General features: G+C 43.0%; 2 protein-coding genes across 2 annotated transcripts in view; both read left to right on the top strand.

Moving 5' to 3' along the window:
* The first annotated feature begins 26756 nt into the window (after positions 1-26756).
* Positions 26757-130913, top strand: UBASH3B (ubiquitin associated and SH3 domain containing B). Its single transcript, XM_032802398.2, has 14 exons — positions 26757-27247; positions 88320-88373; positions 89142-89328; positions 92137-92335; positions 96919-97088; positions 99153-99361; positions 108574-108709; positions 111662-111782; positions 113664-113786; positions 115773-115865; positions 117929-118073; positions 122251-122357; positions 125396-125505; positions 126926-130913. Exons 1-14 carry the CDS (start codon positions 27084-27086, stop codon positions 127061-127063), a joined length of 1956 nt encoding a protein of 651 aa, XP_032658289.1. The 5' UTR covers positions 26757-27083; the 3' UTR covers positions 127064-130913.
* Positions 130914-134819: 3906 nt separating this feature from the next.
* The window catches only part of CRTAM (cytotoxic and regulatory T cell molecule), a 28490-nt gene continuing 19130 nt past the window's right edge, over positions 134820-144179 (top strand). Inside the window, exons 1-2 of the mRNA XM_032802382.2 lie at positions 134820-134889; positions 142031-142177. Coding sequence (XP_032658273.1) covers positions 134823-134889; positions 142031-142177 — 214 coding nt within the window. The 5' untranslated portion in view covers positions 134820-134822. The remainder of the gene's footprint in view (positions 134890-142030; positions 142178-144179) is intronic.

Here is a 144179-nt window from a genome sequence, read left to right as displayed (position 1 = left end):
TATCAGACTGGCCTTATGTTTTCTGTGTCAGGCGTGAGCTCCTAGGATTCAGAGCACCATGGATACATGTAATTAATGCAGGCACAAGCAACTAGGGTGGGGAGATCACTGCTTGCTCCATTGCCACCTTGCAGTCTGAAAAAAGTTTATTAGCTAGAATCCATTTGCCTTCCTAGCATCCTCATGTTTCTGTTTATTCAGATAAGATGGCCAGCCATTCTGCAATAAAGTTGGCTGCCAGGAGGTTAGCCTCGTATTATTCTCTGACTCTGGAGAATATACACATAGGCTTGGAAGGATTATATTTTAATTGGGTAATATCAATGTATATATTGACTTCATCGTACAACACATCAACTGATGAAAAAAATATTTCCACTGATAATATTCAAAATGTACAGAAGGCAAAGTCAGAGGGGTGCTGCTTGCAAACTTATTAGAGTTTGATTTCAGGCTAAAATGTTGACATATGATATTGACAGTTTGTGTCTAAATGGTTATTAAGCTTTAGCTTTTTGAACCTCAGGGCCTACTGTCATTAAATAATTATTGTCTGACCCCCAACCCTATCTGACCTCCCCATAATTTCTTACAATCGTGAAAATTTAAATCCACCATAAATTTAAAAAAGAAAAGTGCTGAAAGCCTAGATTTTTCCCCCCCGTTGAGGACATTTTAGTTGATACAAATAGAAAAAAATGCTTACAAATGAACATCGACATTATCCATCAAAATTATAAAAGAAATAAAACTTGGCATAAAATATGCCAAGCCTATATATATATGCTGAGGCACCCATGCTCAATCAGTGCAGTTAGACTTGTGCAGTGCACAGTAGCCACAGATCAGATTGCAGGACTCTCGGTCATTTATATATGAGAAAGCGAGGACGCTACCTTTATGGAACAAGCTCTATGAGAGCGTCTACAGAAATGCAGGAACCAGTGGGTCAGGATCTTTGACCTGTGCTGTGCAAGAGGTCAGACTAGATGATCATAATGGTCCCGTCTGGCCTTAATCTATGAAAATGTAATAGGGTTCCATAGAAACTAGTGTATAATCTGAGAGAGAAGGGTATAATTTCTATTGTTGGGGGCAGGGAGGTAGAGCCTCCCTTTAGGAAAGATGGAATTTTCCACTGAAGTCTATAAGATTTTTCCATAAGGGTCTGATTATTTCTTAAGTATGCAGAGCATATGAGATGCATTCTGCATGCATGGGAGATCTGCTGCTAATAGCCATATCCCCCATTACCAGAATCACCATTGCAACAAGCCTGTAGTTAGCTATGCTTACTTAACTTTCTAAATATGAAACAATGAACACGGCCTACCATCCAGTTTTAAACTATCTTGATTTACCGATAGAAAATTCTCCTTCCTGCCTCTACTCATTTCCAGAACAGGGAAAGCCAGGGGAAATAGATGGGGTTTACATACATGCATTTCGGCTCTCATATTGAAGGAAGCAAATTCCAGAATTGAGGACATTTCAATGCAAGCACCAGGGGCCCGATTCCATGCCGACTCTTGCAAGATGCAACACAGAAGGTGAAGGTAACTTTAAGCCACCTTCGTGCCTACCAGAGTCTGGGATTCTCCAGGGGCTGATATGCCCTCAACACAAGCTAGAATAGCCCCAATTGTACAGCTTTGCTATGCGGCCAAGAATAACCAGAGCACCAAGTACTCAAGCCATTCCCCTCCCTAGCACCAACCCACCTTCAGCCCAACCCAGGCACACCGCAGCCCTACCCTGCTCCTGCACTGAGGGAATTCCCAGGGCTTTTAGAGCCTTTTAACTACTGCAAGAAGCTGCAGCTCTTTGACTTGCTGAGCTTACAAGTTCTGCAGCCTGCAGCCTTGGTCTATTCTGTGTAGCCTTAAAGCAGTGATAGCACTGAAAGGATGGGGAAAAATTGATTGGGATTTACAGGGCTTTTGCAATGCAAACATTCCACTAGATCAGGGGTTCTCAATCTTTTTCTTTCTGAGCCTCTTCTGAGCCCTTCCCCCCCGCGCCCCACACCCACATGCTATAAAAACTCCATGGCCCACCTGTGCCACAGCAACTGTTTTTCTGCATATCCAGTAGATTAAAGGCAAGGGCTGGTGTTAGGGGTAGCAAGCAGGGCAGTTGCCTGGGGCCCCATGCAGCTAAGTTGCTCAGGCTTTGGCTTCAGCACCACACAGCAGGGCTCGAGCTTTGGCTTTCTGTCTTGGGCCCCAGTGAGTCTAACGCCAGTCCTGCTCTCTGGTTTATTTTGGAGGACCCCCCTGAAACCTGCTCATGGCCTCCCAGGGCCCCCAAACCCCTGGTTGAGAACCTGTGCACTAGATAACAACAGCTCCCCTCAGCAGCATCACAACCCAAACATATTCCGCTTTCCTTGGTGAAGAAACAGGAGGCTCTTTTCTTTTGGAGAAGGACTCTAAGCATATGCCAGGAGGTTCTGTAATGATGAACTACGGATGTTAAAAAACCATTAGGCCCACTAGTCCATCCCCTGCCTTTCGATCAGGCTTATGTTATTACTGGGGTGATTTGCCTGCCAGGATCAAAAGGCTAAACATCCATGCTAGCTCAAAAGAAATTCGAAGTGGAAATTAAAAAAAAAAAACCAGAAGAGGAGGAAAAGTTTAAAGGCCTTTGTTAATCCGTTCAATGCAGTTGCTCGTGTCCTCTATTCACATTTATTTGCAAGGATAAAACAAAAAGATAGAGAAAATTACTGGCCTATCTAATTGCTTTCTTCCCCTGACCTAGAAAAAAATAATAGATTGCATTTTCTAGCTCCTTTCACCCAAAGATCTCTAAGCACTTTAATTATTGCTCTCTGTCCCATGTGAGGTAGTTACCTGAGGTGCAAAGTAAGTGACATGCCCAAAGTCACACAGAAGGTTACCGGTACAGCCACAGATAAGCATGCTAGAGTCCTAGCTTAGAGGTCCTTGCTCCAAAAACTAAAACCCCAGTCTATCAAATGAAAGAGGCCTGACTCTTAGTAACTCCATTCCAGTGTTTGGGGCATGAATGAGGGAATTTTGCACTTCTTTTTATCTGGAGCTGTTCAGCCCATGGTATAAGTTAGAGCAGCCTCAGGGCTTTTCTAACTTATGCTTTGCTTCGCAGGGCTCTGATAAGCAGAATAGCCACAGTGCAGTGCATTCCAGCCATACCCTTCTGCGCCACTGATCTCCCAGTTTCATGCCTATCTTGCCTTCCAGCACTGGAGGTTGGAAGGTGAAATGCTGTCAGTTTTATGTGGGCTTGAGAGGCCCCTACTCAGGTGGCCCTTCCCATCATCTTTACACAGCAACAGGTGTTTAAAGTGGCCTTACTGTAACTGAGAATCAAACCTCAGAACTCCTGTGTGAAGGGAAATCCTGGACATTTCTAAGTACAGTGTCCTGAAATACTCACGAGTCTTTGCATTTTTTCCAAGATCCGTCATTGTCATTTCATTCCCCTTTAATAATTTATTTTTTAAAATATAGACCCTCAGTGTCCTTAATTGACACTGAATTACTCTTTCTAAAAGCAGAGAGGCAATCACTTAATTAGCAAGGAAAAATTACCATCATCAGAACAAATTCACAGTTACCAAATTTAACAGTAACAAGTCACTTAAAACTCCATAGCGTCATTGCCTAGCCATTTCCCCCTTGATATACCTATTTCAGTTCCCCTTGTGATGCATCATGTTAAATAACCAAGTGGAGTAAGGTCATGACTGGAACAGTGCTACCTCCTTTTAGCTTCCTTATTACAGTAAAGGAAAAATTATACTAATTCTTCACCCTCAGCTTTTTTCATGGAAGGATTTCAAAGCACTTTACATATGTTAATTCAGCCTCAACACTCATGCAAGATAGGGAAAGATTCCCACTTTACATGTGGGCAAAATGAGGCACAGAATGATTAAGTGACTTCTTCAATGTCCCACATGGAGTCACTGGGAGAGCTAAGATTAGGGGGAAAAAATTCAAAAGCATATAAGTTCCATTTTCATTAGACTTAGGAGTCTGAGTCTCACTGAAAGTCAATTAAACCTAGGTTCCTAACTCACTTTTTAAAAATGGAACTTAAGTGACTGGAAAATTTTATCCTGAACTCCAAAGTTCTATCTCCTGTTTTAATCATTAGACCACACTCGTATGCAGCTTCATGTATCATTTTTCTTTAGGGAAAATGAGATGGCACACTGAAGTCTTTCACTCTAGCAAAACTTACACAGACGCCAAGGGGACTTTTTTATTTGAGGAAAAACTTCAGGATGAAGCCCATAAGCAGAAGTGACACAAGCTTTATTCCTATGGCTCATAGTATCAAAAGAAGTTCTGGCAAGAAATATTTCTCTCCTATTCTTTCTTTCATGCTATTGTTTGAGTACGCTGCTTTCTTTTTCTCTCTCTCCCCGCCAGATTGCAAAGCTGCTCTATAATTGACATCCTGAAACATACTAGTTGTATTCAACACTTGCAGTCTTTACATTAAGATACACTATAACCCAAACAGAAATTATGGTCTCAACGCAGAAATTATTGGGTGAGTTTCTTTGGCCTGTGTTATGCAGGAGGGTCAGACTAAATTATCATAATGGTCCCTTGTGGCCTTAAAAGTCTATCAATCTATGAAAGTGATGATACAATAAATTGTTCTGGCAGGAGATAGTACGGAGATGGGGTCCATATAAGTACCTAGATACATTAGATAGGACAAGACAGACAGCCAGTAATAGCTCCTGCAAACACCTTAAGTATGTATCACATTTCTCCAGGAAAGCCAGGTTCATTTTGTGCTGATGTTTTAGTATTTTGATGATCTGGTTTCTTGCTGTTTTACACACTGCAAGAATTAGGGGGTGGGGGGCATTTGAATTTATACAAATACCAAAAAGACAGATCCTAATCAAATGCTTGAGTCACTCTTGATATTATTTTAAAGACACATCCTAAATAATCTCTTGACATTAGTTTATAAATTCTGTGGGGCAGGAAACTTGTCATTTGGTTCTGTGTTTGTATAGCACCTAGCACAGTGGCATCCTGGTCCATGATTCCTAGGCATTACAGTAACACAAATAAACAATAATAACAAACAGAAATTCAGCACAGCCCACTGTCACACAGTGTTAGCGGCAGCACCCTGGTCACTTAGATAATTGTGCTACAGAGAAGATGCCAGGCTTAATTGGAGGCCATTAACCTATTATGGAGATGGGTGACACTTGGGGCAATGATTGGACTAATAAGGTAATCCGTTGAATAAGGAAAGATATAGATTTGGCAGAAACATGAAGTTAGTGGTTGTGAGTAGAGAGAAGCTATGTGGAAGTCTCTGTCTGTATACTTGTGGTATGTTCTGCTAGGTATTGAAACTGAACGTTAAATACACACATGGTGAAAGGGATCCAGCCTGGGTGTTTTTGTCACTGAGAGACCACAAAAAAACAGGCGAGGCAGCACAATTTATGGAGTCGCTGAAGAAGTGCCCTGTGACACCCACTTACAGCAGACCAGGTGACTGAAAAGCTCAAGTTGTAGAGGTGCTTTCTCAAAAGCAAATGATTAAAAATAAAATATTGGAGGTGAAGAAATGCCAAGGAAGGCTTCAATGTGCTGAGAAAACAAAAATCCATTTTCAACTGATTTCTTGACCAGATCCCTTGATTTCAGTATTACAATCTCAGATTTTAAATTGTGGCCTGGATGGCAGCCCCCTTAATCCTATCAGTGAGCTGTTACTCTCAGGAGCGGTTGCCCTGCTTCCTTACCACTAGGATTCCATCTTAGGCTACGTGGTTTAGGGAGATGACTTTACCAGGTATTGACTAGTTCGGATTTGACCAAATGACCCGTTAGAGGCCAATATTCTAACCAGAGAGTCACTAGAAACATGATCCTTGAGTCTCCTCCATAATGGCTTGGAAATAAAGTTAATGGCTGTTTTTCCCTTATTGATTGACAGGCATCTCTAGTGACCCTCAGCTTCTGAGATAGGTCCACTGGCAAAACTCCTTTTGGACCACAATAGATTTGCTTCCCACTAATTAGCAGACAGGGAAGCCCTAACTCTTCTGATTTTTCTCCTGACAGAATGCATCTATTGCCAGCAGACAGGTTGGTCTCTCACCCCCTTCTGTCAGGTCACATTGTCTCCTGGAATTTAACTAGTGCTCCTTCAAGGGCTGGCATCCCTTTCTGATGGCAGTAAGAAAAACAATATCATCATATCAGGCAAAACCTTGACAAACAGTAGGAGGACATATATATGTTGGAGCACAACTCTGTTAGAAGCGGGCTAGACTGTACCCTTGACTTAATCAAGCAGAGTAGAGAAAGGCCCTCCAACTCTCTGCTCAGCAAAGTAAAACCTACATGGATCTGAGTCCAGACTGGAACAGTCTTTCTTCTCTGGATATGCCCCCTCTGCAAGCAAAGGGGCAGAGAGGGAATGGGGCTTTGACTCTGCCCCTTGAATACAATAGTCAATAATAATACCGAGATCTTGTATGATGCTTTTTGCCCATAGATCTCTAAGCACTTTAAAAAGGAATTCAGTATAATCTCCACTTTACAGATGGGGAAACTGAGGCATGGGCAGTGAAATGACTTGCCCAAGGTCACCCAGCAGGCTAGGAGCAGATTCAGGAATAGAATCCAGGTCTCCTGAATCCCAGTCCAGTGCTCTACCCAATAGGGAACACTGCCTCAGCTGTCCCCTTTTAAGGGCTGCAATATCATCCTTCCCTTGGGGATCAGGGGAAAAACTGAGGTGTCTGTGAGGTATGATGACTTCTGGTGCTACTCCTGGTGCCAGACAACATGTAGGATACATATAAAGATGTTAGGCACGATACAAAATAAAATGTAGTCTCTGTCCTGGCACGTGTAAAATCTGAAAAATCTTATCAACAAAAGAGTAACTCAGTACACTTTAAACAACAATAATTAACTTTTCTCAAAACAAATACTTGTGTAGAAAATTTGTTTCTTTTGAAATTTTCTGGTTTTCACAGTAAACCTTTTTTATTAAAAATCAGTTTTTCATTTAAAAGAAGAACATTTCTACCAAAAAATTGCACAAAAAGAGTTAGTATTTCTTTCAAAAATGTGCAGCAAAGTATTTGACTTCTTCCAGCCAGCTATTTACAAGCTAGGTCGGGGTAGGCAATCTATGGCATGCGTACCAAAGGCAGCACACAAGCTGATTTTCAGTGGCACTCACACTGCCTGGGTCCTGGCCACTGGTCCGGGGGGCTCTGCATTTTAATTAAATTTTAAATGAAGCTTCTTAAACAATTAAAAAAACTTATTTACTTCACATATAACAATAGTTTAGTTATATATTATAGACATATAGAAGGATACCTTCTAAAAACGTTAAAATGTATAACTGGCACACAAAATCTTAAATCAAAGTGAATAAATGAAGACTTGGCACACCGCTTCTGAAAGGTTGCCAACCCCTGAGCTAGGTAAATCAAGAAAAGGAGGTTAATACACACAAACAGTCATTACTTCCTTTATTATAACTAATGCTTGAAATACTTATTTCTCTGTGAGAACTAATTCTCTCTGTATGTTTTTAGTATGCACAAGTATTAGTCATAAATAGCCTCTGTGAAAAATGAATTTCCTAAGTGAATGGCTTGAAACTACATTTAAATGTGCTGAATGCTAAATTACTCACGGAGACAAGGTGGGTGAGCGAATATCTTTTACTGGAGAAAGACGAGACCTGAAGAGCTCTGTGGAGGTCGAAAGCTTGCCTCTTTCACCAACAGATGTTGGTCCAATAAAAATTATTCGCTCACCCACCTTGGGTGTCTCATCCTAGGACCAACACAGCTGCTACACCACTGCAAATTACTCACAGTTGCAGTGTAATCACTGTAATAGAAATGGCTGTGCATGCACTTTCTTAAAGAGCGAAATTAGATGCTGATGAGGTTCACTGAGATCCAGGCTCCAGTTATAGCTACCCAGCAACAGGGTGCCAAGCTGCTCTGATGCTGGCTATCGGAGGATCACCGGAGCATGAAATAGAGCTGACATAACAGCTCCCGTGCCATCTCCCTCCCTGCAACCAAAAGAGGGGTGTAGCTGGAGGCAGGGGGAGAGGTGGCCAGGGCTTTGCAGTACCCTGGTGATACCCAATGATCACAATGCCCCATTGAGGTCAGTGGCTGCTGGCACAAGTTAGTGCAGCCTGTAGACTGAGCAACCCCAGGATCGTGGGAGCGTAAAAGTGGCTTAAAAACACCTTTGCAACCTCCTTCCTGAGAGCACAGAGTTCTCCTTTGCCAGAGCTAAGGATCAAGGCAAATCAAGTGGTTTTCTATCAGAAGCCTTTTGCTCAGAGCGATCTGCTTTCCTCCTCACATTGAATAAGCCTCTGCTGACAAAGAATAACTTGAAGCAGCAACAGCAAAAAAAATAAGCATCATTAATCTCAACCTACTATAAAGAAAATACCTAGACTTGTGCTTCCTTATCCTATTTGCACTGGGCTTCTCTGATGAGCAGAGTGTTTTTGGCTATAGAGTCTCAGCATTCATTTAGCACAGGCAGTCCTGTGAGAGACCCAAAACACGGCCTAGTCAATTACTGCAGCAAGTGAAAAATTAGTCTGCATGTACCTTTCATCATGAAACAAGGTCTGGAAAGGGAATCATTTGCCAACGTGTTTCTCTCCATTCTTTTGATTTTTCCCAGCAAACACAGACTCAAGAATCACAGAACAGCCTAAACCTTAGGCCACACACAGTCACACAGGGAACAATGGTTTGATTCTATGCAATCAATTTAGTGCCAGGGGAAAAGTGCCAACATGACAGCCATGGAGACGGAAGCCCATGTTAATACAGAAAACAGGTGCAATGCAGACAGCACAAGCTTCAGCTCCATCTCTTTATTTGACCCAGACCTGACTTGGATGAGACAACCTCATTAGGGGCAAGAGGGGAGTTTAGTTATATACAACTTGTCACCTCTGTAGGCCAGGTCCTCAGTAGGTGTAAATCAACATAAAAGCATAGAGTTCAAAAAGAGATGAGGATGTCTCAAAAAGTTTCTACTTGAAATCCAACCCATGTACTACATGGCCAGATGTTACAACGCTGATGGTGGGTTGGTGGTCTCAGCAGTTTTCTGTGTTCTGAACTCCATATTATGAAAATCATCCCCTCATTGTTGGCTGTCTCAGCAAAGAGACCCAGGATGGAACGGGTTATGAAGGTAGAATTGCTTTCTTACCCTTAAAAGTCACCAGAGTGGAGGTAAATTGGTGGGACAATGACTTGCATTGCCACTTTCCCCAGCATGCCTACTCCACGGGTAAGTGGAGGACCTGAGTGTCCGGCTAGCACCTTGGAATACCAATGCCCACTGCAAGTTATGACTAACCTCCCTTGAAGCCAATGGGAGTTGCTTGTTTGGAAGTTAATTCTTATCTCTCAGTGGGAGAATTAGCCCCTGGATGCTGTTTCTCTAAGGAAAGACATTTGCACAGAACTTAAAAGTTGAAAAGGCCCCAAGAAGCATGAAGCTGCATTGCAATTAATTGTCACAATTAAATTAACATCTGCAATCAGGAGTTAAAAACCAACCAAACCTAACCTAGACTATTACTTAAAGCCCCTCCTTAGGCAAACGTCATCTGTCTAGAGGGATGAGTGGGCATCACCTTTTCTGCAATCCCCAGCATTAAAGAGGAAGGAGGGGAACAAACATGTATTCATGATACAGAGTTCACATGATTGACAGCTATGTGTGGCGTTAGGCACCACGTGAACCCCAAGCAGATGTCATGAACAGTTAGCTACGCAAATGGTGGGCATAAAGAGAGGTGGGAATTTTAACCCTTTGTCTGCCCACACTCTCCCTTAGGCATGAACATTTGGCAGAATAGCCCTTCCCAAACCATCTGCTAGGGTTGGACAGTTGCCCCTGATTTTAAGCCCCTGTTCCTCTGGTCATGTGAGAACCCTTTGTCCAGACAAATGTTGATATTAGGCTGTGTTCTCCTCTCTTATACCAATGTAAGTCCATACACCTCCACAAAATTGCACCAGCCCGAAACTGATGTGATGGAGTGGGGCATCAAGCTCTTTGTTGTATAAACAAGCAGAGTAGGGAGGGAGATACACCTGTAGCCTAAACACAACAGGACACTCATGTCAGGCAAATTACAAAAGCCCTTTCTGGGGGCTATTGGGAACAGACTCATGGCAGTGTAATACAATGCCCCTGGCGGCAGCATGAATTGCAGCTGGATCCAAAAACATTAGCCTTCTTAGCCTGAACTAATTCCCCTCCACCCACCTCCAGGGACTGGCTTCCTTAGTTCACAAGGCTATGGCAGAGCTGGCAGAGCTGACCCCACACCTGGGCATAGAAGTCCCCTGCACTCAAGGTATTCTATGGTGGGGTCTTACACCTGATCTATCATGCAAAGGGGCACAAAGCAATAATGTGTCAGGCCCTGGCTGTCTACTGCTCCGTCTCGGACAGCCTAAATAGCAGATGCATGCACCTAAACCTGCACCTCAAGGCGATGGAATCATGGTCAGATACATTGCAAGCACAGCTCCATGTCAAAATAGTCTACTATCCTGATCGTTCATGGGGAGACACTTACCCACTGCAGGCATCATAGATGCACTGCCTGACACTGATACTCTACATTTAGCCAAGATCAGGTTCACTACTTTGAAAGATTGATCCAAGGCAAGCACAATATTGGCAGCATCCTCATGATTACAACTAGACAGGGTGTTTTAATGATGCCAGGCTGAGAAGCAAAAGAGCCAGCTCTGAGAATTACTTGTATGCAACATTATTTTGTTAATACTCTGCCTGAGTCAGCAGGATTTCTTGGCCTTTTATGCTCAGATTGTACTGGGATAGAGAAGCAAATGGTGATGGTGACAAATGACGCATTTTCAATCCATGGTTATGAGTACATGTGGCTTCACTATGGACCTGATCCAAAGCCCATTTGAAGTGAACGGGAATCTTTCCCCTAACTACACTGAGCTATGGTTCAGGCCCCATGTGGCTACTAGCTGTGGACATAATGGGACAGCCACTTACCAGAAAGGCTACTGTGACAGACCCAGGCCAGTGGGGTACAGGAGTCTGGTAGAGGGCAAATATACTGAGTAGTTTTCCGTTCCCTGAGTGACCAGAGCAGGGGCTGCACTAGAGTAATCAGGAACCTGCTAGAACCAATTAAGGCAGACAAGCTGATTAGATCACCTGCAGCCAATCAAAGCAGGTTAATCAGGGCACCTGGGTTTAAAAAGGAGCTCACTCCAGCCAGGGAGGTGGGAGCCAGAGGAGAAAAAGAGTGTGTGAGGAGCTGAGAGTGAGAGTGTGTGCTGCTGGAGGACTAAGGAGTACAAGCGTATCAGACACCAGGAGGAAGGTCCTGTGATGAGGATAAAGAAGGTGTTTGGAGTCAAGAGATCAATGCCCCTGCAGTCTCCAGATACACTCACCCTATCCCTTCCCTTGCATAAATTCGTGCTACAATGGGAAATACCTTTTGCCTCTGTTGCACATGAGAGAAACTGACTCAGATAATATTTAACAATCTTGTTGCTTGTTACTGCTCCCACTATTTTATCAGTTCCCTACTACTGCTATATTGTCCTCATTGGAGCTGGTCAAAAAATCGAAAAGTGCAGTTTTGTCAAAATCACAACTTTTTGAACGAGTGTGTGGATCTTAACAAAATTTCATTTTGACAAAAAAAAGAAAGAAAAAACAGCATTTCAGTAACTTCAAAACATTCCATTATGACCTTCTCAGAACATTTTGAATATTTGTTTCTACACAAATTTTTCCATCTCAAAATTTTAGTATATTATAAATGATCATACAATTTTAGGACAATTAAAAATCACCACAAAATGTGCCAACAGACACAAAACAAGATATTTCTGAAAATTTTGTTTCAAAGGACATTTTAATTTATTTTAGTTTTGTTGCAATTCAAAAGAAACAAAAATCTGGAAATTGGAGTTTCCTTTGGAACAGAAATTCTGTTTTGACCAACATTAGTTATCACCTAAAGAAATACCACCGCTCAATGCACAGCAATGCCATTTCACTGAGAGAAATTCCCCATAAACCCCGAAGCTTCTTTCTTTTGAGCCTTAAGGTCCAGTTACAAAGAAACTAATAATTGGTACTTAAAAACAGAAGGAAACAACAAAACCCCATCTTAAGTTAGAATCTACCCTAGTCTTCTAGTCTCCAAATGTGAAGCTCTGCTTCAGTCAAACCCTTTTAGCTACTATTGCAGAATTTCCTTGACTGCCTCTGTACATCTCATTGGACCTTTCTAGTTACGCCACCTAAACACCTGTGTGAGCTCTGATCAGGAAGTTAACTCTTTGCTACTGGAATCCAGGTCACGCACCCTGTTGCAATTATGCATTGCTTCCCAGAGACTATTTGAAAATGGCCATTTCACAGATAAGATCCTGATTCTAGGTACAAGACTTTAAGCTTAGGGGTACACCCACTGAAATCACACTTGCATATCTCACTTTGTCACCCCTAAAATGCGGCCAGCCCTAGGCAAAAATGTGGTAGCTGTTTAACAGTCGTTAGGTTTAGGGCAGGGAATTAAAGAACTCTTGTGCTTGACTTCAGTGGGACTAACTCACGGGCTGAAAGTTAAATCCCATGCTGAACTGGATGGGAATTTAGATAAATAAATAAAACTAATTCATTTGGCTTGTTTTGTTTGTGGATCAGACTGGCTTGGAGGTTATTTTTTCTATGCTGAAAGTTGTATTTAATCTCAAAGGACTGAAATTCACTGCTAATAAGCAGCGATCCATTATCCACCACTAACAAAGCACCTTACAGTATTCAAAGAGCAGGTTTTTGGCTTACACTCCTATTCCAGCTAAATGGACTAATGCAGTCTCACTATAGGTCTGACAGCATGGCTGAAAACCTCATCTTCAATCTCACACTTGGCCTGAGAGTCCTGTATCTTGTTTCATCTTTTCTTCTCTCTGTTTTGTAATAAATAATTGGCAGGTTTCCAGCTAGGAGAAAGTCAATGAAAACAAGCCATTTCAGTCTGGCATTCAGATCACCTCTTCCCTCTTCACCTGACCTGTTGAAAACATTTCTTTCAGCGCAGTTCAAAATCAATAGGCAAGAGTGCTAAAATACTGGATAAATGGCACCAAATATCCCTGGTATTCTATAGGCAGAATGTCAGGTAAGGAAGAATTTAAGAAAGCCCATTTTTAAAGCCATGGGGTTAACCTCTGTTAAACAGCTACTACATTTCACCCCAGAGGAGGCTGTTTTTCAGTAATGGTGATGAAGTTTAGAGCCAAGCTGGCAGACAAAGGGTATCGCAGTCTTTCCTGTCCCATGGTACAGCACAAAAAGAGTTGGGAATGCTTTCTCATAAAGCCCAGAAGAAAGAAAAGCAATATAAACATGGGCAGGATCTAAACTCCTGGATCCAAAGACCCTCCACAATTTTAGGGTTGTTGAAATTCAGACCCAGGCTTTTTGACTAGACACGCTCCCCCCACTCATCTCTAATATTACACGCACAGCTGGTTTATTTTTGCTATAAAATATTTTCACTGAAAAGGCAAATTCACAACATTATCTTTAGCACCTTTTGTTTACTTTTAGTTTTAATTCCAATGGTCATTAATAGTGCTAATAATATGTTTCTGATTCTAGGAATAGTCAATAAGAGTGAATCATTCTAATTATTTTAGGGATACCTGGTTGGGGGACACCTGCTTTCTGAGCAATTTTGTGTTATTAAATGTTTTCTAAAAAGTTCCCAAATCCTTTGCGAGAATGTACTGAAATCTTTGAGCCCCAAAATGAGCCATGGTCTCCCACCCCTAGATCATACCCTCAAAATCCCACTGTGCAGAAACCAGTGGATACAATTCTTCAGCCTTTGGCAGAGAGTTTAGAAGCAGTAAAATAATGAAAGAGAGAGACTGAGATTTCCAGAGGTGCAGTTGGTGTCAATTACATTCCAACCCTGGATAACCGATAAAGCCCTGTTTGAAATGTGACATCCAGTTTTGTCACTGTCATAATAAAGATATGACATATTTAAAGGATTGTAGAGCTGGGAGACATTAGAAGGATAGAGTGACTCAAGCATCGTAGTCACTGAAAGAGGCTGGAAAAATCAGCTCTGTGTTCTCTAAACAAGAGAAAACTAAGGCTATGTCTACACTACAAGCACTACAGCAGCACAATTCTTCCACAGATCTAGCTGTGACTACACTGGGGCTTAGGTCACACTGACGACAGCACTCCAGCCATGACATTTTTCACAGCCCTGAGTGACACAGCTAGATCATTGTAATATAAGTGTAAGACAGGCCTGAGAGGGGATAGTTTTAGAGTCTTGCAAAATCCTGAAGAGAACAGGCAAGCTGGAGGAGTCTATTTCAAGTACTTTCAAAATGGAGAACAAGGAATACCAACTTGACCCAAGTAAGATACAGGAACTCAGGATGGATTTATTTTAATTTGCAGAAAAGGAATGGAGAACACCAGCGTCCCAGTGTAGACAGACCATAGGTTGGCAGTGGAGACAAATCCCTGTCATTTCCCCAGGAAGACACCCCTACTCCTGATGGGGCCAGTCAGTGGAAACTCCATGATTCCCAACCTCTAGTACAAAGCAATGATTCCTCTGTCAAGCTGTTCTGATTCATAATCTCAGCATCCCATAGCTATTCAAGCATGTTCAAAGGTGCCTCAGATATCCGATTTGTTCAGCTGCCCTAAAACACACACACACACCCCTCCCTACGCCAACACCTTTCTTCTGATTCTCTCCCGTAGTTCCACAAATGCATGTGTTCAGCTTTTGCTGTTGGGATATTCTTCGCCATTTGCACAGTGCAATGAACACAGAGCCCAACCTGAAACTGTACAGGTGGCATTGAGCAAACTTCTCTCAGCCAAGAAAAAAAAATTAAGGAAATCATCTTCGTACATGTCATACTTTAATCAATCAGAAAATTGAGTGTTTGGCTCTAGCTGCTTGAGGTTCATCGATACACAGTGAATGCATAATTCCCAAAGCAAAGATGAAATACAATATTAACATCCAACACAAGAGGGAACTAGAGCATCAGAATATGGTGTCGGTGAAAAAGCATACAAGACATTTAAAGCCTTTTTGAAAACCATCTGATTAATAACCAGACCTTTCAAATAATTTGTAAACCTTACCTTAGCACAGACCCCACCTCCATAAGAACTTCCATTAACTTCAATGAGACTCCACATGGATGATGGGGTCCGTCCTAATAGATTACAAATCAGAATCAGCCTGTGTGCGCGAAGTCCTGCTAGGTATGGACCCGATTCAGGAAAGTACTTCAGCACATATTTAACTTTAAGCATGTATTTAAGTTCCATGGGACCTGAATCAGGAATCTATATGCAACATTAAAAAAAAGTCATCCAATTTTTTTTGTTTAAATGAAGATATTATTTATCGTATTTATTGACAAACCGGCTTTGAAAAGGCAGTGTTAACGCACCAGTATAACTGGAAACAGAATCTGGCCTCTTATTTTGATGTCTATAGCACTCTCTGGATCGGTCTTGTGTTTATTTTTGCGGCTTATATGGGAAAGCTCTATTGGATTGCATTGCGAAAAACAGAGGGGTGGGACTGCCCTTTACATTTAATAAGAAATTTTTTTCCTCCTGTGAACTGCTATAGGATGATTCAAAATTCTGATTCCAAGTTTATCCTTCCCTATTCAATTCTTTAGGGTTTACTGTAATTTCTATAGAATCCTATTGTGTTTCTATAGAACCCTCATGTTTGCCTCTCTGTTCTAAGAACTACAACAGACTTTTCCATAAGAACATGGACTGACGGGCACTTAAGCAACTCTTGGGAGAAGTTCTTTGTTGCTTTTCTCTGAGGTTCAAGTCTCTCATGCTTCATTATTACTAGATATACACTGAAAGTAGTAGCTAGAGGCTTCAGCTGGGACTGGGCCCCATTACGGCAGGGACTGTACCAATGTATAGTAATTGACACTCCGTGCTCCAAAGATCATCTTCATTATTAAACAGATGTTTGGGGTCTCATTTTGATTTCCCTGCCACTGCTATGAAATCAGCATCACCCTGTCGACTTTAGTGGTATTAAAGTTAAATTACAGTGGAATAAGTGAGATCAGATCCCAGTTCAAAGACAACTAAATAAAAGCATTAATCTCAAAGCCAAACTCTGTATTCTCTAAAATGAGGAGTATACAGGGGAGAAAAGTTCTCTGGAGTCAGAAAGAATGAGAAACAGATGGAGAATAATACAACTGTAAGTCACTTTACACCGAAGTGCACTGTGCAACTGAAGGTACAAAGCACTAACAAAGTCACACATTTATTTCTACGTTATGTGTGGAACATGGAATCAAGTCTTACATTAAGCCTAGATCTGAAAAACACGTCGAATCATAGGACTGGAAGGGACCTCAAGAAGTCATCTAGTCCAGTCCCCTGCATTCCTGCAGGACTAATTATCTAGACCATTCCTGACAGGTGTTTGTCTAACCTGCTTTTAAAAATCTCCAATGGTGGAGATTCCACAACCTCCCTAGGTAATTTATTCCAGTGTTTAACCACCCTGACAGTTAGGAAGTTTTTCCAAATGTCCAACCTAAACCACCATTGCTGCAATTTAAGCCTATTGCTTCTTGTTCTATCCTCAGAGGTCAAGGAGAACAAATTTTCTTCCTCCTTCTTGTAACAACCTAGGGTGACCAGACAGCAAGTGTGAAAAATCAGGACAGGGGGTGGGGGGTAATAGGAGCCTATATAAGGAAAAGACCCAAAAATCAGGACTGTCCCTATAAAATTGGGACATATAGTCATCCTATAACAACCTTTTACATACTTGAAAACTGTTATCATGTCCCCTCTCAGTCTTCTCTTTTCCAGACTAAACAAACCCAATTGTTTCAATCTTCCCTCACAGGTCAGGTTTTCTAGACCTTTAATCATTTTTGTTGCTCTTCTCTGGACTCTCTCCAGTTTGTCCACATCTTTCCTGAAATGTGATGCCCAGAACTGGACACAATTCTCCAGTTGAGGCCTAATCAACATGGAGTAGAGCAGAAGAATTACTTCTTGTGCCTTGTTTACAACACTCCTGCTAATACATCCTAGAATGATGTACATTTTGCAACAACGCTACACTGTTGACTCATATTTAGCTTGTGATCCACTATGACCCCTAGATCCCTTTCCGCAGTACTCCTTCCTAGGTAGTCACTTTCCATTTTGTATGTGTGCAACTGACTGCTCCTTCCTAAGTGGAGTACTTTGCATTTGTCCTTATTGAATTTCATCTTATTTACTTCAGATCATTTCTCCAGTCTGTCTAGATCATTTTGAATTTTAATCCTATTCTCCAAAGCACTTACAGCCGCTCCCAGCTTGGTACCATTCCTTAGAATCATGAACTCTATCAATCATTTCATGATCACTTCCACCCAAGCTACCTTCCACTTTCAAATTCTCAACCAGTTCCTCCCTATTTGTCAAAATCAAATCTAGAACAGCCTCTCCCCTGGTAACTGTCTCCACCTTCTGAAATAAAAAATTGTCTCCAATACATTCCAAGAATGTATTGGATATTCTGTGCCCTGCTGTGTTATTTTCCCAACAGATGTCTGTTGAAGTCCCCCATCAACACCAAGTCCTGTGCTTTGGATGATTTTGTTAGCTGTTTAAAAAAAGCCTCAACCACCTCTTCTACCTGGTTAAGTGGTCTGTAGTGTAACCCGACCATGACATCACCCTTGTTTTTTATCCCTTTTATCCTTACCGAGAGATTTTCAACAATTCTGTCTCCTATTTCCATCTCAACCTCAGTCCAAGTGTATACATTTTCAATATATAAGGCAACACCTCCTCCCTTTCTTCCCTGCCAGTCCCTCCTGAGCAAGCTGTATCCTTCTATACCAATATTCCAGTCATGTGTATTATCCCATCAGGTCTCTGTGATGTCAACTATATCATAGTTATGTTTATTTACTAGCATTTCGAGTTCTTCCTGCTTATTCCCACATGCGTAAGTTTTTCTAGAATCTAGGCCTTAGTTTGTGAATCTAAATAAAGCTTTTTGCCACTGAAAAGTGCTATGTTTGTGCTGACTACTATTTTTAAAGATTAATGCCCTGGCCAGAGAGACAGAATGTGTTTTATCCAGTGTGTTGCTTAGTCAGATTAAAGCAGTAGCAATTGAAATCTGCGTATCTTGCGGATTTAGGTTCTGTGCACTGTGAACACAAAATTTCATTAGAACTAGGACTAAAATGCTGTGTGGGCCTGGTGGTGATTGTCTTCACATAGGAGAATGTCATTCCCTGACAGGATAACAGAGCCATCAAATCATGTTTAGCCTATAATACAATGTAGATCTAGATGATCTGATCCTCAATATTTTGTGGCTCAAGTGAAACTATTCTTTATATCACATAATTCAGATCATATTTAAATAGTTTAAAGCTATATCTATATTTTCTGCCCCAATAACCCTAATTATAATTTTATGTTTCTATACTAAGGGAAGGTCCTCTGTGTACACATAAATATGCACACACATGCACAACAGACATACACATTATTAAATAACCCCTCTTCTGTGTTACAAGATACGTGCTATTATAGGGCAGTTTAAAGCTAAAAATCACACTATATCTTTAAAAACGGCTGACCTGTGTTACTAACCACTTCCAATTACTAAAACTGAAACGAAACGAAATGAAAAATTGAATTTGCATGGACTTTTCTCCATTATTGCTGTTTTATTTTACTTTTTTCCCATTTCACTTAGGTTGTCCAGTGAAACGAGATGAGTCATTTTTTGCTATCATTTCTAGTCAGACTTTCACAGTCTATTTCTCCTGCATTTACACAGCGTTATCACATCCAAAACTGCAGAGGAAAATTTTAAGACACTCATGAAAATGGGCCAAAGTTATCCCTGGTGTCACTCTACTGACTTCAGTTTATTACTAATCGCACTGATGCTAGTACAACCCTACTGATTTCAACAGTGTCAATACCAGGGACATATAATGTCTAATAATTCTGTTCCTGTAAGAGTTAGTTGTTGTTAGTTGTTGATTTGCTGTCTGTGTGTTCCATTCTATGCATCCAAAGAAGTGAGCTGTAGTCCACAAAAGCTTATTCTGAAATAAATTTGTTAGTCTCTAAGGTGCCACAAGTACTCCTGTTCTTTTTGCAGATACAGACTAACGCAGCTGCTACTTTGAAACCTTTAGTTTTTTGTTTATCTTCCCTACCATTGTTTTAAATCTGCAAAATCCATTATTCCCCTAAACAGTTTGAAAAGAATCCCTTCAAGCATATATGAATGCGGCCAAACACATCAAAACAAAAATGATAAAATAGAAAGCTACGGTAAAAATAAAAGCTTTTGCAAAAATTCTGCAAACTTTGTAATACCTTCTGCATATCAGCATATTTTGCTGTGTGTGTGGGAGGGAGGAAATCCCAACAGCTTTGTATTGTATCTAGTTATTTCTTGGCTCACACCCAAGCAAATAATAACACAGTAATAATAATGAACCAGATACATACACCTGTAAGAGAGACAGACATAAAAATACAGCTCATGGGATAGCTCATGTACAAGATGCTTTTTAGTTCAGATGTTCTTTTTAGAACTCTGGTGCAAATTATTTAATCAATTGCCAGACTGTCATTTTGCTACAGGAACTAGTTAACCATGCATCTCAATCTAGGAGGGTGACCAGATGTCCCGATTTTAGGGTATTTTTCTTATATAGGCTCCTATTACACCCCACTCCCGTCCCGATTTTATATACTTACTGTATGGTCACCCTACAACCCAGCATAAATAGATTTGATCCTGACATTCTAACTGGTGGCTTCAAGGAAAAGATTTAGAGGACCTGATCCTGCTTTCAGTAGGAGTTTTGCCATAAAATTTCAATAGGAACAATATTAGGCTCACAGAAAGCTAAAGAGTATACCTCCTAGCAAAAATATTACACTCTGCAGAGGATAGATGGAGAACATTCAGTTCCATAAGAATGCTACTGATACAAATGGGCCAGAAATAGTGCAAACTCAGTAGTTTTTTGTCATGCTATTTCTACAGCTTCTCTTTAGGGCTTCCGTGGAGTAAGTTACAGTACTGAAGACCAAAATCATTTGGTTTGGGACCTCCATAGGAGCCTATGGGATTTGGGCACACAACCCCCATTACATCTGGGCATTGATCCCCTTTATTCCCCTTTGAAAATCAGAGCTGTGTTTATTTACTCAACAGACAGTATGAGCTTCCCACCCACACTACCCGACCTCTCACCCTGACCCAGAAATTTGTTCATTCTTTATGACCCATTCAGTCCTGGGCCTGTCCGCTAAACCTGCTAGACACGGTTGCCAGCTGTTACCAAATGTCTTAATTCTGCTCTCACTTACGCTGGTACAATTCCACTCATTTTAATGGAACTGTAGTCATGTAACCTTCAGGAGAATTCGGTTTAAGAGGAACAAGACTCAAATCAGCAAATCATTTCACACACAGATGCACCAGAAAAGAAAGACTCCAGCTGCCCTGACTCACACAGAACTCACCATTGCCTTCAAGCCAAAAATAGTGCAACCTGCCTGCCAAAGCCTTTTAAAATATTTTATTAATGATTATGATTATTTATTAACCAGGAAGGGGGTGGAGTTGAAAGTTATGCAAGCTCAGAGCTGGACTAGATGTCAGGGAAGTTCAAAATGATCCTGGTCATCTCCTACCCTGAATATTCTGCATACGCCTCTTCACTGATCTTTCTTCTCTCATGTAAATGTGTCTGAAGGGAATATTAGCAGTTGACTCATAACTGACTTAAGTAGTTAAAGCTATGATTTGCATTTTGACTGGCCTGCTCTGAACCCCAACCCTAACCAGGATCTGTCTGTTTGTTTCTCTTCGGGGGCAAATGGAGGGATTTGTGGGATTTTATTTTTAAACTGGAAAATATCTCCCCAACTTGAAGTAAACCCAGGCAAGTACAATCAAGCTCTTCCTTCTTTGTGGCCTGTGTGGACAATCCAGGCCAGATTTTCAGCTGGTGTCTATTGAAGCCAATGGAACTATGACAATTTACACTAGCAGAAAACTGGCCCTTTCTCATGTATTTCTGTTGCAGTGCCTGGGGCCATGGGCTCTGTGGCACCAAATGGTTTGATCTTTAAAGATGAGTCCTGAGGACCTAATGAAGCCTGAGACTCAGGACAAAATCCTGAGGTTAAGCAGGGTACAATCCTTCTAATACTTCTGGACAAAATATGGATTCCTGTTCTCCGATAGCAAACTAGAAGTTGTTTTTTTTTAAATACTCTGGACTCAAATATTATGATGACTGGGGAGATGGGCATACTAATAGTTAGACATCTGGATGCCAGGAAAAGGAAGAAAAGTCTCCCCACTAAGCAGAACCCTATTCAATTATCATTTCAGCCCAGTTATCGGAACACAGAGAGGTACAGGATCTGGACAAAGTTGTTTTAGGCTTTAAGGCTAATGGACTTCAGGAATGTCGTTCAACCACATTCCCCAAACAGCAGTACTCGCTCTGAACTTGTCTAGGTGAGCCAGCAAGTTGCTAGCAGCGTGAGCCGCCATACGATGGCACCCGCAAAGAAAAAGTCAGAATTACAGAGAGAGCTGGCTGAAATTTGCTGAATTTCAATTCCCTCCACACACAATACACAACCAAAAAAAGGCAATTTTTGACTAATTTTTCACAATTATTTTGATGCTTTTTAACCCGCTAATCATTTTTTTTAACGTTGACTAAATTTTCTATTGACACGTAATTTTGATGGAAAAAATGCAAAAGACTTTTCAACTATTATTTTTTGTTTGCATTTTTTCAACCAGCTCTGGTTTGTGTGTGTGTGTTCAAAAGCTTGATCCTGCAAAAACTTTAACAAATTGTTAACATAACACACACACACACACTTATCCCTTAGAATATTTGTGTCAGTAAAATTACTCCAGTGTGCAAGTAGTTACAGGATTAGGACCCAAAAGGCCTAAAAGCACACGTCTTATTACACCTTACTGTTTTATTTACTATTTTTTGGATCAGGTTTAGACTGCAGGAGCTTTGGGGTGGGGACCATCTTTTTGTTCTGTTTTCGTGCAGTGGTTAGCACAACAGGATCCCACAACTGGAGCTCCGAGGTGCTGCAGCAATGCAAATAAATAATAATAATTATTGGCTGCGATAGTTTTAGCCATGTTGGTCCCAGGATATTAGAGAGACAAGATGGGGGGAGGTAATATCTTTTATTGGACCAACTTCTGTGGGTGAGAGAGACATGCTTCCAAGAAGCACAAAAGCTTGTCTCTCTCACCCACAGAAGTTGATCCAATAAAAGATATTACCTCCCCCAGCTGGTCTGTCTAATAATTATTAATTATTAATTATTATTATTATTATTATTCAAAAGCAGACTCTTGTATGAGCTTTTTCTGAAAGTACTGGGACATTTTTAGGAGGAGGAAGTTGTGAAAGAGAAAGCCTCCCCGCCCCCCTGCCGCTCCCTTTATGTCTCCTGCTCTTGTGGTGTTTATTTCACCATATTTCTATTGTTAGTCAGTAAACCACTCCACTAGAGCAGAAAGGTGGGCAGTCTTGACCTACATTCTTTAAGAGCATGATCTTGCTCTTACTGCAGTTTACAGCAAAACTCCCACTGACTTCATGTGGCTATTTCAGAGGACTTCCACCCAAAATAAATAAAATATAAATGGTTCTGTAGCATTTCTTCCACTATTGAAGGAAGTGATATAAAGAGACCCCTTTAATGCACTTTTCCTGTAGGAGGTGAACGGATAATATTTGTGATTCACTTAGGACCACTGCTATAACATGGCAGTAGAAAAGCATTTTAGCATGGGACACACATCGGCTCATATTCTGCCCAGGCATACGCATGTCCATTGTGAGTGATAAATCAATAGAATTACTCTCAGTGCATAACGTTAGCAGTTGCATAAGTCTTATAGAGAAAAGAGCCAGTGGAGAAATGAAATAAGGGGTGTGTGTGTGAAAATTTTCAAACATTTTGAAATTGTTTTAATTTCACAGGTTTTGGAATGGTGCGATTTCTCATAGGTTAGGAATTTTTCACCACCAACAAAAAAAGAAAAATATATTGAACAGTGTCAGGATCAAAAAATGTTCAGCTTTTCAGTTGTTGTTTCTACCTTTTCCCTTCTTCTGTTTTGTCATTGAAGAAAGAGGAAGGGAGAGGGAAGGAAAAACCAAAAACATGAAAAATCAAACCACTGGAAATATTTTTGTTTTCAAGTTTCATTAAAAAAGGTATCTGAAAAATTTAGAATAACGAAAATATTTTCGTTTTGGGGGTGGGTGGGGAAAACATGAAACGTGTTTTTGAAAAATTTCAACCAGCCCACAGAGTATGCCTATCCTACAATCACGGGGTATGACTGCAGTTCAAGGGGAATACCAAGGGAAGATGGGTACCAGAATTCTCTTCCCCCACCCCACCCCAAGAAATATCTGAATTGGCACCACCCTTATTGACTTCAGTGGGGATGCGTGCAGGTGCAGCAATCCATCTACAGGAAGTGAATGCAGGACCAGGCCTTAGACTATAAATGCTGTAGTATAGAGTCTGTCATTGACTATACGTTTGTGCTGTGTTTAGCACAATGGGGCCCTGATCCGGTTAAAGCCTCTGGGAGCTACTGCAATAACAAATTATTATTATTTCAAGCTCAAGTAATACATCTGGAGCAAAGAAAATCAAGCAGTACCTGGAGCATATCCAGATCCAGTTAAGAAATACAATAATCTGTGCAGATCTCTGCTGGCTAACGCCAACTCTTGTGCTTGTTATATTTGCTTATCAGACTTTTCTAGACAGCTGTTTGCGGTATTTATTTCGCTGTGGGAGTCAGGGAGTTTGGGTAATAGAAAGGATTGATGCTAACTTGGGCTTTTACATTTCATCTGTTACAGCCACGGATCCAGTACAAATGGAATCTTTGTGCAACACCTTGCACAATGGGAACCAGGTCCATGACGAGGGATCCTAGGAGCTACGGTAAAACAGATGATAATCCTTAATTAAACTGTGATTCTGCCATTAAAACTGCTGCTGAAACCAGCAGCCTGATCCTTGTCTCACTTAGAGCAGAGTAACACCACTGGGTGAAATCCTGGTCCCATTGAAGTCAATGGCCAAGGTCCCATTGATTTCAACAGGACCAGGATTTCATTCATTGGCACGAATAGAGTTCCTCCTGATTTACACCAGCCCAGCCTCCTTGTTTTGGGAACATCACAGAGATTCAAAGTGACTTCAGAACAAATACTGAGTTGAGCAAGTAGTGTTTTGTATATTGCCTACTTGTGCTTTAATTTTGATGGGACTTTAGCCCAGCTGTCACTGTGAGAACACAGATGCCAGTTTAACACTGATGCGCTGATCACAAAATGCTGCTTTCTCTCACCCTGACTTTGGCTAAAGCACTAAGGAAAACACAGTGCTAGGAACTCTCCTGCTTTGGCAAGGAGATGGAGGGGGATCTAAAGGGTCATTTTCCATCTCTTACTTCACTGATTCTGTGTCTTTGAAGAGCTGCACATGTGACACAATATTAGCAAAAACATTTCTTTTCAATTCCTTTTTGAAAATGTCATTAATGATGCTCAGAACAATCCTGCCAACCCCAAACATTTAAAAATCATGAGTCATTCCCCTTCTCAAAATCCCCCATGACATTGGCTTAAAAAAATCACAAAATATATAAAAAATAATAAGTATGGGGTTCTTTTTATTTGCCTTCTCCTTTAAGGGGACAACCTTTCAGGCTTTTTCTCTGCAACCAGGAGAGCTAAAATCTTACTTGTATTTTTAAATGAAAGCTGAGGGTCTTACATAACAACATGATTCCCTCCAGGAGCTAGGACTTTAAGAAAAACACTATATATTACAAGAGTTGGTAATACTGGCCCCTTTGTTGTCTATGGGTGGGAAAGAAGGAGTGGCAAATGTTTGAAGAGAGAGGGACAGAGAAGTTTGAGAGTGGGGGGAGGGGAATAAAGAAAAATAAGAGGGAAAGGAGACAAAGGAGAGATAAGAGGAAGGAGGATTTGCATAGATAGGAATATCTTGAGCATAATCTCACTGGTCCACCTCCTACGCACCCTGTGTGATACCCTGAACTCAAATACAATAGAACACAAACTTCAAAAATACTTCTGCACTAAAGAGAAAAACACCCATCTTGCTACAGACAAGAAAAGGTGTGGGTGGGAGGGGGCTGGAAGAGAAGGAAAGAGTCCTACACAAGAGCAGGGATTAAAGGGAAGAGGCAAACCCACTCAGAACAGACGTGCCATTGGGCAATATTTGACAAGCAAAGAACAGTGGGCTGTGCAGGATGATCCAAGGGCTACAAACAGGAGTTAAAGTAAGGGGATGGATCACTTGACAATTGCCCTGTCCTGTTCATTCCCCCTGAAGCATCTGGCACTGGCCACTGACAGAAGACAAGATACTAGGCTAGATGGACCATTGGCCGTTCTTATGTTTCTCACCTACAGGGATAAACTTAGAAGAAGAGTAAAGCTCCCCCATTCCCATTCTAAAGCCAAGGGAGAGTTTACTCCCCCAATAGCTCCCTCTGCTCATTGATCTGTGTGATGAGAGCTTCCCACTCTTGTTTCAATCTGCTTTAACCACTGCCTACAAGTTGTCTACTGTCATGGCTACCACAGCAAAGCCTTGCTCATCTGATAGTCTTAGGCAGAGCCCCAAAGAGGCTTATGGTGACAAAGTGCATATTCCTGTCCAGCCTGGCCCATTCCACTTATTTATGTGGAAGGTGATGGGCATTTCTGCATAATTTAAGTCCAAGCCATGCAACATATGTGACATCTTTCCATGCTTTTCAAAATAAAATAATTATTAAAATCTTCATTTTGATTAGGTCCAGCAATCTCTGGGTTTAATATGGTGATGAACTGGCTACTTTGCATGTGGATCATTGCCCCCTCTTGGCTGGAATCAGAACTGCACAACTGTGGGTCATATACCTTACAGTGTTAGGAGCAGACTGAGATGTTCAGGCTGTAGGGATTGTGCTTCAGGAGCAGGAGGAGCTGAAGCCTGTCCCTTGATGCTGGGAATCTCCTAATATGCAGCCTTAAAATGACAACAGCACGCCCTAAAATGGCCACGGATTTGCTACAATACCAAGAAGCCAGTGTTGTAATTAAGATGTTCAGTTTTTCCAAACAAATATCCCATGACAAAACTTTGTTTTTGCAATTTCATGCTTAGATCAAAAAGCAGGAACAAGTACTGGGAGCTGACACATTTGAATGTGGCTGTCCAGTGCAACAAACCAACCAACCATGTAGGGATATTTTGAGGAACTGGCCTTTTAGGTTCACAAAAGCAGCCCCAAAAACTAGCATACTGGCTTTGGCTCAAAAACAGCAGTGCTTGTTCAAAGCATTCAGCAACGCACACCGGTTAAATGTCTGCTGCTTGGTATAAAATCCACTGCAGCTTTAAGAGAGGGGAGGGTTTCCAGGAGAGGAAAAGGCAAAGCCTGCCCACAAGGGCTTCTTTTTGCCTTTCTGGTCCATTCAGAAATTACTCATAGCAAATTCCTGACTTTTCAAGAGGAGGAAGTGCAATTGCATGGCTTTCATTTGCTCCACATGTGTGGCACAGAGGGGGAAAGAGACTTTTAAACTGGGGCGCTAGTCCAGCACCAGCGATGACTTTGTGAGCGCTGGGAGTGGGTTGGGGGGGTTGCTTTACACCAGGAAGCTGTGCTGTATGTTTCCACGCTCAGCTGCTGAGACACAGAGACACACAGCAATACAACAGCAGCCGCTTGCCTTTCTCGTTGTGTGGATCAGCTGTCTCTCTGTCTCTTTTTTTTTTCTTTCCGGTGTGTTGTTTTGTGTGTTTTGCGATGGCTGAATGATGGCCCAGTACAACAACTCCACACCACACACCATGGCTGCCAAAGACGAGCTCTACAGCAAAGTCACCCCCAGAAGAAACAGACAACACCGAACGGGGACAATCAAACACGGGTCGTCTCTGGATATCCTTTTATCAATGGGATTTCCCAAAGCCAGGGCGTAAGTTGGGACATCTTTACTTCCCCCCTCCCGCGTCCGAGGCCCCCCTTTTCTGTTATAAAGGCCAGCTGGTTAAAAGGGGGGGGGGGTTGCAATTTCTGGTTTGCATGGTGCTCCAGGATGGAAGGCGTGTGTCTATCTGGTGCGTTCTGGTGGCTGTGCAGGAGAACGTGATGCGCTGCGCAGCTCCCTGTGCTGGGTGCTTATCGCTAGGTAATGCAGGTGCGCCTCGCTCCAAATGGCTTTGGCCGATTTCATTTTTTGGAAGATGGGTTTGTTTGGGAACCGGGCGGGGGCGGGGGTCTTTCGAGGGGAGGCTCCGCTGCGAGCTGCTGAACTGCAGAGGCAGAGCCCATCCACTGCAGTGGTTTGCAGGCTGGGGTGTCAGTTTGCAGCGCGGTGGGAGTGGCGCGAGTGTATTGCATATGCACGGCCAGGGAAGTGAACTGGGGTTCGGGAAGGTTGGTATGTGCCAGGGCTTTAAAGGCAGGTGAAGAAATTAGCATTCATTGCAGCCAGCCTGGCTGGAGGGGTTGTTATTTTACGGCGACTGTTATTTGTTTTGATGTCACGATGTACAGCCCTGTCAGGGTAGCAGCAGCGCACAAATTCCGGGGCTGTGGTGCAACAAAAAAATAAGCTTATTAACAGGACTGTGAAAACAGTGCCAGGCCTGGCTGCTGAATGGATGCGCCAAGCTACACTGGCCTCTGTCCCTATCGTGGTGAGAAATTGCTTCAGAAGTTTTGGATGTCCAGCATGACAGGAAACTGGACTTCAGCAATGTGCAATTAGAAGCCACATTCCTTAACCATTATTTTGACAATGGTTATTCCTCAGCAGTTATTTTAGCTCATTCAATCACCTGAGCTCTTTTCTGTAATCTACCAGCCCGTGAACTCAATGGAAGCAGTGTTCAAAACCCCAAACCTTTGGAATCCAACCTCCTGTGTTTTTCTTGCACAATTTAGCCGTAATCTGTTGTAACATTTCTTTGCTGTGCTTAAAAGTCATTAGGCAGCAACCTAAATATAATGTAATACTGACTGTCCCCAGCCCCCTTATTAAAATGATGGCTACTGAGTGGGGTACTTTACGCTGTATAACAAACTAGGGGAATTTGGATGATTGCTTGATCTGCCTAGATTTGCCTTTTGTAGTTGAGATATCAGAACTCAGCTGGTTTCCGACTATTTTGCGTACTGTTTTTTATAGGTACACAGATGCACATGATTTTAAGGACAGATATCTATGGATTCATATAACCACCATGGCTTTCACTAGAACATACACACACTCAAAATCCAATGTGCATTTTCCAGTTGTCCTACTTATGCTCTATATGTGTGTCAATGATCTATAGCCATATATAGAAAGTGAGATGTAGCATTTAAACAGGATGCTTGCAGATTGGCATACTGAGGAAGCAATGACTTAATGCACCCAGACGATGGAAATGCACTAGCATATTACTCAGCCTAGAAGGAGGAAAGAAATGCTTGATATGAAAGATAAAAACAATTATTACCTCTATGACAGTGATGTCTAGTTTGACAGCCAGCTATTTTACCTTCGGCTGAGTACCTGGTTGCCATGCAATTCACATCCTTGCTTAATGAAAGCTTGCTTCTTAGTTGCAGTACATAAAAATGAAACCAAAGCCTAGATAGACCAGCTGGGAGAGGTTAAATACAAAGAACAGGTTGCAAAAATACCCCCAAACTTAAAGGCTAATTATCATAAAGTATTTGGACTCGGGGGAGGGGGGGACAGCTAGTTCTTTATATACAACAGGATACCATAATAGTATATTTAACTGATAAACTTTGTGCTGGAATTAGATGACTCAGTGTATAACATAGCTCTTGGCACTGTATCTCAGTCTGCTGATAATGTTGCAATTAACTGGTTATTAAAATGTAAGTAAGAAGCAAAATAAAAATAAAAGCAGACTCATAGACTCATAGGTCAGAAGGGACCAATATGATCATCTAGTCTGACCTCCTGCACAAGGCAGGCCACAGAACCCTACCCATCCACTTTTATAACAACCCCTAACCCATGACTGAGTTATTGAAATCCTCAAAATTGTGGTTTGAAGACCTCAAGCTGCAGAGAATCCACCAGCAAGTGACCCATGCCCCACGCTGCAGAGGAAGGCGAAAAACCTCCAGGGCCCCTGCCAATCCGCCCTGGAGGAAAATTCCTTCCCGACCCCAAATATGGCGATCAGCTAAACCCTGAGCATGTGGGCAAGACTCACCAGCCAGCACCCAGGAAAGAATTCTCTGCAGTAACTCAGATCCCATCCCATCCAACATCCCCTCACAGACCATTGAGCAGACTTATCTGCTGATAATCCAAGATCAATTGCCCAAATTAAACTATCCCATCATATCATCCCCTCCATATACTTATCAAGCTTAGTCTTAAAGCCAGATAAGTCTTTTGCCCCCACTACTTCCCTCGGAAGGCTGTTCCAGAACTTCACTCCCCTAATGGTTAGAAACCTTCGTCTAATTTCAAGTCTAAACTTCCTAATATCCAGTTTGTACCCATTTGTCCTTGTGCCTACATTAGTACTAAGCTTAAATAATTCCTCTCCCTCCCTAACGTTAATCCCCCTGATATATTTATATAGAGCAAGCATATCCCCCCGGAGCCTTCTTTTGGCCAGGCTAAACAAGCCAAGCTCTTTGAGTCTCCTTTCATAAGGCAGGTTTTCCATTCCTCGGATCATCCTAGTAGCCCGTCTCTGAACCTGTTCCAGTTTGAATTCATCCTTCTTAAACATGGGACACCAGAACTGCACACAATATTCCAGGTGGGGTCTCACCAGCGCCTTATATAACGGTACTAACACCTCCTTATCCTTGCTGGAAATACCTCGCCTGATGCATCCTAAAACCGCATTTGCTTTTTTAACGGCCATATCGCATTGGCGGCTCATAGACATCCTGCTATCAACCAATACCCCAAGGTCCTTCTCCTCCTCTGTTGCTTCCAACTGATGCGTCCCCAATGTATATCTAAAATTCTTATTATTAATCCCTAAGTGCATGACCTTGCACTTTTCACTATTATATTTCATCCTATTACTATTACTCCAGTTTACAAGGTGGTCCAGATCTTCCTGTATAGTATCCCGGTCCTTCTCCGTGTTAGCAATACCCCCCAGCTTTGTGTCATCCGCAAACTTTATTAGCACATTCCCGCTCTTTGTGCCAAGGTCAGTAATAAAAAGGTTAAATAAGATCGGTCCCAAAACCGATCCTTGAGGGACTCCACTAGTAACCTCCTTCCAGCCTGACAATTCACCCTTCAGTATGACCCGCTGGAGTCTCCCCTTTAACCAGTTCCTTATCCACCTTACAACTTTCATATTCATCCCCATCTTTTCCAATTTAACTAACAGTTCCCCATGCGGAACCGTGTCAAACGCCTTACTGAAATCGAGGTAAATTAGATCTACCGCATTTCCTTTATCTAAGTAATCCGTCACCTTCTCAAAGAAGGAGATCAGGTTGGTTTGGCACGATCTACCTTTAGTAAATCCATGTTGCAATTCGTCCCAATTACCATTGACCTCTATGTCCTTAACTACTTTCTCCCTTAAAGTAATTGCTGCTGCCCATGGTGGACTATTATGGAATAATCCACAGGTCAGTGGTCAGGATCCCAAAAGTGCAGGGTGTCTAAGCAGTACAGAGCACGTTGTCGGGGTGATTCCCACAAGATTGCTGCTTCCCAGAAAAAGCCTTTTATCCAAATGCACATTTCTGTGCAAAGGGAGGAGACTAAGGCTGAGATTTACATATTCAAGTTTCTAGGACTTCAATAGCTCAGACATAGGTTAGGGGTTTGATACAGGAGTGGGTGGGTGAGATTCTGTGGCCTGCGTTGTGCAGGAGGTCAGACTAGACAATCATAATGGTCCCTTCTGACCTTAAAGTCTATGATTCTATACTACATTATAAATGACAAACACAGTAAAAATATATAAGGCTTAATATAATTGCTGTGGCTCAGGGTAGGTCAGTTAACCGATTGTACTGGGATCGCTGGTTCTAAAAGCATGAGCCACTGCTGCCAAAGCTCAGCTCTTAGTCAAAGCTGGAGCAGGCTTATCAACTTGTATAGGTACGTCTGCACTTCGAGCTAGAGCTGCAATTCCCAGCTTAAGGAGGCATATCCTCACTAGCTAGCTCTGGTTGAGCTTACACCCTAGTGAGTGCAGCTGAGGTGGTGCAAGCAGCAGGTAGGATTAGCCACCTTGAATATGTTGGCTACAATACAATACAATCCGTTGGAGACAATAGGCCCACGCTGGGGGCACTCAGCTTGATCGTGTAGACATTCCCTATATGTGGCTCAGCCATCACTGTAGGAGAAAAGAGCAGGACACTGCGTGGGAATAAGTTCCATGGGCGACTGGTGTATTCAGGAGGTTCATAATGGATCCACGAGCCTTCCATCCCACTAGATCAACTCTGCCACTTCCCCTCCTGTACACGACCCCACATTCCCATGGAGAATACTGGGTTGAGCTCAGTAGTGAATCATCCAGGGGGCCAAAGAGGAGTCAACACACAAAGCTACACCACTTCCTGTCCCCCACCTCAGCAGAACCAAGATGATGATGTTTTGTTTTGGTCCTTGGTAGCTATGGAGTACCAGCAGGAGTTAGAATACGGGTATTTATTACTTTATGATGAGCCTCAAATTAGAGGGACTCAGTCCAATTTCTACATAGTGAAATTCTCTCCTGTGTTCCAAACGTGTTTTCTGTGCTGTTAAAACATGTTTGCCTAGTAACAGACAGAGCAACATAGCAGCATTTCAGTAAAGAGGCTCCTATCCCTCCAGGGTTTGTGCTAACACTGGGAGAATGCTGAAAAAAAAATAAAAAAAAAATTGGAGCCTGAAATAAATTCACTTCCCCCATGTGTGTGCCCCCATCACGCTAGCTTTTTGCAAATATTCTAGGCTGAAATTCAGCCTTGTCCACAGGAACAGCTCAAGGTCTGTGCATCACTTAAGCTCTTTGGGCTTTAGTGGGACTTAAGAAAGATTCAAGTGGTGCTTTGAGCCTTGGGTTGAGCTTCTGTGCAGGAATGAATTCCACCCCTAACGAACGTGTTTACTGATGAGAGTATCCTTGACAGAGCAATTTTTAACGGCATACTGGAAGAGAGTGGACTTCAAGTATGTAATCACGCTGGAACCAATTGCATCCAGCCATGGAACAGAATATACTGGTACCATGCCCACAAGCTACTTGGGGCAGGGACTTCATTTGTACAGCACTCAAGACAATGGCATCTCGATCCTGGCTCGAGCCTCTGCGTGCTCCTGTAATACAAATATACATAGTACCACATGTCTAATCAAAACCCCTTCCATTTCAAATTCTGAACACTCAGAAGCAAGCTGCAGACCAAGGGATTATTTGGTCAACAATTTTAAACAGCAAATTTGTTGAAGATCCCAATCTGTTCACTTGGTGAACAGTTTTAAAGAAAAAGGCATAATTGATTAAATAAGCAATCCCTTACAAATTACTCATCCAGATCTGCTTTTCTCTCTGCGGTGCTTATTTTTTCCCTTTTGAGTACTTATTTAACTGTTTTGGGGAGTAATAAGACAGAAGGCTTTTTGCACACTCTGGCTTTTAACAGATGAAATTCTGCATCCTGGCTTGAGCAATATCTTGAGTAATTAAATGGTCTGGTTCATGTGCTGAAGTTCCTAGGTTCAGCATTGGGGCCTCTGAACAATTGTGTACATCTGTGCTGGAATGGATCCAAGAGGGAAGCATGGGGCTGGGCTGTGCAATTGAACACAGATACTGCAATTGAGTTAGCAGCTGTAGGGAAGGAACACTGGAAAAAGGCTTCAGCAAACATACATTTGGGGCCATATCCCACTATCATTCCACATGTGGAATTTTCATTGACTTTACTGCAAATTCTGCTCCAGGACTGAGGGATTATTATTATTTTATTTGTATTACAGTAGTGCCTAAAAGCCCCATTGTGTTAGGCATAGAATATACACATAGCCAAAGACAGACCATGTCTCAAAGATCTTTACAGACTACAAAAAATGAGAAGTATTGTTATCCCCATTTTACAGATGAGGAACTGAAGCACAGAGAAATTAAGTGACTTCCCGTGGCAGAACGAGGAATTGAACTCACATACCCGAGGCTCAGTCCAGTATCTTAATCACAAAACTATTCTTAAGAAAAAGAGAACCTGTCCCTTTAGGAAATGACCCCTGTCTCTGAATGCATTTCCTACTGTTTGCAGTATTGTTGCAGCTGTGTTGGTCTCAGGGTATGAGGGATAAGGGTGGCGCAATATATTTTTAGTGGCTATCTTCTGTTGATGAGAGAAAGAAGCTTTTGAGCTACAAAGAGCTCTTCTTCATATCTGATACAACCTTGCCCACCTTGTCTCTCACATATCTTACTGTAGTTTTTCTTTTTTTTTTTTTTGTAAAAAAAAAAAAGAACAGAATGAAACTGATTGGAGGAAATGAGCAAGGTGAGTAAAAAGGGAAATGGAGCAATCATTCAGATAGACTGGCTGTAATACACCATCTATATTTTGTATAGTGCTTTTAATGCAATCTGTATTGTGAAATGCATTACAGATTTAAATCACATAGTTATAACATGAAATAATAAACAAAAGGAACTAAACAATCAGAGAAGGGAGGAAAGAAAAATGTTCAGAGGAGAGCAGGAAATCTGGATGATTGACTGGGCAGAGAGTTATAGGGAGATTGTTCCATGCATCTCAGAGAAGGCATTTGCACCAAGAATGACAAGAGTGTATGATGGGACAAACTGGATGTCTGTAGACAGAAGAAATATTAAAAGACAAAGAGTAAAAAATTTCAGAAGTGCCTAAGTCCCATTTTCAAACATGCCTTAGGAACTTAAGATCATAAGGGCCAGATTTTCAAAGGAATTTAGGTGTCTAAAGATGCAAATGGGCACTTAGTGGAATTTTCAAAAGCACCAACGCAGGTTAGGTGTCTAACTCCCATGGATTTTAGTCCATGAAAATCTGGCCTTAAGTGATTTTTGAAAATGGGACTTAGGAGCATTTTTGAAAATTTTGCCCTGAGTCTGCAAGGTCAAATTCAGAGAGGTTTTTAGAAACCAGGGAGGACAGTTTGTCCTGAAATGAATAGGGAGCCAAGGGAGTTGTTTGAGGATAGGGGCTGATGAGGTAGTCTTATTTTGATAGTCAAGGAATATTGAGGGAGGCTAAGAGAATGTATGCTATAAGAATGGACAAGCAAAGAAAATCTTGTTTTCCAGAGCTACCTCAACACAGTCTGCATACAGCCCTGACTAGGATGACCAGGTGTCCCAATTTTATAGGGACAGTCCCAAATTTTGGGGTCTTTTTCTTATGTAGGCTCCTATTACCTCCCACCCTCTCTCCCGATTTTTCACATTTGCAATCTGGTCACCCAAGCCAGATAACATGATAACCTTTATATGTCAAAGAAAACTAAAATGATACAGCTATTAGTGCAGAAAGTCACCTAATATTATAGAGGCATTTGAGAAAAATATGATTTTACACTCTCTATAGCACTTTTCATCCCACTCTGATGACTGTGAAAGGCAGCCACCTCTGGGTTCAAACATAACAGTGCACCCTAATGTTACACCAGTTTTTAGGAAAAGAAATTCAGGATACTTTAGGAAGTTGAAACTGCAAGCAAATTTGGGAAGACACGTGACTGCAGTCATCTGAGTTGCATTCTAGCCATGATATTAGATGTGACATCCCTAATCATTTACAAGTGATCACTGTTTGTATGTCTCATTCAAAAGGCAGTGACTCCCTGGTGTTATCACACACCATGCTGGGACATTATATCTATACTGGGTTAGACCCCAGACCTGCACTGAGCTCCTTGAATGTACACCCCTGTACTCTGGGGCTCTGGGTGGGCAGACACAGACATCTCTGGCACAGAGCTCATTGCTGTATCTATGCCTTAAAGAGAAGAGTGACACCCCTTGAATTGCCATCACAAGTTCTTGCAGTGCTTGCAAAAGAGACCATCTGACTCAAGTGCTGACCAAGCCTGTCCCTGTGATAAGATCACAACCTAAAGTGCTGTGGCTGGAGCAATACTGCATCTTTGCTTGGAGGTATTTTATACATAAACCACAGCTTGACCTGTCTTCCCAGTAATCCTGTTTCTTGAGGCGGTGGGATGGGAGCCGAGAGAGGTAAAATAAAAAGACATTTCTGCAGTATTGACAACCAGGACACTTGTGCCTGGGAGCCTGGGAGAACTGTTTAAGAATGGCGCATCCTTACGCAAAGATTGCGTATTACAACCATGCCAAGGTCAATGAGTCATTGGGATATTCGCTGTGTAAGTGCCAGCTGTGCAGAATGAAAGCTTCCCGGTGGACGTTTTTCTTATACACCCGCCTAGTTGGGGGGGCAGGGAAAGAGCTGCATTGCACCTTTGTTCCGTTAGCTTCCCTTACTGAGATCCTGCATTAAAACATACAAATAGCATTATGTGATGAGTTCCCGGTCTAGAGACAAGTCAGTGGGAGTACACTGATCCCCGTGATCCTGCATCTCAGAATTCTATGTTGCAGGGCTGTCAATCCTTTACACTATCCCAGGAGACATTAGAAACTTGCCAGGGACCTGTGACCTTAGCCCACTTTGATAGTAAAATAAATGCAAGCAACATAACATTTGCTTGTTCTTGTCCTTCTCACTGGGGATTTGTCATGTGGGCAAAGGGCTGATGTTGTTGCCCACGACTTTCACCAGAAACTGGAGCAGCTTCAAAAGATAAGTGGATGGGGGTCAGGGAGAAGTGCCATGGCTCTATCTCAAACACACCAGCCAATAGGACAAAACTTTTTTAAAAAGAGCAATTTTGTTTGGTCAAATAGATTTTGTTTGTTTATTTGTGTTCCGCGCCCTCCTCCCAACTTTGTCAAATGTCTCTGGGACTGGGGGGGTCTACTGCACTCTTTCATGCCAGGCCAATGTCATGCAAGTCAAGGCTTGTCAATGGGATGATCATTATGGAAATACTGACAAAAGGTTAACTCTGCTGCTGAGCAAACCTAGGAGCTTAGAGGCAAAGTTGAAGATATGTAACTGTGATAAACAGCGAGACCTTTAATAGCTTGACACTGAAAGAGGTTTTAACCATATTTCACTTACCCTCTTCCCGTCACCCTTATTATAAGCAGTTTAAAGCAAGTGTCATTTCTTTCTTTTACATATTATTAAGTAGGCATTGCGGTTCATGATAGTTCAGAATTAATCATTTGCGGATAGTGACTGCTAAATTTCTGCTGGAGAGGAGGGAGTGCATTAGACATATTTTTCCTCTGTCGATTCTTAAAAGCACCAGACTTATTATCTTTTCCACCCCCATGCCAACGAAATATAAACAATTCTTACTCCACTAGGATCTGATCCAGTTCCCATTAACACCCTGATTCAGCAAAGCACTTAAACCCATCCTTAACTTTGAACATGAGTAGTTGAGAGCAAAGTGCTCTGTATTTTCCTCATGGTTATGGAAGGGATGTTTTCAGTAACATAGGGAACACCTGTGATGCATAAAGCAGCAGTACATTTATTTTTCTAAACTATACCTTATCTTTTGGGAAAGGACAGAATTTTTTGCTGCCAAATTCTATTTCTCCTGTTTTGCACTAATATAAAACATTGTTTTATTTCTATTGCAGTAGTAACTTAGGAGCCCTGATCATGGACCAGGACTGATATATACACACACACACACATATATACACACACACACACACTGCTAGGTGCTATACAAACACCAAACAAAAAGAGGTTGCCTGCCTCAAAGAGCTTGCAGTCTAAACAGATGACAAGAGACAACAGTTGGATGCAAACAGTCAGACACAGGGAGAGCACAGGAGATAGTGTTGGTCAGCACGATAGGTATTGATCTCAGCATTCTCTCCACTACAAGCTTTTATTCCTGATTCTTCTCATTAATAATATTTTGGTGAAATATGTGTAGAGGGCTGGTGAAAAGTTCTAGGCACCACTGTGTTGAGGATAAAGTGGAACTTTCAAGTAGTGCATACGGCCCTCTGAACAGCGGTGAATTCCATCCTATGTAAGTGTAATACTAGCTAATAGTTAGCACTTTTCATCTTCATAGGAGGTCAAAAATAAATGAAGTGAGCTTCCCAGACCCCATGTAAGCTGAGTGAGTGTTTTCTCCATTTTACAAATGGAGAAATTAAATCAGAGGTGCATTAACTTGTTTGAAGCCACAGAGATAGACGTAATTAATTAATGTTTGTCAAGTTTTTTGAATAAAGGGTACTATAGAATTACACGGTATTATTCTGATTTCTCTAGCAAGAACCACACTCCTCTCCACATATGATTTTTTTAGCTTATTCTCCACAAAAAAAATATTTCCCTTCATCACATGCTTGAAATGAGTGTGGTTGGTAATTAATAGTAAACATCAGATCACTGTATGTTACCAGTGGATAAACTGCAATCATTCCTCTGAGTCAGAATTCAGACTGTTCTGAAACATAGGGTTGGGGTGGAGTGTGGGGGGGAGCGATTCTCATATACCGGTAGGTTGGCAGTGTATATGGAGCCTTACAATGAGCCTAAATGTCAATTACATATACACCCAGTGTGTTACCTTCACACTCCCTTTAACACTCCTTTATGCTGCTGGAAGAGTGTGAAGTGGCCTTCCTGAGTATGAGTATCTGTCCAAAGGGCCAAGTCCTCAGCTTGTGTACATGGGCATAGGGCCATTGACTTCGTTGGAGAAATGCTAATATATATGAGCTGAGGAGTTTGCTCAGAAATAGCCTGGTTCTCATTTGCACCAAGGCCCCTTTATGCTACTCTGCCAGTGGGTTCTTTTGCACCAGTCTGTCAAGGCAAAGAGGTTTTAGAGTACATAAGAATCTATCCCCAAGTCTTTGGGAGGAAAAGCTATGTCTTCAGTATTCCCCTCCTCTCCCCTCACAATACATTTTTACACTAGCTATGCAGCATCTTTGTAAATGGTGACTCACTGCTTCTGTGCCTCCCAGGCCATTATCCACACACCTACAAGATGCCCATTACTGCCTTCAATTAGAGCACCTGGGGGCTTGAGCACACTTTAAAGACTCACAGCAGGTAATGGAGAATGCAGGGCTGTTTCGCAGACAGTGGTTGTGCAGCTGGTCTCCTGCATGGTGTGATTATTCTGGTCTGAAATGTGTCAGTGTAAATTTAGCCAAGTGCAGAGGGCTGTGAGCAGAGAGTGACTCAAGATGGCTCCACAAATCAGAGGCCTGCAGCAGAGAGCCCCTGTTATGGTGTCACGGTGCAATGGTATGCTGTTCCATTGCAACAGTGAAGTTGGGTGGCAACTGGCATCCTAATGTCCCACAGATCCATGTCCACTCACCTTCCATCCTATTCACCTACACTTAGGGTGGCCAGAGGTCCTGTTTTTAAAGGGACAGTTCCATTTTTGGGGACTTTTTCTTATACAGGTCCCTATTACTCCCTACCCCCGTCCTGATTTTTCACAGTTGCTGTCTGCTCACCCTATCTACATTTTCTTCTCATCGGGATGGCACCTATAGACCTATGCAACCTATAGCCACAATGCTCCAACTGTATCATGTGCAATGGCAGACTCCCATGCCAGTGTGAACCACCCGTGGATGGTTGATAGGTGGTTCCATAGGTGCTGGAACTAGGAGGGCAGCAGTACCCCCGGCTTGAAGTGGTTTCTGTCATATACAAGGTTTACAGTTTGGTTCAATGGCTCACAGCGCACCCTCTACACGCATTGTTCCAGCACCCCTGCCATTCAGGCACAAGATTCTTCTTATCTGGAGCCAGCTGCAGGATCAGGGCCTATCACACCACGGTGGGACCTGCCGTTCCAGGGTTTTTTGTGCTTCATTTTGATTTTACAAAATTGGTCCAATTTTGACGAAAAAAAGGTCAAAAAATCTGCAATATTTGCTGTTTTCTCCCTAATGTCCTGCTCTCATGAAAACACAATCCTTATTGGAATTTTCAGTTTCAAAATTAAACTTGGTTGCACTGATCTTTGCAATGAGGCTTAGTAGGTATCTTCTCCCAAGAGAAATATGAATTAACTTCATGAAAGCTCTTGGGATCAATGCTCCTGGTTGATTCCATTGAAGACTCCTGCTCAAAAGCTGATGCATGGAAACCAGGATCAATGTATTTGAAATCCTTCCCAACAATCTGAAAAGGACAGTGATGTCTCAGAGCACTGCAAGCTGTTTTCATGTAAAAGTTGTCGTATAGAGACATGGCTTGTAACTCTATTTAAAATGCAGGACAGTGGGGGAGTTTTTGCAGGGACAGTACTTCAGTGATTTAGTCATAGATGCATAGGGTACCTGACTATTGCATCTTGCTGGGGCTTCGTTTGTCAAGTCAGCCTTAAAACAGGGTCATCGGAGTTCCTTTGTCAATCCGCACTGGACTCCAGCTGGGATTCTTTTGTTGTTCTCTCAGGAAACTCCTGTAACTGGCTGTTGATTTCTCTGCCTTGTGTTTGGTTCTTGGATGGGCCTTGCTGGTGCTAACTGGGTTTTAAAAGAAGTGAGTTAAGAGTGCCAAACTAAATGGGAAAACAGACTGGACGAATAAATAGTTCATTAAGAGGCATGTGTAAGAACCGGTTTATGGAATTTGCTGTATGGAACTGTGCAGCCATGTCGTAGCTGTCTCTGTGCAAATAGTGGGAGAGAGTGCTGGAGCTCTCTTACTACAAGGATCCTGTGACTGTGTCTATACTAGATGATTAGGCCCCTACCACATTCATAGCCATGAAAAATGCAATACTATTCCATGCCATCCTTACTTCTGCACTGCTGCCTTCAGAGCTGGGTGGCCAGAGAGTGGCGGCTGCTGACAGAGGCCCCAGCTCTGCAGGCAGCGCAGAAGTAAGGGTGGCAATACCATCCTTCCTTCAGCACTGCTGCTGGCGGCAGCTCTGCCTTCAGCGCTGGGCTCCCGGCCAGCAGCCGCCGCTCCCCAGTTCTCAAGGCAGCACCGCCGCCTGCAGCAGCACAGAAATACAGGTAGCAGTATTGCAACCTCCCCACTGCAAGTCCTTTTGGGGACAGGACCCCTACAATTACAGCACCATAGTATTTCAATTTTAAATCGGTGAAATAATGAAATTTGCTATTTTAAAAACCCTCTGACCGTGAAATTGACCAGAATGGACTGTGAATTCGGTAGGGCCCTGTAGATGATTCATCTTTAAATATTTCCCAGCTCCAACAGGAACACTAGTGCAGACCCATCGCTGATGTGTTAATTGCGGTCTCCCCCTGTATTAAGAGCAGGCCTAGAAGACATGGTGGTTGAACGTTCCCACCACTGCTACCACTAGTGCTGCTCCACCAGTGATTGCAACAGCGGGAGCAAAAGCGTAGAAGAGCTGCTAGGGTTTTTAAGGAGAAAAAGGCCCAGCTTGTAATTCTAACACAACTGGCGGCTCTAGGCTGTCGAAAGGGCCCAGGATGATGGTAGGACCAGAGCTTCACCTCCTCCATTGTGGTCAGGGAGGCTGAGTCAGTGTGGAGAACATGAGGGGAATATACTCTACAGCAGAAGCACATGTTTGCTGCCCTGGAGGGCTCTTCCCTGCACCCTGCAGAGGGATCCAGGCTGAATCAAATGGGATTCCTTCCGGGATTGCCGTGCACTCCCTTCACTGGCTAGCCCAAAACAGACTGTGGCTTAAACATTACAGTCTCGCCCTCTGTGTACAAGGCCTGACCCAGTGCCCACTGAAGTGAGTGGAAAGACTTCTATGAACCTCAGGAGGTGTTGGATCAAGCCACAATGGCTATTTGCCGCACAGTCCCCTTCATTAATTGCATGAAACCCAGAGAGAGTGGAGAAGATGCAGTCAGAGCCGGGGTTTCTGTTTTTAATTCTTTCTGACATTTAGAAGGTCAGTGGAAAAGCTTGTCAAATAAAACAGGAAGTTACTCTGACAATCAGCCAAGGCAGCCACAAGCCCTTGTCTCTGAGTACCAAGCTTTCACACACACTAAGACCAAATAGCACCTGAAGCGGGAAATCACCAGTTGAAGTATCTCCCACAAATTATCTTTTACTGTTTTTCATGACCATAACTAACTTTTACTCCACTGACTAAAGGAAATTATCCTCCCTGTGGACTGAGACTTCTGAGCAGACTTAGGGGCAGAATAGTCCCGTGGCTAGAGTGCTAGCTTGGGCCTCAAAAGACCTGGGGGCAATTCCCTGCTCCACCACAGACTTGTTTTATGACCCTGAGCAAGTCACTTCATCTCTCTGTGCCTCAGCTGACCATCTGTAAAATGGGGGTAGTAGCAGTGCCCAACCTCACAGGGAAGTGATGAGGATAAATACATAAAGCTTGTGAGGTGTTCAGATACCGTGGTAATGGGCAGTCATAAAAGTACCATAGATAAGGCACTATCCTACACTTAAAATTTACATCAACCTAGCTACGTTGCTGAGGAAGATGACAAATTCACACACCCTGAGCACTATAATTAAGACAAACCTAATCCCTGGCATAGACGCAGCAAGGTTGATGGAAGAATTGTTCTGTTGACCTAGCAATTGTCACTCAGGGATGTGGATTACCTATATCAATGGAAAAATCCCCGCTGTCAATACAGGAAGCATCTAGCGGTGCAGCTGTAGCACCCATAATATCAACATGCCCAAAGTGAAATTCACAGAGGACCAGCAAAGGCCCCTGCATTACTTGATGGGTCCCAGCACAAGGGTGAATTTCACCCTTGGATGTTTTTTTGTTTGTTTGCTTGTTTTGTTTTTTAAGTCAGAATTGATTAAATCCAGGACAGGATTTTCAGAAGTTACTAAAAAGAACAGGAGTACTTGTGGCACCTTAGAGACTAACAAATTTATCTCAGCATAAGTTTTCGTGGGCTACAGCTCATTCCTTCGGATGCATAGAATGGAACACACAGACAGGAGATATTTATACATACAGAGAACATGAAAAGGTGGAAGTACGCATACCAACTGGAAGAGTCCAATCAATTGAGATAAGCTATCATCAGCAGGAGGAAAAAAAAACCTTTGAAGTGATAATTGAGATGACCCATAGAAATTACTAGTGATTTGGGATGACCAGTGTGAGGTTCCTTACGGGGGCCTGATATCCAGAGAGCAGCTGACTCAGCGCTTTCTGAAAACCAGGCCCCTTTCAGTTGTCCCAAGTTGGGCACCCAAACCAACTAATCACTTGTAAAAATCTTCGCCCATGGATGCTCAGCTCCTCTGGAAATCAGGGCGCTTACTTCAGGCATCTAAGGTAAAAAGATTCTGGCCTAAGTGACTTGCCCAAAGCCATGCAGCAAGTCAGCTGCAGAGCTGGGTCTATATCTCAGGAGTCTGAAATCACTGTTAGGCTGCAAACAACACAAAAACGGCCTCTCACATGACATTTTAGATTCTAATCCAACCTTTGAACTCAGATGTGCAGAGGCAGTAGCATAAATCGAAAGAAGTTTTGTTTACTGAATATTCCAGAACTTTAAAGTATGTTTGGTTTGAGTGTCATTTTAGGAACGGAGGAAGGGTTTTTATGGTTTCACAGGTTGGGTGTAACTGTGGTGAGGAAGGAATCTCGTATTTTCCAAGCCAGTTCTCTTGATCTTAGATGTAACAAGTTAGTTTTGAATTTGTGTTGTATGCAGCTGACTCTTCTACTGAACATTCTTCCAATCATATGAATATTTGAAACAACTGAACAATTAATCTGAGATCATGAAAGTGGGATTGAATGTTGTGACTAGATAATGATCCTTTGCTGCATAGTAAATGTCAAAGCAGGAGACAATTTTTCAATCACAATATAAAATTCACTGGAAATTCTTGCTACTGTACCCTATTTTTCTTTTATTAAATGAGAAGAACATTAAGACCAGGCTGCCCTCTGAAAACATCCAGGAAACACTGGCCATGCCCATTCCAAAATCTATACAGGTCTGAATGAAGGTCATCTGTGTTCAGAGGGCTGGTGCATGGCAAATGCACTGCATAAATTTCACTGGCATTTTGAAGATTAAAGAGTGACAAGGGTGGAACATTTAGAGCCTGGTGTGGATTTTCAGTAGAGTGTGAGTTTCCTTCTACAAGCCAAGTGCTCTCAAAAACTGCTCAGGACTCCACAGAATCCACCACTGCAATCCAACTCAGAGGAGGAAATTGCTGTGAATTTAGGAGCTAGTCTGGCAAAGGCACTTAAATACATTGCTTAAACACATGAGTAGTCATGCTGGCTTCAACTGGGACTACTCGCATACTTAGGTGCTTTTCTGGATGGGGGTCTTCCAAAAACCTTTATTTTTAAATTCCATAGCACAGTCAGAATTTCTGCTGATTCCACATCACTGTCAGTGTTCCAGTTAGCCAGCTCTGATCCAGCATTAGAATAGCTACATTCGGTTATCTGGATTAGTGTCTCTAATTCCATTTCCTTTTGGTTTTCATCAGCTAGTTGTTTTTTCTTAAATATGTACTATGCGTCCTGTTTATGATGATATTTTGCATGATTCAGTTATTTGGTTGCATTTGTAACTATCACTCTACCCACAGACCATTCTATTGCTGGAGCCTCTGACCCAATGGACGTACACATGCAAGGATTCACTCTTCTCGGAGTTTTAATTTCAAACATGCATATTATGCTATAATAACTGTATGCACTCCTATAGTCAACTGGAATTTGAGTACCTCAAATGTCAATCTTCACACCACTGTGAGGCAGGGAATTATTATTATCCCCATTTCACAGATGAGAAAACTGCAGTACAGAAAGACAAACCCTAAATTTTCAAAAGTGACTTTTTTGCATGGGGGAGGCAGGCTTTGTGTGCCCCATTTTAAACACTGATTTTTAGAGGTGCTAAGCATCTAGAATCTCTATTCTGGGCACTGGGGAGGGTGTGTGCTCATCACCTGTGAAAATCAGGCCCCTTAGGTATCTAAAACTAAGGCACCTAAAATTAAAGGCTACTTTTGAAAAGCTGACCCTAAGTAACCTGTCCAGAGCCAGGCAGCAAGTAAGTGGCAGAGTTAGGTATAAAGCCCAGGACTCAAGTTTTCAAAAACACTGTGAGTGGACTTATGCGTTACAAACCTGAGCGTCATGGCACCTATTAACAAATCACAGGAACAGCCCTATGAGCCACAAAGCTGAATTAGGTGCCTAGGCCCCATACACAATGAATGGGGAGAGAAAGGGCCCCAAATAATGTGATCTACAAAATACAGTGCATTGACGGGGGGAGAAGGGGAGATGGCAGCACACACCTGTTTCGCGCCTAAGTCCTGACTGCAAGGAGCTGCCTAGCTCTGCTCAGCGATCCACAAATGGGAACCTACCCCCTGGAGTCACATGGCTGAGGTGCCTAAGGAAAGACTCTAACCTTGCCCAAAGTCATACAGAGAATCCTCACTAGAGCCGGGATCCTTGAAGCTCCTGGCTTCTTCAGGACCACTGTGTTTAATACGGTCTTGGTAATTCTCCTAAAATCTTGTCAGTTTCCCTCACACAGAACTGTAGATTATCGTGGGGCAAATTCTGCTGTAATCTTGGAGTCACTCCACTGAAAGCCTTGGAGCCACTCTGGATTCACACGGCTTTAACCAAGAGCAGAATTTAGCCTCGTCCTCTACTCTATGTGGCACAAAATGACCACAACAAGACTTGCTTTTGTATTATTAGTGCCTACACCTTGCTAACCATATTTCATGGAGGGGGGGAGGTCTAAAATCTATTTTTAAAAGCTTTTTTTTTTTAAGAAGTAGATTGTATTATAGTAAATGAGAAGCAATAGCCAGAGGAAGCTGTTCGTTCTTGTTATCAGCTCTAACTCTGATCTCTTGCAATATGGCACTTTTTAAATCCATCATTGTAACTCTCAGACTATGTTAGAAAAGGTCGGGTGGCTCCCTCTCTCTCATATATCAGTGTAGGCTTCCCCAGTCCATAGTTTCCTGTAGCAACACAGATTTCCAACAGATTTTTGTCTTTAACTTTAATCAGATCATTCTTTCATGTGCAGGGAAGTATGAAATGCCCCAAAATGATGACTTTGGCAGCTGCTGTTACTGTAATGAATCATTATTGCTTCTCATTTAAGGGCCTGATTCAGAGCTCACTGAAGTTAATGAGAATCTAAGCAGAGATCTTTCTCCCCCACTTGCACGCTAGTCCTATCCAGGCCATCTGTAAACTAGCTTCAGCCAGTGCAGTAAAGCTGAATAGCTCCACTTCCGTTACTGGTGTAACTGAGCCCTAACAATAGACAGGAACATGCAGGGATTTACACCAATTGCTTAGAGTTCGGCACTGAAGCATCTGGGCCATTTGGGGTTAGTCCTGAGTGTAGAGAAGAGCGTTTGGCAATCAGGAGATGACTGCAGCATGTGTAGACAAATCCAGCTTTGACTGAACTAGCTCAACAATAGAAACAGCACAGCCGTGGCCTGGACTAGCTACCTGAGTAGATATCCTAGGTCACAGCCAGCTAGTGCATGCTGCTCCCCTTACATAATTTTTAGCAAGGGTATCCGTGGGGTTTTAGCTGGGGTACCCCAGGGGCGGTTCCAGACATTTCGCCGCTCCAAGCACGGCGTCATGCCGCGGGGGATGCTCTGCCACTCGCCGGTCCCGTGGCTTCGGTGGACCTCCTGCAGGTGTGCCTGCGGAGGGTCCACTGGTCCCACGGCTTCGGTGGAGCCATGGGACCAGCGGACCGTCTGCAGGCATGCCTGCAGGAGGTCCACCGAAGCCACGGAACCAGCGGACCCTCCACAGGCATGCTGCCGAAGGCACCGTGCCTGCTGCCCTCCCGGCGACCGGCAGAGCGCCCCCTGTGGCATGCCGCCCCAAGCACACACTTGGCGTGCTGAGGCCTGGAGCCGCCCCGGGTATCCCTACACGTGCTACAGTTGCACTTCCTGATTGCAATGTAGACATACCCACAGCTTCCCATTCAGCAAAGTCTTTAAGCACATGTCCAACTGCAGGCATGTGTTTAGGTCCCATTGATTGCAGAGAATAGGGGGATAGGACTTAAGACCTTTGCTTTGCCTTACCAAGTCAGAACAGGGTGACCAGATAGCAAGTGTAAAAACTCAGGACAGGAGGTGGGGGGTAATAGGTACCTATATAAGAAAAAGCCCCTAAAATCAGGACTGGCCCTATAAAAATCGGGACATCTGATCACCATAAGTCAGAATAGCAATGTTTGCCACCCACTCTGCACAGATGTAAGTGATTAAGCAGGGGGAAGCAGGCCCCGTATTTTACAAAGCTGCGTGCCTTAAAATCTGTGAAAAAGCTGTGTAAAATGTTCAGAAAGCGCCTAAATGACTTAGGCGCCTAAATCCCATTGACTTTCCAGTGATGCCTAAGTCACCGAAGCACTTCTGAAAATTTCACCTGACTCCCCAAAGCTGCAGCATAGTTCCATCAGTGCCCTTCCTCTTCAATGAAATAATTCTCTCCCCTCTGCCCCACTATTAGAAACCATTCAGTATAAATGTACGAGTACCGGGGAGACTTCTTATCTCATCAGTCCTAACAATTTCCAAGCACGATGCACAAACATGCTGTAGATTTGTCTCTGTTGCTGTGTGTATTTTTAATCCTCTCGCTGAACCCTGTATTCCTAAGGTAGCTTAAGACAATTAAACAGTTGAATCCTGTTCAGAAGTGCAGTCTTCCTTCCTTTTCCTCTGGTCCCTCTCCCAGACATGTGTATCTGATCACAAGAGGCTGATAGACAGCAACGCTACTGACCTTGAGCTCAGAACTTGTCTGCCCAGCGCAGGAAATGTGTCACAGAGCAGTGGCTAAGAACTGAACAAAGGTCACAAACCCTCAGATGAATAGCTGTAAATCTACATAACCGATCAGCTGTATTTTTAGCCTTCTAACAGTGGAATTAGGGATGGACAATGGACCCAGATGCACTGAGGGTGTATTTACATACGCACCATAGCAAAAGGTTACCTGCACAGGGAGTGTTAAAAGGTGGGTTTTCTCACTCTTTCCCCCTTCTTCTTCATTGATTAAACCCCTCCTGAAAGTTGAGTGGTTGTTTTTTTTTTTTAAAAAAAAGTGATTTTTCTGGTTATTTGGGTCAGCCCCCAGACAAACCTAGGCCAGTCCTGGAAAAAACCCTAACTTGTACCTTTCTTCAGTAACCTCTGTGGGCTATTACAGGGGGCACAACAGACATAGGGCATAAGGGACACCCCATCCATATCTTTGACACCCTGGCCAACCCCCTCCTCTGGGCTGCTAGCTGCGCTGGGACATTCCGATAGGCCCCTCTGCCAGGGCTGTTATGTCTAGCCTCCAGCCTTTTCGCATCAGTCTAGCTGACTATCAGCAGACCTGTGGAGAGAAACTGGTTCAGCCCACAGGGTGAACATGTGGGGGCGTTATAATTGTACAAACACAACCTGCTTTACCACATAGTAGGTCTGCTTATGTCTTAATGTGTCTTCCTGATCACAGACTACAATGTACGGGTGCGTGCCCAATAATATTTTACATTTATGTAGTGCCTTGTAGGTTTACAGGGCTGTCCAAATTATAGACTGTGCATGCAACAGCCACTTCTGAGAAGAAGGTTATCAAGCAATCAGTGCAAAGGGCACTGCACAGAGAGGGGAGGGAAATGGTTTGGACACCAGAGCACTTGCATGCCCCTAATCTTATGCCAAGTGCTTTACATTTCATGTCTATGTATTACCCACAGGACCTCTGATATTGTGGTTTTCTCTGAAAGAATCGCACCACTGGATGGTTGCACACAATTGGAAGGGCAAAGGGCTGAGCTGACCCTCGCAGGATAGAAACCAGCGATTTCAGGAATTGAAATGGCTTGATTCTGATCTCACGTTTACACCAGTGTAAGTCAAGAGTGATTCCACTGAACTCAGTGGGGTTGCACGTTTACACCTTTGTAATTCCCTTGAATTCAGTGATGTCTCTCCTGATCTACAGCAATGTGAGAGAGAGCAGTTAGTCCTTTTATGTTTCAAACGCTGTGTTACTAAGCCACCCCTCCAACACACACACCCATACTGAACTCCAAGTGCTGTTGTTAGTGTACTATAGTATTTCCTTCTACAGTCCTCTGGGGGGTTAAGAAAGTACACTGAGTGGCCCTGAAATAACACACACCCCCACTTGCCAAATCTACCCAAGTCTCCTTCTGATCCATTACTGTGTGTGCTGCTGATGTATATTACAAATCAATGGATATTAGGAAAAAGCTGCTGTATGTGGCATAGGCTTGATTCTTTTAGATGTGTTTAGCAAATATTGTATATTATTCTAAGTCTAGATTTTGCCAGCACAAAATACATTGACCAATGTGTCTAATCCATTAGGGCCACATGCTTTTCTTGCTATAACTCCATTAAAAGTGCTACACCAGGGATGGATCTGGCCCATGGCAGTTCATAGAGACATGACAAAGACAATATGAAAAGCCACATCAAAATCAATGAGCATGCAGTTATGGACTGTAATCACATCATAACCAACATAATTTAGAGGAGTCTGATCTTATTGATCTAAAAAGGAAGTAGAGGGAATTTAAAGATGGAAGTTACTGCAGGAGTCTGGAGAAATATTGATTTGTGTGAACAGCAGAACCACCAGTAGAAGAAAATTATCCTTATGTTTTAGAATGCTATGTGCATATGTCTGATAAACAACTGAAATGCTCAGCATGAGATTTCAACACGTAGAGATTAAGTTGCCAAATAGGTGCTGGTTGGGTATCTTTCCTCACTAGACAATGTGCATCAGAGCTGCTGGAACAGCTTGTATAGTGGAGGTGCTGAGAGCCACTGAACTGTGAATCTTGTATATAATGGAAACTACTTCAAGTCAGGGCGTGCGGCAGCACCCCTAGTTCCTGCACCTATGATCTGCATCCAGAATGCCCTAATGTTCTGAAGCATTTTTATGTCACTTAGGCCCAGTGTACATTACAACCAGTCAGGGTTAGCAAGAACTGTCTAAACATGGCCCCTTATCAGCAGGGTGCTAGAGCAGTTTCCTGGGGCCAATATCAACAGGGAAGGACTGGATTATAAATCAGTTTACAGAATCTTTTAGTAGTTTGGACACTTGATGGTATTAAATCCCAGGCACCTAATTCCCTTGGGCTCCTCTGAAAATACCAGCTTCAGCTCGTTAGACCCTAATAGGTAACATAATACATGGTTCTTTACAGGTATATAAAACAAGGTCCCTGAACCAAGCTTTTTAAAATCAAGGGGCAAAATCCAGATGTCCTTTTTATACTACAGCACTGTGTAAATGCAAAATGTGGTCATTGGCGTTACCTTGGATTCACACACGTCAACGAGTGCAGAATCTGGCCCTCAGTTTTGTACACTGTTTAGTCAGGAAAAATGCCAGTGCGGTGAACAGGAGTGGACACGAGTAAAAATTATGAAGGACCTCATAGTTTGTCCTGGAGTTAATCTGATCTCATCTACAGTTTGAGAGCCAGATCTTGCAATCAGTGAGAGTTTGGCCATTTACTTTCCTTTAGACCATGATTCAGTCCCAAATGGACAGACCATGATCTCTACAAAAATAAAATGGACAGATGCCTAATAAATGAATATGCAGGCCTTTAAAAGCACAAAGGGTATCGTTATCAGCAGCGTGGGTGGCAAAACTATTCACTTCCACTGGAAGGTTCTCTTGTCTGTTTGTACAACTCACGAGATGGCACTCGGTATGTCTCTGACATTTTATAATAGTTTCTGTTCCAAAAGCTGCAACTTGGCTTCTGAGCATATCCTCAGCTGGCACTGACAGGTATAACTCCACTGAAGTCAATGGAACCACACCCATGATTTCAACTGAGCTACTTCTGTTTATACCGGCTGAGGATCTGGCCCTTTATGTTCAGAGCTATTTTTAGTCCTAGCAGGGATGTGAAAATGCTGTTTTTCTGTACCATGCAAGTGACTGTTAAGTACCAAAGTGACCGTCCCACTCCTAAGTGACTTAAGAACTTAAGTGCCATGAAAAGGTCAATGAGATACTGCAGAGTACCTAAGACACTTTTGAAAATTGGATTTAGAACTTCTAAATCATGAAAGCTGTTTTGAAAATGTACCCCATGTCTGAGTCCTAGTCCCACCTTTTGCATTCGCATATTGCATGATTACTGCACACAGCTTGAGGTGAGACATAATTTGCCTGATAAACTAATACCAGTGGTTAGAGTGCATGCAGTCTTTACAGACTGTTAGATTAAATACACAGTCTCCTGCAGATTTGATAATGGATTAACACCTGATTTTTTTTGCCTAGCACTAGCACAAGGCTGCTTCCAAGATTTTGCTGAAGGTTGGTCTCAGCTAGAGATGGCAAAATCAGAACTTAAATCCAAACCTTTTTGCATTAGTGGAGGAAAATTCAGATTTGGATTCCCAAGGAGCAATTCTCTCTCTACAGTTTTGGTTCCAAAATTGCAAGAGTGATATTTTCTGGATATGGGCAAAATCCAGGTGATCTCACAATATTTTTACCATTTGATATTTTAGAAATCATGCAAGATTTCAGTACTGTCTTAATCCGTAACCAAATAGGAACATAAACATGATTCAGGCTGGAACCTGATTCTCCCCTCTAATCTAGATCCAGACACCACCTCTTTGACCACTCCTGGACAAAGAGAGTTATTGGTTTAAACTTCTTCAAAGGTTTGGGGCAGAACTTTCAGGTCAAATATGGAGAAAACACCACCCTTTATAGGTTTGTCACAAGCCCCATAACAGTGCAGAGGCAAATCTGTGTGCGTAATATTAATCAATCTTTATTCTACCACCAAATGTGCACCAGATGCTGGGATTAAAATTAAAACCTTCCCCAAGTGTCTTTGGAAGGCTGAATGGAATCTAAACATGGGCCCCTTCAAAGCTGTTCAGTGCCTGAAGGCTACTTTTAAGTGATCTTGGGTCAATCTTCTCTTAGCAGGTGCAGCTGTTACATTCTACAGGAGACAAGGCCTGATGGTATTTGAATGGCCTCACAAAAGTGGGTCACTTTTCAGTGCCAGGGCTAAACTGGAAGTTCTGTAAACTACCAAGTGTAATAACGGCAGTTTACAACCTCCGTCTACCTCCTGCAATCACAGATCCTGTGCATACATCTTAGAATGGGGTTTTTTTGTGGTGTTGTTTTTTGTTTTTTAAAGACTACAAATACAACTTGGGTAAATACTGAAGGAAGATATTAAGTAGTCTGTTGGCTTCTGTTGCACTGAATTGCTAGAATGATAGATCAAAGACAAATATTCCACCCTGTTGAATGTTCACGTTGAGAGATAAATCTCAATACTCTCCGTCAGAAAGACATCTATGAATTGTTAATAGGAATGTTTTCCATTTACATAGCATCTTTTATGGAGGATGCTCAAGATCATTTCATACAAAGAGGCATTAAGAAAAACTACAGCATATTTGTGAGGAACGTACCTAGTATCTTCCTCATTTACAAGAGGGGCAACTTGTGCAGACAGGTCCGGGGGAAATGCAGCTTCCCAGAACTCACCCTCTCCCAGGCCCAAATGGAAGTTGTGCCTCCAGAAGTCTAAGTCCTGCTCTAAACATGGAACCCACAGTTTCTAACCTGGAGAAAAACTCATTTCTAGCGCGTGCCCTTGCCCATAGGATGCAGCTCACCCAGTCGGTACTGATTCCATGGAGGGCATGGCTAAGAGTGTTGCTCAGAGCTCACAGCAATAGAAGAGGGCATGACTGTAAAAATGCAAAGCAGCATGTGAGGCTTTGCATAAGGGATAGGGGCCGAGGCCATACCTGCATCTGCCATTACATGCCCCCTCTTGAGGTCAGGAGTGCTGCAGTCAGAGCTCCACCTGGCCTTCCCCCACCTCACAGGCGGCCTCCGGGACAAATGTCGCAGAATGTAGACACGCTGTGTAGATGGGGGAAATGGTTCCTTACTTCTGCTGCACCTGCACTGGGGAAACGTAATTTAGCCCTTAGCAGGTTGCATAGGGTAAAGGCACACAGTCAGCTCTGTATGATTTAATCTAGGCAGGACTTTCTCAATTCTTAGCAAGATTTGTTACCAAACCTTCCCTCTGCTCCGGAGTGGGGTGAGTGCCTACAATGGCAGCCGAAGCCCATGTAGCATACTGTCCAACCGAGCAAGCAACACTACCGCAAGACAGCAGAGCAGCCCTCTCATTGCATTCCATGGGACTTAATGACCTGGCTTAATATTTGCAAAATGCTTTGAAATCCTTGGTTGAAAGATGCTGGACAAGAGTTACCTTCCAGCCCCAAAAGTTGGCCACCCTAATACTCAGAGCCCAATCAGTTAGGGCCTTGAGCTCCCTTTTCAGCTTGCTTGTTATTTGCAGCAATCAGTTACGGATTGTGCATCTCCTGCGTAAATGATGCCAAATCATTATTTATATACTAGCGGACTTGGCAGGCAGTTGAAAACTCCAGTAGGTAGCCAAGGTCTGTGCAAGCAGTGCACGTAGGAGGGGAGACAGGGGAAGAAGTTGAACCTGAATCTCACTGCAGGAACAACATTGATTCATGAAAGAAAATCTCTTTCAGAAATGTTTGGACCTCCATCCTGACCTAATAGTCACCCGTTCAACCCTTCTGGCTCCTGAGCCAGGAGTACCTGGGTGATCACGTGTTCCTGAAAACCAAGCATGTCCCCCATTTTAAGGGCTTGTCCTGATCTCCGCATCAGTTTTAAAGTGTTTTGTCTCATGAAGTATTCTGATTGGCTCCTGGAAGGAGCCATAAGCCAGCTGGGGAAAATGTCAGTCAGTTAGCGAAGCACTTGTGCACTTCAGGGACCAACTCCTGTGAGACTCATCACACGGTGACACCCCACCCCACCCCACCCAAGGAGCCTGCCTGAGTTGCACAAGTCCTCTTGCCAACTCCGTACCTCCATACACATATACACACATGCAGAGCAGGGAGACAGTGAGAGGAGAAAGTCCCCTTTCTCTTCCTTTCTTCCACGCACTCAGATCTGTGCCTCCCCACACCCCTCTTTCCCCCTTGACAATTGGCTTTTCACTTGGCAAATCTGACCAGCCCATCACAGCCACATGGGGCAATCTACCAGGCCATGTTTGTTCTCAGGCTGAGATAGGCCCAACCTGAAACCTCAGATCCGCATTTTGGGGAGCTCAGAAACCTGGACTTGCATCTGCATCTTAATTTTGATATAGCTCACTACCATTATAATGGGCTGAAGCAAAAATCTCAGGCCCAAATTTTGATGTTCAGATGTCACACTGAAATTTTACATCTTGAGCCCTATCAGCAGCTCTAGAGAGGAAGGTTGTTCAATCTTATGGTTAGCACACTGGACTGGGAATCAGGAGATCTGGGTTCAGTTCCTGGTTCCACCACATGCTCCTTGTACGATGTTGATCAGGACAAGTCTCTGCGCCTCAGTTCCCCATCCGTAAACTGGAGATAATAATACTCCCATACTCTGTCTTCACTGTACGCTTTTTGAGACAGGGCTCTCTCCTACTGTACGAATGTGAAGCATCCAACACTTTGGAGCCCTGATATCAGTTGGGTACTACCATAGTACCAATAAATAATTATGCTGTGGGTCACATGTTTTATGGGCTGCAGATGGCATGATCCTTATTTCTATATAATAATGAATCAGATCATGGTTTCTCAACTATAGGGTTGTTCTGCACAGAGTGTTAGTGAGAATTTATGGTTTGTTCATATAGAAATAGACAAGTGTTCTAAGCAAAAAAAAAAATCGCATCCTATTAGATGTGATCAGTTTTAAAACCCATACTAAGCTACCATCTGCCACTTGCGACTGGAAATTAAAGCAACACACTTGAGGTCCAGAAAGCTCCATGGGTGTGACTGCTTCTTAGGTTATGCCTTCCCACTAAGCAGAGATTTGTTCTGGTGAAACACTAGGAAAAAGAAGCGGAGTTCAAAGCATATCTTAGGTATTTTGACAATGCAAGATACTCTACAAAATTTCTGGAGACAGAGCAGAAGTTGGGTCTGTTTGGGTGTTTATTTGTATCATTGGAAACTGTCAAGTTTGGGGCCTATAATTACTCTCTCTGTACCATGTATTTATAAAGGGGGAAAACAGTGTTTAAAAGGTCATGCTTTTCTCCTTGTTAACAAAATGATTACAGCAGATGCTGTCTGCTTTTGATTGGCTCTCTTTGGCGACCTGTAGAATTGGTTCTGACTAACATGAAACAGGCTGCATGGTTCATATGAATCCAGACACCACACAGGAAGTTGTTCTGTTAGTATTTCCTAGCCAACCAGAACAAGGAAGTACCTATCATCTTTTGACGCAGGTGACTCTCACAAGATGTCAAGCCTGAACTTCCAAATGAAATGGGCTTGGAAAAATTATTTGTTTATGGTTGTACTCGTGATATGCTAAGTGGACAATCAAGAAAGAATGATCCCTGCTCCAAGATGCTCACCATCTAAGGACAGGGCAGACACATAGACTGAAGTCAGGGGAAAAGCAGCAACAAATAAGGAATTTTATACAAGTCAACTGGATTTGTTGTAGGCAGCAGAGCAGAAGAGAGTCTTTAAGAGGGACTTGCCTGTGGTGAGCTCAGGAAGTTGTACAAAACATTGGGGGCATGGTGGAAGAAGACACAGAGGTGAATGTATGAGAAGTTGGCAAACAGGCAGGTAAAGGCAGGAACATAATCCAAGGGACTCTTGGATGGATCTAAGGAGAGCTGTGGGGTTTGCCTGAAGGACTGTCCCACTGAGGAACAGCAACAGGAGGAGATTAAAAGGCATCACCATGGTATTGCACTGCGCATCCTTGCTGCAGCATCTTGGTGATGCCTGATGGCATTGGAATGCAAGATGGTAACATGATGGCTTTGCACCAGCGCAGGCTATTTTGAGAGAAGATCTATGATAGGGATAGGGAAAATAGTTCCAAAAATATAACAACTATATCTTGAACCTTTTCCCATTCCTGGAGATAAACTCTCACCAAAAAGCATTCAGGTTCTGCACTGATCAAACAAGTTCTTTCACTTCCATTTTACGGCTGGGAAGTGGGTGAGAGGATAGGAAGAAATAGACTAAGTCAGCACTTGGTTTCATGAGCTTTCCAGCCCAAGAGTGAAAAGGATCAGATGATTCAGAAGAACATCCAGGCTTCTGAGCGCTTTCCTGCACCAAACCAAGTGAGCACAAATTCACCTAGTCCAATTTTTCCCAAGTGGCTACTGATTTTGAGTGCCCAGCTTGGGACACTGCTTGGGCCTGATTTTCAGAAATGCTGAACGCCCACAACTCTAGATAAAGCAGCAAAGAGTCCTGTGGCACCTTAGACTAACAGACGTATTGGAGAATGAGCTTTCATAGGTGAATACCCACTTCGTCACCATGCATCTGACGAAGTGGGTATTCACCCACGAAAGCTCACGCTCCAATACGTCTGTTAGTCTATAAGGTGTCACAAGACTCTTTGCTGCTTTTACAGATCCAGACTAACACGGCTACCCCTCTGATACTTAACTCTAGATGAAGAGTTCTGAAAATCAGTTCTCCTTTAAGCTGTCTCCAGTTGAGCATCCAGACGACCGAGGTAGTGGTCTCACGTCATCTCTCAAATGGAGTGAAACTCACATAAGCGAAAGACCAGAACAAAGCATAAAAGGTCAGCCAGGTGCTGTGCAAATGTCCTTTGGTGTCTTAGTGCACCACAGGCTAAAGGTTACTCAGATGCTTTGTACATGGGTTCTACAGTGTATGGGATCTCATCCCGGGAGGTGTGAACAGGTTTCAGAGGGTCAGTGCCCTTTATGGATAGATGGCAGGGGGATTCTGTTGTAACATAGGAGTCCCTGGATGGAAACAGTTGTGAATTATTTCCCTAGTCATTAATGTGGTCTGGATAACCAGACACAATGGAGAGAGACTTCCGTTTACTCTATCCAGAGCAGAGACCGTCAGTCACTCAACTGCATGGTAGTTTTGTGTTGGGAAGAATTTCACATGGGGATTAAGATAATGTCACTGGATTCAATTCACTTATGATCTAAAACAGATTCAAATCCAAGTTTGCAGGAACTAGGCTGGACAAAGTGCTGCTTATTAACGAGATGATAGGTGTCATAAAAACAGTACACTGGAGAGAAGAGAACAATGCTCCATTGCCAGTAGAATGGATAATATGACCCAGTAGAGTTTTTCCATCTGTAATATAATTCCAAAGATGACACGCTAGCTCTCATGGTTACTTCCTCTTCCTCCAAACCGCCCTTGTGCCACCAACCCTGCTGTTTAACTATGTTGATCACATCCCAGAAACGCTGTTTATTATATTGTGGTAAATCCTAGAGGCCCTAACTAGACCAGTGTCATTATACATTGTGCAGACATGTATTAAAAGACAACTTCCTCCACCCAACAGTTCATAATATTAGTTTAAGTCAGGGCGTGGCAGGTGAGTGGAAAACATGGACAGAAGTAGAAGAGGGTGGAAAGAATAACAGTAATAGCAGAGGAAACATTTTCTAATGGTTATAATGCAGGGCTGAGAATCAGTGTGTCATTTTTTTGGCTCTGACACTGACTTACTGTGTGACCTTAGGTGAGTCACTAAACCTGTCATCGCTTCCATTTCCCCAGGGACAATAAATATCTGAGAAGGGCACTATGAGGCATCATTGGATAATGCCTTTGAAGCATTCTGAAATTCTCAGATGAGAAGTGCAACATAAAAGCAAACTATAATGGGTAATTTAAAACTAAGGAAAATTAAAATGTGGTCCTATTTGGAGCACTGTCCCTTTAAGTCATTAAACACGTAAGTGCAATATAGACACATTTAAATTAATTATTTAAAGTTATTTCCAGTTGTGCGTGGGAGGTAAGTGGGAGATGAAGTTGTTACTTAGTGGTTAGAGCAAGCAGCCTTTGCCTTTACATTTCTCTGTTTTTCACATACGTGTTTTTCTAGCTTTTAACTCTTCTGTCTGATACAGACTAATCAGCCAGCTTTGATTGAGCCTTTTTCAGCTTATTAGAGCTTGTTCTATATTTAGAAAAATTTCGGACTGGTTCACACACCTTGAAAATGTCAGTTTGCAACAACACAAAAGCAGTTTCATTCTTTTCCATCAGAAAAATGAAGAAAAGGCTGAGAAAGGCTAATTTCTCTGGAGATGACTTCTGGGTTAATTGCTTTGTGCAGGTTTCAGGGCAAGGATTAAAATATCAATTAACATGGGATTCTGGAGCTATTTCATAACACTTGCCCCACCTGTAACCACAGCACAAAGATGATTTTCCATGCCTTAACCAGAGTCACGTGAAAGTTCCTTAATGAATCCAAGATTCACAACTGATCTGCTTCTCCATCTACCACACAGCTAATCACGCAGCTAAACAAAATTCCAGCTCCAGGAGCCATGGTGAATTCCCAAAATGTAATTATTGACTTTTCCCTTGTGTCATATTTATGTCTCCCTTTTAAATACAAGGAGCCATATTGTCTGCTAGAGCAAATTCTCAACACAGAATTCAGCCCATTATTTTTCAAGAGAATAAAGGCCAAACTCTGGTCCCACTGTAGTCATTAGGAGTTTTGCCACTGACTTCAGTACATTCCAGATTTAACCTCTTGGGACTACCAGGAAAATGGTTTTCTGACATGATGTGATCAGAGAGGACCACAAGGCAACCTTAAACGCTGTTGCGACTCGTTTACATACTGCACAGGAAGTGCGCGCACACACACACACACTCTCTCTCTTGCTCCAGAAATCTGAGCATAGTTTCTTTAAATGATTATTAATTTGCTTTCATCTGTATTTGCTTATGGAGCTCCACCAACCTGCGCTTGTATTTACCCATCATATGTTGCTCTTCTTGTTGAGGTCCATTTAGAAATATGTTACTGCGCCCCAATATAGCATGATCATAGACAAAATGTCTTTATACTTTAGACTAGAAGAGGCCCAAAAATGCAGGAAAAAATTGAGAAAATGTTTCCAAGTATTTTCACAAAAAAAATCAGCGAAATATTGAAAATGCTAACGTTTTTACCCAGCTTTGCATTAGGCCCAACAAATATAAAATAAATGCAACCATTTTTCCTTTTGTATCTATCTTTCTCCAGAGATATTAACACTGTGTAGCAATGGACAAGCAAATACCACATCACTAATTATTATTGTATTTATTTATATTGTGATAGAACTTAGAGTTTCCAATCACAGCTCAAGTCCTAAGCGTGCACTGTACATCCATGTTAGGAAAAGATGGTCCCGGCCCCAGAGAGATTACAGTCTAAGAAAATGATGAATGATAACAAGTGTATGTATCTTTTAACTTGCACAGCCATTTTTAATGAGTTATCAGTGCAATGTGGTTGCAAAACGTCAGTGGCAGCTGGGATTTTCAAAGGAGCCTGAAGTAGTAAGACAGTCAAATGTCAATGGGATTCTTAAAATTTCAGTGGGATTTTGGCATCAAAAGCTCCCAGGGGCTCCTTTGTGAATCCCAATTCATGGCACTTGGGGATGCATGGGCATCTCATGGAGAGCGAAAATCCTCTTCATTCAGCACTCACGAGAAACACTCAAAGATTTTGAACACAGAAAGATAAGCAGCAGAAAGATGTTGCCAAATTCAAGGAAATTCAGAGAAGAGCAACTAAAATGATTGGATGAAAAGAACTGAATGAGTTTAGCTTGGCTAAATGGGATATGAAAACCATCGTCAACTAGCTGTAAGATGCCAGTGACACACACTGCACAGTGGCTGGTCCACATAGACAGTAACAACCTATTACTGCTACCAGTGAATGGAGATGCTCCTTTAGCTTAAGAAGTCTGTACTATGGTTCTAGAGATCCATGTTGAGGTCCTACTGATATTTCATGCAGGGTGGTCTTTATGAGCACCAGGGAGGGAAATGGAATTGTTTAAGGTTTATTTAGGAGCAATGGGATGAAAATGAAGAAACGCAAATTATGTTTGAAGGTTTGTTGGACAAAGGCATACTTTCCCGTGGGAACTGCTGAAGGCTCCATTCCTTGAACCTTTTAAAACTAGACTGGACAAAGCAACTGAGAATATACTGTTTGGAAGAATCCTGTGCGGTATGGGAGTGGGATAGGATGAGTAATAGGGAAAAGACTTTTCTAAAGATAATACACTTTTTTTCAGTCATTTTCCAAAAATCCAGCCACATTATCTGGCTCTATTTGTTTTATAATCTTGTGTCTATGAGAAATGAAATCTCTGTTGCAAAGTTATTTTCCCTTTCTTCCTCGGAATGTTTTTACAGTATAGATTAGGTTAGGGTAGGTTGAATTGATTCAGGAAAAAATAAACATCTCTTCCCCCATCCCCAAACTTTCAGCCATTTCTGGAACCAATTTCAAACAAACTTAACATTTTTGGCTCTTATTTTTTGTTCATGTTCGATTTTGGCGGGGAGTAGAGCTGGAATTGCCAAAGTACAACGTACCAAAAGAAAAAAAAAAAAAGCTGTTCTCACTATTTCCAGCCAAGAAGAGCTAGAAATCTTGCCTGTTCTTGCTTGATTTCCAGCATGCTCTTGCAGATTCAAGAGTTTCACATAGTTTAGTTAAGGAAGGTAGGGATTAAATCACAGGACTGGGAGGTTCTATTTGCAGCTTTTTCGTTCATTCACTGTGAACAAGTCACTTCAGGCTATATTCACGAAGAGATTTAGACATTGCAGTACCTAACTTGCTACCCAGTAAAATTCACAGCCTCGAGTGAGACGCTGAGGCTGTCCATAAGATGCATAGGGAGAGTTAGGCATCTAAGACTGGGTTGGGATGCACAAAAGCCAGCATGCTAAGTGAGGAGCCGCCTAAGCTAGCTAATAGGAAATGCTGTGGAGATGAGTATGGCATAAACCTGGCCCCTCAAAGTGAGTTCAGTGCCTAAATCCAAGCCAGAGGAAGGTCCCTATCTCCACCACTTGGGATTCACAGCCGTTGTCCCTTACTTGGAGTTAGGGGCCTAAGCCATTTCTTGCAAGAAACAAGAGGTGGGATGGGGCGGGAGGGAGAAAGAGGAAGAGGCCTCCTTCAAAATGTTTCACCCAGTGGTTAGAACTCTCACCTGGGATGTGAGGCCCAGATTCCGTTCCCCCCTCTGGCTGATGTGGACAAAGGATTTGGACTTGGGTTTCCCACCTCTCAGGAGAATGCTCCAGCCACTGGGCTATGGGATATTCTGGTGGGGGGCTCTCTCTCAACCTCCACTATTGAAACTATTCCACTGTGTATAAATAACTAAATAATTAAATATACATTTGGCAGAGAGAGGGAGAATGACTCTGCAGCCCAGTGGTTATAACACTCCCCTGAGAATTGAACTGGAGTCTCCTAGCTGAGTGCCATAATAATAAGGCTAAAGTTTATATGCGAAGGCCTCTCTCAGCCTGACTGTTTTATGTAGGGTTAGGCATGCTTAGAGCATGCCTACTGGATCACGCCCTGTATGGAGAGGTCTAGTTTGAGGATCCCAGTGGGTTTAGGCATGAGCTCGGTGCCTGGGCACCTAGACTGAGGCAGCTGTGCACATATTCCCTGACAAATAGTGAGACACATCAGGAACTTTAATGGGGGAAAGTCAGGTGCCAAGGGATTTCAGGCACCTCCAGGATTAGGTGGCAGATGAGCAGGAATTTTGTGACACCTAGATGCTGGACTTAGGCACCTAACTGCCACTTCAGATGCCTAAGTCCTTTTGTGGATCCATCCTTTCCCTATGCCGCCATTTCTCCATCTGTAAAATGGGAATAACTAATTAAAAATACTTCACCACCTTTATAAAGTGCTTTTGAGTTTCTTGGCAGCATTATGCACATGGAAATTAGCATATTATCCAAACTGAACCAGTGTTTGATGTTCACTCCAGCCTAAGAGGAGTAAGTATGGTGGATAAGAATACACTTGTAAGTTTTAAGCTCATACATTTCTGCCAAGACACCTATGGGTGTTAATCCTTTTGTAGTACATATTAATATCTATCTCACACACATAAAGGGGTGGGGGGGGGGAATCACAAGATGGTGGTTAAATAAAGCTTGTGTAATTACCTACAAGTTTCCACTATGAGTCACAGTAATTTACATGTAATCTAATACTGAGAAGTTCCAAGTTTATGTTACTTTCTATTATAGTCAAGTAAGCATCTGATAAGAATTAGTTTATTGTACCACTGGCATGTGATCCCCACTTAGGGGATGCATTCTCTGCCCTGAAAGAGTTAACAGTTTACTAAAATAATTGTCATCAGACCAAAATACATATTAGAGCTCCGAGCAAAAGAACAATGCAGCTATTGTATTATAACCACAGAACTTGGCACATAGATAAGCTTGAAAGGGAATCACGTTTTGTTTATTACGGAAGTGATGAAATCCACTGAAAGGTTATTGTTTGACTTTAGAAGCAAACCCTATCTCCTTTGTAGATGGCGCGGGTTGCAATCTTTGTGTAAGAGGAAGGGCAGAAATTATTCCATGTCACTAGCTTTTGTCCAGCAAGGATGTGCTTGAGGATGCTCTCCTTGCCTATTTTTGTTTGCGGAAAACCCAAATTTCCATTAAACAAAAAAAATTCAAAAGAAAATGTTCAGTCAGACCAGCTCTATAGCAGTGTTGTACACAACCTTTAATGGCTGGGAGAGCCGTTTAGCTATCTGATGGAGTCTCCAGGAGCCACAAACGTCACCTCATGATGATCACAGCATGATGCTGCATCTGTACAGCTCCATTGCCCAGTATAATTCCATCCCTCATGGGTGGAGCCAGGCTGCTGACGGGAAGTTATGCCCAGCTTTGTTGCAAAGACTGATAATTGACACTCTAGCCTCTCCTCAGTGGGTAAAGTTTTTCTGGAAGTGGCAGGTGAGATACTCTGCAACCCTACCACTTGTGGACAGAGATCCAAATGAGCAGATATGGACCTCACTGGGCTGAGAGTGGTAGTTGAATTGGGAAAGAGAAAGGTGTAAGGAGTCATTTCAGAGTCTGGCTGCCCATCTGTATGTGCTGAGGGTCTGGGTCCCCTTGAGGGGCATGTGTAACTTTTTTCAGAGGCTTAATAAAATGCACAGATGTTGGTGGGGGCATGTGTGTGTGTGTTGCAGGAGAGGAATAGGAGGAGGTTTTAAAGAAAGAAATTGCCATATGTTTTGGACAGTCAAGCAGTGCACATTGCTGGACTATATATGGGCCTGATCAAAAGCCCAGTGAAGTCAATGGGAAGAGTCCCCTTGATTTTAGTAGGCTCTGGATGAGGACTTGAGGTAGACGTTATCAAAGGAGCCTAGAGAATTTGGCACCCAACTTCTAGCAAAGATCAATGGGAGTTGGGCCCCTACAGGCCCCTTTGAAAATCTCAGTTGAATGACTGTTACCTTATCCTCCCCCTTCTATTTGTTACATCTTGTTTTAAGGTAGCTTGGTACGCTTTTCATGGCAGGCATTATGTCAGCTTGTGCCTTTGGTACTGTGTTTACCATGACAGCTGCCATCTCAGCTAACATACCAGGGACTTCTAGAGCTTAAAGCAGGAGCTGTTACAGCTTGCCAAGGCTCCCTTGGGCCTGTACCAGACCCGCTTGCTCTGTGGATCTGCACAGATGTGGGACCTGTCACACACACACACCTACTTGTTGGGCTCTGATCATGGTAGTGATGGGCACTACTGAAATACAAGTAGTAATCACCATAGTCTAGATCACAGAGCCCAGAGCAATTCTTCCTCCTTCTGAGCTCCTGACATTCAGAGCTACATCAAACCCCAAACACCACAAGACTGTAATTAATTAATTAATTGTTTGCACAGCACTTTGAAGATGCACAGGGCTATAAATGCTTCATATTATAAGAGGTACTAAAACAAACACTTAAATAGCAGTTTTCAGCTTCAAAGTGTCTTACAGCCATTAACTCACTAAGCCTCTGAGGGCTTTCTGTGTTTAGCTAGTATTTGCTCAGTTTTTGTGTCTGTTGGTCCGTTTGTGGGAGACAGCAGGGTTCTGTAGAGAGGGACTGGGAGTCAGGAGACGCAGGCCAGGGGTAGGCAACCTATGGCACGCAGGCCGAAGGCAGCACGCGAGCTGATTTTCAGTGGCACTCACACTGCCCAGGTCCTGGCCACCGGTCTAGGGGGCTCTGCATTTTAATTTAATTTTAAATGAAGCTTCTTAAACATTTTAAAAACATTATTAAGTTACATATTATAGACTTATAGAAAAAGACCTTCTAAAAATGTTAAAATGTATGACTGGCCTTAAATCAGAGTGAATAAATGAAGACTCGACACGTCACTTCTGAAAGGTTGCTGACCCCTGACCTAGAGAATGCGAGCTATGGGTGAGCTGCACCTCAGAGATTCCTGCCCTGAGAATGACTTCCAAATAGCTAGGGGAGTTTGGCTTAAATAAGAAGTGATGAATTGAAGGCAGGCTGCTCTTCATATTTGCACTTTTAAATCCTTAAACAAGAGGCTTTAGAGGAAGGATGATCTTGTGATTAAGGGTTTGTCTGCACTAGGCGAGTTAGCATCACAGCCATAGTGCGGACACTTCCTAGAGTGATGACAGGAGTTCTTCTTTCCCTGTAGTAAATCCACCATTCCGAGATACAGTAGCTAGGTCAATGGAAGAATTCTTCCAACAACCTAGCAGTGTCTACACCGAGACTCAGATCTGCTTAACTACATCTCTCAGGGGAGCAAAATTTCCATGCCCCTAAGTCATGGTAGCTAGGTCGACCTAACTTTGTCATGTAGAGCAGCCCAAAGGGCCGGAACTGAGACTCAAAAGACCTGGGTATGATTTCCAGCTCTGCTGCAGACTCCCTGTGTGATCATGGGCAAGTCACTTCGTCTCTCTGTGCTTCAGTTCCCTATCTGTGAAATGGAGAGAAAAATACTTCCATTCTCCCAGACTTGTCTATTTAGATGGAGAATTCTTTGGCGCAGGGCCTGCCTTGTAATTGACATATGTGCACCCCAGCACAATGAGCCCTGATCTCAGATGGGGGCCTCTAGTCACTACTGTATTACAGATAAGGAGTGTTGAATATTTTATATTATAATAAAATTCAACGATGGACTGAATCTCATCCACATAAAACAATGTTTATCTTCAGCAAACACAAGCCTACTTTACCCCTTTACATGCATCATATACATATGAATTCATGTGGCCTTGATTTGCAGGAATAGAGATAGAACAGTGATGGTATCTGTAATGCACCGAGCCTGTTAAAAAAAATTATTAGATTCTCTCAGATGTTTCCCCTTCTGCTTAACTAGTAACAGATTTGCAGGATATTGGGACATGCTGGCTAACCACATCCCAACCACTAATCCTACCATATTTCCCACATTCCTATGTAGAATTGCTATAGAATTCTGGGGGGATTGAAGAGTTGGACCATCCACTTCCCAGGACAGTATTGCCAAGCCTAAGTGTTCAGGTATCATGAATCAGGAGACAGAAACTCATGAGACTGGCTTAAAGATCATGAGATTAAAAAAATGGGGGGGTTCCAATTTCCCTTCTGGGTTCTGAGCCTACAGGGTACACTCAGGTCATGTTTTTAAGATTTTCTGTCCAGTCATGAAGACTGAGAACTTACTTTTTCTGAACAATGAACACCAAGATTCTTATATAATCACTTGACTCCAGAAGCTGGGGCTTTAAGAAAACACAGCCAATATCTCATTTGTGATGAAAATCACAAAAACTGGCAACATGGCAAATAGCACATAAAAGAGCTTTTATAAAGGATTTCACATCCTTGGCACATTGCTGGGTATTTTTTTTAATCCATAATTTCATCTGAATGACTCCCCCTATAAATTATATGCTTAAAAAGTTGTTCGTGTCACCTGCAAAACTAAAACATCTCATTTCAGAAGCAATTTTGAATTATTCCTACCTGCCTGCTAGTCTTCAGATCAAAGGATATTTGTAAGCAAATGGGTTTTGTTTGTTTGTTTCCTTAGGGCTTGTGTGGAGTAACTTAATTACAGCATGGCTGTTGACCCAGCACTGTTCCATCTTGTAATGTAGACATAACCTAACCATGATTTTAACTGTGTCAAGGAACTGCTATATTGCAGCCAGCTTCCTTGCCATGGTGTTTTTTGTAGCATAGAGAGGCCCTAGGATTCCATCCATTCCAGATAACAATTTTCTATGACTTTGAATTCATTTGGGGCTTGATTTTGCAAAGTGCTGAGCACGCTCCATGGGGGCTAAAGGCATTCTGGATGTCAGAGGATTTAAGAACATAAGAATGGCCCTACTGGATCAGACCAATCCAGCCCAGTATCCTGTCTTCTGACTGTGGCCAGTGCCAGGTGCCCCAGAGGCAATGAACAGACCAGGTAATCATCAAGTGATCCATTTCATCTTCAGCTGGAAACCTCAAGGCCCCCAACACTTTCACACTTGAATATGTAAGGTAAAGCAGCTAAATCCAAACAAAGGTGCCTTAATAAAAGTAGCCTGGTTTTCAAAGAGATAGGGCACCTGCTGCTCCCATTAGAGAGTCAGGGGTTCTTATCAGTACCTTTGGGGGAAAAAAAAAACCCAGCCACTTTTAATTAGGCTCTGCTGGGTGCCTGGCTTTAGAGACCCAAGTATGAAAATTTCAGCCTAATGAATTAAATCTGGCAGCGACTCTGGGAGGCCCGGTGGGATATAAAACTATCATCCCACATATATGTGGACACAAAGGCTCAGACCTCACACTGTGGCCACTTTCAACTGTGCCACCCATGAAAAAGCCGCCCTAAAAAGCCGGCAGAGCTGGCCCTGGAAGGATCACCTCAGTTTAAGCAGCTGATTTAAAAGCCTTTCAAGCCAATGAGAGTCTTTCTACTGGCTTCAATGGTCTTCAGAAGAAGCCTTTAGTGACATATAATAATCCACCTCTCTCTTATATAGCACTTTTCATCCCTCGATCACAAAGCATTTTAACAAAAGAGGTCAACATCATTATCCCCATTTTACAGATAGGGAAATTGAGGAACAAAGATGGGACACGAGTAGCCCAAAGTCCCCCAGCAGAAGAGCTGGGAATAGAACCCAGGTCTCAAATCCCCTTCCAGGGCACTATCTAGTAAGTCACACTGCCTCCCCAGAATCATCTTTAAACCTCTCTCTCCCTGAATTGTGCTTAGCTTTCTTGAGTTGCAGCTGAGGAGCTCAGCCACTGAATAACTATCAACTATCCCCTGCTACCGCTTCTCTTCCTCAGATCTCACAGACAGGGGACTATGATATCATAGGCAGAGGGAAGGATGTGCCATGGGAATTCAGGGGATTTCATGTGTAAATGAATTCCTGAACAAAGATCCTGCGGTCATGCAAACGTTGCTGGCAATAAACAATAAAACAGGAGGAGGAATATGGTTTATAATCAGAATAGTCTCCACAGTTTTCCATAAAGCATCAGCCCGTCTTTAAGCATGTCATTTGTAAGGAAAGAGCCTAAAATCTAAATAATACATTAAAAAAAGGAGCAATACAACTTAAGGATCATAATGCACTTCAATATAACTTAAAATTCATATATTTTGTAACAGCCTCTGAGTGGGAATAGTTTGAATTGCTATTGCACATTCAGCAAAGGCAGCACAAGAGTACAACGTATTCTTTTTGTAGGTCCTACATAGACAGAAGTTATAAATCTTTATTTTTAAGTTTCTCATTAAAAGTATTGTGTGTGTATATCTACCTAAACAGAATGTATACATGTGTATATAGAGAATTTGTGTGTGTGTGTGAGAGAGACAGAGAGAGAGAGAATGAACAGATATTTCCACTGAATTGTAACCATTTTAAGATCAATTTTCAACTACTAAATTCCATCTCGCGGTGTCCCCAAAGTCACTGATATGAATAGGTTACACATAAAATAGAAAATGTCACTGTGCTCTGGCTTAGTTATATAAACATGAAAAGTGGATTGCCATTGAATATTTCAGAAACACATTAAGAGAAATAAAACCATTTTGGGTCAGGGAGGTACCTATTAATAGTGTCACATTAAACATTACTAGGTTTACAGTTTTTACTATAAGGCACACTCACATAGCACTAGCATGCAACTTCTCCCAGCTTTGAGCAATGTGGATATAACATGTCTCATGCAGTTCTGAGCCACATGGTACAGTAAATGTATTTCAAGGAGCTATTTGAGGGTGTCGTTCTTCAAAAAAAATGCTCCAGCACACCACAGAAGGAATGATTATTGCCCACAGGTCAGCTAGCTTTACAACACTGTGCCTTTCTTTGATATTGGATTGTGTATCTAAGGGGACTTGGCAAGTTAATGATCTAGAAATGGAAGTCATATTTCAAAACAGAAAAGAAACAAAGCTTTTCTACTGGGGACATTTTAGCAGAGTATAAAGAAATCATGAAGTCAGATGTAAAAGATGGTTGCATGGCCTGAACTAGCAGAACTTCCTCTTCAGCTCAGTAGATAGTTTGGAGAGCACATTGTGTACAACTCGCCTCTCACTGATTGCTTTTTTCCTTTCTGTATTTATTAATGCACAAGTATTATTATCATCATCATCATAATTACAGCCATGCCAAAAGGCCCTCATGTGCCAAGCAATGTACAAACACACAGTAAAAGCAGCTCTGCCATGAAGATTTTATCCTCTAAACATACAAGACAAAGGATGGGGAAAAGGGAGAGAACATACTAGCAAAAGATTGGGAACTAAGTCACAGAGACATTAAGTGACTTATCCATGGTCACATATGAAGCCTGTGGCAGAGCTACATATTAAGGGCCTGATCCAGCTGCCTTTGAAGCCAGTGCAAAGACTCCCATGGGAGCAGAAGCAGGCCATTAATACAGATCTCTGAGTCACAACCCAGTTCCTTAGCCATAACACCATTCTTCCTTCCCCTTAAGCCCTGACTACTTGGGAGACCTAGGTTCTGTTCCCTGTTCCAGCACAGATTTACTCTGTGTCACTTAGTCTCTCTGTGTCCTCAGTTCCCCCTCTGTAAAATGGCAATAACAACACTTCCCTATCATTCAGGGACGCTGCGAGGATAAATACAATAAAGACTGTGACGTGCTCAGATATGACACTAATGGGAGCTATGCAAGTACCTAAAATGGACAGATAATTTTAGGCATTTTTAAAAAAAATATAAACCTTTCTGCAATAATTTAGTGCTGGTGAAAGGTGTGGCATTGCAGCTCTCGAGATGGAAGCTCTCAGTTCATCTCCAGAATAGGAACTGCCTGGGCAAGATTGCCTCATGCCACCTGTCAAGCACCTCAAGAAAGCACCTCTCTGGCCCAATCACTGACACTGCCCAGTTGGGTCTGTTTATGTGATATGAACTGAATAAAGTTCCCTCCATCTCCCCTTGGGGAATAAGGCATTAACTAGTCTAGCCTGCACGTTACATGCGCAATTCTTAACTGCATCCAGGTGGACTGCTACTAAGGAACCAACTCTGCTTGAAACGTTATTGAAATATCTGACGGTGGGAAGGAGGAAAGCCTGTCATAAAACAATAAGAGCCATCCAGAATTGGTTTTCCTTTTCTCCTTCCCTGTTGTCCTGCTGCTTCATGCTAATTGCAAGTACAGAAAATATTTGGCCTCTGGGACAGATTCTATTTCCCATGACACAGATGGAGTTACTGGGGATTTACACTGGTGTAACGGAAAGCAGCATCTGGCCCTTCTTCTCCAGCTGCTCTGCACACTGTGCTGTTTTAATGTCACTTTAACTGGAAAAAAAAAATAAAACCCTAAAAGGTGACAAAGTAAGATACCACCGTGTGCTTGTTTCTACCCCTACTCAGTGACCTAAATACCTTAAACACATTTGATAGGTTGGGCCAGGAACATTGCTTCTTCTGGTGCTAGGGATCCTGCTGAAAAGCAATGACTCAGCTAACATGCTCCCCCCACCCTCCAGCTGTAGATAGCCTTGGACCTCTAAACTATTTGCTCTCAAGCTTTAAGCTCTTGCCTGGCTAGGTGTGTTTGGAAGTTAAGGCTTTCATCCTGCAATCTTATCCATGTGGATGAACCCTAACTCTTACACTGAAGGAGTCTGCTCATCCAGATCAGATCAGATTGCATCAGGGGATACAATGCTCTTTTTTAAGGGGACACACAATACTCATTGATAACAATGAGAGTCAGTGGCAGGATTGCTAAATGTTGATCCAAGATATAAGGCAGCCTTTGAGTCACTAATTAACGATACACATCCCAGACACTGTCACTTGATTTAATTGCACTTTTGTATTTTTATGTGAATGCAGCAAGAGGACTACAGCATGGGATTTTCCAACACTCAGCGTTAGCCTCAGTCTGCCCACATCAAAGCCAATGGGTGCGAAGTCAGGCTCATGTGGAACCATTCTGAAAATCCCACCCTCCCTATGTGAACAATCTTGCTATATTTCCTAATTTTTCTTGTGGAGTGTGGCTACGTGTGTGCACCTCAATCTGTCTGCACAGAAGTCAATACAGGATCAGGCCCGTTGTTTACAAATACCCCAAAACCTGGCATAAGAAGGGAGAGCTATTGCAACATTGTTTTGTCTCTTGCAAACAGCATGCGTCCTGCTTACGCCATGCATGTCAGCATCACTTTACACCATTTTAATTGCATCTGGCATTGAAACCAGGTCCGTCTGTCTCTTCCCTCCCTCCCCGCCCCCCCCGCACCACCTAGCTTTGCAGAGTTAAACGATGCAATGAGAGAGTTAAATTCTAAACAGTGACAGAGGAAGAAACAAAGTGGCTTAGGAGAGAGAGAAAAGGGGTTTGTTTTCAGCTGTGATTTGAAATGAGAGCATGCTAAGGATGCCGAGGGATACATGACAACTCTTAGATGGCAGGAGCTGCAGAGTTGAAGGTTCTTGTTAGTTTATAATGATTTAACTTATTATATAGCACTGTCATCTGAGGCTCTCAGAGGGAGAGAAGCACAGAGGCAGTAGGAAATCCATGGATGTGACCTGAATTTCTAAGAGAATAGGGAGGATTGAGGCTGAGGTGACATGATCTCAATTTCCTGTACTGGGGTGCATTGACGTCTGCAGATCTGGGGAAGCCATCAAGTGCAGTGTTGCCAACACTCATGATTTTATCACAACTCTTACAATATTTGGTGATTTTCTTAAAACCCTAGATCCTGAAGTCATGGGACTGCCTGGGGATCTGCTACTATTGCTGATGTAAAGTGCTTCAGTGTAGTTTATGCACTTCTATACTGACATACCTGTGATTACATTAACTACGGCTTTTAGCGGTATAAATGTGTCTGCAAAAAATATCAGTTCCCTAACTGACATACCTGTAGCAATTCAAACTTTTAAGAATAGACCATGAAAACATAGAAGTAGGTTTCTAGCTCTCCTCATTGCGGAAAAAGCTTGAAAATGGGACAGAAGTGACCCTACCATCTGAAAAACCAGACAACGAATAAAAAGAACCAACCTTCATTTGATTTTATTTTTTAAATCTCACGCTCTTTAAAAGCCAATCTAATGATTTTGGTGGAGGCTGACTCATGATTTTTGAATGCTTAGGATTGGCAATAGTGCAGCTATGCTGGTCTCCAGACTGTCAACAGCAGCTTGAACATGCAGTGCACACCATGCCAGTGTCTGAACTCAATAAATAGGGCTGTTCAGGGGTAAAAATAGGCATGCAACTTTCAGTTCCAAAGAAATGCACTGGATAGAGCTTCTCGGAAATATGGGGTTGACAGAGATTTTGCTTAAAAAAAAATTTTTTAAAAATCACATGGGGCTGTCCTTCCGTTATAGGCACATTTGGTATCCATGATGTACTGCAAATTTATTTAGCATCTACTCCTTAGAATGCTACGGCAATGGCTTTTATTTTTAATTGATATTCTCTCCTCTTCCCTATGCCTCTTAAAAAAACCTCCTGAATATTTATTGCAAAGGAAGTCAGCATCAGTCTAGACACTGTACAGTAGCCATAGCACCATGCATAGTAAAGCAGTCTCCCACAGTAAAGGAGGAGAGTTTTAGGCTCCCTGTTATACGCAAGAGCCATCAGGGTAGAAAGTGGTAGGGCCTAGATGCAGCACAGGTGGTGTTTTGTGATGCTGCATTGTGCTTTTCTTGAGTAGCGCTGCTGATGTGCAGAACTTGCGAATGCTGCAGGTAGTGACACACTCTGAACTGGCTTACATGCCATCAGTCACCATCTGGATAGCAAGCCATTTAAGTGCAACCATGATAGATGGCAAGCTGGCCTGCAAGGAATGGGCATTGCAAATCCTAGATTCCCTAGTCAATGTGATGGAAAGAGCTGTGCCCCCAGGCTGAACTGTGATGCAGTTACACTGTTAGCATTTCATTTTCATGCAAGGAATAATCTGCACTTCTTAGAAAGCTGTCGGGCTATTGAACACTCATGCAAAATAGCGAGATCTGGATCAGTTGTAAAACTTCTGTATGATGAATAATTTTAGAAATACCCTCCCACGTCTGTTACTTCTACTCTAGAGCGGGGGAGAACTATGCTATGGCAACCAGATTATGCTAGCGTGATTGAAGAGATTAAGTTGGCAAGGCCTTTGACCCTCTCACCCCAAACTTGGCGTCAGAGCCAACCCTGGTAGTGGGGTGAGGTGCTAAGCAGCCTGGAAGGTGATATTCTTCCAGAGAGATGCTAAAGTGGGGTGCTTTCTATCCATCTTGGGCAGTTGTACAGAATAAAATGATAATAATGCTTCACACTTAGATAACACCTGTCATCTGAGCCTCTCTATAGGCAAAGATCTTTACAAAAGTGAGGCCTCAGTCTCACAATCTTTACTTGCTGGCGAAGACATCAACCAAGCAGCTTCTATCAAGACAGCAGGATGTGGCCAATAGATGTTGTTATACTTTTATGAATAGGTCAGTGTGAGCATGAGTGACTTGGACAGGGAGTCTGAGCTGGAAATCAAACGCAGATCTCCCGACTCTGCATCCTTTGCTCGACCAGCCTTGTGGCCTCCCAGAAGTTCAGGGTACACTAGTGATATTAGCTGGGGGATTGGAAGAATAAAGAACAGAGCTGGCTTCTGGGACTTTCACAATCTGAGCTCAAGCGGGTTCCCAATTTGAAGGACAATCCCAAATATAACATATGACTGCCGATGTCTGAGCACCTTCATAGCCAGATTTTCACAAGAGCTCTGCTCCCGTTTAGGCACGTCGGTGAAGTGACCAGATTTTCAGTAGTGCTCAGTAGCTCCTATTGCTGTCAGTCAGAGGTGCTGGGTATTGAGCATTTACAGGGCCTCTCTAACCTGCTACAGTTACCTCAAGTTATTGCCCTTGAGCTAGCTTTGCTGTAGGGAGAGCCACCACCCTGCTGAATGGCACCTAACATGCACAACAGCCTGAGAGCAGCACAGAGTGGCTGGCTTAGCTCAGTGACTGGATTAGCATCTGAGGAGTTATTGTAGCTCAGGCTAATGCATGCCCACTGCATTGGTTGCCTGGGCATCAGTAGCACGTCAGCTTCCACCCACTCCCAGACAGGCCAGCTAGCTCAAGCTTACAGCACCACTTCACTAGAGTTTAGAGATCGCTGTGTGTTGACAGGAATTCGGCTTGGGGCAAAACTCGCCTTACAATTTGAATTTACGCTACATTGAAGATGAGCCCGTTAAAATCTGGCCCTGGTTGGGTTTATTCATAGAAAAATGAAGAAGAGACTGAAAGGGTTCACAGGGGAGAGTGCGATGGTCTGGTAATTCGTAGTATGATGGTAGCACACAACGGAGATCAGAATCTCACTACGCTAGGTGCTATACAGACATACAAGAAACAGCCTCTATCCTCAAGAGTTTACAGTCTAAACAAAGGAGGGAAAGATAGAAATATGGAAAGGTGAAGTGATCCACTCAAGGTCACACAGAAGTTCAGTGGCAGAACTGGGATTAGCATACGTGTCACCAGTCCACCCCCCAGTGACTGGACCACACAGCCTTTCACAGTAAAGCCCTTGTCTGGGGGTGGGAAGTGGGTCATGGGGAAATAGATGCATACAGGAAAAAACTGCATCCAAGATGCCCCTGTATACCGTTTATGAGGAAAAGGGGGTAGTAAAGGGCTTGTGTTGGTTATTTAAAAGTAGTACTACAATTTTTAAATTAACAGTAAAGAAATGGGAGCAATTCCAATCTAGCAAATACACATTGATTTGGTACTTTATCATACCAATTCTAGAGGTCTTTATCCAGTTTATACATGGTTTTTACCCTGGCAAGTGTTCATTTTAAAATCCCTAGAAGTTTTGCCTGAGTGAAGAATGAATAAGGCCTCAAGCCACAATCTGAGGAAACACTGAAACACGTGCTTATGGCTATCCCTTTTCAAAAAAGCGCTGAAGTATGTGCTTAATTTTAAGATCATGCTTAAATTTCAGCAAAATCAATGGGATTTAAGCTCATGCCCAAAGGACACACGTATGCCCTCTCCTTGAACAAGAGTGCTTTCCGAATCCAGGCCTGATTAAGGGCTTTCAAGGTGAGGCCTGTTTCTGCCTCCTACTTTGCCATTTATGGGCTCCATCCTACAAACCCTTGCTTCCATATGTAGTCTCTCCTCTTCTGAATCATCCTGTTCAAGTCAATGAGATCACATCAATGACTAAAGACAACTCACGCTACCAGTAAGACTTATCAAGATCTCGTCCTACTTATCTCTGGCTTTGATAAAACCAGAAAAGTATTTGGAGAAAAACGTTCCCTGCATTTGTGAAGAGTTTCTCACGTGTTTTGGGGTTCTTCTTTATCTCAGTGTTTCTCAGTATTGCTCCTTATCACTGTTCCTTATTTCCTGTTCCCTTTTAGACTTCATACGTATTATACATCTCCCCTCCCCCATTGGCCTTGTCTGAACCCCTCCCACAGTTAACTCTCAGACATTTAGGGAACTTAGAACCAAGATATGCCTTCAAAGATGTAAATCTGAAATAACATCATTGAACTCAGCAGATGCCCTCCAGATTTACACTGATGAAACTGAAATTAGAATCTGGCCCACAACTTAAAACTTCCAGTTTGCAGACATATACAATAGAATTCATTTTTAGAACAGTAAAATAATTTTACTGTTCTATAGACATTACGATCAAATGACTGTAAGGCTGGTGGCGTGGCAGGAAAAAGAGACAAACATTGCTATAGTAATGTTTTGCTCAAAACTGGGTCTTCTACATTATCAAAGTCAAAGGGTAAGTTTTTAAAAAGGATTCAGCATTGCATAAATCTACTTCTGCTGGTATTCAAAGGGAGTGGAGTTAAGCCAATGGGGAGCACCAGCCAAAAAGTTTTGGTACGTCTGTGTTTTACTTGTGCCTTCCTAACATCTTGGGTCAAGCAAAGGTAATAACATCTGAGGACAGGAGAGCATCAATACCATATCCATTTAAATCTACAGATGGAATTTAGGGAGACAGGATATAGTTACCTAACATGAACTTTGGCCCAAATCCTGCTAGCGAACTGCCTTACTCTTATGGTAATTTCCATGTGATCTTTAACTTTTTTTTATTGAAGTGCATATATAAAAAAACGAGAGGCCAACACTGCAGTTTGATGTCTCAGCCAAAGGATGTGCATTCTAACACGAAAATGCTCCCAGCCCCCAGCATTATACCATGGCATTGATTCAGTACTGACTCAGAGGGAAGTGTACCTCACACTTTGAGTCACTAAAGCACGGTGGGTTTTCTCAGAGGTCTACCTTTCAAGTATTGGGCTGGTCTGAACCTCCTTAGTTTGCAGGATCCCAACAAGATCACAGCCCCAGGAGGTATTACTTAAAAAACAAAGTAAAAAAGTTCCTGAACAAAGTTCTCCAGAGCAGAGTTTCTGCTTTGGCATCTAAACCAACTGTATTAGCATCCCATCATTCTTCCTTCCACCTTCCTTAATTTCTCAGACTTCCTTCCCATTGCATTGTGTGTGTCATTTTAGCTGTGAGATTGTGGTTAGCCTCTTTTTGGGGCATCTACTTCCCTATTTCCATCTTGTGGGTTTGCCTTTTCAGCAATGTTGCAAGTGCTTTCCTACATATCCCTCATAATAAACATATGCTTCCACAAGAAGTGGGATGGAACCCTGTGGACCAAAATAAGGACTTGGTCTGCATGTACCTAGGTTCTTTGCACTCTTACACAAGTCTGTGGGGAAGGGAGGGGAGAGTCTCACATGCACAAGGAATACGGTATAAGTAGGTTCAAAAAAGAACTGGATTAGTTCATGGAGGTTAGATCCATCGATAGCAACTAGCCAAGATAGTCAGGGAGACAACCCCAGGTTCAGGGCAACCTTCAATGTCTGACTGCCAGAAGACAGGGGTTGATCAATCCATAATTACCCTGTTCTGTACATTGCCCCTGGAGCTCTGGTATGGGCCACTGCTGGAGACTGAAAACTGGGCAAGCTGGACCATGGTCTGACCCAGTAAGGCGGCGCTTGTGTTCTTACGATCAGGCCTACAGTCCATTTTTCAAACGTATGCATCTTAATAATTTACCAATGTCCTGCATTTAGATCCTCAGTTATGCTCCCTTTCAAGGTATTAATCTGTCTATTATGTTTCACCCATTACATTATTTCTGTCCAACAGCAGGTACAACATCTAAACATCTACAAATACATTAGGATGACCTGTTTGTAAACTGGATCCCTAGTCTCCAATTACTTTGTATCTTGTTGGGTTCAATCTACATTATAAACAAACATGCCAAAGACTGGGGAACTTTAATATTATATTTTGGTGCTCGTACGTTTTGTAAACTTCCTGGCAAAGTTTGGTCTTTGTTTTGTTTCTGCAAAGACAGGGTGAACGCTGAAATATTTTCACTTGAGATGGCTTGAGTCAAAGTCCTCGATTCAGACCCCATGACTCCAATCTGTGGGGAAGTTTGGATCTGGATCAGAATTTTGTGTCACAGGGCTCATCTCTAACTTCAGACTGCCCCGTTGTTTTCAGCCTCTAACTATTCACATTGATGCTGATCTCTTCTCTCCATTGATTTCTTCTTAGCTGAGCTGGGAAGACCTCCCCGTAACTGCTTTGTTAGTCTCTGTGAAATGAAGGTGAACTCTCAACATGACACATGGTGGGGTGAGGTTAGGAGGAATTAGCCCGCAGTGTCTCCCACTGCTGCTGGTGGAAGTAACACACCAAAACCTCGATGCATCACATCGAGAATTCACCCCAGGAAGTCACTAAGGCGGCAGCTTTTAAACTTGCAGTTCCTGGTGTAACTCTGTGCAACCGACTTCATAGAACAGCATCTGTCTGACAAATTGAGCAACTGTACCACCCCCAAGTTTCCTGTTTTGAAACCCTGAGATGCTGGAAAATGTTAACAGCAACACTTGAAAATGCTACTTGTTGCATTTATTTTTTTCTCTTCAAGACCTCTGATATACAAAAACTCCATTCAGAAAGAGAAACTTGGGGCTACACTAGGAAGTGGCCATGGGGGTGATGGTGCCGGGGGGAGGGAGGGAGAGTCTCTCTTTCTCCTGGAACTCTCTGGCCAAGACTGTAGTTTCAGTCACTGTATTTAGCAAAATCTGCTTCTCTCTAGGTTTTAGGTTGAGCCTAGGACCAGGTGTCAGGAGATCTCTCTCCTTCACTCTTCCAGGACTCACTGTGCGATTCTGGACAAGTCACTACCTCTCTGAGTCTTACTCCCCCCATCTGTAAAATGGAGATAACTACATCAGGCAATACAAGTGGGGCATGCTCCATCATAGTTCTATTTGTGTTCTTGTAGTGTCTCGTGACTCCGATCAGGGAGTGGGGCCCTATTTCATTAGGCATGATACACACCTCTAACAAAAAGACAATCTCTGGCCCAAAGAGCCTACAGTCCGCGTATCAGATGGGAAACTGCAGATGAACGCAAAGAAAGAGAGACAAGAGCACAAAGTAACAGAGACGCAATTATGGTTAGCACGTTCAGTAGCAGCTGCCACAGCCAGCAAGCCCACCCATCTCCTCACTCTGAGAAGCTTCATAATAGATCCATGATCTGTCAGAAAGCTACCTATGATGGGATCCTGCTCTAGCAACAAAAGGCCCTTGCTATAAGGGACAGAGATGGTGCAAATCTCTGTTCCATTCCAGCTCATTTCTGTACGGGGAACACAGGAGTAAGAGAGAAAGCATCACATTTGTCTTCAAACCCTGTGAAGAAACTTTATTTCCAATCAATATGACAACCACTTCCTTTTCTGGCTATCGCTGTCTCTACAGATGGTACATTTGAGCACATTTAAACCTCTAATTTGTCTCCTTGCAAAGACATGGTCTTCCTGGTTAGCTAAAACTATATTAGTATTTGTGAGGAAAAAATTCAATCTCTCACACTGTGGAGAAAAAAATTGAATAGCAAAAGCTTGCTAAAGTCTCAGCTGCGGTGCAAAATACTAGATGGTGTTTAAAGCCACTATTACATCAAATACAATATGTATAATAAGAGTTCTAATTCTACTGACTACCCCCCTGCCCAGAGAGGAATAACATTGGATTCACTCCATTATTACAACCTGTACATCTGAAAGCACTTGTACCGTCAAATATAACCACATGATGAGTCTTACTAAAATTCAGACTCCTGTAAATGAGTTAACAGAGGTAGACATTACCAAATTTCTCTTATAGTATACATTTAATGTCACTTACAAATGTTAAACTATTGGTATATCTAGCATTCCTTTTCTCGGTGCCTGCCTGAGAACCTTTGGCAGTTCAGCCACAACTAGCCTAAGTATTGTCAACTTGCACGATTTTTTCATGAGTCTTGCTGTGTAAGGTGTTTCTTAAAGCCCAACACCTGAAGTCACATTATTTCCAGAGAATTTCAACTTTCATTAAAAAAATAGTAGTAGTTACTGCTGGCCTCATGGTTGCAGAGAAAAGCTAGGGAAAAAATGTCAACTCAAAAAACCAAAACCCAGAAAACAAAAAGAATCCAAAACTTATTTAATAAAACAAAACACTTGAGGTGGGCAGTACTGCACTGTAAAGGCCCCTTGTTGTGGTGTTACCATTACAGTGTCCTTCACAGCCCTAGCCTAGCTCAGAACCCTGATGTGCTAGGTGCTGCACAATCTAGATAGACTGGGAGAATGGAAGGGTTGTTTCCTCCATTTTAGAGGCATTAAGAGGAACAGAGGTACATGGAGATTTTGATGGAGCTATGCCATTGTACAACAGTTGAGAAACTGGCTCTAAATAACTTGTCCAAGGTCACACAAGGAGTGTGTGGTAGAGCTGGGAACTGAATCCAGATCTTCTAAGGTCCAGGCCCCTACTTATCCAGAGGCCCACACTGTCATTTTGTTTTAAACAAGATCATTTTTTTAATGAATGTCTATCTCTTTACAAACATAAAATGGCTGCTAGATTCCTCAATTTTGCAGAATGCTTTTTTTTTTTTAAGCTGTACTTCCCTCTTTGGGGTTTGATTTAACAAGCTGGCAAAGCAAAGAATTAAGGGGATGTCTTGGTGCACATGTGTTAAAGAAGAAAAACATCCTGCAGCACATATGAGTCTTCTAACTAACTAAACTAACTAACTAACTTTTAACTAAAAAATTTTTAAAAAAATACTAATAAAAAAATAGAGCGCACGCACACACACACACACAGTCCCCAACTCTTCTGCACTTAAAACAAAGATAGTCACATGGCAGGATTGCATTCTGGGCAGCTGGATCACCCCCTCAAGAAAACATCATTAATTATGGCAACTATAAATTCACAACATGAACAGCATGCTTACCAATCCTGTTTCTGGTTGGGTTTCCCACTTTCCTCTCTTTTCTATTAATTGCCTTTGGTATTAATGAGTACTGAGATATGGCAGCCACTGCTCAGGGAAAAGGAAGGAAAAAAAACACGATCTTACTGTGTTGTCATGTACGTTCTATAAATATTTATTTGACCTAGGGGATAAAATCTTCCAGTCTATCTGCAGCCTGTGCAGCCACTCTGCAATAATGTTCATTTGAAAGTTCCTGTATTTCAGAGAGAAGGGGATCTCTGCAGAGCGGTGGCCTGTTTATGCTATTTGCTGACCTAAATTTGGGAGATTTTCCCAAATTGTGTGTGTATTTTTAATGGGTCTCATGATTTAGCAGCAGAAAATACACCCCACCCTTGTGACTTCTGTAGCGGCAACTAGAGTCATTTTGCCAAACACTAGAGAGGAGTGTGGGTCCCACATTTTGTGTTAAAAGTAGCAGCAGAATAAGCTAGGATAATATTTAAGGGACTGACACAAAGCCCACTGAAGGGAGTGAAATTTGTCTGATCAAAACAGTATGTTATGGGATGGGAGTTACTTGCCTGCAATAACATCTATGTAGTTTAGTTCTTAAAATACATGCAGAAGAGGAAAATCTAGCAGGAACTTGTTCCTCTCCTACCCCTAGCACCGAATAGGAACTGAATCCTTAGTGATTTGTGTGTGCACTCAGCCTATTTACAGTGCTTAGATCATCCAAACAGGCAACAGATATAGTATCTTGTGATTTAGGTGACCAATCACACAGAGCGAATTCTGAATATTGAATAGTCAAAGGATCAATCTCTTTAAACAGTTGGCAAAAACTCATCATGCTCATATATGTCTGGGGAAAAACTAGGAGGTGTTTGAATAATTATTCAGGAATTTTAGCATTTTCCCCCATCAAATAATTAAGAAATTAGACTGCCTGAAAGAATCAGGGACAGATATTTCACTTTCAAACTTGCTCTTGAATGTGCAACTATTTACCAAATGCTCCATTTAGTCAGACAAATGTGTCCATTTTCCCACCTTTGCTAGTAAAAACTATTTGGTGAACAGTTCTGAAAAATGAACATTAATTACAAAACAAACAAACAAAAACCTTGAAGGACAACTTGAAAACAGAAAAAAAGGCCCAAATCCAGCAAATTAATTGTTTGCAAAGGATACACAATGATTCTCCTTTACTCACTGGTCATCACCAGGTTTGAACTCAGGGACTTCTGAACCAAAGCTAAGACCTCCGCCACCTAAAGTAGGGAATACGGCTATTATCTGTCAGCAGTAGTAGGTGGTTATGGCTGTAGGTGGAGAAACCATTAGGGAGGACACAGCATACAGTTTACAAGCATGTTCCAATCTGTTCTGCTGCTGAGCTTAATCTTGAAAAGGTCTGTATCCTGTTATAAGTCCCCTGAGCCAGCAGTTTTGTATTTTCTATTCTTTGACCATAAACCACAGCAGGCTGGAAAGTTAAACTTTAAATATAGATATATATTTAAAAGCAAAAATAAAAATATTTTATAATCACAACAAAAACACTCCACTTCATAGCACTCTTCTTTTAAACGGCCCTATTTGGCATAAATTAGGACTCCATAATTCTTACCCTGCCATGTCAGGCAGCTTCAAACCAAATCTAATGTTGAAAAGAGCCAGATTTTTCCATCATGTTTAATGCAGTTTCCAACAAATCCTTATTTAGGCAGCTAAATATTTTATGGACCACAGATTTAGGGGCTACTTAAAATGATGAATTCTTCTCCCTGAGGAGCTTTGTTCACAGATAAGAAGTTTGTACAGGGATGAGGCACCATCATAAAATAGGAGATTTAGTTTTTCTCCTGTACTGATGCTTATGCTCATTCACAAATCCCTCAGTGCTTGCGTGGGCTGATGGTTTCATTGTAGCTGGCTCAGAAGTAGAGAATATTGGTAGCATATTTGTGCTTGTGTCCACAGGCACACACGGTGGACCAAGCTCTTTTTGACAAACATGCAGCTCGCAGTATCACCAAGGGCAAAATGTGACCCTCTTCTCACAATTTTAGAAGAAGAGTGGATAGTTATGGGGAAATTCACGAAGCTCTATATAGCATCCAGTGGGGACAGTTTAATTATATCCTAAACAACAATTCTGGATAAGCAATAAATTCTCTGGAACTGTAGGTTCAAATCTCACTGGGGTTTATCCAGCCCTTCATCATTCTGAGCTCTGTGTATTTTAATCAGGGGTGGGGGGCGGTGTTCAGGAGGAGAGGTTAAGACAGGAAGTCTTCACTGTTCTGCAGTACCTGAACGGCTAGAGTGGAATAGAGGAGACAGGGGTGTTTATTTAAATAAGTGAACTGAGAAATGCTAACGAAGTCAATAGGTTTGAGCATGTGTTTAAGTCCTTTCCTGAAGCAGGGCCGGCACCTTGCAGGACTGACCCCTAAATAGACAAGACTGACAAAAGGTGGGAAATAGGGATGATTATTATCCCCATTTCACAGATGGGGAACTGAGACACAGAGATTAAAGTGACTATGCCAACGTCACAAAAGGGCATCTGTGGCAGAGCAAGAAATTTAGCACAGATCTGCACCCCAGTTTAGTGCCTTAAGCACAACCCTGTCCTTCCTCTGGATTTGAACATCCCGTCCACACCCCCAGTCTTGGATATTTGTCCTTTTCTGGCTCAGGAAATACAGTTGCTTTTATTGTTCTATAAAGCGCAAAGCAGGCAGAATTTTTTCTCCATTGAGAAAGACACATTGCTGTTCCAAAAATAGCAGTTTCTCCTTTTTCCTTTTCCATTGAGCAGTTTCATTCTGAAGATGAAAAGGCCATTTCCACAAGTACGTTAGCTCCTAATTCGTTACCCTGAAAGTTACCGCCCCATTGATAGAAAATGCATGCTCTCTTTTAAACGGGGCTCCAGTAAGAAAGCAGAGCAATTAGCGAGAGGAGAAAAGATTTCAATATGCTGTTACTGAGCAAGTTTCTGTTTATGGTTAATGCATCATTCCCTTAAAGTCATTTCCCTTGAAGTAAATGGGTTTTGGCCATTATGCTTTATATTTATTGACATGTATCTCCAAGCTGAATTGACATCCCCCCGTTACTGTTTTCTCTACCACAAAAATTACAGGAAGCCAAAATCCTTTTACAGTAATGAGTTAAGTTGCATAGTACACAGGGCTATTTGCTTTTCCATTAAACAGCTGTGGGCTGAAATGGGTATCCTATGCTGTTTATTATTAACTGTGAAGGTGTTATTCAGCTGTCCCTGTGCAGCAATACCATTTATGCTGTGGACCTGCAACATCTCACAAGCTCAGGGTGGAGAGTTTGGCTGGGAGACTTCCTAGGAACATTGGGTGCTGTTTTACTGGTGATTTAGAAGAGGGTGCTCTTCCTTCTGATTTGATACCAAATCGCTGCCTTAGCAAGGTTTTAATGGGCATGCAGATGATTGGAGAGTCCAAAGATTTATGAAGGTTGAAGATCTTATGGCACTCTCAGATGAGGTGTTAGAGGTTAACAAATTCCAGTTTTCCCACTCTCAGTCTCCTCTGTAATTTCATTTGGATGCAGTATCCTCCTCGCGTCCTGCTCCAAACAGTTGTACTGTGTCCTTATTAAACATGTGCTCCTATCTCACTTCAGAGGTGGCTGCATGTGGTGGTGCATGAAGTGACTCCTGGTGTTAAGTCTGTTAAAAGCCACAAGGCTCAAAGGATTGGTAATGCTCTGTGAAGCCTTTTCACCTGTAGATCTCCAGGCTGAGTCCAGCTCCAGTTACTAATGACCTGAAATTATCATCTGATGGCTGCTTGGTGACCTGTCAGAATTAAGGTGGGCTCAGTCTAGGTCCTATCCTGAAGTAGCCATTTCACAAAACCACTCAATTGAAACCGGCCTCCACATCAGACAACAAATTTCAACCCCTAATAAGGTGACTTGACTATGAATTTCAGTGATTTTCAGAGGGGATGAACACAGTCCACCGGCTCCCACTGCAGGTGGTCAGCAGATGTAAAATTCAGGTGATTTATTTAGGTGACTGCATATAAATGTACATACCTAACTGTCAGCACTCAGCTTTGAAGATGTTGGCCTGAGTGCTAATGGGGCTGCGGAGACTAAGCACCCTGAGGAATGTTCCTTCCATGTCTGAGTTGATGGCTAACGAACAGGGCATTTGGGGGGAATTCTTTACTGTCCCTGTTTTGTGGTGACACAGAGGACATCAGTCTGAATCACAGTTACCTTTCCCTTGTACTAAATAGCATGAAAAGAAACAGTTTTTCTGTCTCAAATGCATGACAAAAATTTACCTTACATGTTATTTCCTTCCTTGTACTGAAAATTAAACTGGTCTGCAGGGGTGAAAGTGGGGGCAGAGGGATGCTCCCTGACAGAACTGGAGGGGTGAGAGGGGGAAAAGGCATTTACCTTCTGAAGTTGCTCATCCACAAGGGCGCGTTTAGCCCAGACTAACATTTTTCTAACATCCTTCTCAGTCTCTTGAGTACAAAAGGCAACAGAGAGAGAGAGCTGCTGTCTATTCTAACAGAGCTTTATTGTACCACTCGTTCCAAGAAAACATTCATAGGTTCATGAAGACAATGAGGCAAGGGAGGTGGGTGGCAGCACCCTACGTCCTGCTACAAAATGCATGATGCCTAGAACTATCTGCTCTGGGGTCTGGAGAGAGCAGATCAGAGATGTGAGCCGGCCTCTCAGCCCACACTATGCGCTGGAGAAATTTCTCATTTCAAAGCAAGCGGGGCTTTGCAGGAAGTAAATTTTTAATGTAAATGGAGATTTGCTGCTGTGGATATAACAGAACTTAAATGCCGTAGATGCATTAGGTCTATGGTGTGGAGTGAAGTTTCAACAGCATTTTAAAGGGTGTAAACCAGTGGTTCTTAACCTTTTCAGACAACCGTACCCCTCTCAGGAGTCTGATTTGTCTTGCGTACCTCAAGTTTCACCTCACTTCACAAAATCAAACATAAAAATACAAAAGCATCACACCACAGTGTTACTGTACAATGGCTGACCTTCTCATTCATACCATAGATTTATAAAATAAATCAATTGGAATATAAATATAGTACTTACATTTCAGTGTGTGGTATAGAGAGCAGTACAAACCCGTCATTGTCTGTATGAAATTTTAGTCTGTACTGATTTCGCTAGAGCTTTTAATGTAGCCTGTTGTAAAACTAGGCCAATATCTAGATGAGTTGATGTACCCCTGAAGACATGTGTCCCCCCAGGGGTACTTGTACTCCTAGTTGAGAACCACTAATGTAAACAAGCAAGGAGAAAAGGGAGAGGAGTTTGGTTGGTCTGGGGCAGTTTGACTGGAAGTGAGTGGAAGAAAGAGCTAAGGAAACTCTAGGGCCAGAAATTTAGCTGGTAGAAATGGGCAAAGCACCATTGAAGTTAATGGGAATATAGCAGTTTACACCAGCTGAGGACTGGCACCCCCCAGGCTCTGCATCCCCAGGGCCTAGAGAACTGTGGAATAGTCTTCCAAAGAAAGCAATGGAAGCTTCACTGAGTCATTTAGAGCTACGCTAGACAAAGTGCATCTAGGCAGAACACACCAAGGACATGATGATGCTACACAATGTTATGTCCTAATAGGAGGCGTGAGCTGGGAATGTCCCAGTGTTCCACTGATTGCAATGGAATGCTGGCAGATAAGGGCAGCACAAACATTGAGTAGGAAGTGTTTTCATAATCACACATTTGCAACACTGCCCTTTCTACGTCAGTATCTTTTGCCTTCCTCTTAATTTCTCAAAATGAGGCACGTATTTGTGGAGAGAAGCAACTGAATAGATGGAATATAGCCGACCTGGTGGTTTGAGTCTCTCTCATTCATGCATGTCCATGCTAGTGTATTAGGAAGACTTGGCACTTGTGCAGCACTATTCCTGCAGAGATATCAGAGTGCTTTCAAAAACTTTAACTAAGGACAGATAGGGAAACTGAGGCATAGCAAATCTTCACAGGGAGCCATTGACAGAACTTAGAGTACAATGCTGGAGAGCACGGACTCCACTTCCCTGCTCTAAACACTAGACTAATTCCCTCCCAGAGCCGTGAACCCAGAAGTGCTGACTCCAGGCCCTTTGCTCTCATTTCAAACCAGTATGTCCTCCAACCCAACTGTACATTCTCTCAGAAGATAATAATGCGGGATGTTCTTATTGATTCTGTCAGCTCAGCCTACATGCACTGTCAGCGGTCAGCTTAAAGATGTCAGGAAGTCTTCACTTTACAATAAGCCATAACATAATATTTAACAAGTTTGAGGGTATCAGCTAGCAGCTGAATAGAGCTTTTCCTGTCATGAGACAAAATTTTACTGCGTAGAGTTCTGAGACAGATTATACTCTCCATAGAAGAGTTCAAAGGCAGCTCGTTAGACCAGTTTAACAGCTGACAAATAAACCAGCCACTTCCTGTGCTGGTCCCAGCCCCGTCTTCCTGGACCTGTTGAAGAGGTGAGGGCAGCAAGCAGAATTGTTACCTTCACAGGAGCTATACATGTAGCTGAATGCTTCTGCTGCTTGATCCTGGGAAAGATGCCACTGTATATATACGATTGATTGTTCAAGGCTTCAAAGCCCTGAATTTCAAGTATGTAGACTCTCTGCTGGAACCACTGGGGTTCACGTCTCAGTGGGATCCGCTCAGTCCCCTTTCTCCTGATAAGACAATTACATAGGGTCCTATGATATGGCATTTTGGAGGTGTCCTTAGAAATTGAGGCAGTCTCTGCTGCACACGGCACTTTTCATAAGAGCTGTGGTTTTGTCCCAGTGCCCTGCATCAAACTTTCTCCTTCCCCATGATGTTGTAAAGCAGGCAGTGTGCTGTGCAACACATGCCAGACTGGATCAGACAAATGGCATATCTAGTTCTAGTATCCTGCCTCCAACAGTGGGATGGAACCAGTTACTTCAGAGAAAGATACCCTGCAGTAGGAATTATGGGATAACCTACTCCCCAGGGAAGTTTCCTCCTGACCACCGATTATGAGAGGTCATATTATGCCCTAAAACATGAGGTTTCTATCCTTTCCAAAGTTGTTCTTCATGTTGTAATATACACAATTATATCTATATAAACAGCTAATCCTTTTTTGAATCCTAATGAGTTCTTGACCTCATCAACATACTGTAGCAATGAATTCTGTAGACTAATTGACCACCCCAGGTATAGCTGCTTTTCAGTGCATTATATCGATATCTGGGGAAACATTTTTTGGATAAACAGGTGCTACCCAACATTAAATTGCAGTGTGTTGATTTCCTCCTGTATTTTCCTCACTGCTCAGCAACAGAACACTTTGGTACATTTTTATTTATTCTTTGTTAGAATAACGGAATATTTATATAGTTAAAAGGGAAAAATCAGGACAGGAACGTGATCAATTTAACAGGGGCTGCACACATTTAGGTTATTCCAGGCTGAAAATATTTGCTTTGTGCCCCCTGGTGGTGGTTGCTTTTCTCTGCTCCTCTTTAAGATGAATGAGATGGCTGTATTTTCATATCCGTCCACTTTGATTTTCATGCTGATCAAAAGGCCAATAAGTAGGTCATTTTAAAATCTTGTTAGCAATAGATCTGAAACAAAGGGGCTGATCTATCATGAAGCACACCAAGTGAAAGAGAAAGAAAACAGACACTGCACGCTGTCTTGTGTAAACTGATCAAGCAACTTTTTATTTTAGTCTGTAATAAGGTGCATTTAGAATAGATCCAGATTCCATCTACATTCACATTTAGGTAAGTCCTGCTTACAAATGGTGCTGATATGACATGTAAAGTGCCATGGGCCAGCTAAGAGGTTGAGCAGGGAGCAGGAAGACATTTTTGTAAGCAGTGAGAAACCATATTCCCTGTGTTTGTAAATAAAATACTGCAGCCCTTTCACAATGAAAGCCTGAAGAGAAAATATACCTTCTAAGCAGAGTACGCTTGCAATGAGGCAATATGTGAATGCCATGTTGCCAACCCTTCACCTTCCAAAATCATGGGTCAGATCCTAGAAAGTCACAAGAGTGGTTAAAAACAATGATGAGGTTTTTTTTTTAAAAAAAAAGACTTTGGAGTTCTTTTTGTGTGACTCCTAGTTTTTAAGCCTTTGGGGTGTGCTCGGGTCACTTTTTCAAACTTTTCTGTGCAACCATGAGCACTAGAAACAGGTTTCTTAAAATGAAAACTGGGATTCCCACATAATCACGCGTCTCCAGAAGCCAGGGCATCAAGTACGACATTAAATATCACAAAGCTGACGATAAAATTGGAAGATCTGGCATTCAGCACTGTGACTGGCTTTAGATGGTCTCAGCAGGGCATATCTCTGCCCATGCTCTAACCTTGTTGCCTTGCAGAAAAAGCTACTCCACTGCCCTCTGCCCCATTGACTGTTCTTGGTGCCACAGCTGACATTAACTGCACCACTCAGGTTAACTAAAGGCCAGAGTCTCACTCAAGCCCTCATTCAAGCCGAACAATGGTGCCACTGCTCAGAGGAATGGAGTTCTCTCTTGTAGGAATCCAGTTCATCTGACGAGAGGAAGTAGTGGGTAAGAAGGAGCAAAACTTCAGCCTGGAAGCGTTGGCTGGACCTGCATCAGCTGAGCAGACTGCCCATGTTTGGATGGTCCTCGCCACTACCCCTTTGAACAGGGGCATGGTGCAGTGGGTGGGGCATCAGTTCAGGGCAGGTGTCTATGGCCCCGGATTGCCTTAATCTACCCATACTTTACTCCACAAATAGTCTCATTGAGTTAAATTGGAACATTCATAGAGGAATGCATTATTCAATGGGAGTTAGGACATCAGACTCCAGCCCTTAGTTATTGCCCCTGTCTGCAAATTCAGAACCACAATTACCAGGGTTTCTGAGGCTGCAGAGTCCAGTTCAAGCAGCAGATGTTACTATCTACTTTCTGTCTACCAGTTAATACTAACAATGGAATATTCTTTTCCTCCCCTCCTCAGACAAAAAGCACTGGCATCCACTGGCGGAAGAAGTGTCCAAGCAGCATGTGACTGGTTGGTATGAAGTAATACATAATTTTTAAAAGGGGATAAGATTTCTTTACCATATTTTACAGATTGTAATGTGAAATGTTATTTATGGAAACTCCATGTTATTGTTTGTTGATAACACAGCAGTAGGGGACACTAGCAAGATCAATGTTTCATTGTGCTAGGCACTGTAAGACACATGGTCAGAGACAGTCTGCGCCCCAAAATGTTGACCATCTCAATAGGCAAGGTCAATTTAGGTGAGAGAAAGGAAGTTTTATCGCCCCCACTTCACAGTTGTGAAACGGAGCAAGTCTGAGCTCTTAATTTTCAAAGGTAACAAAGATTTTGGGTGCCTTGGTTTTGAGTGTCCACACTGAGAACAAGTTAAAGGCTACGATTTTCAGAGAGTACTGCAACTTCTGCCTTCTGGAAATCAGGCCCCTTTAATTATGAAGCACTTGACACAAGGTCACCCAAAGAGCCTATGGAGAACCGAAGAGTGAACCCAGGTCTACTGAGTCCCAGTCCAGGGTCTTAACTGAAAGAAAAGACTTCCTCCCTACTTAGTAATAATAACTGGGCCACATTGGACATATAGACAGCTGAATTGTACCTTCCCATGCCTGGTCCCTGGGAGATCAGTGGCCCCCAGGCTAGTAACATATGGGGAGTGGGGAAGAACTCAAATTTTGGTTCTTTCTGCTACAAAAATATGAGTCTTTTTATTTAATCTCTTACTCAAGGTTTCTTCTGTTCTTAAATAGCCACCTCTTCCCTCCTCTCTCTCAGGTTGTTCTCTCATGTGGGGGACCCATTCCTTGATGACCCCCTGCCTCGGGAATATGTTCTCTATCTGCGCCCCACTGGTCCCCTGGCTCAGAAGCTCTCTGATTTCTGGCAGCAGTCGAAGCAGATCTGTGGGAAGAACAAGGCTCACAACATCTTCCCACACATTACTCTTTGCCAGTTCTTCATGGTGAGCCAGTGCTTCTTATTCAGTTGTCCTGGGCATCTTGTTTGGCAGCAACCATTACCAGGTTCAGGCAGGTTGAGTTACATATTTCTCCAGTCATCGTAAAATGCTTTGTGCTCGAGGGAATTCAGAGAATATTATTACTGGGTTCGCTTGACGCACACCAGGCTGGGAGGCAAAATGGTTGTTAAACAAGTCCATTCCAAGCCACCGCTGTCTTAACAGAATAATATCACTGGAGACTGGGCCACTGAAATCCTCTGAAAAATATGTTTGCTCATTTTTCATTAGGGTTCTAGGAGATGGTGTCCTGCTGGAAGCCAATGATGCATGGCACTTCTATACTGTGTTTTATCCAGAGATCTTTTTAAGCATAATTAAGCTTCGCAGTTCCCCCTATTGAAGCCGAGAAGTGTCACTCTACACATACTACAGCTGGGGAAACAACCACAGAGGGGTGACGTGACTTTCCCATGGTCACACAATAAATGAATGGCAGAGCTCAGAAAAGAATTCATGAGTCCCTTGTACTAAATCAGTATCAGTCACAGACCGGCGCCAGAATGGTCTTCATGATTGTCACATGCATCGCTAACATTCTCACCACCGCAGCATCACTAGGTGAAATATACACAGATGCTCCTCCAGGAGTCCAGTGTTTGATTCTTAGGGCAGCCATATCACAATCTTATTCTTTGCTTGGCTGGCCTTTCCCCAAAGAAAATCAAAACCATAACCACTTCTAATCTCCCCAGCTCTCCTTCGGTACCAGTGTGGAATAACCCCTATTTAAATGTGCTAATAGCTCAAAACTCAAATCCTCCTGGCTAACCATGGACATATTAACCATAAAAGAGATTACTGAACAGACATCTTTAGCCTGCTTCATGTATCTTCATGATAAACACCAGCTACCCAATAGAGCAAGGTCCTTTCTACAATAAGCATTGACTCAGAATTATAAAGGAGCTGGAGAATTGTTGGCTGACAACAAACAATCCACATGAAGTGCACCTTAAAAAATATGTTAGCCAAAAACATTTTGTGGGTAACACATACAAATGGTGAACTCCTTGATTTATCTTACTGACTATACCATGCAAGAAAAAAGGGAGAAGATGCTAAACATTTCCTTTTGCTCTGACAGGTGAGACAATATCTGGCATCGTATGTGCAGAACATCCAGTTCTGTTTTTGCATTTCGTTCAGAACAAAATTCTAAAGAGATATTGTTGGACATCTGGGTGATTGCTTAAAGCTGGACTCGCCCCAGATAGCAAATATTGGAGTTGTGACAGTTTCAGTGCAAACCTGTCTTGAATAGTCTTTGAATGTCAAAATATGGCCATGTTTTGGAAGAAAGTGTTTAGTGCTCTAAGGCAACCAGGGTAGAGGTTTCCCCCATCTCAAGCCTCTGTGTTTTGAGTATTCTAGGAGATCCACCTTGTTTGAGTAATGCCGGGAAATGGATTGCTGCAGCACTTAGTGGCTAAAAGAGTCATTTGACGGAAAGGGAAATTGGCTATCCCCTGCCCCACCCACACATTCCTTCACTGGCTGACTGAGCTAACCTAAAAAAAACCTAAACACTAACCTATAGAGGCATAAGTGCCAACTATGAATGGAGCTCTTCGGAGCTTTACAGAGAGAATCCAGTAGGTTGGGCTTCTGGTGCTCCTTTTTTTGGGGAAAGGTGCAGGGAATGTTAGGGAATTACTTACCTTATAAACACTCAGGAGTATTTATCTATGAATATTTCATACAGTGTTAATGTTAAAGCTGTACTCCTGCTGTGTTTTCTTTGTCATTGTATTTGACTAGATAAGAATGGCTATGGTAAAACTTCTGAAAAATAAAATAGAAGAGCAAGACACCTGACATATCTCTTCTAGAAATCATAAGAAAGAGATAGGGGATTAGTTCTTCCTCCTAGAGGGTCACTAACGTTGGAAGGCTGCTAAGCTGATGGGCATGTTGGAAACATAATAATCACTGGTGCAGGCCTGGCTTGACCTGAGTAATTAGATATGGATGAGGCTTTATTTCTTGGGAGACAAGATTAGGGAGGTAAATGTATCAGCAATCTGGAAACAGAATGTCTGTACTAGCTAAAATAAAGGGGAACACCCAGAGAACCATTTACAAAGGACAAGATTACAATGGATAAGATAAGCCTGGAACCTAAGATGAGGTAAAGAGTAAGCTGTGTATGGACAGTGCATGCAGTCCTGGGATTGGTTCCTATAAAGTGACCAAGCCAATCCCAAAACGTGTAATGTAATGTAATGTATAGTAAATGCAATGTAATGGTAAACATATGTAAAGGAAGAAGTTTTCCCTGTAATTTTGGGTGTTTGGTATGCCTACGCCCACCCCCTATTTTTGAATCTAATCAACTCAACATAGCTTTGCTGTATGCCAAATAAAGGAGCCTGAGTGACAAGATGAGAGATGATCTGAGTTCTTGGGGAACCAAATGGAAGAGGTCTCAGGGGAACCAAAACAACTAGGCCATGCAACAAATGCAACAGGAGAGTGAATATCTCTGAAGTTGGTTAGCCGAAACAGTTGAATGCAAATCCATGGGAGAGTTTTTGTTGTATTCACCCAACTCTTGCTTCTTTCATTTTGTTTGAGGTGTATGCTAGTTCTTTACATTCTTCTACTTTGATGAAAGTCCAAGGTGTAAAACCATTCAGGTCCATCACCCTTAACCATTCCTTTCTTCTCTGAGTACACTCCCAGGGTATATACGGTCCCAGTGAATGAATTCCTGACCCCAAGGAACATTTGTCCTGCTTCCATTGGCAGTGCGAAGACAGCAAGATTGATGCCCTCAATGAAGCCCTGCAGGCAACAGTGATGCGATGGAAATGCAAATTCCCTGCTCCCCTGCCTTTAGAACTCTACACGTCTTCGAACTTCATTGGGCTTTTCGTCAAGGAGGACAGTGCTGAGGTCCTCAAGAAGTTTGCGGCGGACTTTGCTACAGAAGCTGCATCTAAAGTGGGTGAGTACACAGGAAAGAAATGTCAAAGGCAGCTACAGGGGCTCCAAGTATTGTAGCTTGACTAGTGCCAAATATTCCTGGTATGTCGTGGTAAAGTGCACCCACTGTGCTACCAAAGTCTTGCCAGAAGGTCCTGATAGAAACTTCAGATGGGCTGTTTGGGAATCAGAGTCCAATCCTTAAAGGAGAGATACCCACACCACAACTGGCCTCCTTGTTAGCAGTCTAGACTGGGTGGAGAAGAGGGACAGGACTGTTTTCCCCCAGAATTAGTCTTTTCCAAATCAGGGCTGAGGCACTTTTAGTGGGGCAGTGTCACTCCCTGCACAGTATCCCTTCTGTGGTAAATAGAAAGGGCCAGAGTCTCAGCTGGTGTAAACTGGTAAAACTCCACCCAAGTCACCAGCTGAGGATCTAACACTAGATAAATTCATTTGATTCCCAAGACTGGTCCTCACACTAAATGTACCCTCCCCAAAACACGCTCTTCTTACAATTGCATTCCCCTTCTGTCAAGATATTTCATTCATTCAGGATCATAAAGGATGCCCTTTTAAGTAAGTGATCATTAAAACAAATAGCTGATTTTTTCCAGTGAATAACTGTAGCGTAATCCAAGATGCCAGAGACTAGGATATATGCTTTATTTAGCCTACCACTTATCCCGTAATGGCTGTTTCAAAGGGCATTGTTTTCATTGCAGCACACTAACCGTCGTCTTTGGTAGGCCCAACATTTTATAATGACTAGCCAATGACAAAACACTAGGCTAACAGGAAGCATACTGAGAAAGATGCTTTTTTTAATGCTGTCCATAGAAAAGCAGTGACATCCAGTAGCTAGAGCATGAGTTGGGAGTAAGGACTCCTGAATTCTATTCTCGACTCTGAGGGGAGAGATGTAAGGAATACCATCCCCATTACAGGAAGGTAATTAGTCCAGTGACATCAGTAAGACTACTTGTACTTAAAGTTAGTCAGGCGCCCAAGCGTCTTGCTCAATCAGGAGCCTAGTTAGTGTCTGTGTTATCTACCCTCCTGGCACCCTCTGTGCAATTGTATTGCCCAGTTTGGTGCATGGTCTGGGAAATTGCAAATTTTGCCTTCTTTGAAGTATTCAGCCTTGGCCACTGTCTGAGATAGGACACTAGATGGCCCATTGTTCTGCTTTGCTTTAGTGATTCCTATGTTCTTAGGTGCCCCAGAGAGCATTTCAGATGCAAAAGTTTTGATGCCATTCAGAAATAGGGCTTTCAAGCTCAGGGAAGTAATGCTGGATTTTTAAGCAAGGCTCCAGGGCTAGGGAGACAAGGAATACCCCACCACGTGTTCTGGGGTTTCAGTGCCTCCTCACAGAACCTATTGTTTTCAGTTTAAAGAGCACATCACATTTGCTCTGAGGTGTTATCTCCTGGAAGGGAAGTTGACATTTGACAGTTCTTTAACCTTTCAAACAGACATTTTGTCTATGAAGCTAGAATTTCCTGCTCAGCTCACTACCTCAAGTTGCGCTGGCACAAGCTTTTCCCCACCAAGGACAGAAAGTGCATTTAATTTTCTTACAGCATTTCCGCTTCCCGGAAGCAAGCCCAGCTCTATGTGAAGATGTGTAAAATACCTCAACAACCAAAGGGAAACCCCTTTCAGCCTTTGTACATCCAAAGGAAATTCACCACATCGTTTTGGGGACCAGATTCTCTGACCTGCTTACCATCACTTAGCTAATGCAAAGGCAGAGGAAACCTGCCCTAATCCTCTGCTGGAGTGTCCCATATGGCATATGGGAGTGACCAGCAGGCACAGAACCAGCAAAACTGACTCTGGTGCCTTCTTGCCCTGGTGCAGGGAGCATGACAGGGGAACAGAGTGGGAGTGGCCATAGCTCAATGTGCTCTGGCAATCCCCGGCCACTATACAGCCCCTCAGGGAACAGCCACAAGGTTGAAGCAGAGCACCAGAGAGCTGCAACCAGCACCCTACCATCCCACCATCCCCATCCCTGCTGCACCCAGCATGAACTGGACACAGCAAAAGATGCTCCTATATTTTCATAGGCTTACATCTCCTGGGTTAAAATATATCAGAACAGCAGTTCCATACATATAGGGTAGGGGGAGGGATTAGAACTTCTCACTCTCAGGAATATGTTGCTGCTGGTCCAGCACCCCATAATGGCAGGTAGTAGAGCTGCAAGCCCCCATCCAGAAATCAGAACAGCCGCCATTTAGGTGCTATAGTTAAAGCGGGTCGTCCAGAGGGGGGAGCAAGTGGGGCAATTTGCCCCGGGGCCCCATGAGCCGCTCCAGGTTTTTGGCGGCACTTGAGCCACGGGCCCTTCACTCACTCCGGGTCTTCGGCGGCAGGTCCTCCAGTGCAGCAAAAGACTTGGAGCAAGTAAAGGGTCCGCCGCTGAAGTGCTGCCGAAGCCTTGGAGTGCCGCCCAACGAGGACAAGCGCTGCAAGCGGCAGAAAGATATTTAAAAAAAAAAAAGCCATGATCGGCAGCACTTAGGCTGCTCTGCCGCTGCTGCTTCATTCTTCGGCAGCAATTCGGCAGCAGGTCCTTTCCTCCGAGAGGGACCCACCACTGAACTGCTGCCGAAGACCCGGCCCTGCCCCAGGCCTCCTGAACCTTCTGGGCAGCCCTGTAGTTAAAACAACAACAAAGTAGATATACTTGGCCTCTAGAATGCAGGCTGTTCTGAGTTGCCTTGTAGAATGCAGGCTGTCCTGAGTCCCCAGGAGTTTCATCTGACAGTGACCTAGAGACACACTCACTTTCAGGAGATGAAGGAAATGGCTGTAAGCGTTAAACACCTGCTTTTTTTTTGAGCATGCTAACGCAGCACGAATGGCTGCCCTCACTGCTTCTAGTCCAATCAGAAAAAGGAACAAGCACCAACAATCTAAAGGCAGCCTGTTCCCATGAGATTTGTTCCCTCTTAGACCAAATATTCCTCTGAGCTAATTCTTAAGGGTGCATTGCTAGCACACTGCTATGTTGCGTACCCACATTCGATGTCCCAGGCCCTTTTCAGAGATCACACCTGTAATGTGTCCTTTTTTGCTGAATAAGAGAGATTCAAATGGGTTGGGCAAGCACCTGATATTTTGGGTTTGGAACCAAGTCTCCAAATGTCTGCCGTTTTGTCTGTCCCTATTTTTTAGATGTGGTTTAAATCAGGAAAAATAAGTTATTTTTACAATTTATTCCAGTTTGAACAGTTCTGTTTATTATGATTTATATAAAACATAAGAATGGCCAGACTGGGTCAGACCAAAGGTCTATCTAGCCTAGTATCCTGTCTGGCAAAAGTTGCCAATGCCAGGTGCCCCAGAGAGAATGAACCACCAGGTAATCATCAAGTGATCCATCCTCTGTCGCTCAATCCCAGTTTCTGGCATCTCCTCATTTCTTCACCTCTGTGTTCACCTCTTTTAATCCCTTCATTATGTAGGTTCTCTCAGTAGCTTCACCTCTTATCCTGGGAGTACCCCTCGACTCACGTCAAACTCTCTTTGGCTCATTTTAAAATGCTTCAGCACTGTGGGTGAAGCCCTGACCTCACCGAAGTCTATGGCAAAATTCCTATTGACTTCAGTGGAGCCAGGACGTCAAGCTGTGTTAATCTGAATATTTCAACTTCAGCGTGAACTAAGATTCCCCCAGGTTTGTGTTCTCTACCTGTGAGAGTAAAAAAGGCACAGAGCAGGTGGCAGAGCGGGGAAATGTAATGGATGCATAAGATAAAAGACAGAACAGATAGAAAATACAGAGTGGAGAGACCAGGAAAGAAAAATATCTAGTGTGGGGAAATTAAAAAGAAAAAACAAACCAATGACTGTTTTTCAGAAGTATTGAGCACCCATGTCAGAGGCAGCCAAATAGGAGTTTGAGAGTGCTCATCACCTTTGAGCATCAGACCTGCACCATATGCAGGAGCCCTCTCTGACAAGTCTATTTTTGGAGAGATCGTCAACTCCTTAGATAGGGGGAAAGGCTGCCCTTTGAAAAACGTCATTTTCTAGCTAATCAAAACAGCCTTGCAAACCCAAATGGTTTTAAAATGTCAGGAATTCCTACCTCCCAATCAAAAAATTAGTTTTCTGAACTCAAAATTGAGATTTAAAAGTTTGGCAAGTATGTCAAGTATGAACCTGGGACCTCCACAGCTAAAAGCATGAGCCTCTGTAGCTTGAGACCAAGGACTGCTAAACCCTGGAGCTACAGGCAGTCACAGATTCATCACCTCTGTACATCAGGCACACAGGCTGGGGAAGCGTAACGCAGCCTCAACAAGCAGTGGGTTATACAAGATTTCATGAAGCACCCCATCCTCCTTGGTACCAAATGCTCCTTTACACTAGTTCCTAAGGGTCAGATTCAGGTCAATGGTGCATTACCAGCGTGCAGCGCTATAGTTTGATTTCAAAGATCAGACTGCCATTTGTCTTTGCTTTGCTAACTGAAAGGTTTTGCTCAATTCTCCTGCACTAATGGGGTGAATGCCTTTGAAAATGGAGCAAGAGTCTGCTGTTCAGTGTGACAGTTGCTTGCTGTTGATCACATCTTTCTCATTTCAGATGTGCATGTAGAACCCCATAAAAAACAGCTGCACGTGACATTGGCCTACCACTTCCAAACCAGCCACTTGCCCACACTGGAGAAATTAGCACAGAACATCGACGTCAAGCTAGGATGCGACTGGGTCGCTGCAATCTTCTCTCGAGATATAAGATTTGCTAACCACGAGGTAATTTTTGGAGTTCATCATAGTTTAAAAAAAAGCCATCAAATATAATTGCAGTTGGCTGCTGTTGATTTCTATCTCAGCATTGTTGCAAAGCTCCAAACTGAGATCAGGCCCTGCTTGGCTACAAAGGCACATCCTAGGCCCTGACCCAAGGTGTTTACAGAGATTCAGCCTTTTTCCCCAAGGCATCTCTGGCAGAGCCAGAATCCAAATATACTCTCAGAATTTAAGGCCAAAAGGGAGCACCAAATTGTCCAGTCTGACCTATTGTACATCACAGGCCACCAGCACCACCCGGTACCTGCACACTAATTCCCACAGCTGAAATTAGACCAAAGTATCACAACCCACAGAAAACTAGGTTACTGTGTGCCACAGGGAGAGACCAAAGTATGTGCTCAGTACTCATAGCGATTGCAGTAGGAGTAGCAAATGCTCAGCAACTCTGAACTTCAGGTACTTTTATTAGGTGTTCAGCTTTAGGCATCCCAAGCATGGAAGTTTTGGCTTTGGGATATTAAGGGATTGCGACTAGTTTCCATCTTTCTCTGAAGATGCTGGCCACTGCCAGAAACAGGATACTAGAATCAATGGAGCAACAGTCGGCTCTGGGCATGATAAGTCACATTTCCTTACAGAGAACAAGGTACATAAAAAGGACAGAGTTGCTCATTAGATGTTTGCTCTGCGATGAAAGTTACTAGTGCAGAAGTCAGACAACAAGCCTTTTGTTCAAGTGGGGGATGGCTGTGGGAATTTACAAGGAAAGTTACTGATCAACATTTGACTCCATTTCAGTTAGCAAAAAAGGTTACTTGCCATTCTATCTCATGACCTACAATACATTCTAGCTCCCAGCTAGCAGAAGGGAACAGCACAATCTCATTCAAAGTAATGTTTTTCCCCCATAAGAACATTTTTTGTTCAGTTTTACAGGGCTTTTTGCCCTTTTGTAAACATGTAACAAAACAAAACAAAAAAAATATTTAAATCTCATCCATGCTCTCTTGGACATTACAGGTTATATTTGTACACTCACACCCCAATACATGCACCTGTGTGCACATCTAATACACAAACAAGCATGAACACACAAAATGGGATATCTATTTTCATCACATCACAGTGCAACAGACAGAAGTAGAATTCTAATTCCTCACTACTTCTCTGCCTACTTTGAAACCTGAGCCCATTCATCTTAAGAAATAATTGTAAAATGAGATCGTCTAGGCAGTACACTCATCGCCTTTAAATTTTGTTTTCTTAATGTCCTCATAAAGAGCAGAATATCATGAGTTCAAATGTATTAGCCCAGCGACAAAGGGTCATTGCCCCACTTCCAAAGCCATTGAAGAATGGGGAAGAAAAATGCTTTTTTAACCAGAAAGTAAACACATAGAAGAAGATCCTTGGAAACCTTGTGTGTGTAAATACCAAGTCCCCAGTTCAACTGTAGACCAAAGCACGTCTTTAACTTCAATAGGCCAAAGTCAACAAGATGCTTCAAGTTAAGCACGTGCTTAAATTTTTTACTGAATTGTAGAACAAGGAGGGAAGAGATTATTTAGGATGGCACAAGGAGCACCATGACTAAGAGCAAGGGGATGAAAGGGGCAAATGGAAACTGAATACTGAAAACTTCACAACAATGAGGATTGAATACTTTCCGATGGGATGTGGCAGACAGCAGATTCTAAAGATGTTTTTTGTAGATTTATAAGGCCAGAAGGGACCATTGTAATCATCTGACTTCCTGTTAAAAACTAGACTGGATAAGGCATTAGGACTAGGTAATACAATGCAGAAAGCTGAGACTGGAGCAGTTGGAATGTGGGACTGGGTGATCTCACAAGGCTCTTCCCTCTTTAATGCCTATTGTTTATTTCTATATTCTCCTTTGCGCTCTCTTTTACTGGTGTAAGAAGGGTTAATAATCTAGTTGGGAGAAGGTAGTAGGCAGCAGGGGAGAGGCATATGCGAGTTCATTCCTTCAGCCTTCTCGCATGCCCCAGGATTCTCTAATGCCCTTCTCACATGCTTTCTCTTTCTCTTCCATCTCCCCAGACACTGCAAGTGATCTATCCCTACATCCCACAGAATGACGATGAGCTTGAGCTGGTTCCAGGGGATTTCATTTTTATGTCCCTGGTGGAGCAAACCAGCACCAGCGAGGGGTGGATTTATGGCACTTCCCTAGCGACTGGCTGTTCTGGGCTGTTGCCTGAGAATTACATCACGAAGGCAGACGAGTGTGGGACCTGGGTGTTTCATGGGTAAGCAATGCTCAGGTCGGTTTCTGGCTGCAGGAAGCGACAGTGGAATTCAGCTAGTGCAAATAGTAGAGTAGACAAGGTCTCCTTTGTCACTGATGTTGGAAGGAACATACAGCCACAGAAACGCTCACCTGAACAAAAGGAAAGGCAGGCTCTATTCCTCTTCATGGGACCAGCAACTCAACATAACTACTCAGGGTGTTCCAGCAATGTTATTCAAAGGGTCACCACCAACTATTACAGGCCAGAGGTAGATGGCAGCCGTAAAGGCACATCCTTGCAATAACAGGGGTGGGGAATTATCAAGTGTGCTGTCCCATAAAGAAGTTCTCAGTGGCAAGATCAGGAGCATGAGCCATAGTGTTCCTTGCCGCTCCCTTTGTAATGGAATGATACAGAGCGCGCGCGTTCCATCTGTCTGGGGAGGTTAGTGCCATTGTGTGTGATGCCTGAGTATAAGGAGCAAGGGTTGGGTTAGATTTCCCAAGCTATTTAGGCAGATAGCTGCCTACTGGGATTAACTCCCATTGAAACCAATGCCTGTCTGCATCTTTAGGCGCCTAAATACGTTGGAAAATCTGGCCCTTTGTGACGAGCCCTTGCATGGTGACACAAGATGAGGGAGGGGAGAGAAGGAAAACATCTTCCTGCCACTATCCCCCTAACAGGGCATTGCACCTGCAGAATCCAAGCCACAATCTGGCCTCCAAGTTTTAAATTTTTGATGAGGGAAGTTGCAACATTTTTGGGAGGAAGTTGCAAACCAAGTGTAGGCATGTCTTATTTAAAACTTCAATGGACACACAAGTCTTCTGGGGAAAGGCAGGTAGGGTGGGAGAGTTAACAAGCCAGTGCTGGCCAGGGTGTTAGCACAAGAGAGCCAGAAGCACGGAACTGACTAGGAACAAAAAAGAAACTGACCAAAGAAATCTCCAAGTTGATTGAAATGCAAGAATCAAAACAACAGAAAGGTTCCTGATGCTTTTTGTTTGTTTTTTCACCCTTTCACTTTTAGTCACATACAGTGCCGTTAGAAACAGGTGTACGCCCAATGGCTGGTTTCATTTTGCAGCTTTGAACCGACATATCAATGCAAATGACTACTACACCTTGCATACAGGACCTGAATTCCCCCAAACCCAAAGGCCACATTCTCTCAGGTGGGCACCAACATACAACTGCAAAACAGACGTGCTCATATTTTGCAGGTGTCTGTCATGTTGCTCTAATCCATACTTTACCAAGTTCTCCCCGGGAGACAAGGGCTGCTGACACATGGTTTCCACATTTCAGTAAGATGGGGCAAACCTTTCCAAATCTCTGTGCAGGTATTTACATGGTATCTGCCCATCCCTCTACTATCACCATACCTCCCAAGTAGTTATGAAGTCATCTTCACAACACCCCCGTGAGTGGAGGAAACATCTCTGGTAACCAAGCCACAGAGCAGTGAGGTGATTTGACCAAGGTTAATCAGAAAGTCGGTGTCTGAGGTGAGAATGTCCCACACAGTCTAGTGCCCTAACAAGACCATCCTTTCTCCACTAATGACTGCAATGGGTTTGTCGTCTGCGTTTGCACACTGACACTATTCTACAGCAAGCTGGCCTATTTTATTCTGAAATCTACATTTTTCCTCAAGGTTCCTGGAGGAGTTTTGAGCCTGGGCACCATACATTAAAAAAATAATATTATTATATTACAGTAACTAAAAGGGAAGCAAACATTTGGCAATTCCAGCAGTTCTTTGTCTCCAGGAAAGAGAAGAAAGGAAATGCCCCTTTCCCTGATTACCATTAAAGAATATAAATAACGAATCAAAGCAGGCAATATGGAGCATTTATCAAAAACATTCTTACTTACTCAGAAACAGACCGATTTTACATAACAGATTCCCACAGTGCATATTAGGTAATAAAGTGCCATTTAGAAGAAAGCAAACTTAGGACAAGTTAAGCTCAACTCCCAAACTGCAGCCTAATGCAATGTACAGCAGACTGGATTTTCATAATAATTGAAAAGGCTCTAAGCATTTAGACTATCTTTTCAGGCACACAGGCCCTGGGTTTCAGCATTGCCAATGAAAGTGAACATAGATAGAAATACTCATGGCAATACTACGGATCCGCCCTTGGGAAAAAATGGCAACCCAGTTCACTGAGTTATGATCCATGCATCAGGCATTCAGAGGCGCTCAGGTTCCCAGGGGTTTGAAACAGGTGGCATGTCGATGGAACTGGGGCTCACGCCGAGAATACTGGGCAGTCCTGGAGTTCGATAAAAGTGATAATGGCAGTGAATATTTTCCTGCTGATCACCATAAACATACTTTGTGGTCATATAGCCTGTACTATCCCAAATGGATGCCGAAGCGCCTTCAACAAATTCCTTGTACACACCATCAGTGAAAAGTAGCCATTGCTAGGGTGTTGGCCAACATCCTGATAGATAGCCAGCTGCACCACACAGCAACCAGGAGAGGACACATTTTAACCTAGGACATTGAAGCAAGCCCCATGTCCTACAAAATAGGATCTTTAGTGTCCAGGCATAACCTGACTTTTGAAGGTCTCCTCTGAAAGACTCTTCCCTCTTTTCCTCCCCTCCCTTACTCTGCCAATATAGTCAATGACAAAAGCTGGAAGAGATTGATTCAGCTCTGCAGGACTTCCATTTTATTAATTATTATTAATTAATATATTTATATCACGGTAGTGCATCAGAGCCCTCGTCACAGACCAGGACCCCATTGTGCTAGGTGCTGGTCTGTGCTAGAGAACAAAAAGGAGGTCCCCTGCCCCAAAGAGCTCACAATCTTCTATAGAGTCCACTGCAGAGTTCCGTAGAACACTAGGCCACCCCTTTTGCCTAAGGACAGAAGGCCTGGCTAGTTGCCTAACAAAGTGCAGTAGGAAGTGCTTAGAGCAGGCCAGCTGGGCTGTGTAATGGGAGGCTCCGTGGATGGAAGCTTCTCCATGCCCAAAGGCTGCAGAACGACAGTGGGATCACTTCTCAGCTGCCAGGGCAGCAATTCCTGAGGACCTCTCTGCCCCATGGTTGGGGACCTCTACCCCCCCCACAGCCCTGTAAATTTGTGGCACGTCCACAGGCACGGGGTATCGAAGGTCAGGGGAGGCTAAGCCTCCTCTAACCCAGGCTGTGGCTCCACCCACTTTCTTCCCTGGAGCCCCGCCCTCGCTCCCCCTCTCTCCTGAAGCCGATGGGGGCTGAGCTCCAGCTGGTGGCCTGGAACTCAGGGCAGGGCCAATGCTCTCACATGAGTTTTACACCAAGGTCACACCAGCGACTTTGGGAGTGACGGCCAATTTTACACTAGCATAAAGGAGATGGTGAAGTAGTAGGAATGCTCACCCAGGATTCAAAAAAACCAGACTCAATGCCTTGTTCCGCTGACATCCCGTGTGACCCTGGCCAAACCACTCAGTCTTTATGTGTCTCAGTTCCCTTATCTGTACAATGAAGATAATAGCACTTCCCCACCTCACAGAAGGCGAAAGCATTCAAGTTTAGGTGGTGGCGGTGCTCAGATACAACAACAGGAGCCATATAAGAACCGAAGAAATAACGGAATCGGGCTCCTTTGGTTTTGCTTTAACATGTTTTGCTGGTGTGCCCCTCAAAGTAAGGAATGTAGAAGAAAGCTTGGAGTTTGCAATAAATGTAACCTAATGGCTGTTCTGTTACCAACACCACAGCATGTCTCAATCACACAGAGGAGGAAAACACAGGAAATAAGGACCACATCCCTCATGTGCTGTGAATTGGTCTAGCTCAACAAACCTCAGTGAAGCTACCCTGATTTACACAGCTCAGGGTCTGGCCATAAGTACTGCCATAACAAAGTGCTTCCCATCCTGACATATTTAAAGACTTAGGTCCTTTCCTTCTAACAGTGCTATTGTGCTGTAACAACTTGGAACCAATCTAAGCCACACCCCAAAAGAATAACTAGTCCCAAGTCCGTTCTGGAGGAGAGCTGTCTGCAGGCTATTCCCTAAGCACCCATTCGTCTCTGTGAATTACTGCACTGCCAACTCAGAGGCAGAAACTCCCTGCCCGCAGCAGCGTCTGGAGACTGGAAGGGAAGTGGGAAACCCAGCAGAGCTAGTTATAGGCAGCTTCCCCACAGGAGCCACAAAACCAGACACTCAGCACTGTGGGTCTCTCTCATATGTGAACTTAAAGGGACAGGACTGTAGAAACCCGCCCATTGTTGTTCTCTGGACTCAGACCAGCTCAAGGGAAGGCTGCTGAAGCTGGAGGCTTTGGTAGGTGCTTGAGCTGCTTAGCAGGAGAGGTTTATCTTGATTGCAAATGCAGAAGTACTCTCCTCCCCCAGCCTCACACCAGTGGCTCTTGCAAATTGCTGCATTAGATAATACACTGCTCTCGCTTATAGGGCCAAAACCACTCCTGACCTCCTACAACAAGCCAGATTTGGCACAAGGTCCAGAAGGATAGAGAAGAAATCCTCAATTCCCAAGCCACACTCAGTCACCACTTGGGCTTCGGTAGCCCCTTGTACTCCTGCAGTCCCATTCTATAGCTTGCAGCGGCTGGTGGATAAACTGGCTGTTGCTCCCATCTCCTCTAAACTCCAGTGAGTGGGGACATTGAAGGAACACTCCCTTTCCCCTCCCACCTCCTCCAAAAGCCTGTAGGGGATTTACTTTCAGCAAAACTGGTAGACACCCCTTTGGCCAGCCTTTCCTCAGATCCTGCACTGTCCTTCCATGGCTATATAGGAAAGGGCACACTGCCTCCAGGGAAGACTCAACGCTGCTGGCAGCAACATTGTGGGGAAGGCAAGGAAAATAATTGCCTCACCCAGAACACAATGGATATTTTTATCTAGGGTCTTCCAAATAATGAGCTATATGTGGAAGATGACTAATGTGAATGGGCTCGAGTGGTTTCTATTTTCGAGTCACCAGCAGAGCAAGGGAGACATTGGCAAAGTCAGATTTATGGCACTTCTCCAGCCACAAGATATTGGAGGTTGCAGAGAGGTTCACTTCTGCCTCATCATAATTCTGCCCCTTTCCTAGCATCCATGAATGGATGCAACTGTGTTGCATGAACTTTAAGGAGGGATAGGTGGAGACACAGCATCTAAGAAGTGATGGAGCAATTGCTCAGAGATAAAGGAAAAACAGGAGACTAGAAAAGTCACTTTCCATCCGCCTGGGTCAGCATCTTCCCACACTATCAAATGAATAAGGCAGTGGGATATAAATGCTGCTGCTGGCAATTGTCAAGGGTTGAGAAAGGACCAGGAATATGCCAGTTGCACACTGCTGCCCATTCCCATGGGGTCTTGGCTGTGCCTTTTGTCAGCACGGCCACTGTGGTGTTCAGCACAAAGGGCAAGAAGCTATGGCTTGACAGTCACTTTGAAGGGGATCAGAGTAGGCTCCAGTATGGAGATTTCCCATATCCTACAGTTTGGGGGATATTCATGTCAGTTTCAGGGCAACTGCACTTGTATTACCCCTCCGTGGTCCACTCAACACATGCCACCGAGGCTTCACCTCTCTTGGGCAGAGACCTGCATCTCTCTCCCTCCTGACTAGGATGTTAAGGCTGCACAGTTCCTTACCTATATTGTGATATTCCCAGCAAGCCAGACTGCTTAAACAGGCCAGTGTCTGTGCTTTGCTTTCCCTCTCAAAGTTATGAACAGCATAATTGCCAGCAATTATAAGTCACAATACAATTCTTTCTAGGCAAGCAGATTAATTTTTAAGATGAAACCATCACAAAGAAAACTTTTAAAAAACCAATATAAGAATCTACACACATGCTAAAAAGCTTTCCAGGGGTCACCCCCTCCCCAGGCTTGGGCTCTGGTAGGTGTCAGTCTTTCAAAACTCACAACTAGATTTTTCCCCTGTTTACTAGTTGATAATGATCTCAGATTCTGAGAACCTCGACTGGGCAGTTCAGCCATTTCTTTATGTGATGTGGGCCTTTGATCTCCAACCTCCAGAAACAGCTTATTAGCGGACAATGACTCAGCTCCTCAGGGCATAGCTTCAAAAGGCTGCATTTTTGCACAATTGGAGATAAGGAATTTTGTTAACCTTTCCCTAGGTATTTCTGAGGAAATCCAATTCATACTTATTGTCCTCAAGGTCCATTCTTGTCTGGCACATTTTCAATATAGTCCTTTGAACTCTCCCAAGACTCACATCACATCCCCCTCTCCTGTCCAGAGAGGTTACATACAATCCCAGCCCACCATAATACAGAAACTTTCCATTTAATACAATTGACCCTGAAGATACTTAAACTTAATTCATAAGGTCTCTCACGGATATTGCAAGATTATTGCCCTATCTGTCACAGTTCAGAGCCAAGCTTTTGGTTCAGATTATCATCATTAAGATAGGGGCCAGCTGCAAAATTGGATCTGGCTTTCAACCCCATGCATGGGGTGTGACCTTCCTGAGCTTATCTGTATGCCGCTGCCATGCATATCTGTAAGTCTCTAAAAAAAAAAAAAAAAAAAGCCCTTCTGCCATGCTGCTTAGAAATTGAATATTATTCTTCCATCTTCCCTAATCTCTGTCTAATTATCTCTCCACTCTTCAACTGTGAGCTCCCGAGAGCAGGGACAATTCCTTGTGCATCTGGAAAGTACCCACCACTGTAAATTATAGTAATAATCATAATAATCCCGGCTTTCCTCCTGGCAAGTTCCAGAGTGTTCTGAGCTGGGATTTCTACTTCAAGTATCAGAGAAGTAGTCGTGTTAGTCTGTATCCGCAAAAAGAATAAGAGTACTTGTCTCTAAGGTGCCACAAGTACTCCTATTCTTACTTCAAGTATGAAGAATGTGTGAAGGAGAAGGCAGTCTCATGACAGTCTCAAGACTCCACCCCAGAACAGCTCCCTGGCTTCTGTTGCTCAGGGTGTGCAGAGTGGCCTTTTGGTGGGCTATGAGGATGCTGTGATTCTGGACAGAGAACGATTCTATTGTCTATAGATTCTTTCACCATGCTCACCATCTTAATATCTCGGCACCTTCCAGTCCCACATTGCAGCCCACACTCCTCTTGCTAAGGGGTTTCTCGGGGGCACCCAAGTGTAGTGTCCTGCCTGTAACCTTATACATTGCCCCATTGGTCCGTCCAAATACTTATTTTTCTCATAAGGTAAGGGGGCATTAGCACCAAGGACATGAAACTTTTTATTGCTTGCTGGCCATATGATATGATATGATCCGCTGGCAGATCGCCTACTGGCAAACACAGGCAGCCTATTTTCTTTCATTGGTAGAGACTAGCAAGAAACCCCTCGGAGCAAGTCAAGAGAGTCTTCTCCTGACATATTTAAAGCAATTAATCCAAGTGCAAAGAGAAGGTGACTATTTCCGTGTCAAAGCAAATGACGGTACACATTAGTCCACGAGTTATTCTTAACGACTAAGAAAATGCACATTGCAGCAAGATCCACTGCAATCAATAGAGGGTTGGTTGAATTTTTTAATTGCCTGTTTTAATTTACTCCTGAGGATGTTGGCCTAAGTCTTTGAACATCTTGCTGCGATAGCTTTATTCTGAGCTTGCCCCATTTGATTAGCATATTTAATGAAAAAGAAAAAGGAAGTGATCTAGTGTCTAAGTTTGCACAATATCTTGTAAGTAGGGAGACAGATTCTCTTAAGGAGAGGGCAGAATTCATCTCTTTTCTTTCATGCCAGTTGTAAAACTGGTGTGAACTCTATTGATTTAAATGCAGTCACTCACAATTTACGCTGGTATAATTCAGATGAGAATCATGTCTAAGATCTTGGCTGCTGTTATTGTTTACATGTTATTCTTTCACTTGCAAATATCAAAATTGGATATTCCAGTGATATTCATTGTATCCATCTGTAATGGCCCCTTAAAAGTAGCCTGATGCACTGGCAAGTTAGTGTCTATATAATATGATTTCAGGATTGTCACTCTGCCTGCGTGCCACACTGAAGCCTAGAACATTGAATCAGTGTGAAGCAATGGAAACAGTTACAAACATCGCTGGGAGATCTTTCTGCTTAGAATATCACCAGGTTTAATCATGACCAGGAGTCGTGATCTGTTACCATCCAAAGTTTAAGTTCTCAGCCATTTTGACTTTACGAATTATATCCCTGCAGTGAACAGCTACAGTAAGACACATATCTATGCCATGTCATGGCCTAGATCATTGCGATATCAGAGGTAACTCAACCAATTACCACTCTTAATCTACAGCTAATTTGCATGCAACAATTTCATTGGTTGTATAAGGAAGAGTGCACACATGGTAGATTACTTTGCCCAACTGCCACACCCATGTGACCACATGGGTTAACATGATACACTGCAGTAGCACCTAAGGGTCATGACCAGGTTGGGCCCCATTGTGCTAGGGATTCTACAATCATATCGTAAATGACAGCTCATGCCCCAAAGTTTGGGGCTTGGGATCCATTTGCAAAGACCTGTTGCGACCTGGTAAACAGCTTTAGTACAAAAAAATCGGAGTTACTAAATATTTCTTACCCACGATATATGTTACCCACATTAAAGCCACAACCATTAAATAAGTACAGCATGCCGATCATGTGGTGGTGGCTACAGCTCCTGTCCTGTGAGGTGGCTGGATATAGCTCCCCACTCTGGACATTGTGGTGTCTAGGGTCGCAGTGCCACTCGCTCAAGTTTGGCCTGGCCAGCCCCCTTTTATGACAGAGGGTCGGCTGGGTCAAACCTGAGTGGAGCCGCAATCCCATGCACCAGGTCTCAACGCCCAGAGCAGGGAGCTGAGCCCAGCTAGACCCACGGGACCAGAGCCACAGGAGCTGCTGCTGTTAGGGGAGTGTGACAAGGGCTCTGCAATAGCTCCCCCACAGGGCCTCCAGCCACCCTTTTGACAGAAACCAATTTCCTCACTGGGCCTCCCACGCAGACCTTGGGAACATTCTGTTGACCCAGTTTGGGGCGGCAACCTATGGGTTAAAAAACCCTGTCTCTAATGAACTGTAGATTTCTTTGGGGCTGTCCTTACTCTGCAAATGTACAGCACCGAGCACATACTGGAATACAAATAATAATAAAACCACTTATTGCCCTGTCTCAGGCTCTGGGAACATCCTGGCACAACTCTGAAGACAATCAGTCATAGGAATATTTTCTAAGCAAGCGTCTCTTTATTTGTGGCAGATCTTACTCGATTCTGAGTACCAGTTCTTCCCCATCCCCTCTAACCTTCAGTGACGGAGTTCTGGAAAGAAGACAGCAAGAAGATCAAGGACCTGGGGACACAGGGCCACTCACGATCATCTGCCAGACAATGCACGTAAGGATTCACAACACTGTGAATAACACAGCTAAATACAACCAAATTGTTGTAATATTAACTAGTAATACAATCAGTATAAATACTAATTAGTAATTAGTTACATTAATTAGTGATTTTTAATTAGGGCACCTAGAGCCTTGGGTAGACCTCTTTATATTATTTAAATTAACATTCATAATAGGGAATGTCCCCATCATATCAGCTTTACATCCCTTGCAACTGAGCAATTTCTGGTTCAATGCATATTAAGGACTAAGGCAGTGGTTCTCTCAACCTTTTTCATTCTGTGACCCCATTTAACAGCAGCAAATAGTTTCAGGACTTTCCACTTTCCATGTAGCCCAGGGGTGGACAAACTTTTTGGCCCAATGGCCACATCTGGGTGGGTAAATTGTATGCAGGGCCATGAATGTAGGACTGGGGCAGGGGGTTGGGGTGCGGGAGGGAGTGGGGGGGTGTAGGAGGGGGTGCGGTGTGCAGAAAGGGTCTCAGGGCAAGGGGTTGGGGTGCAGGAAGAGTATAGGTTCAGGAGGGGGCACAGAGCAGGAGGTTGGGGTGCAGAGTGCTGCAGGAGCCTCAGGGCTGGGGATTGGGGTTCAGAAGGGGTGCAGCAGGGGGCTCAAGGCAGGGGGCTAGCAAGCTCAGGGCAGGGGTTGGGGTGCAGGAGAGGTTTGGGCTCTGACCCGGTACCGCTTACTTCAAGTGGCTCCAAGGTGGCAACAGTGTGCAGCGGGGCTAAGGCAGGCTCCTTGCCTGCCCTGGCCCTGCACCACTCTCAGAAGTGGTCAGCATGTCCCGCAGCAGCTCCTGGAGGTGGGGTGGGGCAGGTGGCTCCGCCGCATGCTGCCCTCGCCTGCAGGTGCCACCTCCAAAGCTTCCATTGGCCGCGGTACCCCATTCCCGGCCAATGCGAGCTGTAGGCGGTGGTGCCTGCAGGCGAGGGCAGCGCATGGAGTCCTCTGCAAGGACATGGTGCTGACCATTTCCGAGGGCAGTGCAGGGCCAGGGCAGGCAGAGGCCTGCCTTAGCCCCGCTGTGCCATGGGGCTAACAATCCCGCAGGCCGGACTGAAAGCCCTGACAGGCCAGATCTGGGTGCCCTCCCCTGATCTAGCCACACACCAGGAATGCTGGTCATGTCCCTCAGACTTCTTTGTCATCCCGAGTTTGGGAAATCAAATTAAAGTAGTGTGGTCCTGGAGGTGAGTTGTATAGAAAATATGGCAAGGCAGGAGTCGCAGCCTATTTCAAAATGTAGGTGGGCTTGCCCACAAGGACTCAGTGACCTAAGGACTGGCAACAGACTAGGAAGTCATTTGCTACTAAGCTGTCTGTTGGAATCCAGCCTAGCGCTAGAAAGCCGTTAGCACACGGGTATGTCTACACTGCATTTAAAAATGGAGGCTGGCCTGTGCCAGCTGATGCTGGGCTCAGGCTGAGAGGCTGTTTAACTGTGGTGTAGACATTCAGGCCTGGGCTGGAGCCCGGGCTCTAAGACCCTCTGAGATGGGAGGGTCCCAGAGTTCAGGCTGGAGCCCAATCCTGACTGTCTACACCACAATTAAACAACCCCTCACCTGAGCCCAAGAGAGCTGGCCCAGATCAGCTGCCAGTGTCTAACAGCAGTGTAGACGTATCCTTAGTGCTCAGCAGAAGGGTCCCCACAGACAGTGTGCAGCATGGTGCCGCACTATAAATATATGCCTCAGCTTGCTGGCTTCCAAGACAAGCCCTTAGAATCAGATGACTGTTTGGTGGCATATATTGAATGAGTTGCTTTCGGCCCTGCTCCCAGTGGACAGCTTTCCATGGCACAAAGCTGCCACCAGTGTTGACAGAAATGCAAAGAACTGAATGCAGGGGAGAGGGAGGCAGAAACTGAACTGTGGAAGTGGTCAGGAAGGAGACACGTGGGGTAATGTGGGGGGAATCTTGCACTACCACTGCCTGTGCTATACGTGTTCTGTGGATGAAATGTGTCTCTCTCTCCAAAGATGTCAATGCAGCAGCATGTTTATTTTAAAATATTCAGAAGCATCCTTCAGTCCTCCCAGTAGCTAAAGGGTCACCCTGTCAAGACCAGGGGGGCCTAAACGTTAGATTGACCAGCTTTGCAATTGGTTTGTAGTATCCGCACACAACATTGTGCCATCCTCCCATTCTGCCTGTCTGCTCTCTTTTTACCGGAGTAAAGAAACTTAAGAAGCTTTCACTGTGCTAGTGAAACTTGCTCCCCATACTTGGCACTGGAATCTAGTCTCACTTGGGGTACATCAGGCACTGTTAAAGTAAACCCAGGTGAACAGGTTCTGCATGGTTTTAATGGCAAATCTCCAGCAGCTGATTTCACACCAACAGCTCATTCTCTACATCTGATTCAACTGTGCTGTGCTGGGGAGCTCAGGTTACACTTCTCTGCTGGCTTTAAAGGGACATTACAGATCCCAAGCTCTGAAGATAACATCTGTCCCCAGAATACCTATGGAACAAGGATACACAGGGCCTTCTTTCACGTACACCACATTTACACTAATATAGCTCACCTTAACTGATCACTCTCGTTAAAGTGTGTATGGTAACACCCATTGTTTCATGTTCTCTGTGTGTGTGTATATATACACACACAGAACGTATATATATCTTCCTACTGTATTTTCCACTACATGCATCTGATGAAGTGGGCTATAGCCCACGAAAGCTTATGCGGAAATAAATGTGTTAGTCTCTAAGGGTGCCACAAGTACACCTGTTCTTTTTGCGGATACAAAGACTAACATGGCTGCTACTCTGAAAACTGATATAAATGATTTACTTCAGTGAAGTGACCAGTGCCCCTTGTTCATACTAGGATTAATTCAAGAGTCAGGTCCTTACTCTTAAATAAATTGGAACTAAGAAAAAGGCACTTGGAGTTTCACCATGGCCAAACTTCCTGTTACTTTGCTTTCAGCCTCTGAGAGTAACCAGCCAGCCAGGGCTTCAAAAACGATGTCTTTTTGTCTGCCGGCATGGGGAGAGAATGGATGTTGTGTTTGGAAAGTACTGGTTGTCCCAGTGTTTTGATGCCAAAGGTGAGTCAGTTGCTGCAGGATTGATTAATCCCTAGCTTTTGGGGTAGAGTGGGGGTAACCGCACAAGAAAAATTTAAGTGGATTGTCTCCTGGGCAAACTCCGCTGGAATGTAACTCATAGTGGAAGGCTGACTGAGATACTATTTTAACAGCACTCTGAAGTGGTTAAGGACAGTGTGAAATACTAACAGATCTGTTTCTTTTCTGCAGTCTTGAATTAGGCCTTTGATTAAGTAGGGTTGTATCATAGTGGGGTTAGGCACACAGTGGAGCTAGACCATCCACATCCATATTAATCTGTGGCTGCAACCACTGCAAACTACCAAGTTGGGGTAGGGATGTGGTGGATGAATACCGTGCTTGACCACATTGGTCTGCCCTGCAGGTGGGATGGGAAATCATCTGAATAAAAGACCTCATTGAAACCATAAAACCTCTCCATAATCATTCTCATTTGTAAGCTAAAGCTTACAGGGATTTGCCCTGATTCTAGCCATTGGCAATCCAGCCATGGGGGCCCAATGCAAACTCTTAAGGCATGTCTACACTTACCTCTGGAGCGATCAATCTAGCAGGGGTCAATTTATCGCATCTAGTGAATGCGCGATAAATCGACCGCCGAGCGCTTTCCCGTCAACTCTGGTACTCCACTGGAGCAAGAAGCATAGGTGAGTCAACAGGGGAGCGTCAGCAGTCGATCTACCACAGTGAAGACACCGCGGTAAGTAGCTCTAAGTACGTTGACTTCAGTTATGCTATTTTCGTAGCTGAAGTTGTGTAACTTAGACTGATTTAGCTCCACTCAGCCACAACCAGGCCTAAGTGCAGACAGACAAAGCCACTCTTTGCACTGGTAGCTCTTAATCCTAACTGAAACCAGGGTAAATGGCACAAGAGCAAATCACGGCTTAGAACGTGCCTTGCCTATGCTAGGATTTGCAGCAATGCTATTAGATGGTGAGTGATGGCTAAAATTGAGACAACTCCCCAATATAGACAAAGCCTTAGTATTCCTGATAGTAATAAGTTATCCACAGTAATTCCAGGCATAGTTAGTACTTGAGGTGGTTGGAATTTTTTCAATTTTTTTTTTTTCCCCATTAGAACATGTCGATTTGTTGAAACCAATCCTGTTTGCGGGAAAGGGTCAGATCTACCTTTTGAAAAAAGTTTGGAAAAAAACTTGAAAATGTCAAAACCTCCCGTTCCTGACATTTTTTAAACAAAAAAAAATCCCCATTTTTTGGTTTCAAATTACTTTTCATGTAGAAAATTTAACAAAATATAGTTAAAAATATTAAAATTTTAAAAAGTCCAAAATAAAATCAAACATTTTGGCCCAAACTGAAATTGTTCTCAGATTGCCATGGAAATCCTGAAAACGTTGATGAAATAGTTCTCCTGATTCGAAACAGGAAAAATTTTGAATTCTGAAAAGTGCTCCCACAATGTGAAAATCCTTTCCTGCTCAGTTCTGGGTAACATCTGTTGTGTGCAAGCTGTTGTGAATGAAGAACAGGGATGGCTCCAGGCACCAGCGCACCAAGCGCGTGCCTGGGGTGGCCTGCCGGTCGCCGTGAGTCAGGCTGCCTTTGACGGCATGCCTGCAGGAGATCTGCCAGTCCCGTGGTTTCAGCGGCACTTCAGCAGCAGGCACGCTGAAGGCACGGGACCAGCAGACCTCCCGCAGACATGCTGCCGATTCCATGTTACCAGCAGACCTCCCGCAGGCATGCTGCCAAAAGCTGCCTGACTGCCATGCTTGGGGCAGCAAAATACATAGAGCCGCCCCTGATGAAGGGTTGTAATGGGCATGATACTGAATGTTTTTCTCAGTTATCTACTAATTCCAGTATTTGCTTCTAAACTTTCCCCTAACAGGAAGGTATATGCGAACAAACCTGAATATGCCTCACAGCTTACCTCAAAGAAGTGGTGGTTTCAGGGATTATGAAAAAGATGCACCAATCACCGTGTTTGGTTGCACACAAGCAAGACTTGTTGGTAAGCTCTCGTTGGCTGAGACAATAGTTTGCGCAACAAGCACTTATATCTCCTCCCACACATGCCAGAAAAGAAAGAGCAAGTGCAATATGGAAAAATTTAATCAGGTGCCAGACGCTAAAAGAATTTAGACACGTCGAGAGCCTTCAGAAAGTTTCTTCAATTTAATTGGAAAAGAACTTCCTTTAAAGTCAGCCTGGCCCCATTCAGCTGCCACTGCGGCAGGAAGAACAATGCACAAAATCAAAGCAATTAGGCGTGCAGCTGTGTTGCACATAAAAGTGCCCTGTAAATTTGCCACATTGTGGAAGATTGTTGATAATGATGGTAGTAGAAGCATAACAGTTAACATGACAGTTGCTGTATGCAAAATATGATCCTGACTTAATTTTGACAAGCTTAATTTTTTATCTGTAGTTTGCATTACAAACATGGTTTTATCTCCCCAGTGGGGTTTCATGTCTACACTATCAAGTATAGTTCAAGTCAAATCAGGCATCTCCCTCATTCTGTTCTTGGCCTGTTTCATAAGGGGAATATATAGCCTTCTACCACTCTACTTCATAGAGTGAGAGTAAGTTATTTGCTGAGTTCAGAAACAACCCCTGAAAACATTACAGATTTTGGTTCGTCCAACTTCAGACACCTTTAAGGATCTGATTTTCAGAGCATTTTCTGAACATCAGGCCTCTTTAAAGTGTCTCATGTTGGGAACCCAAGATTACTGCACACTTTGAAATATGTAAGCCTTTTAAATAAAACTGGATCAGGATATAATAGCAGCATGGTCAGACTGCAGGGGCAGTTCTCAAGGAAAGTCAGTAAAACCTGCGCTCATAATACACACAACAGATGGGCTAATTCGGAAGCAATGAGAACACTTCACTGGCATCATTCGCTGGGGTCAGAGTGCATGAAATGTATACATGACCAATACTACCCTACATAAAAGAGCTCGTTAGCACTGTTACAGCATGCCTGCCATCTACAGGCGAAAGCTCTGTTTTGCAGAAATGCTAGCATGACCTTGAAGAATCCCAGAGCTATCATTTCAAACAGTCCTCTGACCTGGTTAGTAAAACAGCAGCTCTGAATCAAGTGGCGAAAGATTTTCACATGTGCATCGCCTTCAGCTGTGCACTCCACTTTCCTAACAGGCTCAAAAACCAGTTAAACATATGTACAGTTATAATTAAACATTTAACAAGATTAATAACCCTTGTATTCTCCCTCCCTTTGTCTGCCCTATTTAAATTATAAGCTTTTTATAGGGCAGGGACCGCCTCTTACTATGAGAATGAACATATACAGCACCTTGCACAATGGATTCCCAATCTCATTTGGGTCCCTGAGGTACTACCGTAATATAAATAATCATAGTGTTGGGCCTGATTCTCATCTTACTTCCACTGGTTTTACACCAGGTTAACTAAAGTAGACCATGGAGTCATGGTAATTTACACCAGATGAGGCTCTCAACTATTGAGTTAAGTGGAGTTATTCCTGATTTAGTTGAGTATAAATGAAATGAGACTCAAGCCTGTTATATTTTTCCCATGCACAAAGAGCAAATCTATGTTTTCAGTGTAAGATGGCAATCTAAAATAGAGAAATCTACAAGAACAAATAAGAATCAAGTCTCCAGGAGAGAGTACAGTATTGGTGTGTCTGTCCTGAAACAGGCTACAGCCGTTCTGAGCACAAAATGGCTGCCGTCTTTCTGTACACCGACTGAGTTCTTAGAAACTGAAAAAGACAGTGCACAGAAAAAGATACCACAGTTTCCCAGTTGTCTGTGCCACAAAGCATAGTATACTACTGAAATAACATCTGATGGATAAATAGGTCTACAAAAAAATAACCAATCCAATTGGAGAACTTCATTAGCTTCCTGCTATGTTACAACTACATTGAAGCATGCATGCTGCAATTACTGTGATGTCTGCTATAATGTTTCTATCAGTGATGCTAAACTTTTGCTTGCAGGTGAAGCCTTGCTGGAAAGTAACACTGTTATTGAACATGTCTACTGTTCCCCATCGCTGCGCTGCGTACAGACAGCACACAATATTCTCAAAGGTAAGCAGCAGACAAGGGAGAGAGTCTGTTTTTTTCCTGTTTTCCGGGGCAGCCAGCAATGAAAAACCCATTTGTTTAATGGAAGGCCTCAAAAATAGCAATCCTCTTCCATGCACTATCCAGGTTAAGTTACAAGGAACACGGATTGTCATGCTTTGGAGTATGAAGCCACTGCCAGCTGAGGCAGGAAATGGGTCTTCTTTCCTCTCCTCCATTGTACAGCATTGTGCAATAGTCAGGCACAATATGAGGCTTCTACTGAAGTCAGGATACCAGCTAGATGGATCAATGACCTGTTTTCATATGGCAGTTCCTGTGTCCAAGCACCCTGATCAGGGGCGGCTCTAGGCATTTTGCTGCCCCACACACGGCAGGCAGGCTGCCTTTGAGAAGCCGCAGGACCAGCGGACCCTCCACAGGCACACCTGCAGGAGGTCCGCCGAAGCCATGGGACCAGCAGACCCTCCGCAGGCAAGCCGCCGAAGGCAGCCTGCCTGCCGCCCCCACGGTGCCGGCAGAGCACCCGCTGCGGCTTGCCGCCCCAAGCATGCGTTTGGCGTGCTGGGGCCTGGAGCCGGCCCTGGCCCTGATTAACATTACATTTTCAGTCTAACAGAGTCCAATGCCCTACAGCAGTGGTTCTCAACCAGAGGTACATATATCCCGGGGTATACAGAGACCTTCCCGGGGGTACATCAGCTCATCTAGATATTTGCCTAGTTTTACAACAGGCTACATAAAAACACTAGCAAAGTCAGTACTTGGTTTTACAGTTCTATATACTGAACGCTGAAATGTAAGTACAATATTTATATTCAAATTGATTTATTTTATGATGATATGGTAGAAATGAGAAAGTCAGCAAATTTTCAGTAACACTGCAATGTGACGCTTTTGTATTTTAGCTCTGATTTTGTAAGCAAATAGTTTTTAAGTGAGGTGAAATTTGGGCGTATGCAAGATAAATCAGACGCCTGAAAGGGGTACAGCAGTCGAGAAAGGCTGAGAGCCACTGCCCTAGATCATGTGTGAACTACTGAGTACCTAGCAGTGTATAGAGTATTACAGGGTATATTCCTGAGGGACAGGGGTCATGGGCAACATTCATGGGTATATGCTTTTTAACGAAGCAAAGCCCTGAGCAAATAATTGCCTTCCCTTGATTATACTCCTAGTAGGCATAGATTGTGCATGAGTGCTGTGGGTAAGCCTGAGAATGGGGGCATATTGCTTAGAGTGTGAACTCCTCAGGGCAGGATCTGTCTCTTTGTTATATGTTTGAACCGGTGCCTACCACGCCGGGGCCCTGGTTTCTAGGTGCTACATAATATTAACACTGCCTTTGTAGTTTATATGTGAGCCGGGGGTGGAGGGGCTATTACCCATTTCCAGGTGCCCAAACGTATGATTTTTAAATCTTTTGTATGGTGTGCTATATGTATAAGTTTAGTGTTCAGTACGTCCTTTTTAACTTCACCATCCCAATGCAAACACTCTGTGATGCAAGGAAATGTGAGCTCCCACTGTTGGTTCTGAAGCTATTAACTAATGCTAATATCTTTCACCGGTAAACATGCTGATGCCATCAAGAAAGATGCTGCTGCACAGACTGGGCTGGGAAGCAAAGGCTAACATGTTAGCTCCCTTGGCCAATGGTAGTGTAAGGTGTGCATAGAGCTTCCATCATCTTCTCTTCAGAATCATCAGCATGCTTATCAGCTCTGCACCCTTCGACCATTTGGAATGTACAATCTGAGGAGGGCTCCATACAAAATGCAGAGTTATGTCTAGATGAGGGGCACTTCTTTACTTCTGTTCACTTACGTGACACATGCACATACCTGCCATTCACATATATGGTAAACTAGCTACATGCACAAGCAAATACTGGAACTGTGCACATCTGGCCCTGACTCTCAACCCGTAGAAGAACTTGTTGATTTCTAATCAAAATACCACCAATAAAAAAAGAAAAAACCCCAATCCTAAATCCTCTTGTCCCCAGTCCCATCCCTTGCTTCCAGGGATTCCCCCACACACACACTTTTTTTTTTCTCTTTCAGGTTTGCAAGAAGAAAATAACCTAAAGATTCGAGTAGAGCCGGGCTTATTTGAGTGGACAAAATGGGTCTCTGGTACCACATTACCTGCCTGGATACCCCCAGTGGATTTAGCTGCAGCCAATCTGTGTGTTGATACAACCTACAGGTAGCAGAACTTAGCATATCACTCTCATAGAGTTTCCTTAGCAATAAAAAATTTAAATTTAATGCATATGAGAGAAAGGAACAAAACACCAGGGACCCAAACCTAAGCTCTGGCTGAGCTGTTGGCTACCCTTTGTACTGTCCCTGGGGCTGCTGGGAGCTTATTGAGTTCCCAGCCTAAATTAGAGCAGCCTCAGGTCTGCTCTAATTTGCATTAGCTAGTAATGGTGCCCTAGAAGCCACGGCTCACCAGAGAATTGCTGCACTCTAGGTATGTTCTTGATAAACTGTGTCCCCTGAGCTAAGGTTCCCCCATTCCCATGGAATCGTCATATGCCCCATTAGTGCAGCTGAGCTGTGCAAAGTGGGGCATTTCATGGGCCTTGCTTTTTTTTTTTTTAACCATGTTTCAAAGCTTTGGGATTTGGCCTCTGGATCTGAACTCTGCAGTCCAGGCTTATCTCTGCTTCAGAAGGTAATAAAAGAGCTAGCTGAGCTGAGTCAGTTCTCTGTGGTGGACATTTATAGCCTGGGCTAACTCGTGACCTCAGTCACACCCAGCTACCCTACTGATGCAAATCTTGGATATGGATTTGGGTTTCTGATTGCATGGTTGAGGCCCTTAATTATACACTGGCAACATGCTGAGGAACACGTTAGCATCCACCAGTAATTTCAAGGTATCCTTGTCCTCTTTCCACTCCTAGTGCCGTCATCATCTTCCCGACTCAGATAGCCCAGCCCTATCCAGCCAGCTAGCACCAATCACTCACTCTTTCGTCCAAGCCATCTCTCCACGGGACTCTAGTCTCAAGACTCCTGCCTTTCTCCACCTCTATGATGTTTCCATTTTAGGGCCAGGATCCTCCAGGAGCTAAACCAGTTTACACTAGCGGAAGGTCTGGCCCTTAATGTTCAATTTTCCTCTGGTGTTTGTCCTTCCTTCCTGGACTACTATTTCATTGTGGCTGGGAAGGCAGCCTAAGTCCACAAGAACTGTAAGTTAATGGTTAATCAATAAGAGAAGCTCCTGCAGTGGCCCCCCTCTTTTTTATTCATTCCCACATTTGACATTGCCAGGTACAAATTGCCCATATAAGTCTTCAGTTTCCCTTCCGAAAAGCTCATGTTCCCTAAAGTGAGCATTAAATGTCACTGGAACAAATGCAGAACACACGTTTCTTTTTAAACTTTCAATATTATTGCAAATGAAACTCTTATTGGAGAAGGCTCTTTTCTCTCATAACCGTCTCCTGTAAGTAGCAGGAGACAAGGCTTTAAAGCCAACTCCAGTTTCCTTTTTTTAACTGTAAGTGTACACAATATCGCTGAGTGGTTAATACTGCTTAATAGTAAGCACTGATCGTTGCACCTTCCATCAGAGGATCTCAGACATTGACTGCTGAACCCTCGCAAATGCTCCTCTGAATGAAGTATTCTCCAAGAGAGGTGGAATGAGGGATTTTGTCTCCCTACCCAGTGAAAAATTTCAGCAGGTTTTTTAAAAATAATTGTCTTCAGAATTTTTGAGGTTTTCAGCTAAAAGCCTGAAAACAAACATCATTTCTACTTTTCAGCAACCAAAAGCTGAACATTTTCAGTTTCAAATTTTTCAGTTGCCAGACTGAAAATATTTTAGTATTGGAGTTTTCAGCAAAAACTCAGCAATTACAGATGAAACGAGAAATGTTTTCATTAAAATTTTCATTTAATTGAAAAACCATTTCCCCCTCAAACAAACATTTTGATGGAAAGTTTCTGATCATTTCTAATCAGAGGAAACTGACACACCCTTTTTAAAAATTGGCACAACATGGGTTTTTCTTTCAGTCTTCTGGAACTTCCCCAGTGCTCCAAGACTTATTGAAAAATCAACAATTGACTGTCCAGTGAGCTCCTCAGCCAGCTCTTTTAAAACCCCTTTGGTGCCAGCAGCTTCTGCTGTTAAATACTATTGCATTTAGCATCAGGTTCTCAGCAATTGCTAACCACAGCTTCATCTCACACCAAGGGAGTTGCTGCTTGAAATGTAAGGATGCTGACTCATACACAGTGCCTATCTGTGTTGTAAACAGCTGGAAGGCATACAGAGAGGCTAAATAAAACAGCTTGGTAGGAATAGTCCCACATATCGCACAAGGAATTAAGGAATAGACAAGATGACCTCTTGGGTTTTCCCTGCTTCCAAATCTATGATTCATTTATGCTATGGGTATGTCTACACTACCCGCAGATCGGTGGGTAGCGATCAATCCAGCGGGGATCAATTTATCGCGTCTAGTGTAGACGCAATAAATTGACCCTCCAGCGCTCTCCCGTCAACTCCTGTACTCCACCACCACAAGAGGCGCAGGCAGAGTTGATGGGTGAGTGGCAGCAGTCAATTCACCACAGTGAAGACACCACGGTAAGTCGATCTAAGTATGTCTACTTCAGCTACATTATTCACGTAGCTGAAGTTATTTAACTTAGATTGACACCCCCCTCCCCCAACCCCAGTGAAGTCTAAAACAGCTTCTGAAAAATTCCATACAGCAATAGATTCTAGGGAAAGGTCATGTGGTCCTAGTCGGCACTCAGTCACATTGGTGAAATGTCAGAATTATTGTGAATTCTCATCAACATAAACCATCTGTTTTAGAGTGAAGGGAAGGATCTTAAACACAAACTAAAAGGTCTCAGATAAAATCATTCCCACCTTATAAATAATGTAACACAGGAAATTCCAACACATGGGGGTTTGGTGACAACTTATTTTGCAGCTGCTTTTTGTGGTTTGTGATATCATCAGAAACCCTGAATCCATTTATTACACTAGAGTTACTCTATTTTAGGATGACCTAGTAGAAATAAGCAACCAAAGAAAAAACAAACAAACAAACAAAACAACCTTTCAATCCTTTCATGCCTAATTATACCATATAGCTGCTTATATTTTGTCCTCCCTTCCTACAAATTACCTTTTCAGGTCTGTGGAAATATATAGTCATGGTACATATTGCACCTAAACAGAGATACTTACACTGCACTTATTCCAGAAAGGGTATCATCACATTGTTAGCACTAAGCAAAGCAATGGGACCACAGGAAAATAGCCACTTCAGGAAACACAGAGCTTCTGGGAAGATTATAAAGTATGTTCTCCTAGCCAAAAAGGAAACCTGCTCTTGTGTGGTCTGAACTAGAGGACTGGGTGAATGCCTGGAGCCCTAGCCTCCTGCTGTCGGAGATGAGTAATTCCATCTGACACCAATGGGAGTTTCCTCATAGCCTGGGATGGAATTAGGAGACAGGGCTTTTCCTTGTGTCCCAGGGACAAGAATAGGGCCTTTTGTTCCCCGACCCGCACCCCAAGCTCCCCCAATGACTTGTCTCCAGTATCACTCCCATTGAATTCATTGGCCAAAATCACACTGGGCAAGTCACTTAAGTACTCTGGCCTTGTTGCACTGAGCTGGTCTTAAACATTTCCCACCAGTGCACTATCATACTTTTCAAGGCAGCAGCAGCCCCTGGCGTTACCACCACGTCATCTGATCCTGCTCTGAGCCGGTCTAGACAACACTGTGATTAATAACACCAGTGCCTCATCTATACTAGAGTTCCCACCATTGCTACCACTGGCAGAGCTGTCCTGGTGGGAAATCTGAAGAAATAACTCAGTGAAGACATAGTCTCTGTTTCATTTTACCCACCTCTAAAACAGGGGCAATATCACTCACAAACTTCACGTGGGTGCTGGGGAGGTTAATTGCGTTGAGATTCTCTGATCAAAGGACCTATCGAAGTGCAAAGTGTTGTTGTTATTACTGTTACACGCTACTGCAAGTATAAGTATGCTGCTTTCCATCTCTAGTGACTGGTATACATAGAAGGAAACAGTTTACTACTGGTGCCAGCTAATGGAATTACTCCTTTAGCTCAAGAGATGGATATCTGTATTTGGGTGCCTAAAGTCCGAGGTTCAAAGCCCACTGATAACCTATGGAAATGCTCCTTACACAAACAACAAGGTCTAGGGGGTTGAGTTATTTACAAGGATTAGAGGAACAACAGAGATTTCTTCTTTAATACACAGGTACTGGCGTGGATGTTTTCAACCAGTGTGTACAGGGCCTAAGTAACTTTCATTTAAAATCTCTCCTCCTGAAAACTTGTGTTCGTTTTTCTGTCCGTAGACCTCATATACCAGTCAGCAAGTTAGTGGTTTCAGAGTCTTACGACACATACATAAGTAGAAGCTATCAAGTAACGAAAGAAATCATAAGTGAATGCAAAGGCAAAGGTAAGTGGTTCTGCACCATGATACAAAGAGATCTAATGCCTCAATAGTGATCCAAAACCACAGATAGGCACTCTGGAACTGAATAACAATGGCTGTCTCTGTCAAAACCCCATGAATCCACAGACATTGGGGATTCAAGACCTGGGTGAAACTGTAGTTCAGGCTCATTTCTAGGTAAAATATTCTATTGTCTATTATTACCAGGTTTGTCCATGTCCATAACCAGAACCAGTGGTCATGAGACCCTATTGTTTTAGGGGCCCTACAACCTATGCAAGCTGTGCACGTTTCCCCTGTCTTCTCTGGCCACAGAACAACTCCACTCCAGGCCATTTCCTCCCTCCCACTTCCACTACCAGGACCAGAAGGAGAGTCTTTGTTTGGCCTAGTATGGATGCCTTAGGCTGGTCATCGCTACTGCACAGGCTTGTTTTGCACCTGAACAAAACCAAAAAAAATATTTTCAAATAAAATGTTCAAATCAATTATGGTGAACAGAAACCAAACATTAAAAGCGCTGAGATGGGATATTTCTAGAACCCCAGCTGTTTTACTTGTTTGTTTTTACTGATACTTTCGCAAGTTTTTTTAGAAATAATTTCCCCTAAAAAGCAGGTAGAAGAACCCAGGGTGAAAACACTGGCCTCCAAAAAAGCTGACAATTTGTGCATGCCCAACTTGAGTCTCCTTAAAAGGGACCTGATTTTCAGAGGGTAGGTACTGAAGATCTTTCTGAAAATCAAGATCCTTTAAGATACCTCAAGTTGGATACTCACAAACTGAGACACTCAGAATCACTAATCACGTTTGAAAATCTTGGCCTTAACCTATATCTGCCTGTTTCTCCATCTGTTAAATAAGAACGGCCATACTGGGTCAGACCAAAGGTCCATCTAGCCCAGTATCCTGTCTTCCGACAACGGTCAATGCCAAGCGCTTCAGAGGGAATGAATAGAACAGGTAATCATCAAGTGATCCATCCCATCACCCATTCCCAGCTTCTGGCAAACAGAGACTAGGGACACCATCCCCACCCATCCCAGCTAATAGCCATTGATGGACCTATCCTCTAGTCTAAGAACTTATCTAGTTCTTTTCTGAACCCTGTTATAGTCCTGGCCTTCACAACATCCTCTGGCAAGGAGTTTCACAGGTTGACTGTGCATTGTGTGAAAAAATACTTCCTTTTGTTTATTTTCAACCTACTGCCTATTAATTTCATTTGGTGACCCTTAGTTCTTGTGTTATGGGGGTAATACATATCTCACATGGATATTTGAGGCATAATGAGTTAATGTTTATAAAGTACTTTTAGAAGATGGAAAGAATTGGGTGTGATTCTTGGATTACTATAGCATTGTTTACTTTCATCTTGTTTGATTCAGCAAAGTTATTCTATCAAATAGAGCTGGTTGAGCATTTTTGAAAATCTGGAATTTTGTGAGGAAAAACAACAGCCTGAAAATGTTTCTACCAGCTCTACTACTGAATAGAATTCCTGAAAAGATGCGTGAACACAGAACAATTTCTGTTCTTCTTCAGTCGTTCTCATGAATTTCTTTGAGAATTTTACAACTAGCCATCTGTTGAGTTAAAAAAAATCACTCTAAAATAAAATATGCTCTGTCTAATACTTAAGAACTGAAAAACCAATGGTCAGCACTGATATCGCCAAATTTGAATTTAGGGAGGAGAAACAATAAAACCTCACTTAACGCTAAAGGCCTGATCCTAGAGGTGCTTTCAGTCAAACGCAGTACTGTTAAAATAATGTTATTACTTAGTGTAGCAAGCACTATGCTCAGTATAAGGATTTGCAGATATGAGCCCCAGATTATATTCAGATTTGTAGATTTTAAAGCCGTAAGGGACCATTATTGTGTCCATCCCGTCTGACCTCCTACATAACACAAACGAGAGAATTTCACTCACCGATTCCTGCATCAAGTTTAATAACTTGTGATTAAACTGGTACATATCTTTTAGAAAGCCAGCTAGTTGTAGCTGAGGGCTTGTCTACACTTAAAATGCTACATTGGCACAGCTGTGCCACTGTAGCAGTTCAGTGTACACACTACCTATGCCGATGGGAGGGATTCTCCCATTGGCACAGGTTATCCACCTCCCCAAGAGGCAGTAGCTAGGTCAACGGAAGAATTCTTCCATCTACCTTGTGCTGGCTATCTGGCGACTTAGGCTGATTCAATGACGCCTCTCAAGGGTATGGACTTTTCACACAACTTAGTTATGCCAACCTAATATAGACCAGACCTTCAAAACTTCAAGTCACAGAGAATCAACCATATCCCATAGTAAGCTGTTCCAATGATTAATTATCCTCATTTACAAAAAAAAACCCTGTGCCTTGTTTCCAGTTTGAATTAGGAATATAGGCATTATATTCAAACCTGGGTGCCTAACATTAGCTCCCAAATCCATACCTATCCATGTAAATAAAAGTGGCTTGGTTTTCAGAAGTGCTCACACTGAAATCAATGAGGGTGTTGGCATCTCTATTAATCAGGGAGATTTTATTTAGGTGATTGAATAAACTTTAAGCTTTGTGAAGAACACAAGAATTTTGGTGAAAAGATTTTGCCTGCTTTGAAATTTTTGATTTTTCAAATGATACAAATATATTTGTTTCAATTTGCTTTGTGGGGAAAAAAAATCTCAGCAAAAGTTTTTTTCAATTAAAATAAAATGTTTCATTTCATTTGAAATTTTTCAAATGTTGGCCCTACTTCTGGCCAACACTTTCAAACTCAGGTTGCCTATTGGTTGCCCAAAAACCCAACAAATGGCACAAAGAATTTTCATCAACCAGTTCTAGCCATAAGCACTTTGAAGATTAAAAAGTGCTAGAAGTATTATTCATAAGCAATATTTTCTCACATATATCAACTGTGTTGTTCTGTATAAAATTAAACCCATCTTTAAAAGGCTCAAACTGATAGGTTTTGCCTTGGACAGTTGTCACTGTATAGAGCTTTTTTCCCTAAATCCCAAACAATCAGTATTTATTCATTTTATTGCAGGAAATAACATTTTGATAGTGGCTCATGCATCATCTCTGGAGGCCTGTACTTGTCAACTCCAGGGCCTCTCGCCTCAGAATTCCAAGGACTTTGTACAGATGGTCAGAAAGGTAATTACCTCTGGGTAAAGCTCTTCAGATAAAAAAAAATTAAAATCTTCTTACAAGCCAGAGGAGACTTTGTTCCTAGTGTCTGATAATTCAGTCCATTGTTTGAGCTTTGCAGGCTTCAGAAATCATGTGAGCAGAGAAGATTGGTTTAAGAGGCTTATCTTACAAGTCCATTTCGCAACCGATAACGGGAGCGAGCATACAAAAGGGCTGCATTTCTCAACTGCACTTTTATGCTTTTGGGGTGGTGGCACCTTATGGTCCCCCTTCTTATGCATCTTGTTATAGTCAGGAAAGTGATTTGAAAAATGTCATTGTGGGCATCCAGATTTATTTCCTTTCCTTGACTTCATGTCAGGAGATAGTGTTGTCTGTGTGCAAAGCCTGCAAACACAACCAGGCAGCTGGAAATCCATCTGCGCTCTTTCTTTTTCTCATATCATCACCTTTTATTACACAAGCTGACCCTTGTGTTGATAAGTGAGCCAGAATAGAATCTAGGTCATTCTCCCATAGCGATACTGACTCTTTATAGTGTTAAGCCAGCCAGGGCTGGCTCTAGCAATTTCGCCGCCCCAAGCATGGTGACACACCGCAGGAGGCGGTCTGCCGCTCGCCGGTCCCGCGGCTCTGGTGGACCTCCCGCAGGCGTGCCTAGGGACACCAAGGACACCTGTGGGAGCTCCACCAGAGCCACCTGCCACCCTCCCGGCAACCGGCAGAGCGCCCCTCATGGCATGCCGCCCCAAGCACGCGCTTAGCGCGCTGGGGCCTGGAGCCAGCCCTGAAGCCAGCCAACAAGACCTGGACATAAACACATACAGATCTATGTGCTGTACGTTATTTAGCAGAGACTGTAAAGTTGGAGTCTGGCCCTCAAATATTTTATATTCACAGTGAAGTGCTTTGAAAAGCACGTCTGAATTAGAGATGAACAAATAACTGATTTTTCAATCTGGTGGGTCAGATCAATTTGAAATGGAAATTTATCAGTTTTTGTTGCTAAAATGAAAAACCAAAAAATTTTATTTTTATTTTTCACATCAAGCAAAATATTTAGTTCAGCCTGAAACAAAATATCTTTTTGTATTTGTTTTGAGAATTTTTTTTATCCTTTTTTGTTGACTATTTGCTGCATTTTACCCAAATCCATGCATTTTTAGGGCGATCCACCGCTACATTTTTGAGAGAATAAACTATTACCTCTGAAAAAATTCACCCAGCTCTAGTCTGAGTGTTACTCCTGAATCCTGCTGTGTCTCAGATTAAAAGTATCTTCTGAATTTGAGGTGGAATGTTCAAAAGAGCCCAAATAATTTAGGAACACAAGTCCCATTGACTTGGCTCTTTTGAAAACTTCACCCTTGCTCCAGATCTATTCCTTCTCATTGCCTTTCCGTATTTTAATATTTCCTGACAGATTCCATACTTGGGGTTCTGTTCCTGCGAAGAATTGGGAGAGACAGGTATTTGGCAACTAACAGACCCCCCCATCCTCCCTCTCACACATGGACCAACTGGAGGCTTTAACTGGCGAGAGACCTTACTACAAGAATAGGCAAAGCTAAACTTACAAACAAACAACAAATGGCCTTTCTAAGCATTGGAGAATGTGTCTCATTTATTGTGTTTAATGACAGTGGAAAAAATATTCGTCACATTTTAGGTGAATCATTCACAAAAACATTCTAGCATATCACCTATAGAGTCACATTTGTGCAAAAAGTTCTTATATGTAAAACTAGGTGAATATAAGAAAGGGCTTAAATGATGGAAGAATATAACTATACGTCCAGGCTTCTGCACTGCAGGAAATGTCTATGTTATCTAAGGCTACATAGCCTGGATATATTTTTCATCTTGAACTGAACTCAGACAATACCGCCTTCTGCACCATGTTAGTGACAACTAGGACTGTGTGAAAATTGTGAATTTTGGGTTTTCTTCATTTGCAAACTTTTGCAGAATAAATATTTGCAATTTTGTTCTGGGCTATGTCGACACCTTCCCCATTACTCCCAAATTTTGCTAAATTTCACTTTCGTGGTCCCCCAAAATAGCTACAGTCAATGTGTTCCATAAGATATCCTGTCTCATCTCCAGGAGGAAGGGAGTTCTCTATTCCAATTATAGACTAGCATCAAACTATTCCTTTTCATTACCGTATTAGATGCCTACATATTACACAGGTGGGTACGTTGCAGATGCCTAAGGTAGACTGAAGCACATGATGTTGATCTGCATCAGAACACGATTTTGAACTTCAAAGCTGTCAGAGGTGAAGTTCTCACATGAAAAATAGGATTATTTTTCAGTGAAGAACTGGAGCAGTTTTTCTAAATGGAAATGAAAAGAGTACTCCAAATTTGAAGGTTTTCTTGGCTGAAATTCACTGCTATGCAGAGGACCAGCATAAAACCCTGTGTATCACTCAAATACTATTTATGACCTTACAACATAGTTTTATATGATACATAGGCCTTTTACCGATTTCTCTACACAGAGGTGAATTTCACCCTTTGTGAATATTTCTTACAGCCCTAGTGATGTTCTACAGTAATCAGCCTTCATCAAGGATAATGACAAGGTCGAAAGGATATGCTAATCATTTAGATTTAAGGTGGAGGTGGTGTTGTTTTTGTGGGGGATTTTGTTTTTTGTTTGTTTTTCCCCTTTGTTTTTTTTTTACATTTTAAGTGTCATCTGTCACATATAGAAACCAGAGCTGAGAAAGAATATACTGTGATGAAAAAAGCAACACAGTGAACCCAAGAAGCTGTTACTTATGAGGTGATTTGTTTCATATTGAGCTAAAATCTCAATCCCATTAAAGTCATGAGGAATTGCCGTAGTAGATCAGACCCAATGGTCCTTTTAGTCCAGCATCCTCTCTTTGACAGTGGCCAGTATCAGCTGCTTCAGGGAAAGATGCAAGAAAGCCTGCAATGATAACCTGCCTCCAGGAAAGTTCCTTCCTAACCCACAACAGTAGAATGTTGGCTTATGTGCCGAAGCATGAAGGTTCCAAAACTATTTTGTAAAAATACTTACTATTTTAGGCCCCAATTCAGGAAAACACTAAAGCACATGCTTATCTTGAAGAAAATGGGAGTTTAGCACTGTCCTGAATAGAGTTGTTTTTCTGGCCGTAATACAAAATATTCTTGTTATCCATATAAATGTGCAGATTTGGGCGGGGGGGGTGGGAGGAATAATCCTGTTAAATGCTAGGCCTGTCAATAGCAGAATTCCCATTGACTTCAGTGGGATTAGGATTTGACCACACAATCAGTATATCACAATGACCTAAAATAAGAGCCTCATCTTTCATATGTGATGCAGGTAAAAGGCCCACCAGATGCAATGGGAATTTCACCCATGTGGCAACAGCAAGAGCAAATCTTAAGGGTTTTAAGTTCAACATGGTCTAGAACAATTTTAAGTAGTTTATGATGTGGACCTTGCCAATGAATATATCGCAGATTCTGTACAGAATTTAAGTCAACAAACAGCTCAACTTGTGCAATATGACCATAACCGTACTCTATTATTTGTACATTTACAATATATGTAATACATAGTAGGACATCAATAAATGCATTATTATACCAGGGATGTATACTGAAAAGTCAGGGAGATAACTTATGCGATGACAGAAAGAAACTGCCTCAGTATCTAAACTGCATCAGTATCTGTGCAGTTATATTGCTGTCACTTTTTTATTTTAATTATTTAAACTATTTTAGCGTGTACAGACATTCTGAAGAGTGTTTATTGCTTCTTTTCCTCCATGCTTACTTACCACAAACTTGCAAAGGAGTTTATTTAATTGAATGAATAAACAGACAATCAAACCAAAAATAATTTGGGTTTCACTGTATAGTTAAATTCCACTGATAACTTACTGTTTTGTACTGCATGCTTTCAAGAGGTTGGGTAACATATGCAATATGATGAGAAGCTATCCAGATTTGACCACTGTTAAGCAGCGTTTCAGGAATTTGTTTAGACAGTAGCTGGTAATAGGTATGGAACAAAACCTGTATGCATAGACTGTTGAATATTGTAGTAACTGATCTTTGCATAGAGTTAGTATTTTAAAAAGTGTTCTGTTTGAGAAGGGGAAAAAGGGTTAAAACATTCTCTTCTTAAAAAAGTATATTTTTGGATGTTTGGGAAAGTATTTTGGCAGTTGTTATCTGATCTCACATTTGAGTTTCAGGAATCTCAGAAAAAAAAATCTTGCTTTCTTCCAGTATTTCATTGTCTAATAAGGGTTTTGCATTAAGGAAACTGGTGCTGATAAGGTTCTTTGTTAAAAATGCATCTTACATTATTTAAATGCATTGCAGTGGGAAAACCCTAGGTATTTTATTTAAATGCATCACACTGGGAGAACCCTAGATATTTTTTAATGTTTTTAATTAGAATGTTAAAAAAAAAAAAGCATCACTGCTTATATTTTGCTACGTTTCTGCTCATTAACATGTATTTAATGATAGACTATTTTTACATCATTTTTCCATTTTCTATTTGATTTGATCAAGTGTTTCAGTAGGGCTCAATGGATGCCTCCCTGATTTCTTGGGCCCTGACTCCAGTATATCTTTGCCTTTACCTAAATGTTTTGCCTATACTTCCTCCCTTAAGTGGAACAGTTTGGGTTGCAACAGTCATAGACCCTGATCTTGAAAGCTAAGGTGACCAGATGTCCTGATACTAGCTTTGTCTTATATATGCAACTATACCACCTCCCCACCCCCAGAAAAAAACGTGTCCCAATTTGTCACACTTGCTAGCTGATCACCCTGCTGCAAGCTCACACATGCAGGCATGCCCCTTGCCCTATACAGAGCCCACTGAAGTATATTAAACCTTGCATAGAATACTTTAATCTCTGCCAGACAGGATGTGCACAGTTCCCAGTGATTTCAGCACTTTGTCCATTGTGCATCAGATATGTTGATGCAGACATCAGGTGCCACATTTTCATGAGTTTCCCTCACTATCAATGCACTAGTAGCTACAGTCAATTGCTTAAGTTCTACAAGTAGTTATTGGGCTGGGTCCTCATCCAGTGTAAATGGATTTAACTCCATTGAAATCAATGGAGCTATGTCCATTTACATCAGTGGAAGATGTGCCCATCTTCTGGAATATGATGGCCCATATTTCTGGAATATGATGTTTTCCATTACATAGAATCTGAGCAAATCTAGAATAAATGGCCAACTGATGGCTAGAAAGGATTTCTTTCTTTTTCCTGTGGAGTTAGCTAATAATAATAGTAAAGTGATAATCTATTATAACCAAAGAGTGAGTTATTTAAAAATAGCTCTGAGAAGAAAAAAAATAACCACTTTGCCAAAAAAAAAAAAAAACAACAAAAAANAAAAAAAAAAAAAAAAGGAGAAATGATTCCAGAGTGGTAGTATCTTAGTATTTAATTTTTATCAACAGACCTGGCTCCTACAGGTTTTAATACCAGAAGGACTTAGATGTTGAAATCTGTATAACTGTGTGTACTGCGTGCATCTATTTTTAAAGAAGCTTTGGGGATCTAGTTGGGCATAGCTTTATTATTAAGAGCCTTTCCACTAAACTAGCTGTTATAATGATATTTTTCATTTCAATTGCATGGAACTGTTAGGAGCTAAGGGCCTGATGCAAGGCTCACTGAAGCCACTGGAAAGACTTCTAATGACTTCAGGGCTTGGGATCAGGTGACATAAGACATGACCTTGCTAAGTGCTGTGTGCTCTCAACTGCCATTGAGTTCAGTGGAAGCTGAGGACACTTTACACATCTGAATTGGCCCTCTGGCCCTGATTCAGGAAAACATTTAAGCATGTGTTTAAATCCTATTGACTTCAATGGACGTTAACCAGGTACTTAAGAACATTCCTGAACAGGGATGCACCCCTGAATTGGGGACCAAATGAAGATGAAGTCAGAGTAGATCAGGTCTATTTTATTGTGAAAAAAAAAATCTTTTGTGCAGTGAATTGAGGCATTTGCTGTGAGACCTACCTGCATTACTACATGAGTATATCATTTAAAAACAGTGATGAATTGCTCCTTTGAATTTACACTAAATAATGAACATAAACATAGATGAACTGCAGTTCATTTCAGCATCCTGTAGAGCAGTGGCAAACTCTATACACACTACTATGAACTTTGGTAGCACCCAGAATTTGCATTTAAATTGCAGTCCTGTAGATGAAGAGGATAGGAGGAAAATCTCAATAGCTCATGTGTGGGGTATGGGGAAAACTTAACATCTGCTTAAGTTAACATTCATTTTAACAGGAGAGATGTAGGATATTTGAGTCAGGCAGTTGCCAAATAATTTTCACATTTAAACACAGGACCGAAAATTGATTTGCAGTACTCCAATATTTAAAACATATAAGTCAGTAGGAAAATTACTGATTACAATGGAAAGTCTAGTGGTAACAGAAATTGCGCCTAAATGTAGAGGAAATCATTTCATTCTTAAATACATAGGAAATTATGCGAAGAGCAGGCACATTTAAAGTGAATAATCAAACTGTAAATGCAATTGACTGCATACACTCTAATATGCCACTTAGTTGTCACTGCTGCCTCAAATACCTGAACACATTTATTGATTGAATATTTATGAAATATACACATAAGAGAATAAAAAATATATGACCAGATCCTTTATTAATTTGTTTTGTTGCCACTAAGAAAGTACTTTCTGAAGTTTCTCTCTGTGGACAGTTCTAAAAACTTGATGTTATCAATGGGTGCATTTTTTTTCATTTTTAAGCTGTGGTATTGTTACGTTTACTATGTTTTCAGTGTGATCAGATTGTATTTATTTGAGAAAAACGTTTGATGTTTTAAAAAAAATTGTATTGCCAAAAAAAAAATCGCTATAATTACCTGTGACATCTGTATTTGTTTTATTTTATTTTTTTAATCTTCTATTTCAAGTGCTAACAACTGTTGAAACAACTATGCCATTTTGATTTGCTTGTTACATTAAATGGATTTCTCAAAAGTTAAACCAAGCGGCTCACAGATAATTTAATAAAGGTGAAATGCATCCAGAGCAATTCCTTCCTATTTACAGTTTTCCTCTCAAATACATATGTAGTCCACCCAGCAAGGAGTGAGTCTGAAAGCAAGTATTCAGGTAAAGTATATGGGTGAAGTATACCCCTGTGGGGAGAGCAGCAGGCTTTGCTATTTCTCTGCCATAGGTCAACTTCACCCTGCATGAATAATTTAGATCAGCATTTCTCTGACTTTTCAGGTTGGCAATCCCTTTTTCTAAGACGAAAACATTCACGAGCCCCTTCCATTTACTATAAAAGGGAGAGTAAAAAATGTATCAGTGATAACAGTGATATGCCTAAATCAATAACACATACTCCCAGTTTGTTTTCAAAAGACTGAGAGAACTTTGAACGGAAAGGGCTTGATTTGCTTTAGATTGTAATACATTTTTCAACCCCTCATGCCTCACCTGAATGCCTTTTGTGATCTCATCTTGACCTTACTTTCTTCGGTTGCCTTGCCACTCATTGATGAAACAGTGAGTATGACAGTTACGTGCTTACTTCAGTGAGGACGGGGAATTAATTGCTAGGGTTCTGTAGGGGTGAAATTTTCATCCCTATGCAGAGAATGGGCACAAGGCTTACTTAAGCTCAGTTTTGATGGCCCACTGCACAAAAGTTAATCTCACCCCTTGTGGGAGTTTTGCATCTGTATGGAGGGCTTCATCATTTTGGGCACAGTCCGGCTTCCATTGGTTTCAGGGGGATTTGGATCCCCTTTGCACCCACAGTTACTTCAGGAAGAGATCTGGGTGTGCAGGATTGGAATCACCAATTCTAAACTCAAGAGATCCCTTACTTCACAGGCTGCATCTCCTTTCTTTCTATGATTTCCCCCCCATGTTCATTTTATCACCCACATCCAGTCACACCCTTGGTTGATCAATTGCATTAATAAAAGAAGCTGCTTTACCAGAAAATGGAATGCTTGGCCGTAATGTTAATTAGCTGGTCCAGAAGTTTAAGCGATAAAAATGCATAGCGTATTTACGATTAATTGGCTCATCCTGTGCATCCGAATGTGTTCCCTACGAATGTGTGCACTCTATTCTAATCCAACTGGCTGCCTCATTAACAATGCCCTTTTCAACTGAAGAACCCACCCAGAGACATTTACTTGGGCTCGTATCTCCCTGGATAACAGACATAGCTTGTTGGTTGAGTTCACCAACAATAAAAACAAACCCCACTTGGTATTCACACACAGCCCCTTCCACAGGAGTAGCTGACCTGGGGACAGAATGCACCTCAGCTTCCAAAGTACCCAAGAGATATAGAGCAATATGCAGGATTAGGTTCTGGCTCCTCAAAGTTTTCCTTGGGCCACCTTGCTACATCTGAAACTTAAATACATCAGACCCTCACGCAGCACTTTGGGGGCACCTCATAGTTTTTAATATGTCTAGCCTCACCATGGCCCTGTGAGGCAGAGCAGTGCTATTATCGCCATTGGACACACAGGGACCTGAGGCTCAGATACACTAAGGGGCAGATTTTTTGAAGCTATTTAGGCACCTGAAGATTCAGAAAGGTGCCTTCTGGTATTTTCAGAAGCTCACCATTTTGAAAAATCTTTGAATTGGAGAGCTTCTGAAAATCCCACTAGGCACCCACCTTCCCCTTCCGGCACCCACATAGAGTTAAAAATCTGGACCTAAATCCCAACATCACACAGGGAGTCTGAGGCAGAATAGGGAATTGAAACCAGCTCTCCTGAGGCCTAATCTCCAGACTATCCTTCCTCCACAAGTGCACCCCCTGTCTTTAAGTGGTTTCCATCATATACAGGTTTTATAGTTTCTCAGCGCCCCCACTATACATATTCGTCCAGCACCCCTGTCTCTCAGGACTCTATATTTCTTTTTGTCATTGCCTCACTCCCCTGCTATGCTCCTTTTCCCACAGAGCGTAAGTGGAATAAAACCTCTATGACATTTGAGTCTAAGCGGGCATAGAGTCATAGCATCTAGCACTTGTCAACCACAGTTTAATAATTTTAGAACACACATGGGGTCACGCAGCTTTCTCCCTAGTGGTCATGGCAGAGGAAACAACCCAGCGAGAAGGCAAGTGGGAGCAGCAGAAGAAGAGGTAGGCAGTGACCTCAGTGCTGATGAAGTCATAGTAACCCCACTCCCCACCCCGTTGAAAAGGAACCGACTGCAACCCTGCGCTTCTAAAGCAAAGAGGAAGTTTGTGCAGCATAGCAGACAGAGACAGGCTATGTTTACATCCCACAACATGACTTTCACCGCCGTGCTCTGTATCGTGGCTTTGTTACCACTGCAAGGTAAGCGACACTGTTTAACTGCATGTCTTAAAAGCTCTTAAATGGAATTATTTTGTTTACAGGACTTCACTGCATCATATGCCAGAGGGCTTTTTATTATTAACTGCATTGCACTACTGCCACCAACCTTTTCAACAGGATCTTCTGTCACCTAAGGGCCACTCAGTTCCAATTAACTGTTAAACCCCATGACAATCATTTGCCTTGTAAGCCTTGGAAACACAGTGTAGATGACAGAGAGCCAGGAATTGCTGGATTCTCATCCTTGTTCTGATCCTGACTCACAAAATAGCCTTACATGACTTACATCTCTCTACCTCTGTTTGCCCATCTGTAAAATAGGGCTAATGGCAGCTACCTTGCAGGTGTGCTGGAAGGTAACTTAGCCATGTTAATGTTTAGAGAGTGCTTTGAAAACAGAGCCTGCGATATAAACGCTCAGTATTATTATTCCTGCTACAGGATGTTGCCCTGTCCACATATGTTGCTAATGTGCACCTCATCCCTCACACACATCAGCATGTGTGCAAGGATCACCAGTGGATATGGCAAATAATGACCAGATTTAAACAAACAAAGGCCCATGCAAGTCAATAATTCACCCTGAAGGACCCTTACAGGTTCCATTCCTGATCCTTCCATGATTTTTGCACTGCCTGCAGGATGAACCCCAAAAGGATAGCCTCTCCCCACTGCTTTACAAAGATTTAAGAGAAGAAATTGTAGTAAGGTCTCATTTCCTGAGACTTTGGTAACAGTGCAAAATATACTACTAGATGAGTGCATTGTGAATCCGAGTCCAGATTACAGTAAACAGACGAAGTACACTTTACATTACATCATCCCTGGGATGGGGTATATCATTATTGCTTGTGTTTGTTAACTAAGTGGTCACCTTTACAACTGGTCATTTTAATCTTAAATTAAATGGATATGGTTATTTTGGTATTTGCAGTGTTCCATATACTTACTCTATGGAAAACCCAGGGAATACAAGTATCAGAATACAGGGAATACAGCAAATCCTGAGATCACAGTATTAAGTTATTATCTAAGCCAATTGACCAGCTTTGGGGGCCAACCACTGTACTCTAATTTGCAAAAATCCTGTTGTGCATACAATAAGCTTCCCAGATGTCAGTGTAAATTAGGGAGGTTCTACTGCACAATCAAACCAGTCATAGGCCGGGCCCCATGTATTCTGCAATCAAATTTGCCACAAAATTCACTCCTTGCTGCAGAATTGCGCTCCAGAATCTCACCGCTCATTTCTTTGTTAATTATATTTCTAGTCTGATGGTTGTAAAAATAATGTTGAAAACATGAACTGAGTTGTAAACCATTGCAGTGATTTCTGTATGAGTCTGCAGACAGTCTGAAACAATAGCTCAGAGATGCAAGCTGCTCCTTCATCCCAGTCCTGCTCCCTCTTGCTCTCCAGTTTTCCCCAGGAGGAGGGATGGATTGTACTACAGTGCACATTCTGTGTTATTCCATGGAAGTGGGAAACAGGGTGGTCATGGAGACAGAGCTTGTGGCCAGCTTGTAGCCAGGGAGCTGGCCTAGGGATATACACTGGACTTCCCAAAGGTGTAGCTACCAAGGCCCAGGTGGCTGAGGGGATGAGCCATTGAAACTGGCTACCAGATTCACCCCTTGCCATCCTCAAAAGTAATCAACAAATTTTACATCAATAAATCTATGCAGTTCTGAGCCACAGCTGAGTGTGTTTGCATGAGGGTTGGAAGGGGGATGGGAATGAAGGGCATTTCTTGGTGCCTGAATAAATTCACATTACCCCAGCACTGGGGGCTGTTGTGCAATTTGGTCCCAGTGTGCCTATAGATTTTACTTTAATAAGGTAACTTGATTCCCAACACCTCTATGGAGCATGGTGCAATTCTGATGGGATAGGGCTGTCAGAGACTTCCCAGCAGCCAGTGCATTAAGAACACCCACCAGAAGAGTTCCATAGGTGGAAGCAAATAAGATAACACTGCCTCAGGCAGCGTTAACACAGGCTGAGATATTCATGGTTCAGCAAGTGGCAAAGGGTGACGGAACAACGTGCAGACACTACCATCACCTTCCCACCAGCCCCCTTTCTTCTGCCTGCAGATCCAAATCCCCATGGATGAGTTTCCATGGGGCTGGGTGGAGAGAGAACAATGCTGCAGAAAGGGCCTCTCACCCCCTACAGCCACACTCTCCGTTATGCCACCGGGGTTTCGGTCCTCCTCGCCTCATTCATGGAGGTAGAGGAGATATAATCTGGTAGCTGGTTACTCAAAGGAACACTCTGAGGAGATACTGTGCAGAACGTGAATGATCTGCAATGCCCAGTAATCTGAAAACCCAAACAATACCATTGTTCACTTCCATTTAGAGACAGGCCTCAGACATTGTCTGTGGTTGAGGAGTACTTGGGACAACTCGAGGGAGGGAAGCTGGCCAAATCTCCACTCCTCCCTGCAATCCTAAACTGGCTGTGCTCTGGGCTGCTCCCACGGAGTAATTCAGCACAGCCTAGAGGCTTCTCTAATTTCCTCCAGGTACCAATGGCTCAGTGGGTCATTAGGGCAACTGGGGATTAATGGAGCACAGAAATAACCCTGATTTCATCCCCTACGCTGTCCATAGGGAGTGGAACAAGATGAGTATCTCCCTATATTATGTCAAGTATTAGGCGGTATCAGATGATTATCTCCCTATATTATGATGACCCTTTTGTGGCCAGCTACAATGGCTTTAGGACCGCTGTGCTGGAGGAACAGGGCAACACTGCCCCCAGACAGGGGAGGGAAATTTGGCCCATGAGTCATGGCTGGTGGACATACCACTGTCTCAGATGGAAAGTCTGTGTGTGTTCAGTTCTGGGGTTTAGCCTCTTTTTTGTAAACGTGCTTTCCTACTTAGAGTCTGGTTTCTCTCACTTCAAAGAGTGTGAGCTGACAGACACCCCCACACACACCAATGTCAGTGACAGGAAATAGTAAAGATGCAGAAAGGCCCTGTGGAAAACCACAGACGAGGCTACTTCAGCTACACTAACAAGATGAACTTGGTAACACACTTCTTTATAGATGGAACTACGGATGGCTCACAAAAGGAATGTTTTCTTTTGCCACCAGGTCTGTGGCAACTACTTCTAAGCGTCATGAAACCTGTGTCATGGAGTGTGGGGGAGTCAGGGCCCTGCACCCCCTACTTCCTGCAACTCACCATGACTCTCAGCCAGCCAGTAAAACAGAAGGTTTATTAGACAACAGGAACACGGTTCCAAGCAGGGCTTGTAGGTATAACCAGAACCCCTCAGCCAGGTCCCTCTAGGGGGCAAGGATTTTAGATCCCAGACTGGGGGTTCCCTGCCTCTTCCCAGTCAGCCCAAAACTGAAAACAAAACAAAACAAAAACCTCCAGCAGGCTCTATCCCTCTCCTTTTATGATTCTCTTCCCCTCTCCCTTTGTCCAGTTTCCTGTGCAAAGGTGTCGAATTGCCCCACCCCTCTTCCTGGCTCAGGTTACAGGCACAGGTACTGTCCCTCACCTAAAGTCATCCCCTGCTCTCCCATCCCCCATGCAGACAGTCCCAATAAAACTAAACAACATTCCCAGGTCAATCCACCCTGCTCCCTACTGCGTCACATCCGAAAAACTAGCTTATTGTTATTTCCCTCATATAATGGATCCTTCTTTGTTTCAAAAAACAATTTAATACTGGGAGATGGAGATGGTATAAAATGTAAACAAATATAAGGCTGAGCCACTTAAATAGAACACAGATTGCCAGCAAAGAGCCGTGTATGGGAGAAACATCAACCGCATCAACTTCTTCCTCAATCATAATTTCTCACATCACTTTCATTGGGGTAATTTTGGTCTCTGTGCCCTGCAGAAGTGTTAAAATGGCTAAGGAAAGCACAACATATTCATGTTTGTCACTATCTGCTTGTCTCCTACAAAGGCATCCATAAAGTGGCCCTCGTCATTATAATAAGGAAGGTAAATTCGGCAGCAAAAAATCACATCTGTTGAATGACATGAACTGAATGATTGTGTCATTAGGGTGCTGAGTAATGGGTTGACCACTGAATCGGAAAGAATTAGAATTTACAAACTCATCCCAATTTATAGATTCTGTGGCCACAAGGGACCATTGTGATCATCTAGTCTGACCTCCTGCACACAGGTCAAAGACTTCCCTGAATTTATTACGGCTTCAAGTTCAGTTGCTGTGCTTGAATTAGAGCATCATCACAGGTCTCCCCTCACTTACACTGGTAAGAATCAGGAGTAACTCCACTGAAGTCAGTGGAATTTCACTGGGGTAAAACAATGTAAGCACGAGAAGAATCAGCCCCATGGTTTCTTTTTATGATCAATGACTAACAGGGCTGTTAAGAGAGGACAGACAATTGATTTGTATTGAATGAGTCACTCCTTCATGCAAAAGGACAACCTCTGAGCTTCCTGGTTCTGGCCAGGGTAGACAGCAAAATGCTCAAGTACCATTAGAGTTTGCAGCTTTACGGACCCTATAGATCAGACAGTGAGGGTCACATTGATACCAACAACTGAAGCCTTGGATGTGTATCCAGCTCAATTTACAGTGAGCTACCCTGGGGATGAAGTTTGCCTTCCATGAGAGCTCCCAGCTATGCTGCTAACCATTTCCCTCTGCCACTCCCGGGGTGGGAGATGAGTAAGGACATGGAGGGGGACGTGGCTACAGACCTCCATGTCTACCGCCTTCCCTACAGCGAGCCCAATCCTGCTGTCACTGAACTCAATAAAAACCCTCCTGTTGACTTTAGGAGCAAAGAACCTAAGATTGCCATGTTTGGCTTTTTTAAAAAAATAAAATGCTTCCTTTTTGTGCAACCAAGGCAGACTCACTGCCCCAAAGGTTCAGCGCTCCCACATTCTGGCAACCAACTTGCTGTAGGCACCTACTTTAAAAAGAAAAACTGATTGAAAAATAAATTCCCTTAACTGCCTATTTACTTAGCTCTGACAGAGTTGCTGCTGTTCGTAATTTCTCCAACGCATGTTTGTTTGGAGGAGGCCAAAAATAATTTAAGGCCATAAAACATTTTCACAAAGTGCAATAAATATCTCAGCGTGATCAATTCTGGCTGGGAAGAGGAACGTACTTTATTGCTCCACTGTAAAATGAGCTGAGAATGGAATTTCTTTTTAGTTACATATGTTACGCCGGATCCTGACTTTAATGGCATGTCGTACCAATTTACTGCAGCTGAAGATCTAGACCGGGGTGGGCAAAATATGGCTTGCAGGCCATATACGGCCCGCGGGACCGTCCTGCCCAGCTCCCAAGTTCCTGGCCCGGGAGCTACCCCCGGCCCTCCCCCGCTGTTCCCCGTTGCCCACAGCCTCAGCTCACTCTGTCGCCAGCACAATGCTCTGGGGCGGCGCGGTTGTGAGCTCCTGGGGCTCCACAGCTGCACAGCCTGGCCTGACACGGTGCTCTGTGCTGTGTGGTGGCATGGCTGGCTCCAGAAGAGCAGCGCGGCTATAGCACCGCCAGCCACTGGTGTTCCAGCACCGCAGGAAGGAGGCAGGGAGCGGGGGGGTTGGATAGAGGGCAGGGGAGTTTGGGGTGGTGGTCAGGAGGGGAACAGGGAGTTAATTGGGGGCAGGGGTCCTGGAGAGGCAGTCAGGAAGGGAGGGGGTTGGATGGGGTGGCGGGGGGCAGTCAGGGGCAGGGGATCCAGGGGCAGTCAGGGGACAGGAAGAAGGGGTGGTTGGATGGGGCATGGGTCTCGGTGGGGGTGTCAAGAATGAGAGGAGGGGTTGCCTGGGGCAGCGTGGGTCCAGGGGCAGTCAGGGAACAGGGAGTGGGGATGTGTGGCTGGGGCAGGAGTCTCAGAGGGGCCGTCAGAGAACAGGGGGGTTGGATGGGACAGGAGTCCCGAGGAGGTCAGATAGGAGGTGGGGGCTGGGCCACCTCCTATCTGACCTCCCCGGGACTCCTGTCCCATCCAAATCCCCTCCCCTAACCGGCCCGCCATACAATTTACAAAACCCGATGCAGCCCTCAGGTCAAAAAGTTTGCTGCCCCCTGATCTAGACAGTTGAATATAAAACAGTTGATTTCCAGAGGTGCTGAGCACCCACAATTACTATTAATTTCAGCTTGAGTTGTGAAAGCTCACCACTTCTGAAAATCAGGCACAAGGACGCGTAATTGCAAGACAGCACCTTGACCTTTCAGTCATTTGTTCAAATCTGGCCCAGGCTGGTAGCTAAAAACCACTGTGTGTTTAAATCCAAGGAGCACTTATTCATTGAATCCACCTATTTCTGGATCTTCGATGGCTTGTGTGAAATAAATTGAGGGTCCAGATGTGGTGGGCAGGTGCGCAACATCACACCATCCCACCACCACGAGTGCTGGGAGTCTCAGTAAAGCTTCCATCAAACAGGTCATAGCGCTGAACCCTCTTCTCATCCATATAGGGACTTCAGGCCATCTATGGGAAGGCTGTGGAGATAGCCGTGGGATTAAGGCTGCAGGCTAAGACTCTGGAGACTTGAGTTCGGTTCTGAGTTCTTCCACAGACATTGAGGCCAAGATCCTCAAAGGTATTTAGGAAATTGATTTCAGTGGAACTTAGGCACCTAAATACCTTTGAATCTGGACCTGAGTGTCTTTGTGCCTTAGCACCCAACCTTCAAAATGGGGATAATAGCACTTCCTTGCCTTACAGTGATGCTGAGAGGATAAATATATTAATAACTGTGAGGTTGGTAGATGAAGACCACAGAGGTACCGAAATTAGATAGAGCGGCACCTTCGCAGTACAGGGAAGCATGAGATGCCATTATCCATCCTGTCCTTGTTCTGGGGATAGAGGAGTTCAGTCCTTAGGTCTGTCGAGCTAGCGCCTCTTGTTGGCATGAGATTCACTCTCGGGGCTTGTCTACTGGGGGAAATTTACGAGTATAGTGGACACATTCTAGAACAAGAGTGTCTACGTGGGGAGTTATATTGGTATAAATGTACAATTGTATCAGTAGAGTTGTGCTGGTAAATTTCCCCTTGCAGACAAGCCTTTTTCAAAAATGAATGCTCTCAGTTTGCCTCACATCACATTTCACAACTGTTTTTCTCTCGCAGGGGATTTTCAAGAGGTTCACACTGAAAGTGTCACTGTGGAGGAGGGGCAGGATTTAAGCCTACAGTGTGATTTTACCGGAGACTACGAATCTGCCTTGGAGTGGTCAAACCCTCGGGGGTTTGTTATTTTTCTAAAAAGTCACCGAGGTAAGTGTCAAAACCTGCACCCATGTTACTTTCCATTTGGTAGGAGAGGGGTCAGTCATCGGTGGTCTTTCCAATCTCCCACCTACTGTAAAATCTGACTCACATACAGGCCCACCATTTAGAGCTCTTGTACATTCAGCTGCTTTCCTACAGGAAACTGATTAAATGGAAACCCCACCAGAGTGGTTTGTAAATGGGGCCTCAGGCAATAAACTATATTTACAACTAACACCAGCTCAAAAACCCACCACAGACTGAAAGGACGTTGCAGATTGTGTCTGATTTAGCTGAGAAAGAAGGTTCAAAGTGTATCTTGCTTAGAATCCGCATTAGTTTTTAACTTATTAAAAAAGCACCTGTTTTGATAAGAAGCCGGTGAGTGCTATACCACGGAGACAGCTAACTGATGCGAACACACCCATGTTTACTGCTCCCTTGTCCTCCACCCCACACCTCTCTGTCCCCCATGCCATCTTGTCACTCCTAGATTGTGAGCTCTGTGGGGCAGGGACTGTCTGTGTCGTATAGAGCATAGCATAGTGGACCCTGATCACTCTTAGGGCTGCTAGGTGCACTAAAAACAACAGGGATTTTTCAAAGGTTATCCGGCACCCAACTCCCATTGAAATTCAGCATGAACTGAGTCCCCATCACCTAATGGGCCCCTTTGAGAATTTCAGCTCCAATCATCAACAATATGATTGCTGAATGGATAACTGCAAAATTTACCAAATAAATAATAAGACAACTACATTTGCCAGATAATTTATTCAATAAATTTTGCAAACATTTCCAAATGGAATACATGATGAACTTTTTAAATATTGATTATTATTATTATTATTATTATTATTATTATTTGCCCAGCTCCTAAATCACATATGTGCTTTTGAAAATTTTGTCCAATTCAATTTACCAATCTCAAAGAGGTGTAATAGTAGGTTAGGATGGAAGATCGTATCAAGAGTCTATAAACCCAAATCTTTAGCTGGTGTCAATCTAAATGACTTCACTGAAGTCAGTGAAACTACACTGATATTTTCAGGTCTGCTGGAAAAATTTATGTAGCGGGGGTGCTGAGAGCCACTGAACCAAACTGTAAACCCTGGATATAATGGAAACCACTTAAGCCAGGGGGTGTGGCAGCCCCCCTAGTTCTAGCACATGGGGATATTGCGCCAGTTGAGGATTTGACCCACAGTCTATTCCTCTGCAAAGACATGTGACAATCTCCTTACAGGGTGTAGAATATTGAAGTGATATTAAACACAAGGATTAGTGTTTGTAAAGTACTTGATATGGCCAAAGCACCATATTTTTGCTTTTTTTCCATGTTAGTGGAGAAACAAAATTTTATGCCATATGTGGGCATTTGCGTTCTCAATCTTATCACCATAAGTCTCTGTTCAAAGAAGCAATGTGACACACAGCTTAACAAATCATTTTCTTATTCCATATGGCAAAAAATTAACCGACTAACCATCTAGCTTACATACAACAGTGATTTGAAAATTGTTTTTCTTTCATATTTAGTCCTTTCCAGAAACTAAAAGACCTGTGATCCCATCACTCGCTTAAATATTTTTAAAGCCTTAAAAAGCCTCAGCTGAAAAAAAAAAAAAAAAAAAGATGTTTCTGAGGTCCTTTAGTCTCCCCCAGTGGATGGCCTATTTCCTCAGTTTCAGTTCACTTTAAAGGCAGGCTGTTACTTTCTGTGCTGTGATTGCAGGGAGCAAAGGCGATACCGAGAGTGGGGGGGCAAAAAGGGTCACATGCCTCTCCCCAGACAACTGGGGGTGGGGGCACATTCAGCAGGAAACTGCAGCGGCAAAAGGAGCAGAATGTGGGACCACCACTCTCAGGAGCCAGAGCCCACACTCCAGCAGCTCCTCCAGCATAGCTGTACCGGTACCGCCCCAGCCCTGTCCTCCAGTGGGGCTGTACAGAACACAGGAGACATAACTGCGTGGAAGGCCTGAAATTGGCATCCTGCCCAGCTGGA

Source organism: Chelonoidis abingdonii, chromosome 18 (assembly GCF_003597395.2).
Source record: "Chelonoidis abingdonii isolate Lonesome George chromosome 18, CheloAbing_2.0, whole genome shotgun sequence".
In the NCBI taxonomy this organism is placed as follows: Eukaryota; Metazoa; Chordata; order Testudines; family Testudinidae; genus Chelonoidis; species Chelonoidis abingdonii.
This window is presented reverse-complemented; position numbering and strand designations above follow the sequence as displayed.

What these genes read in the sequence shown, in the direction of transcription:
- UBASH3B (XM_032802398.2), top strand. Translation starts at nt 27,084, where the DNA reads ATGATGGCCCAGTACAACAACTCCACACCACACACCATGGCTGCCAAA. An exon ending in AGAAGCTGCATCTAAAGTGG is followed by an intron (nt 92,336 to 96,918) that starts GTGAGTACACAG and finishes TTCTCATTTCAG; the next exon opens with ATGTGCATGTAGAACCCCAT. An exon ending in AGCACACAATATTCTCAAAG is followed by an intron (nt 115,866 to 117,928) that starts GTAAGCAGCAGA and finishes TTTCTCTTTCAG; the next exon opens with GTTTGCAAGAAGAAAATAAC.